Source organism: Phaenicophaeus curvirostris, unplaced genomic scaffold, assembly GCF_032191515.1.
Source record: "Phaenicophaeus curvirostris isolate KB17595 unplaced genomic scaffold, BPBGC_Pcur_1.0 scaffold_258, whole genome shotgun sequence".
NCBI classification, from domain to species: domain Eukaryota; kingdom Metazoa; phylum Chordata; class Aves; order Cuculiformes; family Cuculidae; genus Phaenicophaeus; species Phaenicophaeus curvirostris.
Genome location: NW_027206872.1, coordinates 12,586 through 135,592, shown reverse-complemented (window position 1 = coordinate 135,592; position 123,007 = coordinate 12,586). Strand labels below are relative to the sequence as shown.

Below are 123,007 nucleotides of genomic sequence, written 5' to 3'. Positions count from 1 at the left end.
CTAGGACCCCACCATGAGGTAGATCATCACCTTGTAGACCTGGAGACCCCACCATGAGAAGATCTAGGACCTCACCATGAGGTAGGTCACCACCAGGTAGACCTGGTGACCCCACCATGAGGTAGATCATCACTAGGTAGACCTGGAGACCCCACCATGAGAAGATCTAGGGACTCACCATGAGGTAGATCACCACCAGGTAGACCTGGAGACCTCACTATGAGAAGATCTAGGACCTCACCATGAGGTAGGTCACCCCTAGATAGACCTGGAGACCTCACCATGAGGTAGATCATCACCTTGTAGACCTGGAGACCCCACCATGAGGTAGATCATCACTAGGTAGACCTGGAGACCCCACCATGAGAAGATCTAGGACCTCACCATGAGGTAGATCACCACCAGGTAGACCTGGAGACCCCACCATGAGGTAGATAATCACCTTGTAGACCTGGAGACCTCACCATGAGAAGATCTAGGACCCCACATGAGGGGTCGTGGTGGGACACGAGGGGACCTCAAGCACCTCTGGTGTCACCCAGGCCACCTATGATGTCACTGAGGCCACTTCTGGTGTCACCCAGGAGACTTCCACCCCCTGGTGTCACCTGGATCCACCTCTGGTGCCACCCAGGCCACCTACAATGTCACCTGGGGCACCTCTGGTGTCACCCAGGCCACCTCTGGTGTCACCCAGGCCACCTCTGGTGTCACCCAGGCCACCTACGATGTCACCTGGGGCACCTACGGTGTCACCCAGGCCACCTACGATGTCACTGAGGCCACCTCTGGTGTCACCCAGGCCACCTACGGTGTCACCTGGGGCACCTACAGTGTCACCGAGGCCACCTCTGGTGTCACCCGGGCCACCTACAGTGTCACCTGGGGCACCTGTGGTGTCACCCAGGCCACCTACGATGTCACCGAGGCCACTTCTGGTGTCACCCAGGACACTTCCACCCCCTGGTGTCACCTGGATCCACCTCAGGGGCCACCCAGGCCACCTACAATGTCACCTGGGGCACCTCTGGTGTCACCCAGGCCACCTCTGGTGTCACCAAGGCCACCTCTGGTGTCACCCAGGCCACCTACGATGTCACTGAGGCCACCTCTGGTGTCACCCAGGCCACCTACGGTGTCACCTGGGGCACCTACAGTGTCACCGAGGCCACCTCTGGTGTCACCCGGGCCACCTACAGTGTCACCTGGGGCACCTGTGGTGTCACCCAGGCCACCTACGATGTCACCTGGGGCACCTGTGGTGTCACCCAGGCCACCTACGATGTCACCGAGGCCACCTCTGGTGTCACCCAGGACACTTCCACCCCCTGGTGTCACCTGGATCCACCTCAGGTGCCACCCAGGGCCACCTCCCATGTCACCTGGGCCACCTCGGGTGCCACCCAAGGCTGTGGGGACATCAGGGAGGGGACAGGAGACACGAGATTGGGGGGGGAGGGGGGGTTGGTGGCATCTCCCTCCCCTTCCAGGAGCTCCTGGGTGGCCCTGGAGGGGGGTGGCAGGTCCCGGCTTGGTTCTCCTGGGGCCCCGCAGGCTAATTAAGCTCAATTAGCCCTTAATTACCAACCACCCAGAGGAGGAACCGGGAGAACCGGTTGGACCCAACCCCAGCGGCAGCCTCACCCACCTCCAGCATCTCCAGGGGCTTCTGGTGGCCCTCGGGACCTCTTCCCATGGCCTCGTGTCCCACCACGAACCCCTCGTGTCCCACCACGACCTCTTCGTGTCCCACCAAGACCTCCTCGTGTCCCACCATGACCTCTTCATGTCCCACCACGACCTCTTCGTGTCCCACCATGACCCCTCAGGTCCCACCACGACCTCTTGGTGTCCCACCACGACCTCCTTGTGTCCCACCACGACCTCCTTGTGTCCCACCACGACCCCCTCGTGTCCCACCACGACCTCTTCGTGTCCCACCACGACCCCCTTGTATCCTACCACGACCTCCTTGTGTCCCACCACGACCCCCTCGTGTCCCACCACGACCTCTTCGTGTCCCACCAAGACCTCCTTGTGTCCCACCACGACCTCTTCGTGTCCCACCACGACCTCTTGGTGTCCCACCACGACCTCCTTGTGTCCCACCACGACCTCCTCGTGTCCCACCAAGACCTCCTCCTGTCCCACCACGACCTCCTCGTGTCCCACCACAACCTCCTCGTGTCCCACCATGTCCCCATCATGTCCCACCACGACCCCTGTAGAAGGAGGACCCCGAAGAGCTGGTGGACATCCAAGAGCTTTGTCCTCCAAGCTCTGCTTGGGTCCATCCGTGAGGAAGACCTCGAGGAGAGGAGGCAGGAGACCTGAGGAGCTTCTGAGGTGGAAGGAAGAAGGTCTGGAGGGTGGGGAAGAAGGTCTTGGCCGCTTGGGGGGCTCTTGGAAGGCCGTGGGGAGGCAGGAAGGAAGGTTTGGACCTCCTGCGGGATGGGGCGGGTGGCCTGGAGGTGGAGGACACTGGAGAAAGGAGGAGAACCTCTGGCTGGAGGAGGAGGAGGAGGTTGGAGAGGATCCAGGCCAGGGAGAGACCCCTTTGGAGACCATCTCCCACAAGGTCCTCGGAGGGAAGGACCCTGGGAGCCACCCGGGAGCCAGCGAGGAGCTCCAGAGGTCCTGTCCAGCCTTCTGAGACCTCGACGGGACGGGGCCTCCACCGGGTGGGGGTCTCCACGGGTTGACGTCGCCTCTAGGTGGGATCATCTCCATGGGATGGGATGGTGTCCACGGGATGGGGTCTCCATGGGATGGGATCTCCTCTGGATGGGATCATCTCCATGGGATGGGGTCTCCACGGGATGGGATGGTCACCACGGGACGGGATCTCCACGGGATGGGATGGTCTCCACGGGATGGGATCTCCTCTAGATGGGATCATCTCCATGGGATGGGGTCTCCATGGGATGGGATGGTCAACACGGGACAGGATCTCCATGGGATGGGATGGTCACCATGGGATGAGGTCTCCATGGGATGGGATGGTCTCCACGGGATGGGATCTCCTCTAGATGGGATCATCTCCATGGGATGGGGTCTCCATGGGATGAGGTCTCCACAGGATGGGACCTCCATGGGATGGGGTCTCCTCTAGATGGGATCACCTCCATGGGATGGGGTCATCTCCATGGGATGGGGTCTCCGTGGGATGAGGTCTCCATGGGATGGGGTCTCCATGGGATGGGATGGTCTCCATGGGATGGGGTCATCTCCATGGGATGGGATCTCCTCTAGATGGGATCATCTCCATGGGATGGGGTCTCCATGGGATGGGATGGTCACCATGGGATGAGGTCTCCATGGGATGGGATCTCCTCTAGATGGGATCATCTTCATGGGATGGGGTCTCCATGGGATGAGGTCTCCATGGGATGGGATCTCCACGGGATGGGATCTCCATGGGATGGGATCTCCATGGGATGGGATGGTCACCATGGGATGAGGTCTCCATGGGATGGGGTCTCCACGGGATGGGATCTCCTCTAGATGGGATCATCTCCACGGGATGGGGTCTCCATGGGATGGGGTCTCCACAGGATGGGATCACCTCTAGATGGGATCATCTCCATGGGATGGGGTCTCCGTGGGATGGGGTCTCCATGGGATGGGGTCTCCTCTAGATGGGATCTCCATGGGATGGGGTCTGTGTGGGATGGGGTCTCCGTGGGATGGGGTCTCCGTGGGATGAGGTCTCCATGGGATGGGATCTCCTCTAGATGGGATCTCCACGGGATGGGGCCTCCATGGGATGGGATGGTGGTAGACGAGCCCCCCCCAAGGCCCCCCCCGCTGGGTCGAGGCCATTTCCCTGGATCCCCTGGGACAATTGACCCTTCCGGAAGCCTCCAGCTCCGCCCCCCGGGCTGCTCCTGGCCACCAGCAGAGCGAGGCGACTCTCTCCAAGCCCTGACTCAGCTCTCGCTCTTCACCCTTAATTGCTCGTCAGGTTCTTAATTGGCTTGAGCTGCTCCCGGCCTCGCTTCCTCTCCTGGTCCTGCTGGAGAGGTGGTGGAGAAGCCGTGGAGATGCCTCCAACGTCACCCCTGGAGCTCCTGGACCCGCGTCTCCGGTCCCACCAGCGTCTCCGAGAGCTGGTGGCTTTAGAAGAGCCCCAAAAAGTCCAGTCCCACCACAGGCCGACCCGGAGCTGGAAGGAGGAGAAGACCCCACGGGGAAGAAGCTCCCGGAAGGAGACGTCGGTGTCGAGCTCAGCAAGAACCTGAGGCCACCCAAGGAGTCCCCTTGAGTCACCAGCCGTGACTCCTCCACGCCCGTCGGCGCCCACGCCCCTGGTTCTCGCTCAGCGGGGACGTCCAACCAGGTTGGAGGTGGCGTCGAGGTCCCCATGGGGCCACCAGGTCAAGGTGGTTCCTCCTGGGGCCGCGTCCACCTCTCTGGAGCGGTCGAGGTCCCTCCTCGGAGGTGGCATCCGGGCTGGGGGGGCACAAGGCGGGGGCCCTCGGGGGGTGGGGGGGGGGGGGTTCTAGGTGGCTTCTAGAGGGGTGGGGGGTGGAGAAGATGGATGGAGGAGATGGATGGATGGAGATGGAGATGGAGATGGATGGATGGAGATGGATGGAGAAGGAAATGGAGGGATGGATGGAGATGGATGGATGGAGATGGAGATGGATGGATGGATGGAGAAGGAGATGGAGATGGATGGATGGATGGAGATGGAGATGGAGATGGATGGATGGAGACAGAGATGGATGGATGGATGGATGGAGAAGGAGATGGATGGATGGATGGAGATGGAGATGGAGATGGAGATGGAGATGGAGATGGAGATGGATGGATGGATGGATGGAGAAGGAGATGGATGGATGGATGGAGATGGATGGAGAAGGAGATAGAGATGGAGATGGATGGATGGAGATGGAGATGGAGATGGAGATGGAGATGGATGGATGGATGGATGGAGAAGGAGGTGGATGGATGGATGGATGGATGGATGGACAAGGACATGGATGGATAGAGATGGAGATGGATGGATGGATAGAGATGGAGATGGAGATGGATGGATGGAGATGGAGATGGATGGATGGAGATGGAGATGGATGGATGGATAGAGATGGAGATGGATGGATGGAGAAGGAGATGGAGATGGATGGATGGATTGATGGATGGAGAAGGAGATGGATAGATGATTGGATGAAAAAAGGCGATGGATGGATGGAGAAGGAGATGGATGGATGGAGATGGAGACAGAGACAGAGAGGTATGGATGGATGGAGATGGATGAATGGAGGAGATGGATGGAGATGAAGATGGATGGATGGAGGTGGAGATGGATGGATGGAGATGGAGATGGAGATGGAGAGATGGAGGTGGAGATGGAGATGTATGGATGGATGGAGATGGATGAACGGAGGAGATAGATGGAGAAGGAGATGGAGATGGAGATGGATGGAGATGGAGATATGGAGATGGAGATGGAGATATGGAGATGGAGATGGAGATGGATGGATGGATGGAGATGGATGAATGGAGGAGATAGATGGAGAAGGAGATGGAGATGGAGATGGGTGGATGGAGAAGGAGATGGATGGATGAAAAAAGAGGATGGCTGGCTGGAGCCAGATGGACAGGAGAACAGCCAGGTGGACACGATGGACACGGAAAGGTCTTGCTGGACACACCGGTGGGAGGACAGCGAGATGGACAGAGGGACGGGCGGGGAGCCAGAGCGGGTGGACAGGCAGCCGGCCAACGGGACCTTGATGTTTCCCAACCTCTAGGAGCCACCTCACCGAGGAGCCACCTCCCACGGGCTTCAGGCAAGGTGTCCTCCTCCCCACCGGCTTCCGCCTGGACCCAGGGGTGGGGTGACCCTTCAGGTCCACCTGGTTGGCCTCTGGTGGAGTCGTCTTCGTCTCCACTGGGCCAACGGGGCGTGTCCCGCTTGGCTGAGGCGCCCGGCGGCCCTTCGGCTGAGGACATCAAAGCCGTCATCAGCGCCGGGGGCCGAGGAGACACCCACGGGTCACGCTGGCCGGGGCCACCGCCGTTGACTCACCCCACGGGAGACACGGCCTACTTCTCAGCCCGGCTATAAATTGCCTCCGAGCGGCGCCTCTCGGCTTTTCCGAGGCGCCGAGCCGGCTCCGAGCTTCTCCTCCTCCAGGTGAGTCCACCCCGCGGGGCCACGGAGGGTCCTCCAAGGGATGGAGGGGTGGGAAGCAGCAAAAGGAGGTTCTCCAGGGGGTTGGGAGGTGGGGCCCGTCGCCACGTGCTTGGTCGGTGTGGTGGGAATGTCCGTAGAGCAGCTGAGCTCGGATCTCAGGGGGGTTGGAGGTGGAGAGGGACCTTCTCGAAGGGGGTGGAGATGGAGAGTGACCTTCTCGGAGGGGGTTGGAGATGGAGAGGGACCTTCTGGAGGGGGTTGGAGATGGAGAGGGACCTTCTGGAGGGGGGTGGAGATGGAGAGGGACCTTCTCGAGGGGAGTGGAGATGGAGAGGGACCTTCTGGAGGAGGGTGGAGATGGAGAGGGACCTTCTGGAGGGGGTTGGAGATGGAGAAGGACCTTCTCGAGGGGGTTGGAGATGGAGAGGGACCTTCTCGAGGAGGGTGGAGATGGAGAGGGACCTTCTGGAGGGGGTTGGAGATGGAGAGGGACCTTCTCGAGGCGGGTGGAGATGGAGAGGGACCTTCTGGAGGGGGGTGGAGATGGAGAGGGACCTTCTGGAGGGGGGTGGAGATGGAGAGGGACCTTCTGGAGGGGGGTGGAGATGGAGAGGGACCTTCTCGAGGAGGGTGGAGATGGAGAGGGACCTTTTGGAGGGGGTGGAGATGGAGAGGGACCTTCTCGAAGGGGGTGGAGATGGAGAGGGACCTTCTCGAGGGGGTTCTCCTCCTCCAGGCATGGCTCGTGAGGGACGTGGGACCTTGGGCTTCGTCCCCATCTTCACCCTCGCCGTGGGGATCTTGGTGGCCACCTGGACGCCGGCTCGGGCTCAAGGTCAAGGCAACGCGAGCAGCGAGGGTGAGTCCCCGTGGTGGCCCTGGTCGGAAGATGGAGACCCTCCAGGTCTTTTCTAGTTTCCTGGGCGAGGAACGTGTCCATCGGGATGGGGTGGGGTGGGGTTGGATGAGGAGACACCATCTCTGGACCCGTGGGCAAGACCTGATGGCGTCCGACCCCCCCTGGTTGGGTTCGGAGCGGAGCTGAAGACAAGAGGACAACTCCCACCTCCTGTTGGGGTGGGGATCGTGGGGACGAGGTCCTCTGGAGGTCCTCTGGAGGCCAAGAAGGTCCCTGAGGTGAGAAGAAGGAAGGTTTAATCCTGGTGGGAACATCTCCCTTTCTCCTGGCTGGACAACTGGGTCTTGGTTTGGGGCGAGAAGACGATTCCCACCGTTTCTACCTCCTGAAAACAAAGACTTTGGATCCAACCAGCTCCTTGGAGCTTCCAAACCTCAACCTGCGTCCCCAGAGCTGAGTCCCGGGTCCTTCAGAGACCTCCAAGCTCGTGGTCGGACACCTTGGGCTTCTCCAAGGCCTCTTTTTTTCCCCATTTTCTCATTTTTATCATCACTTTTTGATGGAGGCTCCGTTGGATCTTCTGGAGAACCTCGGGATGGGTTCCACCAGCATCCAACATCTCGCTCCCGTCTCCTCCAGCCACGACCCCCCCATGGGAGCTCGGGGGAAGCCGCTGAGATGCCTTCAGGGAGCGTGGGGTCACCTAAAGGTGTCGGTTGGGCTCTCCAGGAGCTTGGGATGCCCAAGGAGTCTTCTTCTCCTCTGAGGTGGGTTCCACCCAGCGACGCCGGCACCGGATGGAGATGGATTCCAGGTGGCTCCAAGCCTTGGGCGTCTCCCATCGCCGCCCGGCCCGGGCTCCTAATCTCCACCAGCTCCAAAAACCAGTCCCACCGGTACATTCCGATGGCCCAACCCTTCAGCAGAAGCCGGTCACGTGGTGGCACGGACCTGGGGCCACCTCACCCAGCTCCTTCCCTTGGGAGGGGTCGGGTCAACCCCCGAAGCGTCTGAGGACGTCATGGAGGACTCACCGGGGCCACCTTGGAGAAGAAGGACCTGCTGGCTCCTGCCTGATGGCCCCTTGGAAGATCTTGGGGTCGTCTTCTTGAAGAAACGTCGCCGTTGGGGTTGATGCTCCTCTTCCAAGGTCACCTCCTCCCGCTGGGACGCAACTCAGAGGTAGAGGTCTTCTCCAGCGGCCTCGGTAGAGGGGTCACCTGAGCTCGGCTGGGGATGGAGGCCAGGAGGGACACCAGGAGGTCACCAGGAGCTTCGGACTTGGGTGGCGTGGGAAGCCGAGGAGAGAGCTGGGTGGTGGTGGCCTCAGGAAGGTGGTGGCTTCAAGAAGGTCATGGTGGCTTCAAGAAGGTCGTGGTGGCTTCAAGAAGGTCGTGGTGGCTTCAAGAAGGTTGTGGTGGCTTCAAGAAGGTTGTGGTGGCCTCAAGAAAGTCGTGGCCTCAAGAAGGTCGTGGTGGCTTCAAGAAGGTTGTGGTGGCTTCAAGAAGGTCGTGGCCTCAAGAAGGTTGTGGTGGCTTCAAGGTCGCGGCCTCAAGAAGGTCATGGTGGCTTCAAGAAGGTTGTGGTGGCCTCAAGAAGGTCGTGGTGGCCTCAAGAAGGTTGTGGCCTCAAGAAGGTCATGGTGGCTTCAAGAAGGTCGTGGCCTCAAGAAGGTCGTGGCCTCAAGAAGGTCGTGGTGGCTTCAAGAAGGTCGTGGCCTCAAGAAGGTCATGGTGGCCTCAAGAAGGTCGTGGCCTCAAGAAGGTCATGGTGGCCTCAAGAAGGTCGTGGCCTCAAGAAGGTCATGGTGGCTTCAAGAAGGTCGTGGCCTCAAGAAGGTCGTGGCCTCAAGGTGGTGTGGTGGCTTCAAGAAGGTCGTGGCCTCAAGAAGGTCATGGTGGCTTCAAGAAGGTCATGGTGGCTTCAAGAAGGTTGTGGTGGCTTCAAGAAGGTCGTGGCCTCAAGAAGGTCATGGTGGCTTCAAGAAGGTCATGGTGGCTTCAAGAAGGTTGTGGTGGCTTCAAGAAGGTCGTGGTGACCTCAAGAAGTTCATGGCCTCAAGAAGGTCGTGGCCTCAAGGTGGTGTGGTGGCTTCAAGAAGGTCGTGGCCTCGAGAAGATCATGGCCTCAAGAAGGTCGTGGTGGCTTCAAGAAGGTCGTGGCCTTGGAATGGTGGTGACCTCGGAATGGTGGTGACCTCAGGATGGTGACGGCCTCAAGGAGGTCACGGCCTCAGGATGGTGATGGCCTCAAGGAGGTCACGGCCTCAGGATGGTCATGACCTCAAGGAGGTCACGGCCTCAGGATGGTGACGGCCTCAAGGAGGCCATCCATGAGGATGACCCCTCAGCACGGTCCCTCCCTCTGTCCTTGAGGACCATCACCGGGGGCATCTCCAGCGGATCCCATCTCCTGCAGCCACCTAAAGCCCAGGGAGATGCCTCCAAGGGCCTGGGAGATGCCTCCAAGGGCCTGGGAGATGCCTCCAAAGGCCTGGGAGATGCCTCCAAAGGCCTGGGAGATGCCTCCAAAGGCCTGGGAGATGCCTCCAAGGGTCTGGGAGATGCCTCCAAAGGCCTGGGAGATGCCTCCAAAGGCCTGGGAGATGCCTCCAAAGGCCTGGGAGATGCCTCCAAGGGTCTGGGAGATGCCTCCAAAGGCCTGGGAGATGCCTCCAAAGGCCTGGGAGATGCCTCCAAAGGCCTGGGAGATGCCTCCAAGGGCCTGGGAGATGCCTCCAAAGGCCTGGGAGATGCCTCCAAAGGCCTGGGAGATGCCTCCAAAGGCCTGGGAGATGCCTCCAAGGGTCTGGGAGATGCCTCCAAGGGCCTGGGAGATGCCTCCAAAGGCCTGGGAGATGCCTCCAAGGGTCTGGGAGATGCCTCCAAAGGTCTGGGAGATGCCTCCAAGGGTCTGGGAGATGCCTCAAGGGCCTGGGAGATGCCTCCAAGGGCCTGGGAGATGCCTCCAAAGGCCAACCTCTTGACCTCTTCTCGTTCTCTCTTGCAGTTGACGAGTCCCGGATCATCGGTGGGAGACCCTGCTCCATCACCCAACGTCCCTTCCAGGTGGCCATCCTCAAGAGGGGCCAGATCCTCTGCGGTGGGAGCCTGGTGGCCCCCAGCTACGTCCTGACGGCCGCCCACTGCAGGCGACCCCCCTCGTAAGTCGGGTCCTTCCTCACGGGGCTTCCAAAGAGCCAACATCTCCTCCTCTTGGAGACCCCTTGATGGGTCTCCAAGACCTCCTTGGAGACACCTTGACCTCCTTGATGGTCCTTGACCTCCTCAATGGCCCTCAACCTCCTTGTTTGCCCTTAACCTCCTTGATGGCCCTCAACCTCCTTGATGGTCCTTGACCTTGATGGTCCTTGACCTCCTTGATGGTCCTCGACCTCCTCGATGGCCCTCAACCTCCTCGATGGTCCTCGACCTCCTCGATGGCCCTCAACCTCGTCGATGGCCCTCAACCTCCTTTATGGTCCTTGACCTTGATGGTCCTCAACCTCCTTGATGGTCCTCGACCTTCTTGATGGTCCTTGATCTCCTCAATGGCCCTCAACCTCCTTTATGGTCCCCAACCTCCTCGATGGTCCCCGACCTCCTCGATGGGCCTCGACCTCCTTTATGGTCCTTGACCTTGATGGTCCCCGACCTCCTTTATGGTCCTTGACCTTGATGGTCCCCGACCTCCTCGATGGTCCCCGACCTCCTTGATGGTCCTCGACCTCCTTGATGGTCCTTGACCTCCTCGATGGTCCTCAACCTCCTTTATGGTCCTTGACTTTGATGGCCCTCGACCTCCTTGATGGTCCCCGACCTCCTCGATGGTCCTCAACCTCCTCGATGGCCCTCGACCTCCTCGATGGCCCTCGACCTCCTTGATGGTCCCCGACCTCCTTGATGGCCCTCGACCTCCTTGATGGCCCTCAACCTCCTGGATGGTCCTTGATGGACCTCCTTGATGTTCTCCCCCAGCTGAGCATCTCCAGCTCCTCCCCAAAGTCTAGAGGAGAGGCAGGTGGACCTTTAGGAGACAGAACGCAGGGAGAACCAGGAGCTGGGCCTGAGGGCTGAGATGTCACGCGTGGGAATTCTTGGAGGCCCTCAGCGATGAGATGGAGCTGGGAGATGCCCTCAAGGCACCTGAGGCACCTCTGGAGAAGGATCTCATGGATCCTCAAGGCATGAAAGTCCTTTCTTGGCCTCCAGAGGCAGGTGGGACCAGGTTCTCCCTCAACTCTTCCCTTCTCCTTCCACCACGAGGTCCTCAGCAGCTCCTTGACGGCCGAGCCTGAAGGTCAAGGCTTTGTAGGTCTCTTCTAGAGGGTGTCCACGCCCTGATCTCCTCGACCTTCTTCTCTCGGCAGGGAGTACAAGGTCCTCCTGGGGGTGGACAGGTTGCACGACAGGTCCGGAGAGGTCCGTTCGGTCACCTCCGTCCGCGTCCACCCCCGCTACGACCCCAGGAGGAACGACAACGACTTCATGTTGCTCAGGTTGGACAAGCCCGTCAGGATGTCCAACAGGATCAAGACCATCCGCGTGGCCACCAGGTGTCCTCAGCCCGGGACGCGCTGCAGCGTCTCCGGCTGGGGCACCATCAGGTCTCCTGGAGGTACTCGGTGGGGACGAGGAGGGGTGGAGGAGGTCACCGAGGGTGGGAGAAGGTCCACCAAGGGGAGCAGGTGGCCTTCTCCGCGGGGAAAAGTGCTTCCTGGTGGCACCGGCGCTTGGCCCAGGGGGCAGATCCTCGGGTCGCCTTGGGGTTGAGCTCTCATGGAGGCGTCTCCGTGGTCCACCTCCCTCCTAAAAGTGAGATAAGGTCCTTGGGGAGCAGCTCCCGCTGGAGAACATCTTCCAGTTGGGTTTCCTCCATGTTGACCTCTCATGGAAGCATCTCCATGATCCACCTCCCTCTCGAAAGCAAGGAGATCCCCATGGAGAACACCTTCCAGTTGGGTTTCCTTGGTGTTCCTCACTCTTGGAGGCCTCTCCTTGGTCCACCTACCCCCAAAAGCGAGGAGATCTCCATGGAGAACATCTTCTAGTTGGGTTTCCTCCATGTTGACCTCTCATGGAAGCATCTCCATGATCCACCTACCCCCAAAAGTGAGGAGATCCCCATGGAGAACGACCTCCAGTTGGGTTTCCTTCATGTTGACCTCTCCTGGAGGCCTCTCCGTGCTCCACCTACCCCCAAAAGCGAGGAGATCCCCATGGAGAACGACCTCCAGTTGGGTTTCCTTCATGTTGACCTCTCCTGGAGGCCTCTCCATGATCCACCTCCCTCCTGAAAGCGAGGAGATCCCCATGGAGAACATCTCCCAGTTGGGTTTCCTTCATGTTGACCTCTCCTGGAGGCCTCTCCATGGTCCACCTCCCTCCTGAAAGCGAGGAGATCCCCATGGAGAACAACCTCCAGTTGGGTTTCCTTCATGTTGACCTCTCCTGGAGGCCTCTCCATGGTCCACCTTCCTCCTGAAAGTGAGGAGATCCCCATGGAGAACATCTCCCAGTTGGGTTTCCCCTCTCAGCTTGGGTTTCCTTGGCGTTCCTCGCTCCTGGAGGCCTCTCCATGGTCCACCTACCCCCAAAAGCGAGGAGATCCCCATGGAGAACATCTCCCAGTTGGGTTTCCTTCATGTTGACCTCTCCTGGAGGCCTCTCCATGCTCCACCTACCCCCAAAAGCGAGGAGATCCCCATGGAGAACATCTCCCAGTTGGGTTTCCTTCATGTTGACCTCTCCTGGAAGCATCTCCGTGATCCACCTCCCTCCTGAAAGCGAGGAGATCCCCATGGAGAACACCTCCCAGTTGGGTTTCCTTCATGTTGACCTCTCCTGGAGGCCTCTCCATGATCCACCTCCCCCCAAAAGCGAGGAGATCCCCATGGAGAACATCTCCCAGTTGGGTTTCCTTCATGTTGACCTCTCATTGAAGCATCTCCATGATCCACCTACCCCCAAAAGCGAGGAGATCCCCATGGAGAACACCTTCCAGTTGGGTTTCCCCTCTCAGCTTGGGTTTCCTTGGCGTTCCTCGCTCCTGGAGGCCTCTCCATGCTCCACCTACCCCCAAAAGCGAGGAGATCCCCATGGAGAACAACCTCCAGTTGGGTTTCCTTCATGTTGACCTTTCCTGGAGGCCTCTTCATGATCCACCTACCCCCAAAAGCGAGGAGATCCCTATGGAGAACATCTCCCAGTTGGGTTTCCTTCATGTTGACCTCTCCTGGAAGCATCTCCGTGATCCACCTCCCCCCAAAAGCGAGGAGATCCCCATGGAGAACACCTCCCAGTTGGGTTTCCTTCATGTTGACCTCTCCTGGAGGCCTCTCCGTGATCCACCTCCCCCCAAAAGCGAGGAGATCCCCATGGAGAACACCTCCCAGTTGGGTTTCCTTCATGTTGACCTCTCCTGGAGGCCTCTCCATGCTCCACCTACCCCCAAAAGTGAGGAGATCCCCATGGAGAACGACCTCCAGTTGGGTTTCCTTGGTGTTCCTCACTCCTGGAGGCCTCTCCATGGTCCACCTCCCTCCTGAGAGTGGGATGAGGTCTTCTGAGGTCCTCTCTCTCTCTCCATCTCCACCTTCTCCCCCAGCCACCCTGCCCGAGCGGCTGCAGTGCGCCGACATCCAGACCTTCGGCAGGCAGAGGTGCGACCAGGCCTACGGCGGCGCCGTCACCCGCAACATGTTCTGCGCCGGCGTCCCCCAAGGGGGCATCGACTCCTGCCAGGTGGGGCGGGGGGACCGAGGTGGCCGCCCTCCGAGCCACCTAGAAGGTGGCTCCGGGAGGGAAGGGAAGGGTCGCGGGGGCTTCAATCCGAGCCGTCCCTCCCTGGAAGGTCGATGGCACGTGGGTTGGGTTCCCACCACGAGCTCCTGCTTGAGCTGTGGAGCTGGAGGTGGGTTTGGGTTCCCACCACGAGCCGTGGAGCTAGATATGGGTTTGGGTTCCCACCACGAGCTCCTCCTTGAGCTGTGGAGCTGGAGATGGGTTTGGGTTCCCACCACGAGCTGTGGAGCTAGATATGGGTTTGGGTTCCCACCACGAGCTCCTCCTTGAGCTGTGGAGCTGGAGATGGGTTTGGGTTCCCACCACGAGCCATGGAACTAGAGATGGGTTTGGGTTCCCACCACAAGCTCCTGCTTGAGCTGTGGAGCTGGAGGTGGGTTTGGGTTCCCACCATGAGCTCCTCCTAGAACCATGGAGCTGGAAATGGGTTTGGTTTCCCACCACAAACCATGGAGCTGGAGATGGGTTTGGGTTCCCACCAGGAGCTCCTGCTTGAGCTGTGGAGCTGGAGGTGGCTTTGGGTTCCCACCACGAGCCATGGATGTAGAGATGGGTTTGGGTTCTCACCATGAGCCATGGAACTAGATATGGGTTTGGGTTCCCACCATGAGCTCCTCCTTGAGCTGTGGAGCTGGAGATGGGTTTGGGTTCCCACCACGAGCTCCTCCTTGAGCCGTGGAGCTGGAGGTGGGTTTGGGTTCCCACCATGAGCCATGGAGCTAGATATGGGTTTGGGTTCCCACCACGAGCCATGGAGATGGAGATGGGTTAGGGTTCCCACCAGGAGCTCCTCCTTGAGCTGTGGAGCTGGAGGTGGGTTTGGGTTCCCACCACGAGCCGTGGAGCTGGAGATGGCTTTGGGTTCCCACCACGAGCTCCTCCTCCATCCACGGATCTGGGCTCAGGTCACGGCGCTCGGACGCGTCCGTGGAAGCTCCCCGAGACCCACCACCTTCCCATCTCCTGCAGGGGGACTCGGGTGGCCCGCTGGTCTGCAACGGGGTCCTCCAGGGCGTGGTCTCCTGGGGCTTGGCCGTCTGCGGGCGCCAAGGGACGCCCGGCGTCTACGCCAACGTCTGCCGGGCGGCGCCGTGGATCCAGCAGTGGACGCGGGCGCAGATCTGAGGACCTCGGCTCCACCAAGCCCACCACCTCCAGCCCAGGGACCTCCTGGAGCTGGGACCTCAGCTCCATCTCCCCCACCATCTCCACCCTGGGGACCTCCTGGAGATGGGACCTCAGCTCCATCTCCCCCACCATCTCCACCCTGGGACCTCCTGGAGCTGGGACCTCAGCTCCATCTCCCCCACCATCTCCAACCCGGGGACCTCCTGGAGCTGGGACCTCAGCTCCATCTCCCCCACCATCTCCACCCTGGGACCTCCTGGAGCTGGGACCTCAGCTCCATCTCCATCCCAGGGACCTCCTGGAGCTGGGGCCTCAGCTCCATCTCCCCCACCATCTCCAACCCCGGGGACCTCCTGGAGATGGGACCTCAGCTCCATCTCCTCCACCATCTCCACCCCTGGGACCTCCTGGAGCTGGGACCTCAGCTCCATCTCCCCCACCATCTCCATCCCGGGGACCTCCTGGAGCTGGGACCTCAGCTCCATCTCCCCCACCACCTCCAACCCGGGGACCTCCTGGAGCTGGGACCTCAGCTCCATCTCCCCCACCATCTCCACCCTGGGGACCTCCTGGAGATGGGACCTCAGCTCCATCTCCCCCACCATCTCCACCCCGGGACCTCCTGGAGCTGGGACCTCCTGGAGATGATGGGACCTCCTGGAGATGATGGGACCTCCTGGAGGTGGGACCTCCTGGTGGGGTTGGAGGCCACACCTGGTGACACTTGGACTGGAAAATAAAGGAAAAGAGCAAAAGGAGCCTGGAAATGTGGGGAACTGGGAGCACTGGGAGCACTGGGGGCACTGGGAAGGGGAAGAAAGTGGGAACTGGGAGCACTGGGGGCACTGGGAAGCGGAGGGACATGGGAACTGGGAGAACTGGGAGCACTGGGAAGGGGAGGGACATGGGAACTGGGAGAACTGGGGGCACTGGGAAGGGGAGGGACATGGGAACTGGGAGAACTGGGGGCACTGGGAAGGGGAAGAATGTGGGAACTGGGAGAACTGGGGGCACTGGGAAGGGGAACAAGGTTGGAACTGGGAGAACTGGGAGCACTGGGAAGCGGAGGGACATGGGAACTGGGAGAACTGGGAGCACTGGGAAGCGGAGAGACATGGGAACTGGGAGCACTGGGAGCACTGGGAAGTGGGGGGACATGGGAACTGGGAGCACTGGGAGCACTGGGAAGCAGAGGGACATGGGAACTGGGAGAACTGGGAAGGGCCTAATTACCATAGATCATTAATGGTGTTAATGAATCCTTGTTAATTGCACCCATGGGGGGGGGGGGGCGAGGCTCACCCTCGTTAATCCCCCATTAATTAATCCCCTGGTTCATTAATTCCTCAATCAATTAATCCCCCCTTAATTCATTCCTCCATTAACGAATCCCTGATTAATTACCCCATTAATTAATTCCCCAATCAATTGCCCCGTTGGCTCCCCTCCTAATCACCCCAAGTTAATTAATTCCCCAATTAATTAATTCCCCAATTAGTTATTGCCCCAATTAATTAGCACCGGCAGCTCACCCTGAGCAGCATTAGAAACCCAGCTGGGAGGTTACTGGGATGGACTGGGAAGGCACTGGGAGGGACTGGAAGTTACTGGGACGTCCCTGGAGGCACTGGGAGATGGTACTGGGAGGCACTGGGAGATACTGGGAGGCACTGGGATGCTGGATTCGCCACTGGGAGGGACTGGAAGTTACTGGGATGTCCCTGGAGGCACTGGGAGATGGTACTGGGAGGCACTGGGAGATACTGGGAGGCACTGGGAGATACTGGGAGGGACTGGGATGCTGGAGTCGCCACTGGGAGGAACTGGAAGTTACTGGGAGATGATACTGGGAGGCACTGGGAGATGATACTGGGAGGGACTGGGAGATACTGGGAGGCACTGGGAGATGATACTGGGAGGCACTGGGAGATACTGGGAGGCACTGGGAGATACTGGGAGGCACTGGGAGATGATACTGGGAGGGACTGGGAGATACTGGGAGGCACTGGGATGCTGGAGTCGCCACTGGGAGGAACTGGAAGTTACTGGGAGATGATACTGGGAGGCACTGGGAGATGATACTGGGAGGCACTGGGAGATACTGGGAGGCACTGGGATGCTGGAGTCGCCACTGGGAGGAACTGGAAGTTACTGGGAGATGATACTGGGAGGCACTGGGAGATGATACTGGGAGGCACTGGGAGATACTGGGAGGCACTGGGAGGGACTGGAAGTTACTGGGATGTCCCTGGAGGCACTGGGAGATGTTACTGGGAGGCACTGGGAGATACTGGGAGGCACTGGGATGCTGGATTCGCCACTGGGAGGGACTGGAAGTTACTGGGATGTCCCTGGAGGCACTGGGAGATGATACTGGGAGGCACTGGGAGATGGTACTGGGAGGCACTGGGAGATGGTACTGGGAGGCACTGGGAGATGGTACTGGGAGGCACTGGGAGATGGTACTGGGAGGCACTGGGAGATGATACTGGGAGGCACTGGGAGATGATACTGGGAGGCACTGGGATGCTGGAGTCACCACTGGGAGATGGTACTGGGAGGCACTGGGAGATGGTACTGGGAGGCACTGGGAGATGGTACTGGGAGGCACTGGGAGATGATACTGGGAGGCACTGGGAGATGATACTGGGAGGCACTGGGATGCTGGAGTCACCACTGGGAGATGGTACTGGGAGGCACTGGGAGATGGTACTGGGAGGCACTGGGAGATGGTACTGGGAGGCACTGGGAGATGATACTGGGAGGCACTGGGAGATGATACTGGGAGGCACTGGGAGATGATACTGGGAGGCACTGGGAGATACTGGGAGGGACTGGGATGCTGGAGTCGCCACTGGGAGGGACTGGAAGTTACTGGGATGTCCCTGGAGGCACTGGGAGATGATACTGGGAGGGACTGGAAGTTACTGGGATGTCCCTGGAGGCACTGGGAGATGGTACTGGGAGGCACTGGGATGCTGGAGTCGCCACTGGGAGGAACTGGAAGTTACTGGGATGTCCCTGGAGGCACTGGGAGATGATACTGGGAGGCACTGGGAGATACTGGGAGGCACTGGGATGCTGGAGTCGCCACTGGGAGGGACTGGGAGGCACTGGGAGATGATACTGGGAGGCACTGGGAGATGATACTGGGAGGCACTGGGAGATACTGGGAGGCACTGGGAGATGATACTGGGAGGCACTGGGATGCTGGAGTCGCCACTGGGAGGAACTGGAAGTTACTGGGATGTCCCTGGAGGCACTGGGAGATGGTACTGGGAGGCACTGGGATGCTGAAGTCACCACTGGGAGGGACTGGAAGTTACTGGGATGTCCCTGGAGGCACTGGGAGATGATACTGGGAGGCACTGGGAGATGATACTGGGAGGCACTGGGAGACACTGGGAGGCTCCGAATGGGTTCGGTTGGCCCTGAGACACCCTGGGAGGAACTGGGAGATACTGGGAGATACTGGGAGATACTGGGAGGCACTGGGAGATACTGGGAGGCTCCGAATGGGTTCGGTTGGCCCTGAGACACCCTGGGAGGAACTGGGAGGCACTGGGAGGTACTGGGAGGCACTGGGAGGCCTCAGTTGGCCCTGGTTGCCCCTTCGAAGCCTTTAGAGGCCCCAGTTGGCCCCTCGAGGCCCTGGTTGCCCCTTCGAAGCCTTTAGAGGCCCCAGTTGGCCCCTCAAGGCCCTGGTTGCCCCTTCGAAGCCTTTAGAGGCCCCGGTTGGCCCCTCAAGGCCCTGGTTGCCCCTTCGAAGCCTTTAGAGGCCCCAGTTGGCCCCTCAAGGCCCTGGTTGCCCCTTCGAAGCCTTTAGAGGCCCGGCTCGGCCCCTCAAGGCCCTGGTTGCCCCTTCGAAGCCTTTAGAGGCCCAGCTCGGCCCCTCAAGGCCCTGGTTGCCCCTTCGAAGCCTTTAGAGGCCCTGGTTGGCCCCTCAAGGCCCTGGTTGGCTCCTCAAGGCCCTGGTTGCCCCTTCGAAGCCTTCAGAGTCCCCAGTTGGCCCCTCGAGGCCCTGGTTGCCCCTTCGAAGCCTTTAGAGGCCCCAGTTGGCCCCTCGAGGCCCTGGTTGCCCCTTCGAAGCCTTTAGAGGCCCCAGTTGGCCCCTCAAGGCCCTGGTTGCCCCTTCGAAGCCTTTAGAGGCCCGGCTCGGCCCCTCAAGGCCTTGGTTGGCCCCTCAAGGCCCTGGTTGCCCCTTCAAAGCCTTTAGAGGCCCTGGTTGGCCCTGGTTGCCCCTTCGAGGCCTTTAGAGGCCCCAGTTGGCCCCTCGAGGCCCTGGTTGCCCCTTCAAAGCCTTTAGAGGCCCTGGTTGCCCCTTTGAAGCCTTTAGAGGCCCCAGTTGACCCCTCAAGGCCCTGGTTGCCCCTTCGAAGCCTTTAGAGGCCCGGCTTGGCCCTTCGAGGCCCTGGTTGGCCCCTCAAGGCCCTGGTTGCCCCTTCGAAGCCTTTAGAGGCCCAGTTGACCCCTCAAGGCCCTGGTTGGCCCCTCAAGGCCCTGGTTGCCCCTTGGAGGCCTTTAGAGGCCCCGGTTGGCCCCTCAAGGCCCCGGTTGCCCCTTGGAGGCCCCTGAAGGCCCCGGTTGGCCCCTGAAGGCCCCGGTTGGCCCTCGGAGGCCCCGGCTGGCCCGGCTTGGCCCCGGCTGGCAGCCGCGGTGCCGCGGGGCCGGGTGTGGCGCGAGGTGCGACCGCCCCGACCGGCCCCGCGCCCTTCGCCGGCCCAGGTGGGGCCCCGGCCGCCATTTAAGGGGCCCGGCCCCGCGCCCGCCTCGGCCTCCTCTGCCTCCCCGCCATGGCGAGCCTCCTGCCGCTGCTGCTGCTGGCCACCGGTGGGCACTGGGAGGCACTGGGAGGGACTGGGAGGGAGCTGGGGGGGCACTGGGAGGGAGCTGGGGGGCACTGGGGGGGCTATGGGGCACTGGGAGGGAGCTGGGAGGCACTGGGAGGGAGAGATAGGGCACTGGGAGGGACTGGGAGGGAGAGATGGGGAGCTGGGGGGCACTGGGGGGGAGCTGGGGGGCACTGGGGGGGAGAGACAAGGCACTGGGTGGGACTGGGAGGGAGCTGGGAGGCACTGGGGGGGCTGGGAGGCACTGGGGGGGCTGGGGGGCACTGGGTGGGAGAGACAAGGCACTGGGAGGCACTGGGGGGGAGCTGGGAGGTACTGGGAGGGAGAGACAAGGTACTGGGGGGCACTGGAAGGGACTGGGAGGGAGCTGGGGGGCACTGGGAGGGAGCTGGGGGGCACTGGGAGGGACTGGGAGGGAGAGATGGGGAGCTGGGGGGCACTGGGGGGGAGTGGGGGGGCACTGGGAGGGAGCTGGGAGGGACTGGGAGGGAGAGATAGGGCACTGGGAGGGACTGGGAGGGAGAGATGGGGAGCTGGGGGGCACTGGGTGGGAGCTGGGGGGCACTGGGAGGGACTGGGAGGGAGAGATGGGGAGCTGGGGGGCACTGGGTGGGAGCTGGGGGGCACTGGGTGGGAGAGACAAGGCACTGGAAGGGACTGGGAGGGAGCTGGGGGGCACTGGGGGGGGCTGGGAGGGAGCTGGGGGGGGCTGGGGGGCACTGGGGGGGAGAGACAAGGCACTGGGGGGCACTGGGGGGGAGCTGGGAAGCACTGGGAGGGAGAGACAAGGCACTGGGGGGCACTGGAAGGGAGTGGGAGGGAGCTGGGGGGCACTGGGAAGGAGAGACAAGGCACTGGGAGGGACTGGGAGGGAGCTGGGGGGCACTGGGGGGGAGCTGGGAGGCACTGGGAGGGAGAGACAAGGCACTGGGGGCACTGGGAGGGACTGGGGGGGAGCTGGGGGGCACTGGGAGGGAGAGACAATGCACTGGGGGGCACTGAGAGGGAGCTGGGGGGCACTGGGAGGGAGACACAAGGCACTGGGAGGGACTGGGAGGGAGAGATGGGGAGCTGGGGGGCACTGGGGGGGAGACACAAGGCACTGGGAGGGAGAGACAAGGTACTGGGAGGCACTGGGGGGGAGCTGGGAGGCACTGGTGGGGAGAGACAAGGTACTGGGGGGCACTGGAAGGGACTGGGAGGGAGCTGGGGGGCACTGGGAGGGAGAGACAAGGCACTGGGAGGGACTGGGAGGGAGCTGGGGGGCACTGGGAGGGAGAGACAAGGCACTGGGAGGGACTGGGAGGGAGCTGGGGGGCACTGGGAGGGAGAGACAAGGCACTGGGAGGGACTGGGAGGGAGCTGGGGGGCACTGGGGGGGAGCTGGGAGGCACTGGGAGGGAGAGACAAGGTACTGGGGGGCACTGGGAGGGAGAGATGGGGGGCTGGGAGGCACTGGGGGGGACTGGGGGGCACTGGGTGGGAGAGACAAGGCACTGGGAGGCACTGGGGGGGAGCTGGGTTGCACTGGGAGGGAGAGACAAGGTACTAGGGGGCACTGGAAGGGACTGAGAGGGAGCTCGGGGGCACTGGGAGGGAGAGACAAGGCACTGGGGGCACTGGGAAGGAGCTGGGGGGCACTGGGAGGGAGAGACAAGGCACTGGGGGGCACTGGAAGGCACTGGGGGGGAGCTGGGAGGCACTGGGAGGGAGAGACAGGGCACTGGGGGGCACTGGAAGGGAGCTGGGGGATACTGGGGGGCACTGGGAGAGAGCTGGAGGGCACTGGGAGGGAGAGACAGGGCACTGGGGGGCACTGGGAGGGAGCTGAGAGGCACTGGGAGGGAGAGACAGGGCACTGGGAGGGAGCTGAGGGGCACTGGGAGGGAGAGACAAGGCACTGGGGGCACTGGGAGGGACTGGGGGGGAGCCGGGGGCACTGGGGGGGAGCTGGGGGGCACTGGGAGGGAGAGACAGGGCACTGGGGGGCACTGGGAGGGAGCTGGGGGATACTGGGGGGCACTGGGAGGGAGCTGGGGGATACTGGGGGGCACTGGGAGGGAGCTGGAGGGCACTGGGAGGGAGCTGGGGGGCACTGGGAGGGAGAGACAGGGCACTGGGGGGCACTGGGAGGGAGCTGGGAGGCACTGGGAGGGAGAGACAGGGCACTGGGGGGCACTGGGAGGGAGCTGGGGGGCACTGGGGGACATTAGAGGCCACTGGGAGGGTACTGGGGTGTACTGGGAGGGTGCTGGGAGATGCTAAGAGGGTACTGGTGAGCACTGGGATTGCACTGGGGGGCACTGGGAGGGGAACTGGGGGCACTGGGAGGGGAACTGGGGGCACTGGGAGGGCTCTTGGGGTCACTGGTGGGGAGGGGGAGAACGAGCTGAAGGTACTGGGAGGCTCATGGGAGGCCCTGAGAGGGTACTGGGGAGCACTGGGACGGAGCTGGTGGTGAACTGGGGGCACTGGGAGGCAGTGGGAGCAAACTGGTTTGAGTGGGAGGGAATGAGGAAGCACTGGGAGGCGTGGAACTGGAACCGTGAGGGAACTGGGGACACTGGGAGGCAGTGGGAGGGGCCTGGTGTGGGCAAGAGGGAAAGAGGAGGCACTGGGAGGCACTGGGAGGCACTGGGAGGGGACTGGGAAGCACTGGGAGGGGACTGGGGGCACTGGGAGGGCACTGGGAAGCTGCTAGGAAGGAATGGGGAAGTACTGGGAGGCATGGAAATGTACTGGAGGGAACTGGAAGGGGCTGGGGTTGTACTGGGAGGGAACTGGGGGGAGAACTGGAAGTACTGGAAGGCACTGGGAGGGAAGCGGAGGTTACTGGGAAGACCTGACAGGCGGTGGGAGGCAACTGGGAGAGGCTGGGAGGGAACTGGGAGGGCACTGGGGGCCACGGAGGGGGAAGGAGGCAGCGTTGGGAAAGAACTGGGAGGCACTGGGAGGGGACTGGGAGGCACTGGGAGGCACTGGGAGGGGACTGGGAGGCACTGGGAGGGGACTGGGAGGCACTGGGTGGGAGGCGCGGGGCACTGGGAGGGACTGGGAGGCACTGGGAGGGAACTGGGAGGCACTAGGAGGGGACTGGGAGGAACTGGGAGGGAACTGGGAGGCACTGGGGAGGCACTGGGGAGGAACTGGGAGGAACTGGGAGGCACTGGGAGGGGACTGGGAGGCACTGGGGAGGCACTGGGAGGCACTGGGAGGCACTGGGGAGGCACTGGGAGGCACTGGGGAAGCACTGGGAGGCACTGGGGAGGTACTGGGGGAACTGGGAGGCACTGGGGAAGCACTGGGAGGCACTGGGGAGGCACTGGGAGGAACTGGGAGGGCACTGGGGGAACTGGGAGGCACTGGGGAGGCACTGGGAGGAACTGGGGAGGCACTGGGAGGCACTGGGAGGAACTGGGGAAGCACTGGGAGGCACTGGGAGGCACTGGGAGGAACTGGGGAAGCACTGGGAGGCACTGGGAGGAACTGGGAGGGCACTGGGGGAACTGGGAGGAACTGGGGAGGCACTGGGAGGCACTGGGAGGCACTGGGAGGCACTGGGAGGCACTGGGAGGCACTGGGAGGATAAGGGAGAGCTGGGACGACATGAGGAGATGTTGAGGGACCACGAGGACCTTCTAGGAGACAACTGGGAGGGCACCGGGAGGAGCTGGGGGCGGGGGGGGAACTGGGAGGAACTGGGAGGAACTGGGAGCCGAGCTGTGGTCCCGCAGCGGCCGTGGGGGACGAGAACCGCATCGTGGGTGGCCAGAGCTGCCAGAAGAAGCGTCACCCCTACCAGGTGGTCCTGATGGGACCCCAGAAGAACATCCACTGCGGGGGGGTCCTCATCGCCCCCACGTGGGTCCTGACGGCCGCCCACTGCGACACCAAGAGGTGAGGTCGGGGGGGGACACGGGGACCTCCAGGGGACGTGGGGAGAAGCTGTGGAGATGTCCTCCAGGGGCTGGAGGTGGCCCTGGGCTTGGTAGGACCTTGTTGAGAACCTCAATGAAGCTGGAGGTGGCCCCGGGGATGGTAGAACCTGGTTGTTGAGAACCTCAATGAAGTTGGAGGTGGCCCCAGGCATGGTAGAACCTGGTTGTTGAGAACCTCAATGAAGTTGGAGGTGGCCCTGGGTATGGGTAGGACCTCGTTGAGAACCTCAGTGAAGTTGGAGGTGGCCCCAGGCATGGTAGAACCTGGTTGTTGAGAACCTCAAAGGAGCTGGAGGTGGCCCTGGGCATGGTAGAACCTCATTAAGAACCTCAATGAAGCTGGAGGTGGCCCCAGGGATGGTAGAACCTGGTTGTTGAGAACCTCAGTGAAGTTGGAGGTGGCCCCGGGCATGGTAGAACCTGGTTGTTGAGAACCTCAAAGGAGCTGGAGGTGGCCCTGGGCATTGTAGGACCTCGTTGAGAACCTCAACGAAGTTGGAGGTGGCCCTGGGTATGGGTAGGACCTCATTGAGAACATCAATGAAGTTGGAGGTGGCCCCGGGCATGGTAGAACCTGGTTGTTGAGAACCTCAATGAAGCTGGAGGTGGCCCCAGGCATGGTAGAACCTCGTTGAGAACCTCAATGAAGTTGGAGGTGGCCCTGGGTATGGGTAGGACCTCGTTGAGAACCTCAATGAAGCTGGAGGTGGCCCCGGGCATGGTAGGACCTTGTTGAGAACCTCAATGAAGCTGGAGGTGGCCCCAGGGATGGTAGAACCTGGTTGTTGAGAACCTCAATGAAGCTGGAGGTGGCCCCAGGCATGGTAGGACCTGGTTGCTGAGAACCTCAATGAAGCTGGAGGTGGCCCTGGGCATGGTAGGACCTGGTTGCTGAGAACCTCAATGAAGTTGGAGGTGGCCCCGGGCATGGTAGAACCTGGTTGTTGAGAACCTCAGTGAGGCTGGAGGTGGCCCCAGGGATGGTAGAACCTTGTTGAGAACCTCAATGAAGCTGGAGGTGGCCCCGGGGATGGTAGAACCTGGTTGTTGAGAACTTCAAAGGAGCTGGAGGTGGCCCTGGGCATGGTGGGACCTCGTTGAGAACCTCAATGAAGTTGGAGGTGGCCCCGGGCATGGTAGAACCTGGTTGTTGAGAACCTCAATGAAGCTGGAGGTGGCCCCAGGCATGGTAGAACCTCGTTGAGAACCTCAATGAAGTTGGAGGTGGCCCTGGGTATGGGTAGAACCTCATTGAGAACCTCAATGAAATTAGAGGTGGCCCCGGGGATGGTAGAACCTGGTTGTTGAGAACCTCAGTGAAGTTGGAGGTGGCCCCGGGCATGGTAGGACCTCATTAAGAACCTCAATGAAGCTGGAGGTGGCCCCAGAGATGGTAGAACCTGGTTGTTGAGAACTTCAAAGGAGCTGGAGGTGGCCCTGGGCATGGAAGGACCTCGTTGAGAACCTCAATGAAGCTGGAGGTGGCCCCGGGCATGGTAGGACCTCATTGAGAACCTCAGTGAGGCTGGAGGTGGCCCCGGGGATGGTAGAACCTGGTTGTTGAGAACCTCAAAGGAGCTGGAGGTGGCCCTGGGCATCGTAGGACCTGGTTGGGCTTCATCCACCAGGCTTGGCCACCACAACCATCCCATTGGGCTCCCCTGAGCATGACCGAGAGGTCCCCCAACCCACCATCTCCCACCTCCTGAGGTTCTCCAGGGTCAGGCGGGCACCTCTTCAAGACCCAGGTGACCAGGCCACCCACCCCCAGGTGGACCTTTTTCCTCCCTGGAGGAACCTCATGGTGGGTCTTCTTCTCCAGCTCCATCCCCGTCCGCATGGGCGACCACAGCCTGAAGACCAAGGAGGGGACGGAGCAGTGCATCAGCTCGGCCGAGGCCTTCATCCACCCCGACTACGATGCCACCAGCCACGACAGCGACATCATGCTCCTCAAGCTGAAGAAAGCGGCTCGGATGACCGAGCGCGTCCAGGCCGTGGCTCTTCCCAAGCGCTGTCCGCCCCCCGGCAGCGAGTGTGTCGTCTCGGGCTGGGGCAGCACCAGCAGCCCCGAAGGTAGAGAGGGGGACAACCTCGGCTGGAAGGGCCACCAGGGGGCTGGACGGGATGGGAGGGCGGCTCAGGGGCTTGAAGGCATCTCGGGGGGCTTCTTGAGGGCATCTCGGGGGCTTCTCTGGGTTCTTGGGGGCATCTCTGGGGCTTGAGGGCATCTTGGGGGCTTTTTGAGGGCATCTCGGGGGCTTCTCTGGGTTCTTGGAGGCTTCTTGGAGGCTTCTTGGGGGCATCTCAGGGGCTTGAGGGCTTCTCAGGGGCTTTTTGAGGGCATCTCGGGGGCTTCTCTGGCTTCTTGGAGGCTTCTTGGGGGCATCTCGGGGGCTTCTTGAGGGCATCTCGGGGGCTTCTTGAGGGCATCTCGGGGGCTTGGGGGCTTCTTGGGGGCATCTCTGGGTTCTTGAGGGCATCTCTGGGTTCTTGGGGCCCTCTTGGAGGCATCTCAGGGGCTTCTTGGGGGCATCTCTGGGTTCTTGAGGGCATCTCTGGGTTCTTGGGGCCCTCTTGGGGGCATCTCGGGGGCTCCTTGGGGGCATCTCGGGGGCTCCTTGGGGGCAACTCAGAGGCTTGAGGGCATCTCAGGGGCTTCTTGGGGGCATCTCTGGGTTCTTGGGGGCATCTCGGGGGCTTCTTGGGGGCATCTCGGGGGCTTCTTGAGGGCATCTCAGGGGCGTCTTGGGGGCATCTCAGGGGCTTCTTGGGGGCATCTCTGGGTTCTTAGGGGCATCTCTGGGTTCTTGGGGGCTCCTCGGGGGCATCTCAGGGGCTTCTTGGGGGCATCTCAGGGGCTTGAGGGCATCTCGGGGGCTTTTTGGGGGCATCTCAGGGCCTTTCTGGGGGCATCTCAGGGTTCTCGGGGGTATCTCGGGGGCTTCTTGGGGGCATCTCAGGGGCTTCTTGGGGGCATCTCAGGGGCTTCTTGGGGGCATCTCTGGGTTCTTAGGGGCATCTCTGGGTTCTTGGGGGCTCCTCGGGGGCATCTCAGGGGCTTCTTGGGGGCATCTCGGGGGCTTCTTGAGGGCATCTCAGGGTCTTCTTGGGGGCATCTCTGGGTTCTTAGGGGCTCCTCGGGGGCATCTCAGGGGCTTCTTGAGAGCATCTTGGGGGCTTGGGGGCTTCTTGGGAGCATCTCAGGGGCTTGAGGGCATCTCGGGGGCTTTTTGGGGGCATCTCAGGGCCTTTTTGGGGGCATCTCAGGGTTCTCGGGGGCTTCTCAGGGGCATCTCAGGGGCATCTCGGGGGCATCTCCGGGGCTTGGAGGCTTCTTGGAGGCATCTCTGGGGTTTGAGGGCATCTCAGGAGCTTCTTGAGGGCTTCTTGGGGGCATCTCAGGGGCTTCTTGGGGGCATCTCAGGGGCTTCTTGGGGGCATCTCAGGGGCTTGAGGGCTTCTCGGGAGCTTCTCGGGGGCTCCTTGGGGGCATCTCGGGGGCATCTCAGGGGCTTGGAGGCTTCTTGGGGGCATCTCAGGGGCTTGAGGGCATCTCAGGGGCTTCTTGGGGGCATCTCAGGGGCTTGAGGGCTTCTTGGGGGCTTCTCTGGGGCATCTTGGGGGCATCTCAGGGGCTTCTTGGGGGCATGTTGGGGGCTTGGGGGCATCTCAGGTTTCTCAGGGGCATCTCTGGGTTCTTGGGGGCTTCTTGGGGGCATCTCATGGTTCTTGGGGGCATCTCAGGGGCTTCTTGAGGGCATCTCGGGGGCTTGGGGGCATCTCGGGGGCATCTCTGGGTTCTTAGGGGCATCTCTGGGTTCTTGGGGGCTTCTCGGGGGCATCTCAGGGGCTTGAGGGCATCTCCGGGGCTTCTTGGGGGCATCTCCGGGTTTTTGGGGGCTTCTTGGGGGCATCTCAGGGGCTTGGGAGCTTCTTGGGGGTATCTTGGGGGCATCTCAGGGTTCTTGAGGGCATCTCAGGGTTCTTGAGGGCATCTCAGTGTTCTTGGGGGCATCTCAGGGTCTTGGGGGCATCTCAGTGTAGAACATCTCAGGGTTCTTGGGGGCATCTCAGGGTCCTTGGGGGCACCTCAAGGTCTTGAGGACATCTCAGTGTAGAACGTCTCCATCTTGGGGGCATCTCAGGGTCCTTGGGGGCATCTCAGGGTCTTGGGGGCATCTTGGTGTAGAATGTCTCCATCTTGGGGGCATCTCAGGGTCCTTGGAGGCACCTCAAGGTCTTGAGGACATCTCAGTGTAGAACATCTCAGGGTTCTTGGGGGCATCTCAGGGTCCTTGGGGGCACCTCAGGGTCTTGAGGACATCTCAGTGTAGAACGTCTCCATCTTGGGGGCATCTCAGGGTCCTTGGAGGCACCTCAGGGTCTTGAGGACACCTCAGTGTAGAACATCTCAGGGTTCTTGGGGGCATCTCAGGGTCCTTGGGGGCACCTCAAGGTCTTGAGGACATCTCAGTGTAGAACGTCTCAGGGTCCTTGGGGGCATCTCAGGGTCCTTGGGGGCACCTCAGGGTCTTGAGGACATCTCAGTGTAGAACATCTCAGGGTCCTTGGGGGCATCTCAGGGATCTTGGGGGCATCTCAGGGTCTTGAGGACATCTCAGTGTAGAACATCTCAGGGTCCTTGGGGGCATCTCAGGGTCTTGGGGGCATCTTGGTGTAGAATGTCTCCATCTTGGGGGCATCTCAGGGTCCTTGGGGGCACCTCAGGGTCTTGAGGACATCTCAGTGTAGAACATCTCAGGGTCCTTGGGGGCATCTCAGGGTCCTTGGGGGCACCTCAAGGTCTTGAGGACCTCTCAGTGTAGAACGTCTCCATCTTGGGGGCATCTCAGGGATCTTGGGGGCATCTCAGGGTCCTTGAGGGCATCTCAGTGTAGAACATCTCAGGGTCCTTGGGGGCATCTCAGGGTCTTGAGGACATCTCAGTGTAGGACATCTCAGTGTAGAACATCTCAGGGTTCTTGGGGGCATCTTGGGGTCCTTGGGGGCACCTCAGAGTCTTGGGGGCATCTCAGTGTAGAACGTCTCCATCTTGGGGGCATCTCAGGGATCTTGGGGGCATCTCAGGGTCTTGGGGGCATCTCAGTGTAGAACATCTCAGGGATCTTGGGGACATCTCAGGGATCTTGGGGGCATCTCAGGGTCTTGGGGGCATCTCAGTGTAGAACATCTCAGGGATCTTGGGGACATCTCAGGGATCTTGGGGGCATCTCAGGGTCTTGAGGGCATCTCAGTGTAGAACATCTCAGGGTCCTTGGGGGCATCTCAGGGTCTTGAGGACATCTCAGTGTAGGACATCTCAGTGTAGAACATCTCAGGGTTCTTGGGGGCATCTCAGGGTCCTTGGGGGCATCTCAGGGTCTTGGGGGCAACTCAGTGTAGAACGTCTCCATCTTGGGGGCATCTCAGGGATCTTGGGGGCATCTCAGGGTCTTGAGGACATCTCAGTGTAGAACATCTCAGGGTCCTTGGGGGCATCTCAGGGTCCTTGAGGGCAACTCAGTGTAGAACATTTACATCTTGAGGGCATCTCAGGGTCTTGGGGGCACCTCAGTGTAGAACATCTCCATCTTGGGGGCATCTCGGGGATCTTGGGGGCACCTCAGGGTCTTGGGGGCATCTCAGGGTCTTGAGGACATCTCAGTGTAGAACATCTCAGGGTCCTTGGGGGCATCTCAGGGTCTTGGGGGCATCTTGGTGTAGAATGTCTCCATCTTGGGGGCATCTCAGGGTCCTTGGGGGCACCTCAAGGTCTTGAGGACATCTCAGTGTAGAACATCTCAGGGTCCTTGGGGGCATCTCAGGGTCTTGAGGACATCTCCGTGTGGAACACCTCAGGGTCCTTGGGGGGGCACGTTGGGACTTCTTGCCCGTGTCCTGCTCTTCGCAGGCTACTTCCCAGACGTTCTCCAGTGCGGGGTGGTCTACACCATGGCCAACGAGGAGTGCAGCAAGCTCTACCCCAAGGGCATCACCAAGAACATGCTCTGCGCCGGCGTCTCCGGAGGGGGCACCGACTCCTGCCAGGTGGGACCAGGGCTGGGAGGTCCTGGGGGGTCTTGGGGACCAGGGGAGGAGGAGAAGATGGATGGGCTCGACTAACCCTCTTGGAGAACGGGAGGTCCCCTAGTGCAGCATCCGGGAGAGGCTGCGAGGACCTCTGGGTCTCCGTGGCTTGGGCCCATAGGTCATGGTGGTCTCCGTGCCTTGATGGTCTTCACGCCTTGATCTCAAGGGTCGTGGTGGTCTCCATGCCTTGATCTCAAGGGTCGTGGTGGTCTCCATGCCTTGATCTCAAGGGTCGTGGTGGTCTCCATGCCTTGATGGTCTCCATGTCTTGATCTCAAGGGTCACGGTGGTCTCCACGCCTTGATCTCAAGGGTCGTGGTGGTCTCCATGCCTTGGTCTCAAGGGTCGTGGTGGTCTCCATGCCTTGGTCCCAAGGGTCACAGTGGTCTCCACACCTTGATCTCAAGGGTCCTGGTGGTCTCCACGCCTTGATCTCAAGGGTCGTGGTGGTCTCCATGCCTTGGTCTCAAGGGTCGTGGTGGTCTCCATGCCTTGGTCTCAAGGGTCGTGGTGGTCTCCATGCCTTGGTCCCAAGGGTCACAGTGGTCTCCACACCTTGATCTCAAGGGTCCTGGTGGTCTCCATGCCTTGATCCCAAGGGTCGTGGTGGTCTCCATGCCTTGATCTCAAGGGTCGTGGTGGTCTCCATGCCTTGATCTCAAGGGTCATGGTGGTCTCCATGCTTTGATGGTCTCCATGCCTTGATCTCAAGGGTCGTGGTGGTCTCCATGCCTTGATCCCAAGGGTCGTGGTGGTCTCCATGCCTTGATCTCAAGGGTCGTGGTGGTCTCCATGCCTTGATCTCAAGGGTCACGGTGGTCTCCATGCCTTGATGGTCTCCATGCCTTGATCCCAAGGGTCCTGGTGGTCTCCATGCCTTGATGGTCTCCATGTCTTGATCTCAAGGGTCACGGTGGTCTCCACGCCTTGGTCCCAAGGGTCGCAGTGGTCTCCATGCCTTGACCTCAAGGGTCATGGTGGTCTCCACGCCTTGATCTCAAGGGTCGTGGTGGTCTCCACGCCTTGATCTCAAGGGTCACGGTGGTCTCCACGCCTTGATCTCAAGGGTCGTGGTGGTCTCCATGCCTTGATCTCAAGGGTCATGGTGGTCTCCATGCCTTGATCTCAAGGGTCGTGGTGGTCTCCATGCCTTGATCTCAAGGGTCGTGGTGGTCTCCATGCCTTGATGGTCTCCACGCCTTGATCCCATGGGTCGTGGTGGTCTCCACGCCTCAATCCCAAGGGTCGTGGTGGTCTCCACGCCTTGACCCCACGGGAGATGAGGATCTCCAGGGCGACCCCCGGGGTCTGAGGGCCTCCCTGCGGGGTGCCCCGCTCGGTTGCCCCGACCCTGGTGGCATCTCGAGGGCTTCCGTCTACTCCCGCAGGGCGACTCGGGGGGTCCTCTGGTGTGCCGGGACGAGCTGCAGGGCATCGTCTCGTGGGGGATGCAGGTCTGCGGCCAACGGGGCAAACCAGGCGTCTACACCCGCGTCTGCCAGTTCACCTCCTGGATCCAGGACACCATGAGGAGGAACAGCAACCTCTGAGCTTCCACCACCAACCCCCTCCAAGGCTGGAAAGGTCCTTCTCGTTCCTCTCCCTCAGTGTCCTCCCCAAAAGACCAGGGCGGGGAGGTGTCTTCTTCTGCCTCGTCCCACCCCGGCGCGCCAGGCGAGAGGTCCTGGAATAAAGCCCTCTGAAACGTGGTGGACTTCCATTCTCAGGTGGCTCCGTGGTGGCCACCGAGGCCGTGGAGGAAGGGGGAGGAGAGGTCTCCAGGAGCGTGGCGAGGACCTTGGCTCCGGAGGGTTGGTGGCCAGGGTGGCCGGCTGGTGGCCACAGCTTTCTGGTGGCCGTGGTGGCCACCAGCACCTGGTGGTGGTGACCACGGCTGGAGAGCACGTCTTGAGCTCTGAAGGTCCCAGCGAGAGGCCACCAGAGAACCAGCAGGACGTGGCTCCTCCTGGGAGCGAGTGGGCGCCTCTAATTAGCTCTAATTAAGAGCTGCCTAATAAGGTCTCGCCCCCAACTCCAACCTCTGGAGATGCGGCCCCACCACTTGGGTTGGGATCAACCCAAGCGCCACCTCCTCCCGGCTGGAAGATCTTGAGATGTTGGTGCCCTCTGGTGGGAATGAGAAGTTGAGAGTGGGTGACCTCTACACCAGCCCAGGTGGATGTGGGGTTGGGGGGACACGGGTGGTGGAGATGAGGACACCTCATGGACCTGTGGACACGTGGTGTGGGTGAGAAGACCCATCACGGGGCTGTCTGGCCACGTGTCTCGGCCACGTGGGCCACGTGGAGGTGGGAACGTGTCTTCTGGCTGGTCGGACGTCTCTTGTGGACACACAGACGCGTGTGGTGGACACAGCTCCCACGGGGACGCGCGTCCCGGCCGTGTGGACCTCTCTGAGGGGCCTGCGGGCACGTGTTGAGGGCAGGTGGACGCAGGTGGTGGACGCGTAGGTGTCCCTCGTGGAGCTGTGGGTGCGTGGTGGACGCGTGGACACGTGGCGTGTGGATATGTCATGTTGGGATGTGCACACGCGTGGACCCCACGGTCACGTGGATCCACCACGGAAGTGCTGGAGAACCACGTGGTGGTCTCCAAGGTCCTTGACCAACCAGATCCTACTGGTCTCCATGGTTCTGGGCCAACCAGATCATCCCGGGCCACCCAGATCACCTTGGTCTCCATGATCCTTGACCAACCAGGTCCTGTTGGTCTCCAAAGCTCTTTGCCAACCAGGTCCTGTTGGTCTCCAAAGCTCTTTGCCAACCAGGTCCTGTTGATCTCCATGGTCCTTGGCCACTTAGATCACCTTGATCTCCATGGTCCTTGGCCAAGCAGATCACCTCGGTCTCCAAGGCCCTTGGCCAAGCAGCTCCTGTTGGTCTCCAAGGTCCTTGACCAACCAGGTCCTGTTGGTCTCCACGGTTCTTGGTCTCCACGGTTCTTGGCCAACCAGCTCCTGTTGGTCTCCAAGGTCCTTGTCCAACCACATCACCTTGATCTCCACGGTCCTTGGCCACCTAGATCACCTTGATCTCCAAGGTCCTTGGCCAAGCAGATCACCTTGATCTCCAAGGTCCTTGGCCAAGCAGCTCCTGTTGATCCCCTTGGTCCTTGGCCAACCAGGTCCTGTTGGTCTCCATGGTTCTTGGTCTCCATGGTTCTTGGCCAACCAGGTCCTGTCGGTCTCCATGGTCCTTGGCCAAGCAGATCACCTTGATCTCCATGGTCCTTGGCCACCCAGATCACCTTGATCTCCAAGGCCCTTGGCCAAGCAGCTCCTGTTGGTCTCCAAGGTCCTTGACCAACCAGGTCCTGTTGGTCTCCATGGTTCTTGGTCTCCACGGTTCTTGGCCAACCAGGTCCTGTTGGTCTCCATAGTCCTTGTCCACCCAGATCCCCTTGATCTCCAACCCCGTTGGCCGCTGCCTTCGACCCAACCGGCCAATCATCTCCTCCCGCTTCCAAACGCCGCTTGACCTCCTGGCCTCGTCCTCTCTCCGAGGCCAACTGGCCAACCGGCGTCTCCACCGGCCACGTGTCCTCCTCCCCCCAAACCCAGGCCCCGACCTCCACCGGCGCCGAGGAGCCAATGGGGACGCCCCGAGGAGCCAATGGGGATGCCCCGAGGAGCCAACGGGGACGCCCCGAGGTGACGCAAGGTCCAGGCGGCGCCGAGAAGAAGAAGCGTCAAGGGATTAAGGGATGGAGACGCCTCCAAGCTCCACTCCAGGGTGGGACAAGCCGGGTTGGGCCGGCAACGCCGTGGGAGGAGACGCGCCGGAGCCGGTTGGGACGGTTCTTCCTTCAGCGCAGGGGTCCCCAAGGGTGGAGGAGGCCACCGGGACACACGCGCGTGGCCACCAGGAAGCCACCGGGAAGCCACCACGAAGCAGAAGAACTTGGCTTGGAAGGAAGGGGGTGGCCCCACCCCGGCCCCGCGCGGCGGGGACCTTCGGAGAGGTTGGTTGGGACGGCTTGGTGGGTGGTGGGTTTCCTTGAGGTCACGGTTCTGGTGTCCGTCCATCCCTCCTGGCTTCATCCCTCATCTCCTCGCTTCTCCAAGGTGGAGCCGGTCCTCATCTCCATCCTTCCTTCTCCAAGCTGGATCCACCTCTGCTCTCAACATCCTTCCTCCCTTCCTTCCTTCTTCAAGTTGGATCCATCCTTGATCTCCGTCCTCCCCCAGGTTTGATCCGTCCCTGATCTTCATCCATCTTCTCTTCTCCATCCTTGCTCCAGCCCTTGACCCCAGGTCTCCATCCACCCCCATCTCCATCCTCTCTCCAGCCCTTGACCCCAGGTCTCCATCCATCCCCGTCCTCCAACCTTCACCAGGCTTGATCCACCCTTGATCTCCATCCAACCTTCCTTCTCCATCCCTGATCTCCAGCCCTTTCTCCTTCTCCAGGTGGGTCCTGTCCCTCCTTCTCCTCATCCTTTTCTCCAGCCCCTCAACCAGCCCCACAACCTCCATGTGGCCCACCGACCCCCTCCCAGGTGCCACCAACCCTTCCTAGATCCATCAACCCCCTCCCAGGTGCCACCAACCCCTCCTAGATCCATCAACCCCCTCCCAGGTGCCCCCGACCCCTCCCAGGTGCCACCAACCCCCTTCTAGATCCACCAACCCCCTCCCAGGTGCCCCCAACCCCTCCTAGATCCACCAACCCCCTCCCAGGTGCCACCAACCCCCTCCCAGATCCCACCAATCCCCTCCCAGGTACCACCAACCCCTCCCAGGTGCCCCCAACCCCTCCCAGGTGCCCCCAACCCCTCCCAGGTGCCCCCAACCCCTCCCAGGTGCCCCCAACCCCCTCCCTGATCCCACCACCCCGCGTCCATGGGCCCCATTTCCCTTTCTCCACGGTGGCTCGAGGACCGTGGGGCACGGTGACCCTCACCCGTGGGTGGCTCCAAGCCTCTGGCCACGGGAACTTGTGACCCACGGTCCCGTGGAGCCTTGACCCGCTCCCACGGGGCCCACAGACCTCGGCCATGACCCGTGACCCACCAGGAACTGTGACCCGTGGCCATGGGTCTCTCCAAGACGTGGAGAACCTTGAGCCATAGAGACCCATAACCTTGAGGGACCTCAACCCATAACCTTGAGGGACCTCAACCCATAATCTTGAGGGACCTCAACCCATAACCTTGAGGGACCTCAACCACCAGGAGAAATGACCCATGGCCACGGGGAACCAGGACCCACAGGGACCCCTGACCCACCACCTTGGGGGTCCAGGACCCATGGAGATCATGACCCATGGAGACCCACCACCTTGAGGGACCTCAACCACCAGGAGAAACGACCCATGGCCATGGGGAACCAGGACCCACAGGGACCCCTGACCCACCACCTTGGGGGTCCAGGATCCATGGAGAACCAGGACCCACAGGGCCCCCTGACCCACCACCTTGGGGGTCCAGGACCCATGGAGACCCATGACCCATAGGGAACCGTGACCCACCACCTTGAGGGACCTCAACCACCAGGAGAAATGACCCATGGCCATGGGGAAGCAGGACACGCAGGGACCCCTGACCCACCACCTTGAGGGTCCAGGACCCATGGAGGACCATGACCCATAGGGAAACGTGACCCACCACCTTGGGGGTCCAGGACCCATGGAGACCCAGGACCCACAGGGACCCCTGACCCACCACCTTGGGGGTCCAGGACCCATGGAGATCATGACCCATGGAGACCCACCACCTTGAGGGACCTCAACCACCAGGAGAAACGACCCGTGGCCATGGGGAACCAGGACCCACAGGGACCCCTGACCCACCACCTTGGGGGTCCAGGACCCATGGAGACCCAGGACCCACAGGGACCCCTGACCCACCACCTTGGGGGTCCAGGACCCATGGAGATCATGACCCATGGAGACCCACCACCTTGAGGGACCTCAACCACCAGGAGAAACGACCCGTGGCCGTGGGGAAGCAGGACCCACGGAGAACCTCGACCTCCGGGGTGGGGGTGGAGCTCCTGCCCCACATCTCCAGGAGGCAGCCGAGGGCAGAGCGAGGTGCTGGGAGGTCAATGGCCTGGAGACAAGGAGGGGGAAGGCGGAGGAGGTGGTGGAACCCGTAATTAACCTCCTCGTTAACGATGACTGAGCCCGTCGCCGCCGGGGGGGGGTTGATGATGAGGTCATCGTTGCGCAAGAGGGAGGACGGGGGCCAAGGAACCCGTCCCACCACTCAACCGCGGTGGTGGAGACCCCCATGTGATGGAGATACCTCCACCACCCTGGCGTGGACCCCATCCTGATGGAGACACCATGATGGAGATGTCCACCCCCCCCCCCAAAGTGAAGGAGATGCCTCCCCACCCCCAAAAAAGGGGTGGAGACACCACGATGTCCTCTCCAAACCTTCTCAGCTTCTCTGGGGGGTTGGGGGGGACACACACATCAGGTCCAGGTGAAGACCCAACCCCCCCAACTTCTCCTTCTCCTCCTCCTCCTCCATGGGATGAACTTCTCTGCCCCACAGCGGCCACGGCGATGGAGACGCCGGCCAAGGCGGCCCCCGGGCTAGGGGCCAGCGGGAAGATGCTGGGAGCCCTCGTCTTGGTGGCATCGGCAGGTGAGAGCAGGGTGGTGGCCCTCAAGCTCGTGGTGGTGGCCCTCAGGCTCATGGTGGTGGCCCTCAGGCTCGTGGTGGTGGCCCTCAGGCTCATGGTGGTGGCCCTCAGGCTCATGGTGGCCATCACACACATGGTAGTGGCCTTCAGGCTAATGGTGGTGGCCCTCAGAAGCTTGGTGGTGGCCCTCAGCCTCATGGTAGCCCTCACACACATGGTGGTGGCCTTCAGGCTCATGGTGGTGGCCTTCAGGCTCGTGGTGGTGGCCCTCACACACATGCTGGTGGCCCTCAGGCTCCTGGTGGCCCTCACACATGTGCTGGTGGCCCTCACACACATGGTAGTGGCCCTCAGGCTCATGGTGGTGGCCCTCAGAAGCTTGGTGGTGGCCCTCAGGCTCATGGTGGCCCTCACACACATGGTGGTGGCCCTCAGGCTCATGGTGGCCCTCACACACATGGTGGTGGCCCTCAGACTCATGCTGGTGGCCCTCAGGCTCATGATGGTGGCCCTCAGACTCATGGTGGCCCTCAGGCTCATGGTGGTGGCCCTCAGCCTCATGGTAGCCCTCACACACATGGTGGTGGCCTTCAGGCTTGTGGTGGTGGCCCTCAGTCTCGTGGTGGTGGCCCTCACACACATGCTGGTGGTCCTCAGGCTCCTGGTGGCCCTCACACATGTGCTGGTGGCCTTCAGGCTCGTGGTGGTGGCCCTCACACACATGGTGGTGGCCCTCAGGCTCATGATGGTGGCCCTCAGGCTCGTGGTGGTGGCCCTCAGATGCATGGTGGTGGCCCTCACACAGATGGTGGTGGCCCTCAGGCTCATGGTGGTGGCCCTCAGGCTCCTGGTGATGGCCCTCAGGCTCCTGGTGGCCCTCACACACATGGTGGTGGCCTTAAGGCTCATGGTGGTGGCCCTCAGAAGCTTGGTGGTGGCCCTCAGCCCCGTGCTGGTGGCCCTCAGAAGCTTGGTGGTGGCCCTTAGGCTCATGGTGGCCCTCATACACATGGTGGTGGCCCTCAGGCTCATGGTGGTGGCCCTCAGGCTCCTGGTGGTGGCCCTCACACATGTGCTGGTGACCTTCAGGCTCATGGTGGTGGCCCTCAGACTCATGGTGGCCCTCAGACACGTGGTGGCGGCCTTCAGGCTCGTGGTGGTGGCCCTCAGAAGCTTGGTGGTGGCCCTCAGACTCATGGTGGCCCTCAGACACGTGGTGGTGGCCTTCAGGCTCGTGGTGGTGGCCCTCAGAAGCTTGGTGGTGGCCCTCAGACTCATGGTGGCCCTCACACACATGGTGGTGGCCCTCAGGCTCGTGGTGGTGGCCCTCAGGCTCATGGTGGCCCTCATACACATGCTGGTGGCCCTCAGGCTCATGATGGTGGCCCTCAGACTCATGGTGGCCCTCAGGCTCATGGTGGTGGCCCTCAGCCTCATGGTAGCCCTCACACACATGGTGGTGGCCTTCAGGCTTGTGGTGGTGGCCCTCAGTCTCGTGGTGGTGGCCCTCACACACATGCTGGTGGTCCTCAGGCTCCTGGTGGCCCTCACACATGTGCTGGTGGCCTTCAGGCTCGTGGTGGTGGCCCTCACACACATGGTGGTGGCCCTCAAGCTCATGATGGTGGCCCTCAGGCTCGTGGTGGTGGCCCTCAGATGCATGGTGGTGGCCCTCACACAGATGGTGGTGGCCCTCAGGCTCATGGTGGTGGCCCTCAGGCTCCTGGTGATGGCCCTCAGGCTCCTGGTGGCCCTCACACACATGGTGGTGGCCTTAAGGCTCATGGTGGTGGCCCTCAGAAGCTTGGTGGTGGCCCTCAGCCCCGTGCTGGTGGCCCTCAGAAGCTTGGTGGTGGCCCTTAGGCTCATGGTGGCCCTCATACACATGGTGGTGGCCCTCAGGCTCATGGTGGTGGCCCTCAGGCTCCTGGTGGTGGCCCTCACACATGTGCTGGTGACCTTCAGGCTCATGGTGGTGGCCCTCAGACTCATGGTGGCCCTCAGACACGTGGTGGCGGCCTTCAGGCTCGTGGTGGTGGCCCTCAGAAGCTTGGTGGTGGCCCTCAGGCTCATGGTGGCCCTCACACACATGGTGGTGGCCTTAAGGCTCGTGGTGGTGGCCCTCAGGCTCATGGTGGCCCTCATACACATGCTGGTGGCCCTCAGGCTCATGATGGTGGCCCTCAGACTCATGGTGGCCCTCAGGCTCATGGTGGTGGCCCTCAGCCTCATGGTAGCCCTCACACACATGGTGGTGGCCTTCAGGCTCGTGGTGGTGGCCCTCAGGCTCATGGTGGTGGCCCTCACACACATGCTGGTGGCCCTCAGGCTCCTGGTGGCCCTCCCACATGTGCTGGTGGCCCTCAGGCTCATGGTGGTGGCCCTCAGGCTCATGGTGGTGGCCCTCAGAAGCTTGGTGGTGGCCCTTAGGCTCATGGTGGCCCTCATACACATGGTGGTGGCCCTCAGGCTCATGGTGGTGGCCCTCAGGCTCCTGGTGGTGGCCCTCACACATGTGCTGGTGGCCCTCAGGCTCCTGGTGGTGGCCCTCAGAAGCTTGGTGGTGGCCCTCAGCCCCGTGCTGGTGGCCCTCAGCCCCCGTGTCCCCCCCCCCCCCCCCCCCAGCAGTGTCCTGGGTGGCCGGCGAGACGCGCATCGTGGGGGGGATGGACTGCGCGCCGCACTCCCAGCCCTGGCAGGCGGCCATCTTGGACATGTACAAGCTCTACTGCGGCGGCGTCCTGGTGGCCCCCCGGTGGGTGGTGACGGCCGCCCACTGCACCACGCCGGGGTAAGGAGGACGGCCCCCACCTCTTCTCGGGGACCTCATGGTCCACGTGGCTCCTGGGGGTTGGTTCCACCCATGGGTCGTGGCCGTTGGGTCCTCTAGATGGTCCCTGTGTCCTCTGGGTGGTGGCTCCACTCATCGTTCGTGGACCTTGGCTGCTCTAGATGGTCCCTGTGTCCTCTGGGTGGTGGCTCCACTCATCGTTCGTGGACCTTGGCTGCTCTAGATGGTCCCTGTGTCCTCTGGGTGGTGGCTCCACTCATCGCTCGTGGCCGTTGGCTGCTCTAGATGGTCCCTGTGTCCTCGGGGTGGTGGCTCCACTCATCGCTCGTGGCCGTTGGCTGCTCTAGATGGTCCCTGTGTCCTCTGGGTGGTGGCTCCACTCATCGCTCGTGGCCGTTGGCTGCTCTAGATGGTCCCTGTGTCCTCTGGGTGGTGGCTCCACTCATCGCTCGTGGCCGTTGGCTGCTCTAGATGGTCCCTGTGTCCTCGGGGTGGTGGCTCCACTCATCGCTCGTGGCCCTTGGCTGCTCTAGATGGTCCCTGTGTCCTCGGGGTGGTGGCTCCACTCATCGTTCGTGGCCGTTGGCTGCTCTAGATGGTCCCTGTGTCCTCTGGGTGGTGGCTCCACTCATCGTTCGTGGCCGTTGGGTCCTCTAGATGGTCCCTGTGTCCTCTGGGTGGTGGCTCCACTCATCGCTCGTGGCCCTTGGCTGCTCTAGATGGTCCCTGTGTCCTCTGGGTGGTGGCTCCACTCATCATTCATGGCCGTTGGGTCCTCTAGATGGTCCCTGTGTCCTCTGGGTGGTGGCTCCACTCATCGTTCGTGGCCCTTGGCTGCTCTACATGGTCCCTGTGTCCTCTGGGTGGTGGCTCCACTCATCGTTCGTGGCCCTTGGCTGCTCTAGATGGTCCCTGTGTCCTCTGGGTGGTGGCTCCACTCATCGCTCGTGGCCCTTGGCTGCTCTAGATGGTCCCTGTGTCCTCTGGGTGGTGGCTCCACTCATCGCTCGTGGCCGTTGGCTGCTCTAGATGGTCCCTGTGTCCTCTGGGTGGTGGCTCCACTCATCGTTCGTGGCCCTTGGCTGCTCTAGATGGTCCCTGTGTCCTCGGGGTGGTGGCTCCACTCATCGTTCGTGGCCCTTGGCTGCTCTAGATGGTCCCTGTGTCCTCTGGGTGGTGGCTCCACTCATCGTTCGTGGCCCTTGGCTGCTCTAGATGGTCCCTGTGTCCTCTGGGTGGTGGCTCCACTCATCGCTCGTGGCTCTTGGCTGCTCTGGATGGTCTCTGTGTCCTCTGGGTGGTGGCTCCACTCATCGTTCATGGCCGTTGGCTGCTCTAGATGGTCCCTGTGTCCTCTGGGTGGTGGCTCCACTCATCGTTCATGGCCGTTGGGTCCTCTAGATGGTCCCTGTGTCCTCTGGGTGGTGGCTCCACTCATCGTTCGTGGCCCTTGGCTGCTCTACATGGTCCCTGTGTCCTCTGGGTGGTGGCTCCACTCATCGCTCGTGGCCCTTGGCTGCTCTAGATGGTCCCTGTGTCCTCTGGGTGGTGGCTCCACTCATCGTTCGTGGCCCTGGGCTGCTCTAGATGGTCCCTGTGTCCTCTGGGTGGTGGCTCCACTCATCGCTCGTGGCCCTTGGCTGCTCTAGATGGTCCCTGTGTCCTCTGGGTGGTGGCTCCACTCATCGCTCGTGGCCCTTGGCTGCTCTAGATGGTCTCTGTGTCCTCTGGGTGGTGGCTCCACTCATCGCTCGTGGCCGTTGGCTGCTCTAGATGGTCCCTGTGTCCTCTGGGTGGTGGCTCCACTCATCGCTCGTGGCCCTTGGCTGCTCTAGATGGTCTCTGTGTCCTCTGGGTGGTGGCTCCACTCATCGTTCGTGGCCCTTGGCTGCTCTAGATGGTCCCTGTGTCCTCTGGGTGGTGGCTCCACTCATCGTTCGTGGCCCTTGGCTGCTCTAGATGGTCCCTGTGTCCTCTGGGTGGTGGCTCCACTCATCGCTCGTGGCCCTTGGCTGCTCTAGATGGTCCCTGTGTCCTCTGGGTGGTGGCTCCACTCATTGTTCATGGCCGTTGGCTGCTCTAGATGGTCCCTGTGTCCTCTGGGTGGTGGCTCCACTCATCGTTCGTGGTCGTTGGGTGCTCTAGATGGTCCCTGTGTCCTCTGGGTGGTGGCTCCTCTCATCATTCATGGCCGTTGGGTGGTCTCCATGGTCCACAAGGATCCTAGACCGTGTCCCACCACGTCCCACGGATTCTCCATCTCCTTGTTGACCTCCCACCCCACGCCCTGACCACCCTGTGGCCTCCAAGCCCTCCTTGCTGGCCACCATCTCCCCGGTCGTGGCCACCTCCCCGTGTGCCCTCTAGGGTCACCACCGTCCACCTGGGGAAGCACAACCTCTACACGCGGGAGCGGGGGGAGATGCAGAAGATGGTGCAGAAGTTCTTGGCCCACCCGGACTACAATCCCACCACCAAGGACAACGACATCATGATGATGAAGCTCTTCACCCCCGTCGCCCTCACCGACCGCATCCGACCCATCCCCGTCGCCTCCTGCCTCCCCGAGCCCGGCACCACCTGCACCACGTCGGGATGGGGGGCAACCACCTCCCCTGAAGGTACCCAGGGCCCTGGGGCTTCTTCTGGAGGTCTTAGGGTCTCTCCTCGAGGTCTGGGGTCCCATCCTGGAGGTCTGGGGTCCCATCCTGGAGGTCTCAGGCCACTCCTGGTGGTCTAGAGTCTCATCTTGGAGATCTGGGCCCACTCCTGGAGGTCTTGGTTCCATCATGGAGCTCTGAATCATCTCCTGGACATCTGGGTGGTCTAACAGAGGCCTCAGGTCCTCTCCTGGGACACCAGGTTCTCCTCCTGGAGGTCTTGGATGGCTTCTTGAGGTCTTGGATGGCTTCTCGAGGTCTTGGACGCCTTCTCGAGGTCTTTGACCTCTCCTGGAGGTCTGGGAACCGCCCTGAAGGCTTGAGTCCCATTTCTGGACCTCTGCGTCTCCTCTTGGAGGTCTCAGACATCTCCTGGAGGCCGAGGTCCTCTCCTGGCCCATCCGGATGGTCTCCTGACCCATCTAAGAGGTCTCCTGGCCACCCGAGCGGCCTCTTGGCCCCTCTGGGTGGTCTCCTGGCCCACCCGGTTGCCCTCCAGGAGGTCTCAATCCTCCTTCCACCCCGACGTCCCCAACTGGAGCGACCTCTCTTCTTCTTCTCCTCCTCCAGGCTGGAGCGCGGTGGGATTTTTGGGGCTTGGGAGGAGGTGACTTTGGACCTGGGGGGGTGCAGGAGAGGGTCCCAGCGCTGGTGGCTTTGGCTTCTCCACTTGTCCCCTCCTCCGTGTCCCCTCTCAGTCACTTACCCGGACGTCTTGCAGTGCGTCAACGTCACCATCTTCTCCATGGCCGAGTGCCGCCAGTTGTACCCGGGGTCCATCACCGAGAACATGGTCTGCGCCGGGAGCCTCCAAGGCGGCCGCGACTCCTGCCAGGTAGGACCCACAGGTCTTCTCCAGCCCAGGAGGTGGCTCCAAGGTGGACTTTGGGGGGGGTCAGGAGGCCGCCTCTGCCCGCGGCGTCACCGCGAGGGGCTTCCTGGGTTGGCCAACGTCGTCGAGATGGGGAGGGTTGAGCAACCTGGGGATGGGGCTCAACCCAAAGAAGGGTTGGGGAGCTCAAGAACCTCCAAAAGGAGCTGGAGAACCTGGTTTGGGGTCTTCAACCCAGCAAAGTTGGTCAACCTGGGGATGTTCATCCAACCTGGGGATGGGGCTCAACCCAAAGAAGGGTTGAGGAGCTCAAGAACCTCCAAAAGGAGCTGGAGAACCTGGTTTGGGGTCTTCAACCCAGCAAAGTTGGTCAACCTGAGGATGAGTCTCAACCCAAAGAAGGGTTGGGGAGCTCAAGAACCTCCAAAAGGAGCTGGAGAACCTGGTTTGGGGTCTTCAACCCAACCAGGTTGGTCAACCTGGGGATGTTCATCCAAGCTGGGGATGGGGCTCAACCCGAAGAAGGGTTGGGGAGCTCAAGAACCTCCAAAAGGAGCTGGAGAACCTGGTTTTGGGGTCTCCAGCCCAACAAGGTTGAGCAACCTGGGGATGTTCATCCAAGCTGGGGATGGGTCTCAACCCGAAGAAGGGTTGGGGAGCTCAAGAACCACCAAAAGGAGCTGAGGAACCTGGTTTTGGGGTCTTCAACCCAGCAAAGTTGGTCATCGCAAGGAGAATTGGCCAATGTAGAGATGGCTGGAAGAGCCAAAGGGACGTGGACAACCTGCTGGGGTGGTTGGCCAACCTGCTGAGGTGGTTGAGCAGATTGTAGAGGGGGTCGAGCATCTTCTGGGGTGGTTGACCACCTCACTGGGGTTGGTTGACCAACCTATGGAGGTGGTTAACCAACCCAAGGGGTGGTTGACCAACCTATGGAGGTGACCAACCCAACCCTAGGTGGTCAAGGAGGTTGATTAAACCACTTGGAGGTGTCCAACCCAACCCTAGGTGGTCAAGGAGGTTGATCAAACCACTTGGAGGTGTCCAACCCAAGGGTAGGTGGCCAACCTGATGATGGATGATCAACCCAGAGAGGTCATCTGACCCCAAGAGGCTCCCCCCCCGAAGCCAAGCGAGGTTGGAGAAGGGAAGGGTTGACCCAAGGTCTTTCCCCAGGGGGACTCGGGAGGCCCTCTGGTCTGCAACGGGACCCTCCAAGGTATCGTCTCGTGGGGCATGGAGAAGTGCGGGCAACCCAAGAGACCCGGGGTCTACACCAAGGTCTGTAGATACGCCCAGTGGATCCACAAGACCATGGAGGACAACTGAAGGCGACCTTCGAAGCGGTCCGAGAAGAGGTGGGAAGACCACGTCCACTTCATCACCGGTGGCCCGGGCAGGACACTGGGACGCCCAGAGGTTCAGGGGGTGGGACCAGGGTCTCCTGGTGGAGCCGGTGAGAAGGTGGGGTGGGACGGCAGGAGGAATTAAAGCTTCGAGATGGTTGGTGGGAAGGTTTGGTCCTTCAGGTTGTCCTCAGCACCCCCCGTGAAGTTGATTTTTAGGTCAGTGCCAAGCGTCGTGTCTTCTCCTGGGTCATCCTCAAGCCTGGTGGCCACGCGTGGAGCTCAGATCCTTCCCCCAAGATGGGACTTTGTGGGAGGAGGAGTCGATCTTCTCGGAAGAAAAGGTCGTTCCCACCACTCGTGGTCTCCAAAGGACCAAGGCGTGAGGTGGTGGTGGCCTGACAAGTCCTCCAAGTCAACCAGGGTCACCAAGAAAAGGGGGTCACCCAACTCAAGCGCCACTGGTCACCCAGCACGGACCTTTCCACGAGGTGAAGAACCCAACGAGCATCAAGAAAGCCAAGAAGGGCCACCCAGTCCTTGAGGGGCGTCCAACCAATGATGGTTGATCAACCCCAGGGGGGTCAACCGAGCTGGAGATGGTTGGTGGACCTCGAGGAGATGGTCAAGCAGGTGGAGGTCACTCAGCTAATGGTGGTTGATGGACCTAGTGAAGGTCAACCAAGCTGGAGACGGTTGGTGGACCTCGAGGAGGTGGTCAAGCAGGTGGAGGTCACTCAACTAATGGTGGTTGATGGACCTAGTGAAGGTCAACCAAGCTGGAGATGGTTGGTGGACCTCGAGGAGGTGGTCAAGCAGGTGGAGGTCACTCAACTAATGGTGGTTGATGGACCTAGTGAAGGTCAACCAAGCTGGAGATGGTTGGTGGACCTCGAGGAGATGGTCAAGCAGGTGGAGGTCACTCAACTAAGGGTTGACGAACCCAATGGGGGGGGTCAACTGAGCTATGAGGGTCCCATCATAGGTCCCAGAGCGACCCATAGGGACCCCCAGTGCTCTGAAGAGTCTGTCTCACCCCATAGATCCCATAGGGACCCACCTGGACCTATGGATCCCATAGGGACCCACCTGGACCCATGGATCCCATAGGGACCCACCTGGACCCATAGATCCCAGAGGGACCCTCCTGGACCCGTAGATCTGAGATGGACCCACCTGGACCCATAGATCCCATAGGGACCCACCTGGACCCACAGATCCCATAGGGACCCACCTGGACCCACAGATCCCATAGGGACCCACCTGGACCTATAGATCCCAGAGGGACCCACCTGGACCCATAGATGCCAGAGGGACCCTCCTGGACCCATAGATGCCAGAGGGACCCACCTGGACCTATAGATCCCAGAGGGACCCTCCTGGACCCGTAGGTCCCAGACGGACCCGCCTGGATCCGTAGGTCCCATAAGGACCCACCTGGACCCATAGATCCGAGATGGACCCACCTGGACCCATAGATCCGAGATGGACCCTCCTGGACCCATAGGTCCCATAGGGACCCACCTGGATCCATAGATCCCATAGGGACCCTCCTTGACCCATAGATCCCAGAGGGACCCACCTAGACCCATAGATCCCAGAGGGACCCTCCTGGACCCATAGATCCCAGAGGGACCCACCTGGATCCATAGATTCCATAGGGACCCTCCTGGACCCATAGGTCCCAGAGGGACCCTCCTGGATCTGTAGGTCCCATAAGGACCCACCTGGACCCATAGATCCCAGAGAGACCCACCTGGACCCATAGATTCCATAGGGACCCTCCTGGACCCATAGATCCCATAGGGACCCACCTGGACCCATAGATCCCAGAGGGACCCTCCTGGACCCACAGATCCTATAGGGACCCACCTGGACCCATAGGTCCCATAGGGACCCACCTGGACCCATAGATCCCAGAGGGACCCTCGTGGACCCATAGATCCCATAGGGACCCCCAGTGACCTATAGATCTACCCCTGCCCCATAGATCCATGGAGACCCTCCCCCTGCCCCATAGATCCCCTTGTGCCCCACATAGGGCCCCCTAGTGCCCCATAGGGGCCCATAGCACCCCACAGAGACCCAGAGTGACCCATAGATTCTATAGGACCCCAGAACCACCACCCTCCCCGCCCCATAGATCCCATAGGGGCCCACTGCATGCCACAGACCCCCGTAGAGCCCCATATACCACGTAGGGAACCCACAGCGCCCCATAGGGACCCGTAAGGACCCTATAGAAGCTTCTAGAGACCCGTAGAGACCCTATAGGGACCCACAAGGACCCTATAGAAGCTTCTAGAGACCCGTAGAGACCCTATAGGGACCCATAGAGACCCCATAGGGACCCATAGAGACCGCTGGGAACTCATAGAGATCCATGGAGACCCCCCAGGGACCTATAGGGATCCCCTAGGGACCCATGGAGACCCCATAGAGACCCATAGGGACCCGATAGAGACCTATAGGAACCCATAGAGACCCCATAGAGACCCATAGAGACCTATAGGGACCCCATAGAGACACATAAAGACCCCATGTAGACCCATAGAGACCCCATAGAGACCAATAGGAACCTATAGAGACCCCACAGGGACCATAGATAGAATAGGGACCCATAGAGACCCCATAGTGCCCCACAGGGACCCATAGAGACCGATGGGAACTCATAGAGATCCACGGAGACCCCCTCAGGGACCTATAGGGATCGCCTAGGGACCCATGGAGACCCCATAGAGACCCATAGGGACCCCATAGGGATCTATAGGGACCCATAGAGACCCATGGACACCCCATAGAGACCCCATAGAGACCTAGAGGGACCCATAGAGACCTAGAGGGACCCCATAGAGACACATAAAGACCTCATGTAGACCCATGTAGACCCCATAGGGACCCCATAGAGACTCCATAGGGACCCCATAGGGACCCCATAGGGACCCATAGAGGCCTATAAGAACCCATAGAGACCCATGGACACCCCATATGGAACCCATTGAGAGCCATAGAGACCTAGAGGGACCCCATAGAGACACATAAAGACCCCATGTAGACCCATAGAGACCCCATAGAGACCCATAAGAACCCCATAGAGACCTATAGGGACCCCGTAGAGACCTATAGGGACCCATAGAGGCCTATAAGAACCCATAGAGACCCATGGACACCCCATAGGGACCCCATTGAGAGCCATAGAGACCTAGAGGGACACATAGAGACCTAAAGGGACCCATAGAGACCTATAGGAACTCATAGAGACCCATGGACACCCCATGTAGACCCATAGGGACCCCATAGAGACCTATAGGGACACCATAGAGACCCCATAGAGCCCCATAGAGCCCATAGAGATCCCATAGAGACCCTATAGACACCCCATAGAGACCCACAGAGACCCCACAGAGACCCCATAGAGACCCCATAGAGACCCCATAGAGACCCATAGAGACCCCACAGAGACCCTACAGAGACCCCATAGAGACCCCATAGAGACCATAGAGCCCCCATAGAGACCCCATAGAGACCCATAAGGACCCCATAGGGACCTATAGAGACCCATAGAGACCCATAGGTGCCCCTGCCCCCCCCCAGTCTGTGGGGCGGGGGTGGGGTGGGAGCGTGGCACCTGCTCTCGTCCCTCGTTAATCATTAATTGCCGAGCAGCCTTGATAAGGACCCAGTGCCCCCTCCCCACCCCACCCCTGCCCCATGGCTGCCCCACAGCTCCTGCGGCTCCTCCTGCTCAGCCTCGCCGCCACCCCCGGTGAGGCACTGGGAGGCACTGGGAGGGACTGGGAGGGGAATTGAGGGGGACTGGGAGGCGCTGGGAGGGACTGGGAGGGGAATTGAGGGGTATTGGGAGGCGCTGGGAGAAGAATTGGGGGGACTGGGGTCGACTGGGAGGGGCTGGGGGCCACTGGGATGGACTGGGAGGGGAATTTGGAGGTACTGGGAGGGGCTGGGGGCCACTGGGATGGACTGGGAGGGGAATTGAGGGGTACTGGGAGGCGTTGGGAGGGACTGGGAGGGGAATTGAGGGGTATTGGGAGGTGCTGGGAGGGGAATTGGGGGTACTGGGAGGGACCAGAGGCCACTGGGATGGACTGGGAGGGGAATTAGGGGGTACTGGGAGGGACTGGGGGCCACTGGGATGGACTGGGAGGGGAATTGAGGGGTATTGCGAGGCGCTGGGAGGGGAATTGGGGGTACTGGGAGGGCCTGGGGGCCACTGGGATAGACTGGGAGGGGAATTGGGGCCACTGGGAGGGGAATTGGGGCCACTGGGATGGACTGGGAGGCACTGGGGGGGGTACTGGGAGGCACTGTGGGGGGTACTGGGAAGTGCTGGGAGGGGAATTGGGGGTACTGGGAGGGACTGGGGGCCACTGGGACGGACTGGGAGGGGAATTCGGGCCACTGGGAGGGACTGGGGGCCACTGGGACGGACTGGGAGGGGAATTAGGGGGCACTGGGAGGGACTGGGTGGGGAATTAGGGGGCACTGGGAGGGACTGGGATGCACTGGTAACCCCGAGGAGGGGTTCTGTTGGCCCCGTGGCCACTGGGAACCACTGGTGGCTACTGGGAGGTATTGGGATAACTGGGAGGGGGGGGGATACTGGGAGGGACTGGTGGCCACTGGGAGTCACTGGTGGCCGCAGGGTGGCCCCGCGTCCAGCGGGTCCTGGGGGGGGAGCCCTGTGCCCCCCACGCCCACCCGGGCCTGGCCCAGCTCTTCCAGTTCGACCAGTTCCAATGCGGGGGGGCCATACTGGGAGCCCAGTGGGTGCTGAGCGCCGCTCACTGCCGCACCAGGTGGGACTGGGATGCACTGGGAGGGAACTGGGAGGGGACTGGGAGGGGGTTGGAGGGGACTGGGAGGCACTGGGAGGGGTTTGAAGGCACTGGGATGGACTGGGAGGGGACTGGGAGGCACTGGGAGGGGTTTGAAGGCACTGGGATGGACTGGGAGGGGAACTGGGAGGCACTGGGAGGAGGTTGGAGACACTGGAAGGGGCTAGGAGGGAACTGGGATGGGCTGGGAGGAACTGGGAGGGAACTGGGGGGCACTGGGAGGGGGCGGGAGGCACTGGGAGCAATGAGAATGAGACTGGGATGAACTGGGAGGGAACTGGAGGGGCACCAGGAGGGGGTTGGAGGCACTGGGGTGGACTGGGAGGGGAGTAGTATGGACTGGGAGGGAACTGGGAGGGGGTGGGAGGCACTGGGAGGGGACTGGGAGGGGATGGGAGGCACTGGGATGGACTGGGAGGGGACTGGGAGGCACTGGGAGGGCACTGGGAGGGGGTTGGAGGCACTGGGATGGACTGGGAGGGGACTTGGAGCGGACTGGGAGGCACTGGGGTGGACTGGGAGGGGACTTGGAGGCACTGGGATGGACTGGGAGGGGACTTGGAGCGGACTGGGAGTGGGTTGGAGGCACTGGGAGGGCACTGGGAGGCACTGGGAGGGGGTTGGATGGACTGGGAGGGGACTGGGTGTGGGTTGGAGGCACTGGGAGGGCACTGGGAGGGGGTTGGAGGCACTGGGATGGACTGGGAGGCACTGGGATGGCCTGGGAGGGGACTTAGAGGGCACTGGGATGGACTGGGAGGGCACTGGGATGGACTGGGAGGGGACTTAGAGGGCACTGGGATGGACTGGGAGGGCACTGGGAGTGGGTGGGAGGCACTGGGATGGACTGGGAGGCACTGGGAGGCAGTGGGATGGCCTGGGAGGCGCCCCCATCCCCAGGTTCTCGCTGTCTCCTGTCCTCCAGCCACATCCAGGTGCGGGCCGGGGCGCACAGCCTGGCGTCCCCCTCGGGCCGGGAGCAGTTCGCGGTGGCCGTGGCCGTCAGCGTCCACCCCGGCTTCGAGGACGGGGACGACACCTACGGCCACGACCTGATGCTCCTCCGCGTGGAGCCCCCCTTCCGCTTCAACCGCTACGTCCAACCCGTGGTCCTCCCCGCAAGCCCCCCGGCCGCCGGGGACAACTGCACCGTCATGGGATGGGGAACCACCAGCAGCCCCCAGGGTAGGGGGGGACCGGAGGGTTGGGTTGGGTGGTGGCATCTCCATAGGGAAGGAACCCAGGAGATGGAGGATTGAGGGATGGACACCTTGAGGTGGGTTGGGTTGGGTGGTGGCATCTCCATAGGGAACGAATTGAGGAGATTGAGGATTAAGGGGTGGACACCTTGGGTTGGGTTGGATGGTGGCATCTCCATAGGGAAGGGACCCAGGAGATTGAGGATGAAGGGATGGACACCTTGGGTTGGGTTGAGTGGTGGCATCTCAGTAGGGAATGAATTGAGGATTAAGGGATGGACACGTTGAGCTGGGTTGGGTTGGGTGGTGGCATCTCCATAGGGAACAAACTGAGGAGGTCGAGGATTGAGGGATGGACACCTTGAGGTGGGTTGGGTTGGGTGGTGGCATCTCCATAGGGAACAAACTGAGGAGGTTGAGGATTAAGGGATGGACACGTTGGGTTGGGTTGGGTGGTGGCATCTCCATAGGGAAGGGACCCAGGAGATTGAGGATTAAGGGATGGACACCTTGGGTTGGGTTGGGTGGTGGCATCTCCATAGGGAACAAACTGAGGAGGTTGAGGATTAAGGGATGGACACCTTGAGCTCGTTGGGTTGGGTGGTGGCATCTCCATAGGGAACAAACTGAGGAGATTGAGGATTAAGGGATGGACACCTTGAGCTCATTGTGTTGGGTGGTGGCATCTCAATAGGGAACGAATCGAGGAGATCGAGGATTAAGGGATGGACACCTTGGGTTGGGTGGTGGCATCTCCATAGGGAAGGGACCCAGGAGATTGAGGATTAAGGGATGGACACCTTGAGGTGGGTTGGGTTGTGTGGTGGCATCTCCTTAGGGAAGGGACCCAGGAGATTGAGGATTAAGGGATGGACACCTTGAGCTGGGTTCGGTTGGGTGGTGGCATCTCAGTAGGGAAGGGACCCAGGAGATCGAGGACCAAGGGTGGTGGCATCTCCATAGGGAAGGGACCCAGGAGATGGAGGAGTAAGGGATGGACACGTTGGGTCGGGTTGGGTGGTGGCATCTCAGTAGGGAAGGGACCCAGGAGATCGAGGACCAAGGGTGGTGGCATCTCCATAGGGAAGGGACCCAGGAGATGGAGGGTTGGCTGGTGGCATCTCAGCAGGGTTGATGGTGGCCACGTTCTCTCCCCACCCCAGAATCCTACCCCGACGTCCCCCAGTGCCTGAACGTCACTGTGGTCGACCACCACGAGTGCCAGGCGGTCTACGGGACCAAGGTGACCGAGGACATGTTGTGTGCCGGCTCGGACGAGGCCGGCAAGGACTCCTGCCAGGTACCTCCAGGTCCTCCTGTCCCACCACCACCACCTCCTCCCCACGTCCCACCACCTCCTGATGGTCCCGTCACGGTCCCTCTTCTCCTCAGGGCGACTCGGGAGGTCCCCTCATCTGCTCCGGGGTCCTTCAAGGCATCGTCTCCTGGGGCGACCACCCCTGTGGTCAGGAGGGAAAGCCAGGGGTCTACAGCCAGGTCTACAAGTACCTCCCGTGGATCCAGGAAACCATCGGGAAGCTCTGAGGCTTCCTCAGCCCCTCCCAGACCCGCCGACCCCACCACGGATCCAGCAAAACCATCGCGGATGGACCCACCCCCTCCACCCGGGCTTGGCTGAGGCCACCAAGGACCAAGGAATCCCACCAAGGACCAAGGAATCCCACCAAGGACCAAGGAATCCCACCAAGGACTCATCTACCCCACCATGGACCCCCCCGTGGCCAGGTTGACCCCATCGTGGATGGAACGAGGCCACCAAGGATGGTCGGATCCCATCACGGAGGGTCACGTTCCATCACGGAGGGGTTGATGGCCTCCTAGATGGTTCGATCCCACCAGGGATGGATCGTAGACCTCATCGTGACTGGACTAAGGCCACCAGGGATGGTCTGAACTCAACATGGATGGTCCGAACCCAACAGAGACCCCACCAGGGATGGTCCGAACCCACCATGGATGGTCTGATTCCACCAGGGATGGACCATGGACCCCACCAGAGATGGTCCGAGGCCACCCCAGCCCCATCTCCAGCTCCAATAAACGTCCCCGGCATCTCCACGGCTTCTGCTGAGCCCGAAAGGGCTGAAAATTGGGTCGAACTGGGCCAAACTGGGCAGAAATGGTTGAAAATGGGGTCGAACTGGGCCAAACTGGGCAGAAATGGCTGAAAATCGGGTCCAACTGGGCCAAACTGGGCAGAAATGGCTGAAAATCGGGTCGAACTGGGCCAAACTGGGCAGAAATGGCTGAAAATGGGGTCGAACTGGGCCAAACTGGGCAGAAAGGGTTGAAAATCGGGTCGAACTGGGCCAAACTGGGCAGAAATGGTTGAAAATCGGGTCCAACTGGGCCAAACTGGGCAGAAATGGCTGAAAATGGGGTCGAACTGGGCCAAACTGGGCAGAAATGGCTGAAAATCGGGTCGAACTGGGCCAAACTGGGCAGAAATGGTTGAAAATCGGGTCGAACTGGGCCAAACTGGGCAGAAATGGCTGAAAATCGGGTCCAACTGGGCCAAACTGGGCAGAAATGGCTGAAAATCGGGTCGAACTGGGCCAAACTGGGCAGAAATGGCTGAAAATCGGGTCGAACTGGGCCAAACTGGGCAGAAATGGCTGAAAATCGGGTCCAACTGGGCCAAACTGGGCAGAAATGGCTGAAAATCGGGTCCAACTGGGCCAAACTGGGCAGAAATGGCTGAAAATCGGGTCCAACTGGGCCAAACTGGGCAGAAATGGCTGAAAATCGGGTCGAACTGGGCCAAACTGGGCAGAAATGGTTGAAAATTGGGTCCAACTGGGCCAAACTCGGCAGAAATGGCTGAAAATCGGGTCGAACTGGGCCAAACTGGGCAGAAATGGCTGAAAATTGGGTCGAACTGGGCCAAACTGGGCAGAAATGGCTGAAAATCGGGTCGAACTGGGCCAAACTGGGCAGAAATGGTTGAAAATCGGGTCGAACTGGGCCAAACTGGGCAGAAATGGCTGAAAATCGGGTCGAACTGGGCCAAACTGGGCAGAAATGGTTGAAAATTGGGTCGAACTGGGCCAAACTGGGCAGAAATGGCTGAAAATCGGGTCGAACTGGGCCAAACTGGGCAGAAATGGTTGAAAATCGGGTCGAACTGGGCCAAACTGGGCAGAAATGGTTGAAAATCGGGTCGAACTGGGCCAAACTGGGCAGAAATGGCTGCAAATCGGGTCGAACTGGGCCAAACTGGGCAGAAATGGCTGAAAATTGGGTCGAACTGGGCCAAACTGGGCAGAAATGGCTGAAAATCGGGTCGAACTGGGCCAAACTGGGCAGAAATGGCTGAAAATTGGGTCAAACTGGGTCAAACTGGGCCAAACTGGTGGAAGGGTGGCTGGCAAGTGGGGTGGATGCTTCGGGGAGGAGGGGAAGCGAGTGAGTCACGGGGCGCAGCCCGACCACGCCCGCGGGTAATTAGAGCCGATAACGAGGCTGGAGGGATAACGAGGCCGCAGGAACAAGCCGGGGCTGTGGAACTGGGATGGAACTGGGATGGAACTGGGAGGGAGCGAAGCGTCCCAGGAGCCACAAACAGCCCCGGGCGCCAGCAGAGCCGCCGCCAACTGGGAGCAAGGGTTGAGGCCGACTGGGAGGACTGGGGGGACTGGGGGGGGGGATGCAGAGATCTAACTGGGAGCAACTGGAGTGACTGGGGGGGACGTGGACACCTGGATGCAACTGGGAGCAACTGGGGGGACTGGGGGATGCCCTCCCCCAGCTCTCCATCTACCCCAACATCTCATCCAACATCCCATTCCTCTTCCATCCACCCCAACATCTCATCCAACATCCCATTCCTCTTCCATCCACCTCAACATCTCATCCAACATCTCATCCAACATCTCATCCAACATCTCATCCAACATCTCATCCCACATCCCATTCCTCTTCCATCCACCCCAACATCTCATCCAACATCTCATTCCTCTTCCATCCACCCCAACATCTCATCCAACATCCCGTTCCTCTTCCATCCACCTCAACCTCTCATCCAACATCCCGTTCCTCTTCCATCCACCCCAACATCTCATCCAACACCTCATTCCTCTTCCATCCACCTCAACCTCTCATCCAACACCTCATTCCTCTTCCATCCACCTCAACATCTCATCCAACATCTCATCCCACATCCCATTCCTCTTCCATCCACCTCAACATCTCATCCAACATCCCATTCCTCTTCCATCCACCCCTTAATCCCATCCCAACATCTCATCCTACATCCCATTCCTCTTCCATCCATCCCAACATCTCATCCCACATCTCATTCCTCTTCCATCCACCCCTTAATCCCATCCCAACATCTCATCCTACATCCCATTCCTCTTCCATCCACCCCAACATCTCATCCCACATCCCATTCCCCTTCCATCCACCTCAACATCTCATCCAACATCTCATTCCTCTTCCATCCACCTCAACATCTCATCCAACATCTCATCCAACATCTCATCCAACATCTCATCCAACATCTCATCCAACATCTCATTCCTCTTCCATCCACCCCAACGTCTCATCCAACATCCCATTCCCCTTCCATCCACCCCAACATCTCCTCCCTTCCTTCTCTCTCTCCCACCCATCCCTTCATCCCATCCCGACATCTCATCCCGCCATCTCATCCCATCATCCCACCCTTCTCCTCAGCCCTCCCCGCCCGCGCCCCGGGGCGTCCGCAGGGCGTCGACACGCTCCGACACGGAACGACACGGGACGACGCCCACCGCCACGTTCCGACGCCCACGGGGAGCCCGTCAACGCCCAGGGCCACGCGTCGACACGGAAAGACACGGGACGACACGGGACGACGCCCACAACCGCCCGTCGGCGCCTTCCAAGAAGGAGCCGAGCGCGCGGGACGAGAGGTGACGCCGAGGGAGCCGGCGCGGGGTGGGGGAGGACACGGGGATGGGAGGAGGAGGAGGAGGAGGAAGGGGAGGAAAGTGAGGTGGAAGGTGGGGTGGAAAAAAGAAGGGATGGAAGGGATGGAAAATGAGATGGAAGGAGAGATGGAAGTTGAGGTGGAAGGAGGGATGGAAAGGATGGAAGATGGGATGGAAGATGAAGGGGTGGAAGGAGGGATGGAAGGAGGGATGGAAGGAGGGATGGAAGAAGAAGGGATGGAAGGGGTGGAAAATGAGATGGAAGGAGGGATGGAAGTTGAGGTGGAAGGAGGGATGGAAGGAGGGATGGAAGGAGGGATGGAAAGGATGGAAGATGGGATGGAAGATGAAGGGGTGGAAGGAGGGATGGAAGGAGGGGTGGAAGGAGGGATGGAAGAAGGAGGGATGGAAGAAGAAGGGATGGAAGGGGTGGAAAATGAGATGGAAGGAGGGATGGAAGTTGAGATGGAAGGAGGGATGGAAAGGATGGAAGGAGGGATGGAAGGAGGGATGGAAGATGGGGTGGAAGGAGGGATGGAAGGAGGGATGGAAGGAGGGATGGAAGAAGGGATGGAAGATGGGAAGGATGGAGGGATAGAAGAAGGGATGGAAGAAGAAGGGATGGAAGAAGAAGGGATGGAAGGGGTGGAAAATGAGATGGAAGGAGAGATGGAAGTTGAGGTGGAAGGAGGGATGGAAAGGATGGAAGATGGGATGGAAGATGAAGGGATGGAAGGAGGGATGGAAGATGGGGTGGAAGGAGTGATGGAAGTTGAGGTGGAAGAAGGGATGGAAGGGATGGAAAATGAGATGGAAGTTGGGATGGAAGAAGGGATGGAAGATGGGAAGGATGGAGGGATAGAAGAAGGGATGGAAGGGGTGGAAGGAGGGGTGGAAGATGAGCTAGAAGGAAGAGATGGAAAAAGGGATGGAAGCAGGGATGGAAGATGGAAGGGATGGAAAGGATGGAAGTTGGGATGGAAGTTGGGGTGGAAGGAGGGGTGGAAGATGGGGTGGAAGTTGGGGTGGAAGAAGGGTTGGAAGGAGGGATGGAAGATGGGATGGAAAATGAGATGGAAGCTGGGATGGAAGGGGTGGAAATTGAGATGGAAGATGGGATGGAAGGAGGGGTGGAAGGGATGGAAAATGAGATGAAAGTTGGGGTGGAAGGAGGGATGGAAGAAGAAGGGATGGAAGAAGAAGGGATGGAAGGGGTGGAAAATGAGATGGAAGCTGGGATGGAAGTTGGGATGGAAGAAGGGATGGAAGGGATGGAAAATGAGATGGAAGGAGGGATGAAAGTTGAGGTGGAAGAAGGGATGGAAGGAGGGATGGAAGGAGGGATGGAAGGGGTGGAAAATGAGATGGAAGATGGGATGGAAAATGAGATGGAAGCTGGGATGGAAGTTGGGGTGGAAGGAGGGTGGAAGAAGAGTTGGAAAGGATGGAAGAAGGGATGGAAGGGATGGAAATTGGGATGGAAGAAGGGATGGAAGATGAAGGGGTGGAAGAAGGGATGGAAGATGGGATGGGAGTTGGGGTGGAAGTTGGGGTGGAAGAAGGGTTGGAAAGGATGGAAGTTGGGATGCAAGAAGGGATGGAAGATGAAGGGGTGGAAGGAGGGATGGAAAATGGGATGGAAGTTGGGGTGGAAGAAGGGTTGGAAAGGATGGAAGTTGGGATGCAAGAAGGGATGGAAGATGAAGGGATGGAAGGAGGGATGGAAGGAGGGATGGAAGGAGGGTTGGAAAGGATGGAAGAAGGGATGGAAGTTGGGATGGAAGAAGGGATGGAAAATGACGGGGTGGAAGAAGGGATGGAAGGAGGGGTGGAAGGGATGGAAGGAGGGGTGGAAGGGATGGATGATGGGATGGAAGTTGGGATGGAAGAAGGGATGGAAGGGGTGGAAAATGAGATGGAAGTTGGGATGGAAGGAGGGATGGAAGTTGGGATGGAAGAAGTGTTGGAAGGGATGGAAGAAGGGATGGAAGAAGGGATGGAAGATGAAGGGGTGGAAGGAGGGGTGGAAGGGATGGAAGATGGGATGGAAGGAGGGATGGAAGGGATGGAAGATGTAAGGGGTGGAAGGGATGGAAGAAGGGATGGAAGGGGTGGAAGAAAGGGTGGAAGGAGAGGTGGAAGGAGGAAGAGGAAGAAGAGGGGGAAAGGGATGGAGGAGTTGGAAGGAGGATGGAGAGGATGGAAGGAGGATGGAGAGGATGGAAAGAGGGATGGAGAGGATGGAAGGAGGGATGGAGAGGATGGAAGGAGGATGGAGAGGATGGAAGGAGGGATGGAGAGGATGGAAGAAGGGATGGGATGGGTGCTCCGGGGTCCCCACTGACCCCTCCCTGTGTCCCCTCTAGAGCCATGGAGCTTCTCCCCAGCCTGGTGGTGCTGCTGCTGCTGACGGGTAGGGGTGTCCCCACGTCCCCCCCATGTCCCCACGTCCCCCCCCCAGCCCCGTGACGGGGCCATTCCTGGTGACCCCGTATCTCCTTCCAGCAGGGGCCGGTGGCCAGGAGGCCACAGGTGGTGACCCGAGGCCTGCTGGCCGGCCGGGGGTCGCGGAGGAGCTGGGTCCGTCGGGCTTCTCCACCACCGCGCCGGATGAGAAGACCCCAGATCGGATCATCGGGGGTTACCCGTGTCTCCCCCGGTCCCAGCCCTGGCAGGTCTACATCTACGGCCCCTTGCGCTGCGGGGGGGTCCTCCTGCAGGAGAACTGGGTGGTGACGGCCGCCCACTGCAACCGCCGGTGAGGAGCAAGGGCGGAGACACGCGGGGTGGAGAAGATGGGGTGGAGAACGTGGGATGGGGACAGGAACGTGGGGTGGAGAACATGGGATGGGGACAGGAATATGGGACGGAGAACATGGGATGGGGACAGGGACTTGGGATGGAGAACGTGGGATGGAGAACATGGGACGGGAACAGGAACATGGGATGGAGAACATGGGATGGAGAACATGGGATGGGGACAGGGACTTGGGATGGAGAACGTGGGATGGAGAACATGGGATGGGGACAGGGACATGGGATGGAGAACATGGGATGGACATGGGGACATGGGATGGAGAACATGGGATGGACATGGGGACATGGGCTGGGGACAGGAACATGGGATGGAGAACGTGGGATGGAGAACATAGGATGGGAACAGGGGCTTGGGATGGAGAACATGGGATGGAGAACATGGGATGGACATGGGGACATGGGATGGGGACAGGAACATGGGATGGAGAACACGGGATGGGGACAGGGACTTGGGATGGAGAACACGGGATGGGGACAGGGACTTGGGATGGAGAACATGGGATGGACATGGGGACATGGGATGGGGAACATGGGATGGGGACAGGAACATGGGATGGAGAACATGGGATGGGAACAGGGGCTTGGGATGGAGAACATGGGATGGGGACAGGAACACGGGATGGAGAACATGGGATGGAGAACATGGGATGGGGACAGGGACTTGGGATGGAGAACATGGGATGGAGAACGTGGGATGGAGAACATGGGATGGGAACAGAAACGTGGGGTGGAGAACATGGGGTGGGGACAGGAACATGGGATGGAGAACATGGGATGGACATGGGGACATGGGATGGGGACAGGAACATGGGATGGAGAACATGGGATGGACAAGGGGACGTGGGATGGGGACAGGAACATGGGATGGAGAACACGGGATGGGGACAGGGACTTGGGATGGAGAACATGGGATAGAGAACAGGGACTTGGGATGGAGAACATGGGATGGACATGGGGACATGGGATGGGGAACATGGGATGGGAACAGGGGCTTGGGATGGAGAACATGGGATGGGGACAGGAACACGGGATGGAGAACATGGGATGGAGAACATGGGATGGGGACAGGAACATGGGATGGAGAACATGGGATGGAGAACATGGGATGGGAACAGAAACATGGGATGGAGAACATGGGATGGACATGGGGACATGGGATGGGGACAGGAACATGGGATGGAGAACGTGGGATGGGAACAGGGGCTTGGGATGGAGAACATGGGATGGGGACAGGAACATGGGATGGAGAACATGGGATGGGGACAGGAACATGGGATGGGGACAGGAACATGGGATGGAGAACATGGGATGGAGAACATGGGATGGGGAACATGGGATGGGGAACATGGGATGGAGAACATGGGATGGGGACAGGGACTTGGGATGGAGAACGTGGGATGGAGAACATGGGATGGGGACAGGAACGTGGGATGGAGAACATGGGATGGGGACAGGAACGTGGGATGGAGAACATGGGATGGGAACAGGGACTTGGGATGGAGAACGTGGGATGGAGAACATGGGATGGACATGGGATGGGGACAGGAACATGGGATGGAGAACATGGGATGGGGACAGGGGCTTGGGATGGAGAACATGGGATGGAGAACATGGACTTGGGATGGAGAACATGGGATGGGGACAGGAACATGGGATGGAGAATATGTCCCCCCACGTCCCCACGTCCTCCCACGTCCCCACGTCCCCCCACGTCCCCCCATGTCCCCATGTCCCCCGCGTCCCCACGTCCCCCCGTCCTCTCTCCCCGGGCAGCAACCTCCGCCTCCGCCTGGGCGAGAACGACCTGGCGCGCCGGGAGGGGACGGAGCAGGAGCGCCTGGTGGCCAAGGCCATTCCCCACCCCGACTTCAACCCCGTCACCTTGGACAACGACCTCCTGCTCCTCAAACTCAACCGGCCGGCGGCTCTGGGCCCCGCCGTCCGGCCCCTCGCCCTGCCCCGAGCCTGCGCCCCGGCCGGGGCCACCTGCCTCCTCTCCGGCTGGGGAACCGTCACCAGCCCGCAAGGTGAGAACCTGGAGGGGCTCGAGCCGGAGTCAAACCGGAGCCGGAGCCGAGGCGGCTCGGGAATCGAGGGGGGGATGAAACGGGAGCGAGGGCGAAAGGAGCTGGAGGGAACCTGGAGCGAGGCCAGATCGAGTCTGGATCGAGCTCCGAGCGAGGCCGAAGGAAAACTGGAGTGACTCCGGAGTGAGGCCAGAGGGAGCCTGGATCAAGCTCCGAGCAAGGCCAAAGGAAAACTGGAGTGACTCCGGAGTGAGGCCAGAGGGAGTCTGGATTGAGCTCCGAGTGAGGCCAAAGGAAATCTGGAGTGACTCCGGAGTGAGGCCAGATTGAGTCTGGATCAAGCTCCGAGCGAGGCCGAAGGAAAACTGGAGTGACTCCGGAGTGAGGCCAGATTGAGTCTGGATCGAGCTCCGAGCGAGGCCAAAGGAAAACTGGAGTGACTCCGGATCAACCCAGAGTGAATCCAAAATGAGTCTAGGATGAGTCCGGAGTGAGACCAGGTTGACCCCAGGTTGAGTCTGGATCGAGCTCCGATCGAGGCCAAAGGAAAACTGGAGTGACTCCGGAGTGAGGCCAGAGTGAGCTTGGATCAAGCTCCAATTGAGGCCAAAGGAAAACTGGAGTGACTCCGGAGTGAGGCCAGAGTGAGCCTGGATCGAGCTCCGATCGAGGCCAAAGGAAAACTGGAGTGACTCCGGATTAACCCAGAGTGAATCCAAAACGAGTCTAGGATGAGTCCAGAGTGAGACCAGGTTGACCCCAGGTTGAGTCTGGATCGAGCTCCGAGCGAGGCCAAAGGAAAACTGGAGTGACTCCGGAGTGAGGCCAGATGGAGTCTGGATCGAGCTCCGAGCGAGGCCAAAGGAAAACTGGAGTGACTCCGGATGAACCCAGAGTGAATCCAAAACGAGTCTAGGATGAGTCCAGAGTGAGACCAGGTTGACCCCAGGTTGAGTCTGGATCAAGCTCCGAGTGAGGCTAAAAGAAAACTGGAGTGACTCCGGAGTGAGGCCAGAGTGAGTCTGGATCGAGCTCCGAGTGAGGCCAAAGGAAAACTGGAGTGACTCCGGATTAACCCAGAGTGAATCCAAAACGAGTCTAGGATGAGTCCAGAGTGAGACCAGGTTGACCCCAGGTTGAGTCTGGATCGAGCTCCGAGCGAGGCCAAAGGAAAACTGGAGTGACTCCGGAGTGAGTCCCTTAACCAGTCCCTTAACCGGGCGCTAACCGGTCACTAACTAGCTGCTAACTACCCACAGTGTCTCTCCCGCGCCACCTGATCTGTGCCTACGTGCAGCTGCTGTCGGACGCCGCCTGCCGCCGCGCCTACCCGCAGCGCATCTCCAACAACATGGTCTGCGCCGGCGTCCGCGACGAGCGCGTCGACTCCTGCCAGGTACCAGAGCCAACAGATCCACCCCAAAACCCAACAGATCCACCCCAAAACCCACCCCCTAACCCCAAAACCCAAGAAATCCATCCCAAAACCCACCCCCTAACCACAAAACCCAACGAATCCACCCCAAAACCCACCCCCTAACCCCAAAACCCAACGAATCCATCCCAAACCCAACAAATCCACCCCAAAATCCAATAAATCCACCCCAAAACCCAACCTGGAGCACCAAAACCCAATGAATCCATCCCAAAGTCCAACCTGGAGCCCCAAAACCCAACAAATTCACCCCCAAACCCAACAAATCCACCCCAAAACCCAACGAATCCATCTCAAAGTCCAACCTGGAGCACCCAAACCCAACAAATTCACCCCCAAACCCAACGAATCCATCCCAAAATCCAACTTGAAGCACCAAAACCCAATGAATCCATCCCAAAGTCCAACCTGGAGCCCCCAAACCCAACAAATCCATCCTGAAGTCCAACCTGGAGCCCCCAAACCCAACGAATCCATCCCAAAGTCCAACCTGGAGCCCCCAAACCCAACGAATCCATCCCAAAGTCCAACCTGGAGCCCCCAAACCCAACGAATCCATCCCGAAGTCCAACCTGGAGCCCCAAAACCCAACAAATCCACCCCCAAACCCAACGAATCCATCCCAAAACCCAACCTGGAGCACCAAAACCCAACGAATCCATCCCAAAGTCCCACCTTGATGGGCCTCCATCCCCACGTGGCCTCCACCCTCCCGACTCGCCGGCTTCTCCAGCTCAGAACCCTCCCCTCGAGGTTCTTCCTAGCTCCGAGCCTTCCTCTGGGAGGCGTCTTCCCACCTTCTCCTCCATCTCGAGGTGTCCCAAGGTGTCCCTCTCTCCGTAGGGTGACTCGGGAGGTCCCCTCTCCTGCAACGGGACCCTCCAGGGCATCGTCTCCTGGGGGTTGCAGACCTGCGCTCTGCCCGGCCACCCCGGCGTCTACACCCGCGTCTGCAACTACGTGAGGTGGCTCCGAGACACCATGGCCAGCAACTAGAGGTCCAGAAAGACCGAGGCGGGGCCACCACGGACCACCAGGAGGGCCACCAGCAGGGCCACGGAGCTGGGCAACCACGGGTGAGGAGCAGGGACGCACGGACACGGAGCTGGACCACCATGGACCTCAAGATCTTGGCCACCATGGACCTCAAGATCTTGGGCACCACAGACCTCAAGGTCTTGGGCACTGTGGACCTCAGATCTTGGTCTCCAAGGACCTCAAGATCTTGGGCACCATGGACCTCAAGATCTTGGGCACCGTGGACCTCAAGATCTTGGCCACCATGGACCTCAGATCTTGGCCACCATGGACCTCAAGATCTTGGGCACCATGGACCTCAAGATCTTGGCCACCGTGGACCTCAAGATCTTGGCCACCGTGGACCTCAAGATCTTGGTCTCCATGGACCTCAAGATCTTGGTCTCCATGGACCTCAAGATCTTGGCCACCATGGACCTCAAGATCTTGGTCTCCATGGACCTCAAGGTCTTGGCCACCGTGGACCTCAAGGTCTTGGCCTCCATGGACCTCAGATCCTGGGCACCGTGGACCTCAAGATCTTGGTCTCCATGGACCTCAAGGTCTTGGCCACCATGGACCTCAAGATCTTGGCCACCGTGGACCTCAAGATCTTGGTCTCCATGGACCTCAAGATCTTGGCCACTGTGGACCTCAAGATCTTGGCCACCATGGACCTCAAGGTCTTGGTCTCCATGGACCTCAAGATCTTGGGCACTGTGGACCTCAAGATCTTGGGCCACCGTGGACCTAAGATCTTGGGCACCATGAACCTCAAGATCTTGGCCACCGTGGACCTCAAGATCTTGGCCACCATGGACCTCAAGATCTTGGGCACCACGGACCTCAAGGTCTTGGTCCACCGTGGACCTCAAGGTCTTGGTCTCCATGGACCTCAAGGTCTTGGGCCACCAAGGCCCAGGTGGGGCCACCCGAGGGGACACGGATTTGGGGGGAGAACCAATAAAATGAGAGCAAAGTCACGTCGGGCTCCAGCTCCGGCCCTGGAGGCCCCTCCCAGGGGGAACTGGGAGCACTGGGAGGGGACTGGGAGGGACTGGGAGGGGATTTAGGGGAACTGGGAGGGACTGGGAGGGGATTTAGGGGAACTGGGAGGGACTGGGAGGGGATTTAGGGGAACTGGGAGCAACTAGGAGGGGACTGGGAAGGGACTGGGAGCGAGTTTGGGGGAACTGGGAGCAACTGGGAGGGGACTGGGAGGGACTGGGAGGGGATTTAGGGGAACTGGGAGGGACTGGGAGGGGATTTAGGGGAACTGGGAGGGACTGGGAGGGGATTTAGGGGAACTGGGAGCAACTGGGAGGGGACTGGGAAGGGACTGGGAGCGAGTTTGGGGGAACTGGGAGCAACTGGGAGGGGACTGGGAGCACCGGGGGGAGAACTGGGAGAGACTGGTGGGGAACTGGGAGTATTGGGAGGGGAACTGGGAGGGACTGGGAGGGGACTGGGAGCACTGGGAGGGGACTGGGAGAGACTGGGAGCACCAGGGGGAGAACTGGGAGCAACTGGGAGGGGACTGGGAGCGAGTTTGGGGGAACTGGGAGCAACTGGGAGGGGACTGGGAGCACCAGGGGGAGCACTGGGAGAGACTGGTGGGGAACTGGGAGCACTGGGAGGGGAACTGGGAGAGACTGGGAGGGGACTGGGAGCACTGGGAGGGGACTGGGAGTGAGTTTGGGGAAACTGGGAGCAACTGGGAGGGGACTGGGAGCACTGGGAGAGACTGGGAGTGAGTTTGGGGGAACTGGGAGAGACTGGTGGGGAACTGGGAGCGCTGGGAGGGGAACTGGGAGGGACTGGGAGGGGAACTGGGAGAGACTGGGAGGGGACTGGGAGCACTGGGAGGGGAACTGGGAGAGACTGGTGGGGAACTGGGAGCACTGGGAGGGGCTGAGAGGGAACTGGGATGGAACTGGGAGCACTGGGAGGGGACTGGGAGTGAATTTGGGGGAACTGGGAGCAACTGGGAGGGGACTGGGAGCACTGGGAGAGACTGGGAGCACCGGGGGGAGCACTGGGAGAGACTGGTGGGGAACTGGGAGCGCTGGGAGGGGAACTGGGAGAGACTGGGAGGGGCTGCGGGGGAACTGGGATGGAACTGGGAGTATTGGGAGGGGACTGGGAGAGACTGGGAGTGAGTTTGGGGGAACTGGGAGGGGACTGGGAGCACTGGGAGAGACTGGGAGCACCAGGGGGAGAACTGGGAGAGACTGGTGGGGAACTGGGAGCACTGGGAGGGGAACTGGGAGAGACTGGGAGGGGACTGGGAGCACTGGGACAGACTGGGAGAGACTGGTGGGGAACTGGGAGTGCTGGGAGGGGAACTGGGATGCAATTGGGAGTCTTGGGAGAGGAACTGGGAGGGGACTGGGAGCACTGGGAGAGACTGGGAGCGAGTTTGGGGGAACTGGGAGAGACTGGTGGGGAACTGGGAGCGCTGGGAGGGGAACTGGGAGAGACTGGGAGGGGAACTGGGAGCACTGGGAGGGGACTGGGAGCACTGGGAGGGGACTGGAAGAGACTGGGAGCACCAGGGGGAGAACTGGGAGCACTGGGAGGGGACTGGGAGCACCAGGGGCAGAACTGGGAGCACTGGGAGGGGACTGGGAGCGAGTTTGGGGGAACTGGGAGCAACTGGGAGGGGACTGGGAGCACCAGGGGGAGCACTGGGAGAGACTGGTGGGGAACTGGGAGCACTGGGAGGGGAACTGGGAGAGACTGGGAGGGGACTGGGAGCACTGGGAGGGAACTGGGAGAGACTGGGAGGGGACTGGGAGGGGACTGGGAGGGGACTGGGAGGGGACTGGGAGCACTGGGAGGGGACTGGGAGAGACTGGGAGGGGACTGGGAGCACTGGGAGGGGACTGGGAGGGGACTGGGAGGGGACTGGGAGCACTGGGAGGGGACTGGGAGAGACTGGGAGCACCAGGGGGAGAACTGGGAGCACTGGGAGGGGACTGGGAGCGAGTTTGGGGGAACTGGGAGCAACTGGGAGGGGACTGGGAGCACTGGGAGAGACTGGGAGCACTGGGAGACATGGGGGGGGGGCGGAACTGGGAGCACTGGGAGAGACTGGGAGCACCGGGGGGAGCACTGGGAGAGACTGGTGGGGAACTGGGAGCGCTGGGAGGGGAACTGGGAGGGGACTGGGAGAGACTGGGAGGGAACTGGGAGGGAACTGGGAGAGACTGGGAGGGGACTGGGAGCACTGGGAGAGACTGGGAGCACCAGGGGGAGAACTGGGAGCACTGGGAGGGGACTGGGAGCGAGTTTGGGGGAACTGGGAGCAACTGGGAGGGGACTGGGAGCACTGGGAGGGGAACTGGGAGGGGACTGGGAGCACTGGGAGAGACTGGGAGCACTGGGAGACATGGGGGGGGGCGGAACTGGGTGCACTGGGAGAGACTGGGAGCACTGGGAAGGGACTGGGAGAGACTGGTGGGGAACTGGGAGCGCTGGGAGGCGACTGGGAGGGGACTGGGAGGGACTGGGAGGGGAACTGGGAGCGCTGGGAGGGGACTGGGAGAGACTGGAGGGGAGAACTGGAGGGCTTTCGGGTCCGCTCAGTCCTCCCGCCTCGTTCTCTATGGTCAAATCAGTCCTCCAAGTTCCCGGCTCTCCCGGCGCGCCGTCGCCGCTCTGCCCGTAGCGTCTCTATGGCTCCTCCCGTTTTAGTTTATTGGAGGGGGTGGGGCTAGAGGCGTCACTTCCTGCGGCGCTCTGCGCTCCCGCTGCGACTCGGTGGTTCCGGCCCGAGGGCGGCGGTGGTGAAAGTGACTTTGAAGGGAGAGGGGTGAGGGGGGGACTGGGCCCTGAGAGGGGGACTGGGAGGGACTGGGAGCACTGGGAGGGGATTTAGGGGGACTGGGAGCACTGGGAGGAACTGGGAGCAGACTGGGAGCTCTGCAGCAGTTAATTAGCTGGGTGTTAATTACACCCCCCCCCCCCAATCCCCTCAATATCCTCCTTGTATTCATTAGAGAAGGGATTAATTAATATATAGGGGGTTAATGAGCTCTACTGGGGTTGTTAATTAGCACTGGGGTGTTACGTATGTGCTTAATTAGCAGGGGGGGTAATTAATGTGTTAATTGCCCCATTAATTAACCCCCAATTTCCCTCCATTTCTGTCACCCTCTTCCCTTTTCTGAGTTCGTTATAGATGAAAATAATTACTGTAGGGCTTTAATTAGCCTTAGTTGAGATATTGATTAGTCTGGGGGGGGTTAAGTGCTGTGTTAATTACCATATTAATTATCAGAATTGTTAATTATGCACTTAATTGCTTCATTTACCCCCTATTACATTTCTCTCCCCCCTTGCATTCGTTAGAGAGGGGATTAATTAAGATGGTGGGGGGGGCTAATTAGCCTTATAGGGGGTGCTAGTTAATCTGGGGAGGGGGTTAATTAATGTGTTAATTGCTCTATTACATTTTAGAGCTGCTAATTACCTCGTTAATTACTTTATTAAGCCCATAGTATTTATTTTATTGTGTATTTTGCCTTTTGTGTTTAGTGCTGATGGAATTAATTATGATAGGGGGCTAATTAGTTAATTAGCATAGTAATTAGCATGTTAATTAGTTAATTTTGTTTTCTAGCACTACTGCTGCCTCCTATTCCCCTCTTTGCTCGTTACAGGGGGGCTTAATTAAGCCCTGGGGCGGGGTTTGGTTGCTGCTGGGGGGGGATTTAATTGCTGGGGGGGGTTAATTAGTGTTAATTGGGGTTAATTAGCGCTAATTAGGGGGCGATGGCGGAGGACATCAAGGAGAAGCTGGCGCGGTACCGCACGGCCCCGTTCGACAGCCGCTTCCCCAACCAGAACCAGACCAAGAACTGCTGGCAGAACTACCTGGGTACTGGGGGGCACTGGGAGGGACTGGGGGGCACTGGGAGGGGACTGGGAGGGACTGGGGGGCACTGGGAGGGACTGGGAGGGGACTGGGAGGGGACTGGGAGGGACTGGGGGGGAACTGGGGGGGCACTGGGAGGGGACTGGGAGGGGACTGGGAGGGACTGGGAGGCACTGGGAGGGACTGGGAGGGGACTGGGAGGGGACTGGGAGGGACTGGGGGGGAACTGGGGGGGCACTGGGAGGGGACTGGGAGGGGACTGGGAGGGGACTGGGAGGGACTGGGAGGCACTGGGAGGGACTGGGAGGGGACTGGGAGGGACTGGGAGGGACTGGGAGGGACTGGGAGGGGACTGGGAGGGACTGGGAGCACTGGGAGGGACTGGGGGGGACTGGGAGGGACTGGGAGGGACTGGGAGGGACTGGGAGGGACTGGGGGGGACTGGGAGGGGACTGGGGGGGGACTGGGAGGGACTGGGAGGGGACTGGGAGGGACTGGGAGGGGACTGGGGGGGACTGGGAGGGACTGGGAGGGACTGGGAGGGACTGGGAGGGACTGGGGGGGGACTGGGGGGGGACTGGGGGGGACTGGGAGGGACTGGGAGGGGACTGGGGGGGGACTGGGAGGGGACTGGGAGGGACTGGGGGGGGACTGGGAGGGACTGGGGGGGGACTGGGAGGGGACTGGGAGGCACTGGGAGGGGGAGAAGAGGGCTTGGGGGGGTCCGGGGGGGGGTCACCCTGGGTTGGGGCTGTTCCCCAGTCCCCCCCCAGTCCCCCCCAGTCCCTCCCAGTTCTCCCAGTTACCCCCCCCCCCAGATTTCCACCGGTGCCAGCGGGCGCTGGGGGCCAAGGGCCAGGACCCCGCCCCCTGCCAGTGGTACTTCCGCGTCTACAAGTCCATCTGCCCCATCGAGTGGGTGAGTCCCACCACCCCCAGCCCCTCCTGGAGCTCCTCGAGGTGTCCCGGAGGTCCTCACGGGGACCCCGAGGACCTTCTGGACCTCCATGGTGGCTCCATGGTTCTTTAGAACCTCCCAGGTGGCTCAAAAGGTTCTTCAGAACCACCTTCAGGTCTTCATGGTTCTTCAGAACCTTCATGGTTCTTTAGAACCACCTTGAGGTGGCTCCATGGTTCTTTAGAACCTCCATGGTGGCTCAAAGGTTCTTCAGAACCACCTTAAGGTGGCTCCGTGATTTTTTAGAACCTTTATGGTTCTTTGGAATCACCTTGAGGTGGCTCCATGGTTCTTTAGAAGCACCTTGAGGTGGTTCCATGCTTCTTTAGAACCTCCATGGTTCTTTGGAACCACCTTGAGATGGCTCTGTGGTTCTTCAGAACCTCTGAGGTGGCTCCATGGTTCTTCAGAACCTCCATGGTCTTTCAGAACCACCTTGAGGTGGCTCCGTGGTTCTTCAGAACTACCTTGAGGTGGTTCCGTGGTTCTTCAGAACCTCCCTGGTGATTCAAAGGTTCTTTAGAATCTCTGTGGTGACTCCGTGGTTCTTCGGAACCACCTTGAGGTGGCTCCATGGTTCTTTAGAACCACCTTGAGGTGACTCCGTGGTTCTTCAGAACCTCCGTGGTGGCTCCGTGGTTCTTTAGAACTTCTGTGGTGGCTCAAAGCTTCTTCAGAACCACCTTGAGGTGATTCCGTGGTTGTTTAGAATCTCCATGGTTCTTCAGAAGCACCTTGAGGTGGTTCCATGGTTCTTTAGAACCTCTGTGGTGGCTCAAAGGTTCTTCAGAACCACCTTGAGGTGGCTCCGTGGTTCTTCAGAACCACCTTGAGGTGGCTCCGTGGTTCTTCAGAACCACCTTGAGGTGGCTCCGTGGTTCTTCAGAACCTCCCTGGTGGCTCAAAGGTTCTTTAGAACCATCTGGAGGTGGCTCCGTGGTTCTTTAGAACCACCTTGAGGTGGCTCAAAGGTTCTTTAGAACCTCTGTGGTGGCTCAAAAGTTCTTTAGAACCACCTGGAGGTGGCTCCATGGTTCTTTAGAACCACCTTGAGGTGTCTGAAAGGTTCTTTAGAACCTCTGTGGTGGCTCAAAGGTTCTTTAGAACCACCTGGAGGTGGCTCCGTGGTTCTTTAGAACCTCTATGGTTCTTTGGAACCACCTTGAGGTGGCTCCATGGTTCTTCAGAACCTCCCTGGTGGCTCAAAGTTTCTTTAGAACCACCTTGAGGTGACTCCGTGGTTCTTTAGAACCTCCATGGTTCTTCGGAACCACCTTGAGGTGGCTCTGTGGTTCTTTAGAACCACCTTGAGGTGGCTCCGTGGTTCTTTAGAACCTTCATGGTTCTTTAGAACCACCTTGAGGTGGTTCCATGCTTCTTTAGAACCTCCATGGTTCTTCAGAACCACCTTGAGGTGGTTCCGTGGTTCTTTAGAACCTCTGAGGTGGCTCCATGATCTTTAGAACCTTCATGGTTCTTTGGAACCACCTTGAGGTGGCTCCATGGTTCTTCTGAACCTCCGTGGTGGCTCAAAGGTTCTTCAGAACCTCTGTGGTGGCTCAAAGGTTCTTCAGGACCACCTTGAGGTGGCTCAGAGGTTCTTTAGAACCTCCCTGGTGGCTCCACGGTCCTTTAGAACCTCTGAGGTGGCTCCGTGGTTCTTCAGGACCACCTTGAGGTGGCTCCGTGGTTCTTTAGAACCTCTGTGGTGGCTTAAAGGTTCTTTAGAACCCCCAAGGTGGCTCAAAGGTTCTTTAGAACCACCTGGAGGTGGCTCCGTGGTTCTTTAGAACCACCTTGAGGTCTTCATGGTTCTTTAGAACCTCCACGGTGGCTCAAAAGGTTCTTCAGAACCACCTTGAGGTCTTCATGGCTCTTCAGAACCTCTGAGGTGGCTCCATGGTCTTTAGAACCTTCGTGGTTCTTCAGAACCACCTTGAGATGGCTCCGTGGTTCTTTAGAACCTCTGCGATTCGTGGTGCCCTCATCGTTCTTGAGGTCCTTACGGAGCCACCAAGCCCTCGGGATGTCCCCAACCCCCACCCCGCCGTGTCCTCCTGGTGTCCCCAAGCCCTCCCTGATGTCCCCGTGCTTCTCCTCTAGGTGACCACGTGGGACGAGTACCGCGAGGAGGGGACCTTCCCGGGCAAGATCTGAGGAGCCCATGGGGACGTGGCCACCACCGGTGGGGGTGGGGGGGACACACGAGGCCACTGAGGCCACCAGGCAGGGGTGGGAGGGGACACGGGTGTCCCCAGGGTGGTGGCGTCGTCAATAAAGGGTTAACGTGAGGCCGGGCGAGGGCTCTGTGTTGGTTGGAGGTGGAGGTGGAGAAGACACTTGAGGTTCTCCAAGGTGGAAGGAGGATTTATTGGGGGGCGGAGGGGGCGGCGTCCCCGGTTTTGGGTTCTCCACGGGGTCCAGGAGCTCCACGAGGTCCCAGCTCCAGGTTCTCCATGGGCTCCAGGTTCTCCATGGGCTCTAGGAGCTCCACAAGGTCCCATCTTCAGGTTCTCCACGGGCTCCAGGTTCTCCACGGGGTCCAGGAGCTCCATGAGGTCCCATCTCCAGGTTCTCCATGGGGTCTAGGAGCTCCATGGGATCCCATCTCCAGGTTCTCCACGGGGTCCAGGAGCTCCATGAGGTCCCATCTCCAGGTTCTCCATGGGGTCTAGGAGCCCCATGGGATCCCATCTTCAGGTTCTCCATGGGCTCCAGGTTCTCTGTGGGGTCTAGGAGCTCTATGGGATCCTATCTCCAGGTTCTCCATGGGGTCCAGGAGCCCCATGAGGTCCCATCTCCAGGTTCTCTATGGGGTCCAGGAGCTCCATGGGATCCTATCTCCAGGTTCTCCATGGGCTCCAGGAGCCCCATGAGGTCCCTTCTCCAGGAGCTCCGTGGGATCCTATCTTCAGGTTCTCTATGGGGTCCCATCTGGGAGCCCCATGGGCTTCAGGAGCTCCATGGGCTCCAGGTTCTCCATGGGCTCCAGGAGCTCCATGAGGACCCATTTCCAGGTTCTCCATGGGGTCTAGGAGCCCCATGGGATCCCATCTCCAGGTTCTCCGTGGGCTCCAGGTTCTCCGTGGGCTCCAGGTTCTCTGTGGGGTCTAGGAGCTCCATGGGATCGTATCTCCAGGTTCTCCATGGGGTCTAGGAGCTCCATGAGATCCCATCTCCAGGTTCTCCGTGGGGTCTAGGAGCCCCATGGGATCCCATCTTCAGGTTCTCCATGGGCTCCAGGGGCCCCATGAGGTCCCGTCTCCAGGTTCTCCATGGGCTCCAGGTTCTCCGTGGGGTCCAGGAGCTCCATGAGGTCCCTTCTCCAGGAGCTCCATGGGATCCTATCTTCAGGTTCTCTATGGGGTCCCATCTGGGAGCCCCATGGGCTTCAGGAGCCCCATGGGTTCCCATCTCCAGGTTCTCCATGGGCTCTAGGAGCTCCATGGGATCCTATCTCCAGGTTCTCCGTGGGCTCCAGGTTCTCCGTGGGGTCTAGGAGCTCCATGAGATCCCATCTCCAAGTTCTCCATGGGCTCCAGGAGCTCCATGAGATCCTATCTCCAGGTTCTCCATGGGCTCCAGGAGCTCCATGGGATCCCATCTCCAGGTTCTCCATGGGCTCCAGGAGCTCCATGGGATCCCATCTCCAGGTTCTCCATGGGCTCCAGGTTCTCCATGGGGTCTAGGAGCTCCATGGGATCCCATCTCCAGGTTCTCCAGGAGCTCCGTAGGTTCCCATCTCAGGTTCTCCATGGGGTCTTGGTTCTCCACGGGCTCCAGGAGCCCCATGGGATCCCATCTTCATGTTCTCCATGGGCTCCAGGTTCTCCGTGGAGCCCCATCCAGGTTCTCCATGGGCTCCAGGTTCTCCGAGGCGTCGAGGTTCTCCATGGGATCCCATCGGGGTGACCCATGGGGGGGTTCTCCACCTCCAGGAGCTCCACGGGGACCTCTTGGAGCTACGGGTGCAAGGGGAGCCCCGGGAGGGGCCGCGGCAGGAGGTGTCCCCCCAGGAGCTGCCCCGGGACGGCCAGGACGGGGCTGAGGGCCGGGAGCGTCCCCAGCGGGGACCCTGGGGGACACAGAGGGGACATGTCCAGCCAGCCAGCCAGCCATCCTGGACCTTCACCCCAGCCCGTGGTCGTCCCACAGCTCCAGGGTTTCTCCATCCACCTTCATCCACCCATCTCCATGGGGTCTCCATCCATCCATCCAGCCATCTCCACAGCTTCCACCTCCATCCATCCACCTCCATCCATCTCCACAGCTTCCATCTCCATGGCTTCCACCTCCATCCTTCCATCCCCGTGGGGTCTCTATCCATCCATCCATCCATCCACCCCCATGGTTTCTCCATCCATCCATCTCCACAGCTTCCATCTCCATCCTTCCACCTCCATGGAGTCTCCATCCATCCATCCATCTCCACGGCTTCCATCTCCATGGCTTCCGCCTCCATCCTTCCATCTCCATGGAGTCTCTATCCATCCATCCATCTCTATGGTTTCCATCTCCATGGGGTCTCCATCCATCCATCCATCCATCCATCCATCCATCCATCCATCCATCCATCCATCCATCTCCATGGCTTCCATCTCCATGGGGTCTCTCCATCCATCCATCTCCATGGCTTCCACCTCCATGGAGTCTCCCTCCCTCCATCCATCCATCCATCTATCTCCATGGCTTCCATTTCCATGGCTTCCACCTCCGTCCTTCCATCTCCATGGGGTCTCCATCCCTCCATCCCTCCATCCCTCCATCCATCTCCACAGCTTCCATCTCCATGGCTTCCACCTCCATCCATCCATCTCTGTGGCTTCCACCTCCATGGGGTCTCTCCATCCATCCATCTCCATGGCTTCCACCTCCATGGGATCTCCATCCATCCATCCATCCATCTCCATGGCTTCCACCTCCATCCATCCATCTATCTCCACAGCTTCCATCTCCATGGAGTCTCCATCCATCCATCCATCCATCCATCCATCCATCCATCCATCCATCTCCACAGCTTCCATCTCCGTGGCTTCCACCTCCATCCATCCATCTCCATGGGGTCTCTATCCATCCATCCATCTCCGTGGCTTTCATCTCCATGGGGTCTCCATCCATCCATCCATCCATCCATCCATCCATCCATCCATCCATCCATCCATCCATCTCCACAGCTTCCATTTCCATGGCTTCCACCTCCATCCTTCCATCTCCATGGGGTCTCTATCTATCCATCCATCCATCCATCTCCATGGCTTCCACCTCCATCCTTCCATCTCCATGGGGTCTCTATCCATCCATCCATCCATCCATCCATCTCCATGGCTTCCACCTCCATCCATCCACCCCTATGGTTTCTCCATCCATCCATCCATCTCCATGGCTTCCACCTCCATGGGGTCTCCATCCATCCATCCGTCATCTCCATGGCTTCCACCTCCATCCCTCCATCTCCCTCCCTATCTCATCACCTTCCTCCTCCTCCCATCCCTTTGTCCTCTCCACCTTCTCTGCTCCCCCGGTTCCTCCTCCCCCAGCCCCTGCTCTGAGGTTTCTCCACCAGCTTTCCCTCTCTCCATGGTTCCTCCTCAACCCCTCTTGACTTCTGGTTCCTCCAACCCTGAGCTCTTCACCGTCTTCTCCATGGCCACCTCCACGCTTGGATGGAGAAGTCCCATCCCAACCTCCTTGGATGAAGAACCTGCTGAAGAACCTCCTGGATCTTCCAGCCACCCAACCCTCCCCCGTCCTCCTCCGCTGGTTCCATCTCCTCTTCCATCCGTGGTGTCCCCACCCCCTGGAGGTCCCTTCCCACCCCCCCGTCCTCACCTCCCAGCAGGTCCCGGCGGCGCCGCAGCCTTCGGGGGGGGACGCAGGAGTCACCGGGGCGGCAAGAAGAACCCGGGGGGCACCGGGGGGCTGTGGGGGAGACACGAGGGGGTGGAGGACATCAAGGATGAGGTCATGGATGGAGATAGAGAGGTCATAGATGGACATAGAGAGGTCATGGATGGACACAGAGGTGGAGAACATCAAGGATGAGGTCGTGGATGGACACACAGAGGTCATGGATGGACACAGAGAGGTCATGGATGGACTCAGAGGTGGAGAACATCAAGGATGAGGTCATGGATGGACACAGAGAGGTCATGGATGGACACATAGAGGTCATGGATGGACACAGAGGTGGAGAACATCAAGGATGAGGTCATGGATGGACATAGAGAGGTCACGGATGGAGATAGAGAGGTCATGGATGGAGAGGGAGGTGGAGAACATCAAGGATGAGGTCATGGATGGACACACAGAGGTCATGGATGGACACAGAGGTCATGGATGGAGACAAAGAGCTCATCATGGACAGGTAAGGAGGTCGCGGATGGAGAGGGAGGTGGAGAACATCAAGGATGAGGTCATGGATGGACACACAGAGGTCATGGATGGAGAGGGAGGTGGAGAACATCAAGGATGAGGTCATGGATGGACATAGAGAAGCCGTGGATGGACACAGAGGTGGAGAACATCAAGGATGAGGTCGTGGATGGACACACAGAGGTCATGGATGGACACAGAGGTGAAGAACATCAAGGATGAGGTCGTGGATGGACACAGAGAGGTCACAGATGGAGAAGGAGCTGGAGAACATCCCTTGTGGCCCCCACTCATGTGGTTCCACCCCCCCCCTTCCCCTCCCTGAAGGTCCCCGACTCACAGCAGAGGTTGGGGACCCTCCAAGGTCCCACGGGGGCCCCGGCCTGGCGGCAGGCGGCCTCGTAGGCCCCCAGGAGCTCCTGGAGGACCTCGTGGAGGACCTCGTGGTCCCGAGGAACCTGCCGGAGCTCCCTCAGGCAGACGTTGTAGAAGACCCTGGGGTCGACGGCCTCGAGGCAGCGTCCGAAGGGCCCTCGGGGGGCTCGGAGGAGGAGCCGGCAGAGCTCGGGGTGGCCGTAGGACCTTCTGGGAGGCCGGTGGGGGTGGCAGGAGAAGGAGGAGGGGACCCGGTAGAGGTGGTCGTCGTGGGGGCGACCATCGAAGTTGCCGCAGAGGCCGCGGGTGACGCGGTGGAAACGAGAGGACACAGTGACGGCCACCGCGGGGCCCGGACCCACCACCACCCGCAGCCCCGAGGAGGTGAGGAGGACCAAGGGGGAGGTGGTGGTGGAGGTGGTGGTGGAGGTGGTGGTGGCATCATCTCCATCTTCGAGGGTGACGCAGACGCTGCGGTCGCCGAGGCAGAAGGGCAGCGGCACCGGGGTCCCGTCCACCTGGGGGGGGGGGGGGGGGGTGGAGGTGAGGGGGAGGACCTGCTGGCCATCGTCCTCCTCCCTCCGGCCTTCTCCGACCTTCTCCAGCCTTCTCCAGCCTTCTCCAGCCTTCTCCAGCCTTCTCCAGCCTTCTCCAGCCCTCCAACCTTCTCCAACCTTCTCCAACCTTCTCCAACCTTCTCCAACCTTCTCCAACCTTCTCCAACCTTCTCCAACCTTCTCCAACCTTCCCCATCCCTCCAACCTTCTCCAGCCTTCTCCAACCTTCTCCATCCCTCCATCCTTCTCCATCCCTCCAACCTTCTCCATCCCTCCAACCTTCTCCATCCCTCCAACCTTCTCCATCCCTCCAACCTTCTCCAACCCTCCAGCCTTCTCCAGCCTTCTCCATCCCTCCAGCCTTCTCCAGCCTTCTCCAGCCTTCTCCAGCCTTCTCCAACCTTCTCCAACCTTCCCCATCCCTCCAGCCTTCTCCATCCCTCCAGCCTTCTCCAGCCTTCTCCAGCCTTCTCCATCCCTCCAGCCTTCTCCAACGTTCTCCAACCTTCTCCAACCTTCTCCAACCCTCCAGCCTTCTCCAACCCTCTCCAACCCTCTCCAACCTTCTCCAGCCTTCTCCATCTCTCCAGCCTTCTCCGACCTTCTCCAGCCTTCTCCGACCTTCTCCAGCCTTCTCCAACCTTCTCCAACCTTCTCCAACCTTCCCCATCCCTCCAACCTTCTCCATCCTTCTCCATCCCTCCATCCTTCTCCATCTGTCTCCATCTGTCTCCATCTGTCTCCATCTGTCTCCAGCCTTCTCCAGCCTTCTCTGACCTTCTCCAGCCTTCTCCGACCTTCTCCAGCCTTCTCCAACCTTCTCCAGCCTTCTCCAACCTTCTCCATCCCTCCAACCTTCTCCATCTGTCTCCATCCTTCTCCATCCATCCAACCTTCTCCAACCTTCTCCATCCCTCCAACCTTCTCCATCCCTCCGACCTTCTCCACCCGTCCCCATCCCTCCACACCCTCCAGCCGGCCATGCTTCCATCCTCTCATCTCCAACCTTCTTCATCCTCCTCCACGCCTCCATCCTTGACCTTCTCCACCCCCATGACCTTCTCAATCCATCTGTGCTCTTCTCAATCCCTTCCATCACTCCATGCTCTTCTCCACCCATCCATGTTCTTCTCCATCCCTGCTCTTCTCCATCCACCCCTCCATCCCTCTATCTCCTTCTCCATCCCTCCATCCATGTCCTTCTCCACCCAACGTTCTCCATCCACCCAAGCTCTTCTCCATCCACCCAACGTTCTCCATCCATCCCTGTTCTTCTCCATCCACCCAAGCTCTTCTCCATCCACCCAATGTTCTCCATCCATCCCAGCTCTTCTCCATCCACCTCTCCATCTCCATCCTACGTTCTCCATCCATCCCAGCTCTTCTCCATCCACCTCTCCATCTCCATCCTACGTTCTCCATCCATCCCAGCTCTTCTCCATCCACCTCTCCATCTCCATCCTACGTTCTCCATCCATCCCAGCTCTTCTCCATCCACCTCTCCATCTCCATCCTACGTTCTCCATCCATCCCAGCTCTTCTCCATCCACCTCTCCATCTCCATCCTACGTTCTCCATCCATCCCAGCTCTTCTCCATCCACCTCTCCATCTCCACCCAACGTTCTCCATCCATCCCAGCTCTTCTCCATCCACCTCTCCATCTCCACCCTACGTTCTCCATCCACCCTCCACCATCCCTGCTCTTCTCCATCCACCCCTTCTCCTCACCTCGGCTCCTCCAGCTCCGAGCAGGCCCCACCGTCTCTCTCCCACCGTCACCACCACCCTCCTCCTCCTCCGTCCGTCATCTTCAACGGTGACATCGAAGCCGGGGTGGCTCCTGCTGGAGCTCCGGGCCACCACGTAGGAGCAGTTGTCCCCGGCGGCCACCTCGGCGCCGTCGAAGCTCAGGTAGTGGTGGCTCCCCAAGGACCTGCAGGTCCCTGGGAGCTCGGTGGCCTCCGGTGGCACCGGGCACCCTTGGGGGACGCCGGGGTGGGAGGAGATGCAGCCTTCGCGGCACCCACCGTCGCAGCCGGGGACGCAGGTGGAGTAGAAGGTCCCCTCGGGGCACCTGGGGGCTGGGGGAGGAGAAGACAAGTCCCATCTCCGGTGCCTGGACCCCCCATCCCACCTTCCCGAGGTTCTCCAGGGGCTGGTGTCCCCCCATCCCACCTTCCCGAGGTTCTCCAGGGGCTGGTGTCCCCCCATCCCACCTTCCTGAGATGCTCCAGGGGCTGGTGTCCCCCCATCCCACCTTCCCAAGGTGCTCTAGGAGCTGGTGTCCCCCCATCCCACCTTCCTGACGTTCTCCAGGGGCTGGTGTCCCCCCATCCCACCTTCCCGAGATGCTCTAGGGGCTGGTGTCCCCCCATCCCACCTTCCCGAGGTTCTCCAGGGGCTGGTGTCCCCCCATCCCACCTTCTCCAGGGGCCGGTCCCCTCCCAGACCCGGGGTCCCTGGGTGTTTGCTGAAGGTTGAAGGGACGGAGAAGATGGGATGGGTGGAGAAATGAATGAAGGGATGGAAAAGGGATGGAGAAGGTTGGAGGGAGAAGGTTGGATGGAGGGAGAAGGTTGTATGGAGAGATGGAGAAGGTTGGATGGAAGGAGTCCAGGAGAAGGTCGGATTGGATGGAGAAGGTTGGATGGAGGGAGAAGGTTGGATTGGATGGAGAAGGTTGGATGGAGGGAGAAGGTTGAATGGAAGGAGAAGGTTGGATGGAGTCCAGGAGAAGGTTGGATGGATGGAGAAGGTTGGATTGGAGGGAGAAGGTTGGATTGGAGGGAGAAGGTTGGATTGAATGGAGAAGGTCGGATGGAGAGATGGAGGAGGTTGGATGGAAGGAGTCCAGGAGAAGGTTGGATGGATGGAGAAGGTTGGATTGGAGGGAGAAGGTTGGATTGGATGGAGAAGGTTGGATGGAGAGATGGAGAAGGTTGGATGGAAGGAGTCCAGGAGAAGGTTGGATTGGATGGAGAAGGTCGGATTGGATGGAGAAGGTCGGATTGGATGGAGAAGGTTGGATGGAGAGATGGAAAAGTTTGGATGGAAGGAGTCCAGGAGAAGGTTGGATGGAGAGAGATGGAGAAGGTTGGATGGAGGGAGTCCAGGAGAAGGTTGGATGGAGAGAGATGGAGAAGGTTGGATGGAAGGAGTCCAGGAGAAGGTTGGATGGAGAGATGGAGAAGGTTGGATGGAAGGAGTCCAGGAGAAGGTTGGATGGAGAGAGATGGAGAAGGTTGGATGGAAGGAGTCCAGGAGAAGGTTGGATGGAGAGATGGAAAAGTTTGGATGGAGGGAGTCCGGGAGAAGGTTGGATGGAGAGAGATGGAGAAGGTTGGATGGAAGGAGTCCAGGAGAAGGTTGGATGGAGAGAGATGGAGAAGGTTGGATGGAGGGAGTCCAGGAGAAGGTTGGATGGAGAGAGATGGAGAAGGTTGGATGGAGGGAGTCCAGGAGAAGGTTGGATGGAGAGAGATGGAGAAGGTTGGATGGAAGGAGTCCAGGAGAAGGTTGGATTGGATGGAGAAGGTCGGATTGGATGGAGAAGGTCGGATTGGATGGAGAAGGTTGGATGGAGAGATGGAAAAGTTTGGATGGAAGGAGTCCAGGAGAAGGTTGGATGGAGAGAGATGGAGAAGGTTGGATAGAGGGAGTCCAGGAGAAGGTTGGATGGAGAGAGATGGAAAGTTTGGATGGAGGGAGTCCAGGAGAAGGTTGGATGGAGAGATGGAAAAAGTTGGATGGAAGGAGTCCAGGAGAAGGTTGGATGGAGAGAGATGGAGAAGGTTGGATGGAGGGAGTCCAGGAGAAGGTTGGATTGGATGGAGAAGGTTGGATGGAAGGAGTCCAGGAGAAGCTCGGCTGGAGCGCCTTGGACTTACGGCACAGGTCCTCGGAGCGCCACCCCAGGACCTTGGCCCCGGCCTCCTGGCAGGCGGCGGCGTAGGCGGCGAGGACCCGGCAGGCCCCGTCTCTCCGGCACTGGTCGGCGAGACAATCGCGGTGGTAGGTCTCGGGGCCGATTGTCCCGTGGCAGAGCCGGAAAGGTCCTTCCCGGCTCAGCAGCAGCCGGCAGCCCGGGACCTCCTCGGCTCGGCCCTTCTCCACCGGGGGGCACCTCGGGACCTCTTGGCAGCTGGGCACCTCCGATGGCGGTGGTGGCACCTCCGATGGGGGTGGTGGCACCTTGGATGAAGGTTGTGAGGCCATGAATGATGATGGTGGCACCTTGGATGAAGGTGGTGGGGCCACGAACGATGGTTGTGAGGCCATGGATGGTGGTGGCACCTTGGATGAAGGTGGTGAAGCCACAAATGATGGTTGTGAAGCCACAAATGACGGTGGTGGCACCTTGGATGAAGGTTGTGAGGCCACGAATGATGGTGGTGGCACCTCAGAAGGTGGTTGTGAGGCCGTGGACGGTGGTGGCACCTTGGATGAAGGTTGCGAGGCCACAGAAGGAGGTTGTGAAGCCACGAATGATGGTGGAGACACCTTGGATGAAGGTTGTGAGGCCATGAGCGATAGTTGTGAGGCCACAAATGACGATGGTGGCACCTTGGATGAAGGTTGTGAGGTCACGAATGATGGTGGAGGCACCTCAGGAGATGGTTGTGAGGCCACAGATGAAGGTTGTGAGGCCACAAGTGATGGTGGAGGCACCTCAGGAGATGGTTGTGAGGCTGTGGACGGTGGTGGCACCTTGGATGAAGGTCGTGAGGCCACAGAAGAAGGTTGTGAAGCCTCAAGTGATGGTTCTAAGGCCATGAATGACAGTGGAGATAGCTCAGAAGATGGTCGTGAGGCCACGAATGACGGTGGAGGCACCTCAGAAGGTGGTTGTGAGGCCGTGGATGGTGGTGGCACCTTGGATGAAGGTCGTGAGGCCACAGATGAAGGTTGTGAGGCCACAGAAGAAGGTTGCGAGGCCACAGAAGAAGGTTGCGAGGCCACAGATGAAGGTTGTGAGGCCACAGAAGAAGGTTGCGAGGCCACAGATGAAGGTTGTGAGGCCACAGAAGAAGGTTGCGAGGCCACAGAAGAAGGTTGCGAGGCCACAGATGAAGGTTGTGAGGCCACGAATGTTGGTGGAGGCACCTCAGGAGATGGTTGTGAGGCCGTGGACGGTGGTGGCACCTTGGATGAAGGTGGTGAGGCCTCAAATGATGGTTCTAAGGCCATGAATGATGGTTGTGAGGCCATGAATGATGGTTCTAAGGCCACGAATGACGGTGGGGGCACCTTGGATGAAGGTCGCGAGGCCACGAACGACGGTGGAGGCACCTCAGAAGGTGGTTGTGAGGCCGTGGACGGTGGTGGCACCTTGGATGAAGGTCGCGAGGCCACAGATGAAGGTTGTGAGGCCTCAAGTGATGGTTCTAAGGCCGTGAATGATGGTGGTGGCACCTTGGATGAAGGTCGCGAGGCCACAGATGAAGGTTCTAAGACCATGAATGATGGTGGTGGCACCTTGGATGAAGGTTGCGAGGCCACAGATGAAGGTTCTAAGGCCACAAATGATGGTGGTGGCACCTCAGGAGGTGGTTGTGAGGCTGTGGATGGTGGTGGCACCTTGGATGAAGGTGGTGAGGCCACGGATGAAGGTCGTGAGGCCATGGATGAAGGTCGTGAGGCCACGGATGAAGGTTGTGAGGCTCCAGATGAAGGTCGTGAGGCCATGGATGAAGGTGGTGAGGCCATGGATGAAGGTGGTGAGGCCATGGAAGGAGGTGGCCCCTCGGAGGCGGTGGGGTGGTCGTTGCGGGGGTCTCCGTTGCCGTCGCCGCAGAGGCCGCAGAGGGAGCCGGCGTGGCCGGGGGCCACCTGGACGCCGACCCGTCCCTGGGTCCCGGCCAGGGTGACCGAGAGCCCGCGAGGTGTCCTCAGGGTGACCTCCCAGCCCCGAGCCCAGAGCCGCGGCCCCCGGCGCCCCAGGGACACCGGCAGCCGCACCGGGGAGCCCCGAACCTGCCGGGAGCGGAAATGAGGGAAAAAAGGGAAATTAGGGAAAAAGGGGAAATTAGGGGAAAAGGGGAAATTAGGGGAAAAGGGGAAATTAGGGGAAAAGGGGAAATTAGGGGAAAAGGGGAAATTAGGGGAAAAAGGGGAAATTAGGGGGAAAAGGGGAAATTAGGGGAAAAGGGGAAATTAGGGGAAAAAGGAGAAATTAGGGGAAAAAGGGGAAATTAGGGGAAAAGGGGAAATTAGGGGAAAAGGGGAAATTAGGGGGAAAAGGGGAAATTAGGGGAAAAGGGGAAATTAGGGGAAAAAGGGGAAATTAGGGGAAAAAGGGGAAATTAGGGGAAAAAGGGGAAATTAGGGGAAAAAGGGGAAATTAGGGGAAAAGGGGAAATTAGGGGGAAAAGGGGAAATTAGGGGAAAAGGGGAAATTAGGGAAAAGGGGAAATTAGGGGAAAAAGGGGAAATTAGGGGGAAAAGGGGAAATTGGGGGAAAAGGGGAAATTAGGGGAAAAAGGGGAAATTAGGGGAAAAGGGGAAATTAGGGGGAAAAGGGGAAATTAGGGGAAAAAGGGGAAATTAGGGGAAAAGGGGAAATTAGGGGGAAAAGGGGAAATTAGGGGAAAAGGGGAAATTAGGGAAAAAGGGGAAATTAGGGGAAAAAGGGGAAATTAGGGGGAAAAGGGGAAATTGGGGGAAAAGGGGAAATTAGGGGAAAAAGGGGAAATTAGGGGAAAAGGGGAAATTAGGGGGAAAAGGGGAAATTAGGGGAAAAGGGGAAATTAGGGGAAAAAGGGGAAATTAGGGGAAAAAGGGGAAATTAGGGGAAAAGGGGAAATTAGGGGGAAAAGGGGAAATTAGGGGAAAAGGGGAAATTAGGGGAAAAGGGGAAATTAGGGGGAAAAGGGGAAATTAGGGGAAAAAGGGGAAATTAGGGGAAAAGGGGAAATTAGGGGAAAAAGGGGAAATTAGGGGAAAAGGAGAAATTTTATCCAATGAGATGAGACCAAACCCTCTCTAGATCCACCACTCATGGTCTCCTCTCCCTTCTCCAACCAGATGAGACCAAACCCTCTCTAGATCCACCACTCGTGGTCTCCTCTCCCTTCTCCAACCAGATGAGACCAAACCCTCTCTAGATCCACCACTCGTGGTCTCCTCTCTCTCTCTCCAACCAGGTGAGACCAAACCCTCTCTAGATCCACCACTCGTGGTCTCCTCTCTCTCTTTCTCCAACCAGGTGAGACCAAACCCTCTCTAGATCCACCACTCGTGGTCTCCTCTCTCTTTATCCAATGAGATGAGATCAAACCCTCTCTAGACCCACCACTCATGGTCTCCTCTCCCTTCTCCAACCAGGTGAGACCAAACCCTCTCTAGATCCACCACTCATGGTCTCCTCTCTATTTCTCCAACCAGATGAGACCAAACCCTCTCTAGATCCACCACTCATGGTCTCCTCTCTATTTCTCCAACCAGATGAGACCAAACCCTCTCTAGATCCACCACTCATGGTCTCCTCTCTCTTTCTCCAACCAGGTGAGGCCAAACCCTTTCAACTCCCCTTCTGCTCCTCCCTTGGCCAACAAAGGAGTCTTGGAGTCCTACCAAGCGTGAGGAGAAGGTTCTCCTCGCCATCCAAGCCCTCCCCCTTGGGGTCACCCCACCCCTCCGCGTCCCACTCACCGTCACCTGCCCCTCCTCCAGCACCACGCGAGTGCCGGGCAGGAGAACCTCAACGGCGACGATGCCCTGGGGGCCACCGCGCAGCAGGACCTGGAAAGGCTCCTCGGCTTGAGCTCCAGGACAAAGGCCGGCCAGGAGGTGGACGCAGGAGGAGACGGGGAAGTCGCGGTGGAGCCGGTCGAAGGTGCGGAGGTGACCCATGCCCAGGGCGGAGCAGGAGAGGGGAGCGGGGACAGCGGTGGGGACAGCGGTGGGGACAGGGGTGGGGAGGAGGTTGGGGACACAAGGCTCCTGGAAGGGTCTGGAGGAGCAGGACGGGGCTGCGGGAGCAGGAGGAGAAGGGGTTAAGCCGGGTGTCCTTCTGGAAGGGTTCTCCGTCCATCCATGTCTTCCTCCATCTCTCCATCCTCACCCGTTTCTCCATCCCCTTCATCCTTCTCCATCCATCCCTCCTTCACCATCTCCTTCTCCATCCCTTCATCCTTCTCCATCTCCTTCTCCATCCATCCCTCCTTCTCCATCCATCCTTCCTTCTCCATCCATCCCTCCTTCTCCATCCATCCCTCCTTCTCCATCCCTTCATCCTTCTCCATCTCCTTCTCCATCCATTGTTCCTCCATCCATCCCTCCTTCTTCATCCATCCATCCATCCCTCATTCTCCATCTCCTTCTCCATCCCCTCATCCTTCTCCATCCATCGTTCCTCCATCTCTCCATCCTCACCCACTTCTCCATCCCTTCATCTTTCTCCATCCCTCCCTCCTTCTCCATCCCTCGTTCCTCCATCCATCCCTCCATCTCCATCTCCTTCTCCATCTCCATCTCCTCGTCCATCCCTCGTTCCTCCATCTCCTTCTCCATCTCCTTCTCCATCTCCTTCTCCATCTCCTTCTCCATCTCCTTCTCCATCTCCTTCTCCATCTCCTTCTCCATCCCTCCTTCTCCTTCTCCTTCTCCTTCTCCTTCTCCTTCTCCTTCTCCTTCTCCTTCTCCTTCTCCTTCTCCTTCTCCTTCTCCTTCTCCTTCTCCTTCTCCATCCATTGTTCCTCCATCCCTCCTTCTCCATCTCCATCTCCATCTCCATCTCCATCTCCATCTCCATCTCCATCTCCATCTCCATCCATCCATCCATCCATCCACCCACCTCTCCATCTCCATCTCCATCTCCATCTCCATCCACCCACCTCTCCATCTCCATCTCCATCTCCATCTCCATCTCCATCTCCATCTCCATCCACCCACCTCTCCATCTCCTTCTCCATCTCCATCTCCATCTCCATCTCCATCCACCCACCTCTCCATCTCCTTCTCCTTCTCCTTCTCCATCTCCATCTCCATCTCCATCTCCATCTCCATCTCCATCTCCTTCTCCTTCTCCATCTCCATCTCCATCTCCATCTCCATCTCCTTCTCCATCTCCATCCATCCATCCATCCATCCACCCACCCACCCACCTCTCCATCTCCTTCTCCATCTCCTCCTCCATCCCTCCTCCTCCTTAACCACCTTCTCCACCCCTCGTTCCTCCACCCTTCCATCTCCTCCCCCCGTCCCCCCGGCCCTCACGGCACGGCCGTCCCCCGCCGAGGTCCTCGGGGACGCAGAGGCCGCAGACGCGTCCCCTCAGGGCGGCCGGCAGCGTCACCGTCACGGCGCCGTCGCGGTTGAAGGCCACCAGGACGCCCGCGGCCGTGGTCACCCGGCGTTGGCCACCGCGGCGTTCCAGGCGCAGCCGCCCGCCGGCCAGGGCCAGGGGCAGGCGGACCCGCTGGCCGGACACCTGCGGGGAGGGGACAGGAGGTGGGACACCTGGGTTCCGTCTCCAGTTGGTGGAACCAGGTGTTGGGAATGGGGTTGGAAGGAGATGGACATCTGGTTCCACCTCCAGGTGATGGAACCAGGACTTGGAGATGGGGTTGGAAGGAGATGGAGATGTGGGTTCCATCTCCAGTTGATGGAACCAGGAGTTGGGAATGGGATGAGAAGGAGATGGAGATGTGGGTCTCATCTCCAGGTGATGGAACCAGGGGTTGGAAATGGGGTTAGAAGGAGATGGAGATGTGGGTCCCGTCTCCAGTTGATGGAACCAGGAGCTAGAAATGGGGTTGGAAGGAGATGGACATCTGGTTCCATCTCCAGTTGATGGAACCAGGGGTTGGGAATGGGGTTAGAAGGAGATGGACATCTGGTTCCATCTCCAGTTGATGGAACCAGGGGTTGGAAATGGGTTGGAAGGAGCTGGACACGTAGGTCCCATCTCCAGTTGATGGAACCAGGGGTTGGAAATGGGGTTAGAAGGAGATGGACATCTGGTTCCACCTCCAGGTGATGGAAGCAGGAGTTGGGAATGGGATGAGAAGGAGATGGAGATGTGGGTCCTGTCTCCAGTTGATGGAACCAGGAATTGGAAATGGGGTTGGAAGGAGATGGAGATGTGGGTCCCATCTCCAGTTGATGGAACCAGGGGTTGGAAATGGGGTTGGAAGGAGATGGACATCTGGTTCCATCTCCAGTTGATGGAACCAGGGGTTGGGAATGGGATGAGAAGGAGATGGAGATGTGGGTCTCATCTCCAGTTGATGGAACCAGGAGCTAGAAATGGGGTTGGAAGGAGATGGAGATGTGGGTCTCATCTCCAGTTGATGGAACCAGGAGCTAGAAATGGGGTTAGGAGGAGATGGACACCTGGTTCCATCTCCAGTTGATGGAACCAGGGGTTGGGAATGGGATGAGAAGGAGATGGAGATGTGGGTCCTGTCTCCAGTTGATGGAACCAGGAATTGGAAATGGGGTTGGAAGGAGATGGAGATGTGGGTCTCATCTCCAGTTGATGGAACCAGGAGCTAGAAATGGGGTTGGAAGGAGATGGAGATGTGGGTCTCATCTCCAGCTGATGGAACCAGGGGTTGGAAATGGGATGAGAAGGAGATGGAGATGTGGGTCTCATCTCCAGTTGATGGAACCAGGAGCTAGAAATGGGGTTGGAAGGAGATGGAGATGTGGGTCCCATCTCCAGCTGATGGAACCAGGAGCTGGAAATGGGGTTGGAAGGAGATGGACATCTGGTTCCATCTCCAGTTGGTGGAACCAGGGGTTGGAAATGGGGTTGGAAGGAGATGGAGATGTGGGTCCCATCTCCAGCTGATGAGACGTGGGGTTGGGACACCCGCCTCCCCTCCTGGAGAAGACACATCCAACCGCCGCCCCGTGGCTTGTCCTCACCCTCGCCGTCGTCTCCTCTCCTCGCATCAGGACAACCTCGTCGCCGTCCCCGTGGAGCCTCAGGTGCCCGAAGCTGGCGGCCGGGCCTCTTCCCACCTGGCCGCCCACCGTGACCTGGAGGGCGGGCGACCGGGTCCCACACGTGGCCACCAAGGTCTGGCTGCAAGCCCCGGTCAAGCTGTAGGTCTTCCCATCGAAGGCTCGGTAGCTCCAACGTCCCGAGACGTGGCAGATGAGGGGGGGCTGAGAGGTGAAGAGGCATCTAGGGGAGCTTCCCACCACCTGGCACCTCGTTCCGGGTGGACAATCCATCTCCTTGCAGGACGATGTGTTGGGAAGGCATCTAGGGGAGCTTCCCACCATCCTGCACGTGGTTCCAGGTGGACAATGGATCTCGGAGCAGGACATCTTGTTAGGAAGACATCTAGGGGAGCTTCCCACCATCTGACACGTGGTTCCAGGTGGACAATCCATCTCCTTGCAGGTCGATGTGTTGGGAAGGCATCTAGGGGAGCTTCCCACCACCTGGCACCTCGTTCCAGGTGGACAATCCATCTCCTTGCAGGTCGATGCGTTGGGAAGGCATCTAGGGGAGCTTCCCACCACCTGGCACCTCGTTCCAGCTGGACAATCCATCTCCTTGCAGGTCGATGTGCTGGGAAGGCATCTAGGGGAGCTTCCCACCATCTGACACGTGGTTCCAGGTGGACAATCCATCTCCTTGCAGGTCGATGTGCTGGGGAGGCATCTAGGGGAGCTTCCCACCACCCTGCACGTGGTTCCAGGTGGACAACGGATCTCGGAGCAGGACACCTTGTTAGGAAGACATCTAGGGGAGCTTCCCACCATCTGACACGTGGTTCCAGCTGGACAATGGATCTCCTTGCAGGTTGATGTGCTGGGGAGGCATCTAGGGGAGCTTCCCACCACCTGGCACCTCGTTCCAGGTGGACAATCCATCTCCTTGCAGGTCGATGTGCTGGAGAGGCATCTAGGGGAGCTTCCCACCACCTGGCACGTGGTTCCAGCTGGACAATCCATCTCCTTGCAGGTCGATGTGCTGGGAAGGCATCTAGGGGAGCTTCCCACCATCTGACACGTGGTTCCAGGTGGACAATCCATCTCCTTGCAGGTCGATGTGTTGGGGAGGCATCTAGGGGAGCTTCCCACCACCTGGCACCTCGTTCCAGCTGGACAATCCATCTCCTTGCAAGTCAATGTGTTGGGAAGGCATCTAGGGGAGCTTCCCACCATCCTGCACGTGGTTCCAGGTGGACAATGGATCTCAGTGCAGGACACCTTGTTAGGAAGACATCTAGGGGAGCTTCCCACCACCTGGCACCTCGTTCCAGCTGGACAATCCATCTCCTTGCAGGTCGATGTGCTGGGAAGGCATCTAGGGGAGCTTCCCACCATCCTGCACGTGGTTCCAGGTGGACAATCCATCTCCTTGCAGGATGGATTGTTGGGAAGGCATCTAGGGGAGCTTCCCACCATCTGGCACATCGTTCCGGGTGGACAATGGATCTCCTTGCAGGTCGATGTCCTGGGGAGGCATCTAGGGGAGCTTCCCACCATCTGACACGTGGTTCCGGGTGGACAATGGATCTCCTTGCAGGTCGATGTGTTGGGAAGGCATCTAGGGGAGCTTCCCACCATCCTGCATGCGGTTCCAGGTGGACAATGGATCTCCTTGCAGGTCGATGTGCTGGGAAGGCATCTAGGGGAGCTTCCCACCATCCTGCACGTGGTTCCAGGTGGACAATCCATCTCCTTGCAGGTCGATGTGCTGGGAAGGCATCTAGGGGAGCTTCCCACCACCTGGCACCTCGTTCCAGCTGGACAATCCATCTCCTTGCAGGTCGATGTGCTGGGAAGGCATCTAGGGGAGCTTCCCACCATCTGACACGTGGTTCCAGGTGGACAATCCATCTCCTTGCAGGTTGATGTGTTGGGAAGGCATCTAGGGGAGCTTCCCACCACCCTGCACGTGGTTCCAGGTGGACAATGGATCTCAGTGCAAGACACCTTGTTAGGAAGACATCTAGGGGAGCTTCCCACCATCTGACACGTGGTTCCAGGTGGACAACCCATCTCCTTGCAAGTCGATGTGCTGGGGAGGCATCTAGGGGAGCTTCCCACCACCCTGCACGTGGTTCCAGGTGGACAACGGATCTCGGCGCAGCTGGGGTGAGGTGGGACGCAACGAGGAGAACCTTCCACCAGGCGACACGCGGCGCCGGCTCGGCAAGAGAAGCCACCGCAGGACGGGGCGTCACGGGTCATCCGGACGCACTTGGGCCACCCTCGGACCAGCCGGCAGGCGGTGGCTCGGGGACAATGGAGGTCGAGGCAGGAGGGGACACGGAGGCAACGGGGCCACCCGGAGAGGACCTTGCAGGCCGTCCCCGCCGGGCAGCGGAGGTTCCTACAGGAAGGTCTGGAGACGCAGACGGGGCGAGCGTGGACCACGAGGCAGGTGGTGCCGGGCTTGCAGGAGACCTCCTGGCAGGAGGAGGGAGGTGGTGGCATCTCAGGAGGTTCGGGAGAAGGAGGAGGCCAGGAGAGGGGAGAGGAACGAAGGCAACGGGGCCACCCGGACGTGACGGAGCACGTGGTGCCTTCTGGGCAACGGACGTCGCCGCAGGAGGGTTGGTGGTGGACACATCGTGGTTGACCGTCCATCATCTTGCAGGAGGTACCTTTGGGACACTGGACGTCACTACAAGAAGGTTCGTGGTGGAGCATCTTGGTCTGGAGGCACTGGGGCCACCCATGGGTCATCTGGCACAAGGTTCCTTTGGGACAGTGGAGATCCTCACAAGAAGGTTTCTTCATGGAGGTCTTGGTCTGTAGGCACCGGGGCCACCCATCGACCATGTTGCATGTGGCCCCTTTGGGACACTGGACGTCACTGCAGGAGGCTTGGTGGTGGACACATCGTGGTTGACCGTCCATCATCTTGCAGGAGGTGCCTTTGGGACAGTGAAGATCCTGGCAGGAAGGTCTCCTCGGGGACATCTTGGCCTGGAGGCACTGGGGCCACCCAGCAACCATCTGGCAGGTGGATCCTTTGGGGCAGTGGAGATCCTGGCAGGAGGGTTGGTGGTGGACACATCGTGGTTGACCATCCGTCATCTTGCAGGAGGTGCCTTTGGGACACTGGACGTCGCTACAAGAAGGTTCCTGGTGGAGCATCTTGGTCTGGAGGCACTGGGGCCACCCATGGGTCATCTGGCAGGTGGAGCCTTTGGGACAGTGGAGATCCTGGCAGGAAGGTTTCTTCATGGAGGTCTTGGTCTGGACGCACTGGGGCCACCCATCGACCATCTGGCAGGAGGTTCCCTTCTGGCACTGGACGTCTTCACATGAAGGTTGGTGGTGGACACATCGTGGTTGACCGTCCATCATCTTGCAGGAGGTGCCTTTGGGACAGTGGACGTCACTACAAGAAGGTTCCTGGTGGAACGTCTTGGTCTGGAGGCACCGGGGCCACCCATGGGTCATCTGGCAGGTGGAGCCTTTGGGACACTGGACGTCGTTGCAGGAAGGTTGGTGGTGGACACATCGTGGTTGACCGTCCATCATCTTGCAGGAGGTGCCTTTGGGGCAGTGAAGATCCTCGCAGGAAGGTCTCCTCGGGGACATCTTGGTCTGGAGGCACTGAGGCCACCCAGCAACCATCTGGCAGGTGGCCCCTTTGGGACACTGGACGTCGTGACACGAAGGTTGGTGGTGGACACATCGTGGTTGACCGTCCATCATCTTGCAGGAGGTGCCTTTGGGACACTGGACGTCACTACAAGAAGGTTCCTGGTGGAGCATCTTGGTCTGGAGGCACTGGGGCCACCCATGGGTCATCTGGCACGTGGAGCCTTTGGGACAGTGGAGATCCTGGCAGGAAGGTCTCCTGATGGAGGTCTTGGTCTGGAGGCACTGGGGCCACCCATCGACCATCTGGCAGGAGGTTCCCTTCTGGCACTGGACGTCGTGACACGAAGGTTGGTGGTGGACACATCGTGGTTGACTGTCCATCATCTTGCAGGAGGTGCCTTTGGGACAGTGAAGATCCTGGCAGGAAGGTCTCCTCGGGGACATCTTGGTCTGGAGGCACTGGGGCCACCCAGCAACCATCTGACACGTGGATCCTTTGGGACAGTGAAGATCCTCACAGGAAGGTCTCCTCGGGGACATCTTGGTCTGGAGGCACTGGGGCCACCCAGCAACCATCTGGCAGGTGGATCCTTTGGGACACTGGACGTCGCTGCAGGAGGGTTGGTGGTGGACACATCGTGGTTGACCATCCGTCATCTTGCAGGAGGTGCCTTTGGGACACTGGACGTCACTACAAGAAGGTTCTTGGTGGAGCATCTTGGTCTGGAGGCACCGGGGCCACCCATGGGTCATCTGGCACATGGATCCTTTGGGACAGTGGAGATCCTGGCAGGAAGGTCTCCTGATGGAGGTCTTGGTCTGGACACAGTGGGGCCACCCATCGACCATGTTGCATGTGGCCCCTTTGGGACACTGGACGTCGCTGCAGGAGGGTTGGTGGTGGACACATCGTGGTTGACCATCCATCATCTTGCACAAGGTTCCTTTGGGACACTGGACGTCACTACAAGAAGGTTCTTGGTGGGACATCTTGGTCTGGACACACTGGGGCCACCCATGGGTCATCTGGCAGGTGGATCCTTTGGGACAGTGGAGATCCTGGCAAGAAGGTTTCTTCATGGAGGTCTTGGTCTGGACGCACCGGGGCCACCCATCGACCATCTGGCAGGAGGTTCCCTTCTGGCACTGGACGTCTTCGCATGAAGGTTGGTGGTGGACACATCGTGGTTGACCATCCATCATCTTGCAGGAGGTTCCTTTGGGGCAGTGGAGATCCTCACAGGAAGGTCTCCTCGGGGACATCTTGGTCTGGAGGCACTGGGGCCACCCAGCAACCATCTGACACGTGGATCCTTTGGGACAGTGGAGATCCTCACAAGAAGGTTTCTTCATGGAGGTCTTGGTCTGGACACACCGGGGCCACCCATCGACCATCTGGCAGGTGGTTCCCTTCTGGCACTGGACATCGTGACATGAAGGTTGGTGGTGGACACATCGTGGTTGACCATCCATCATCTTGCAGGAGGTGCCTTTGGGACACTGGACGTCACTACAAGAAGGTTCTTGGTGGAGCATCTTGGTCTGGAGGCACTGAGGCCACCCAGAAACCATCTGGCAGGTGGATCCTTTGGGACAGTGGAGATCCTGGCAGGAAGGTCTCCTCGGGGACATCTTGGCCTGGACACACTGGGGCCACCCATTGACCATGTTGCATGTGGCCCCTTTGGGACACTGGACGTCACTGCAGGAGGGTTGGTGGTGGACACATCGTGGTTGACCATCCATCATCTTGCAGGAGGTGCCTTTGGGACACTGGACGTCACTACAAGAAGGTTCTTGGTGGAGCATCTTGGTCTGGAGGCACTGGGGCCACCCATGGGTCATCTGGCAGGTGGAGCCTTTGGGACAGTGGATATCCTGGCAGGAAGGTTTCTTCATGGAGGTCTTGGTCTGGAGGCACCGGGGCCACCCAGAAACCATCTGGCAGGAGGTTCCCTTCTCACACTGGACGTCGTGACACGAAGGTTGGTGGTGGACACATCGTGGTTGACCATCCATCATCTTGCAGGAGGTGCCTTTGGGACACTGGACGTCACTACAAGAAGGTTCCTGGTGGAGCATCTTGGTCTGGAGGCACTGGGGCCACCCATGGGTCATCTGGCAGGTGGAGCCTTTGGGACAGTGGAGATCCTGGCAGGAAGGTTTCTTCATGGAGGTCTTGGTCTGGAGGCACCGGGGCCACCCAGAAACCATCTGGCAGGTGGTTCCCTTCTGGCACTGGACGTCGTGACATGAAGGTTGGTGGTGGACACATCGTGGTCGACCGTCCATCATCTTGCACGAGGTGCCTTTGGGACACTGGACGTCACTACAAGAAGGTTCCTGGTGGAGCATCTTGGTCTGGAGGCACTGGGGCCACCCATGGGTCATCTTGCACAAGGTTCCTTTGGGACAGTGGAGATCCTGGCAGGAAGGTCTCCTGATGGAGGTCTTGGTCTGGACACACTGGGGCCACCCATCGACCATCTGGCAGGAGGTTCCCTTCTGACACTGGACGTCGTGACACGAAGGTTGGTGGTGGACACATCGTGGTTGACCATCCACCATCTTGCAGGAGGTTCCTTTGGGACAGTGAAGATCCTCACAGGAAGGTCTCATTGGGGACATCTTGGTCTGGAGGCACTGGGGCCACCCAGAAACCATGTTGCATGTGGCCCCTTTGGGACACTGGACGTCACTGCAGGAGGGTTGGTGGTGGACACATCGTGGTTGACCGTCCATCATCTTGCAGGAGGTGCCTTTGGGACACTGGACGTCACTACAAGAAGGTTCCTGGTGGAACATCTTGGTCTGGAGGCACTGGGGCCACCCTGCAACCATCTGGCAGGTGGATCCTTTGGGACAGTGGAGATCCTGGCAAGAAGGTTTCTTCATGGAGGTCTTGGTCTGGACACAGTGAGGCCACCCAGCAACCATCTGGCAGGAGGTTCCCTTCTGGCACTGGATGTCGCGACACGAAGGTTGGTGGTGGACACATCGTGGTTGACCGTCCATCATCTTGCAGGAGGTGCCTTTGGGGCAGTGAAGATCCTCACAGGAAGGTCTCCTCGGGGACATCTTGGTCTGGACACACTGAGGCCACCCAGCAACCATGTTGCATGTGGCCCCTTTGGGACACTGGACGTCACTGCAGGAGGGTTGGTGGTGGACACATCGTGGTTGACCATCCATCATCTTGCAGGAGGTGCCTTTGGGACACTGGACGTCGCTACAAGAAGGTTCCTGGTGGAACATCTTGGTCTGGAGGCACTGGGGCCACCCAGCAACCATCTGGCAGGTGGATCCTTTGGGACAGTGGAGATCCTGGCAAGAAGGTTTCTTCATGGAGGTCTTGGTCTGGACACAGTGGGGCCACCCAGAAACCATCTGGCAGGAGGTTCCCTTCTGGCACTGGACGTCTTCACATGAAGGTTGGTGGTGGACACATCGTGGTTGACCGTCCATCATCTTGCAGGAGGTGCCTTTGGGACACTGGACGTCGCTACAAGAAGCTTCTTGATGGAACTTCTTGGGTGGTAGACACTGTGGTTGACCACCCACCCCCTCGCACGTGGTCCCTTGGGGACAGCGGACGTCCCGGCAGGACAGTTGGCGGTGGGATGGACCTCTCTGCACGCAACGGGGCCAACCCTTCAGCAGGAGACACGTGGACCCCTTGGGGCACCAGAAGCTCCTGCAGGTGGGAGGGTCGTGGAGGCACTTGGGCCACCCTTCCACCGTCTTGCAGACGGTGCCCTGGGGACACTCGAGGTCCCCGCAGGACGGGACGGGACCGACGCACTTGGGCCACCCTTCCACCATCTTGCACTCCGAGCCCTCCCGGCAGCGGACGGCGTCGCACGTCGGAGGGTCGTGGAGCTCTGGAGACCTGGAGGTCTTGGTGGGCCCGCAGCGAGGCCACCCGGCCACCACGTGACACGCGGTTCCCTTCTCACACTGGACATCGTGACACGAAGGTTGGTGGTGGACACATCGTGGTTGACCATCCACCATCTGGCATGAGGTCCCTTTGGGACAGTGGACGTCCCTACAAGAAGGTTCTTGATGGAACTTCAAGGGTTGTAGACACCGTGGTTGACCCTCCATCATCCTGCAGGAGGTTCCCTTCTCACACTGGACATCGTGACACGAAGGTTGGTGGTGGACACATCGTGGTTGACCATCCACCATCTGGCACGAGGTCCCTTTGGGACACTGGATGTCACTACAAGAAGGTTCTTGATGGATCATCTTGGTCTGGAGGCACCGGGGCCACCCAGCAACCATCTGGCAGGTGGTTCCCTTCTCGCACTCCATGTCCTGGCAGGAGGGTTGGTGGTGGACGCAGCGAGGCCACCCGTCCTTCACCTCACACGCGGTCCCCTGGGGACAACGGACGTCCCTGCAGGCTGGTGGCCCTGAGGACATCTCCACGGGGACACAGCGAGGCCACCCCTCCACCACCTCACACATGGAGCCTTCAGGGCAAGGGTGGTGGCCACACGAGGTGGGAAGGGGAAGATCTGGAGATGGTGGCGCCTCCCGCTGGAAGAGCAGCTTCTCCAGGCACTTGGGCCACCCCTCCACCATCTTGCACCGCGTCCCGCGGGGACAACGGATCTTCTGGCAGGAAGGTGGGACGGGGACACACCTGGGACCTCCTTCCACCATCTCACACCTGGTTCCTTCTCCACATGGAAGGTTCCTACACGAGGGTTTGGGGACACACTTGGGCCACCCCTCCACCATCTCACACCTGGTTCCTTCTCCACATTGAAGGTTCCTACACGAGGGCTTGGGGACACACTTGGGCCACCCCTCCACCATCTCACACCTGGTTCCTTCTCCACATTGAAGGTTCCTACACGAAGGTTTGGGGACACACTTGGGCCACCCCTCCACCATCTCACACCTGGTTCCTTCTCCACATTGAACGTTCCTACATGAAGGTTTGGGGACACACTTGGGCCACCCCTCCACCATCTCACACCTGGTTCCTTCTCCACATGGAAGGTTCCTACACGAGGGCTTGGGGACACACCTGGGCCACCCCTCCACCATCTCACACCTGGTTCCTTCTCCACATCGAACGTTCCTACACGAAGGTTTGGGGACACACCTGGGCCACCCCTCCACCATCTTGCACTGGGTTCCTTCTCCACATGGAAGGTTCCTACACGAAGGTTTGGGGACACACCTGGGCCACCCCTCCACCATCTCACACCTGGTTCCTTCTCCACATCGAACGTTCCTACACGAGGGTTTGGGGACACACCTGGGACCTCCTTCCACCATCTCACACCTGGTTCCTTCTCCACATGGAAGGTTCCTACACGAGGGTTTGGGGACACACTTGGGCCACCCCTCCACCATCTTGCACTGGGTTCCTTCTCCGCATCGAACGTTCCTACACGAGGCCAGTGGGACACACTTGGGTCCAGATGTTGAGGTCACGCACATGGTGCCAGGTCCACATCTCACGCCGAGGCAGAGCTTGGATCCACTCTGGGCTCCCCGATCGGCCCCTACGGAAGCGGGAAGGAGTTCCAGGGGGATAAGCTCAACCCCACGGGAGCCAGCGGAGAAGCCACCACCAGGGACACCAGATCTGGGGGTGGAGACTCTGGATTGGGGGCTGGAAGTGATGGATTTGGGGATGGAAGTGATGGATTTGGGGCTGGAAGTGATGGATCTGGGGCTGGAAGTGATGGATTGGGGGCTGGAAGTGACGGATTTGGGGCTGGAAGTGATGGATCTGAGGCTGGAAGTGATGGATCGGGGGCTGGAAGTGATGGATTTGGGGCTGGAAGTGATGGATTTGGGGCTGGAAGTGATGGATTTGGGGCTGGAAGTGATGGATCAAGGGCTGGAGACACCGGATTCGGGGCTGGAGACACTGGATCGAGGGCTGGTGATGCCGGATTTGGGGCTGGAAGTGATGGATTTGGGGCTGGAAGTGGTGGATTTGGGACAGGAGACACTGGATTTGGGGCTGGAAGTGATGGATCAAGGGCTGGAAGTGATGGATTTGGGGCTGGAAGTGATGGATCTGGGGCCGGAAGTGATGGACTTGAGGCTGGAAGTGATGGTTCGGGGGCTGGAGACACTGGATTGGGGGCTGGAGATGCTGGATTTGGGGCTGGAAGTGATGGATCAGGGGCTGGAAGTGGTGGATCTGGGGCTGGAAGTGATGGATTTGGGGCTGGAAGTGATGGATTTGGGGCTGGAAGTGACTGATCAGGGGCTGGAAGTGATGGATTTGGGGCTGGAAGAGATGCATTTGGGGCTGGAAGTGATGGATTTGGGGCTGGAAGTGGTGGATTTGGGACAGGAGACACTGGATTGGGGGCTGGAAGTGATGGATTTGGGGCTGGAAGTGGTGGATTTGGGGCTGGAAGTGACTGATCAGGGGCTGGAAGTGATGGATTTGGGGCTGGAAGAGATGCATTTGGGGCTGGAAGTGATGGATCGGGGGCTGGAAGTGGTGGATTTGGGACAGGAGACACTGGATTTGGGGCTGGAAGTGATGGATTTGGGGCTGGAAGTGACAGATTTGGGGCTGGAAGTGATGGATCTGGGGCTGGAAGTGATGGATTTGGGGCTGGAAGTGGTGGATTTGGGGCTGGAAGTGGTGGATTTGGGGCTGGAAGTGATGGATTCGGGGCTGGAAGTGATGGATTTGGGGCTGGAAGTGGTGGATTTGGAGCTGGAAGTGATGGATTTGGGACAGGAGACACTGGATTTGGGACAGGAGAACCTGGATTTGGGGCTGGAAGTGATGGTTTTGGGGCTGGAAGTGACGGATCTGGGGCCGGAAGTGACGGATCTGGGGACAGGAGGGCAGATCCCAGTGGGATTCGGGGTACCCGAGCGGGCCTCGGGGCCGAGCACTCACCGCACTGGAGCAGGAGCCACGGCCCGAGGAGCAGCAGCCAGGGAGCCCCCATCTGCCCCCCGGGTCGGAGAGGGGGTCAGAATCCCTGCCCCACAGATCCTCCCAGGGGCCTTCCCTGCCCCACAGATCCCCCACCTCCAGGTGTCTCCCTGCCCCATAGACCCTCCTGCCCCATAGACCCCCTGCCCCACAGACCCTCCTGCCCCATAGACCTTCCTGCCCCATAGCTCCTCTATCTCCAGGTGTCTCCCTGCCCCATAGACCTTCCTGCCCCATAGACCCTCCTGCCCCATAGACCCCCTGCCCCATAGCTCCCCCACCTCCAGGTGTCTCCCTGCCCCATAGACCCTCCTGCCTCATAGACCCTCCTGCCCCATAGACCCCCTGCCCCATAGACCCCCTGCCCCATAGCTCCTCTATCTCCAGGTGTCTCCCTGCCCCATAGACCCTCCTGCCCCATAGACCCCCTGCCCCATAGACCCCCTGCCCCATAGATCCCCCACCTCCAGGTGTCTCCCTGCCCCATAGACCCTCCACCTCCAGGTGTCTCCTTGCCCCAGAGACCCTCCTGCCCCATAGACCCTCCTGCCCCATAGCTCCTCTATCTCCAGGTGTCTCCCTGCCCCATAGACCCCCTGCCCCATAGACCCCCTGCCCCATAGCTCCTCTATCTCCAGGTGTCTCCCTGCCCCATAGACCCCCTGCCCCATAGACCCCCTGCCCCATAGCTCCTCCATCTCCAGGTGTCTCCATTCCCCATAGACCCTCCTGCCCCATAGACCCCCTGCCCCATAGACCCCCTGCCCCATAGCTCCCCCACCTCCAGGTGTCTCCCTGCCCCATAGACCCTCCTGCCCCATAGACCCCCTGCCCCATAGACCCCCTGCCCCATAGCTCCCCCACCTCCAGGTGTCTCCCTGCCCCATAGACCCTCCTGCCCCATAGACCCCCTGCCCCATAGACCCCCTGCCCCATAGCTCCCCCACCTCCAGGTGTCTCCCTGCCCCATAGACCCTCCTGCCCCATAGACCCCCTGCCCCATAGCTCCTCTATCTCCAGGTGTCTCCCTGCCCCATAGACCCTCCTGCCCCATAGACCCTCCTGCCCCATAGACCCCCTGCCCTATAGATCTCCCACCTCCAGGTGTCTCCCTGCCCCATAGACCCCCTGCCCCATAGATCCCCCACCTCCAGGTGTCTCCATGCCCATAGACCTTCATGCCCCATAGACCCTCCTGCCCCATAGACCCCCTGCCCCACAGACCCCCTGCCCCATAGCTCCCCTGCCCCATAGCTCCTCCACCTCCAGGTGTCTCCCTGCCCCATAGACCCCCTGCCCCATAGACCCCCTGCCCCATAGCTCCCCTGCCCCATAGCTCCTCTATCTCCAGGTGTCTCTCTGCCCCATAGACCCTCCTGCCCCATAGACCCCCTGCCCCATAGACCCCCCACCTCCAGGTGTCTCCCTGCCCCATAGACCCTCCTGCCCCATAGACCCTCCTGCCCCATAGACCCTCCTGCCCCACAGAACCCCCCACGTGCCCTATAGACCCTCCCATCCTCCCCACAGCTCCCCACCTCGGGTCTCGGTGCCAGGTCGGTGGCTCCTCGAGGGCTCCAGGTTCTTGTAGGCGCCGTGGGGCAGGACGGGGCCAATGGGGCCCCAGCTCCGCCCCCCAAGTTGCTGCCCCACTGCTCCGGGGGGCAGAGATAAAGATCTGGGGCCAGGCTGGCGCCACCTGCCCGTCCACCCAGCCCCAGCTTCTCCATCTCCATCCATCCCTCCATCCCTCCTTCCAGCTCCGTGGGTTCTTCATCCAGTTCCTCCATCCATCCAACGTGGTGGTTCTCCATCCATGCTCTTCTTCACCCCCCCTTCCATCCATTTCCTTCTCCTCTTCCTCTTCTCCACCCACCCGTGTCCTCCTCCAGCCATCCCATCCATTCCATCCTTCTCCATCCATCCATGGTCTTCTCCACCTGTCCTTCTCCATCCATGGTCTTCTCCACCTGTCCTTCTCCATCCATCCGTGTTCTTCTCCGTCCTTCTCCATTCACCCATGTTCTCCATCCATCCATCCATCCATCCATCCATCCATCCATCCATCCATCTTCTTCTCCATCCTTCTCCATTCACCCATGTTCTCCATCCATCCATCCATCCATCCATCCCTCCATCTTCTTCTCCATCCTTCTCCATTCATCCATGTTCTCCATCCATCCATCCATCCATCCATCCCTCCCTCCATCTTCTTCTCCATCCTTCTCCATTCATCCATGTTCTCCATCCATCCATCCATCCATCCATCCATCCATCTTCTTCTCCATCCTTCTCCATTCACCCATGTTCTCCATCCATCCATCCATCCATGTTCTTCTCCATCCTTCTCCATTCACCCATGTTCTCCATCCATCCATCCATCCATCCATCCATCCATCCATCCATCCGTGTTCTTCTCCATCCTTCTCTATTCACCCATGTTCTCCATCCATCCATCCATCCATCCATCCATCCATCCGTGTTCTTCTCCATCCTTCTCCATTCACCCATGTTCTCCATCCATCCATCCATCCATCCATCCATCCATCCATCCTTCTCCATCCACCCATCTTCTTCTCCATCCCATCCATTTTGATAGGAACAGTTGGACTCGATGATCCAGTGGGTCTCTTCCAACCTGGTTATTCTACGATTCTACGATCCCTCCATCTTCTTCTCCATCCCACCCCTCCATCTTCTTCTCCATCCCACCCCTCCATCTTCTTCTCCATCCCATCCCTCCATCTTCTTCTCCATCCCATCCCTCCATCTTCCTCTCCATCCCATCCCTCCATCTTCTTCTCCATCCCATCCCTCCATCTTCTCCTCCATCCCATCCCTCCATCTTCTTCTCCATCCCATCCCTCCATCTTCTCCATCCCATCCTTCCATCTTCTCCATCCCATCCCTCCATCTTCTTCTCCATCCCATCCCTCCATCTTCTCCTCCATCCCATCCCTCCATCTTCTCCATCCCATCCCTCCATCTTCTTCTCCATCCCATCCCTCCATCTTCTTCTCCATCCCATCCCTCCATCTTCCTCTCCATCCCATCCCTCCATCTTCTTCTCCATCCCATCCCTCCATCTTCTCCTCCATCCCATCCCTCCATCTTCTTCTCCATCCCATCCCTCCATCTTCTCCATCCCATCCTTCCATCTTCTCCATCCCATCCCTCCATCTTCTTCTCCATCCCATCCCTCCATCTTCTCCTCCATCCCATCCCTCCATCTTCTCCATCCCATCCCTCCATCTTCTTCTCCATCCCATCCCTCCATCTTCTTCTCCATCCCATCCCTCCATCTTCCTCTCCATCCCATCCCTCCATCTTCTTCTCCATCCCATCCCTCCATCTTCTCCTCCATCCCATCCCTCCATCTTCTTCTCCATCCCATCCCTCCATCTTCTCCATCCCATCCTTCCATCTTCTCCATCCCATCCCTCCATCTTCTTCTCCATCCCATCCCTCCATCTTCTTCTCCATCCCATCCCTCCATCTTCTCCATCCCATCCCTCCATCTTCTTCTCCATCCTTCCCCATCCCTCCATGCTCTTCTCATCCATCCCATGTTCTCCACCCTCCATCTTCTCCTCCACCCCCCCTCTGCCCTCGCTGCCCAGGTCCATCTGCTCTCCTGCTCCGGATAATTGAGTCCTGGACGTGGCCGGAGCTTTTGTTCTTGAGAACAATGGGATTGGGGGGGGGGGGGGGTCACCCATGGACTTGGAGGGGGTGGGGAGGGACTCACGGAGCACCCAGAGGTCCAGGACCTCCCCCAAAAAGGTGGTTTGAGGGGAAAAAAGGGGGTTTGGGGGGGAAAGGTGGGGGGGAAACGGGGTTTTGCGGAGAAAAAAATGGAGATTTGGGAAAAAAGGGAGATTTTGGGGAAAAAAATGGGGTTTGGAGGGGGAAGAGGAGGGTTTTTTGGGGGGGAAAAGAGGGATTTGGGGAGGAAAAGGGGCCTTGGAGGAGAAAATAGGGGAGTTTGGGGGATAAAAGGGGGTTTTGGGGGGGGAAAAGTGGGTTTTGGGGGGGAAAAAGGGGGTTTGGGGGGACTAAAAGGCGAGTTTTGGAGGATAAAAGGGGGGTTGAGGAGAAAAAAGGGCTCTTCTGAAGGCCCCCAGACCCTTCTGGTGCCCCCCCAGGGCCCTTCTAAAGGCCTCCAGAACCTTCTAGAGCCCCTCAGGGCCCTTCTAAAGGTCCTCAGACAATTCTAGAGCACCTCAAGGCCCTTCTAAAGGCCCCCAGACCCTTCTAGAGCCCCTCAGGACCCTTCTAAAGGCCCCCAGACCCTTCTAGAGCCCCTCAGGGCCCTTCTAAAGGCCCCCAGACCCTTCTAGAGCCCCTCAGGGCCCTTCTAAAGGCCCCCAGACCATTCTAGAGCCCCCCATGACTCTTTGAAAGGCTCCCAGACGCTTCTAGAATATCCCAGGTCCCTTCTAAAGGCCCCCAGACCCTTCCAGAGCCCCCCATGACTCTCCTAAAGGCCCCCAGACCACCCTAGAGGCCCCCAGAGCCCTTCTAAAGCCCCCCAGACCCTTCTAGATGCCATCAAGTCCTTTCTAAAAGGCCCCTAAACCACTCTAGAAGCCACTAAGGCCCTTCTAAAGCCCCCCAGACCCTTCTAGATGCCCCCAGGACCCTTCTAAAGGCCCCCAGATCCTTCTAGAGCCCCTCAAGGCCTTTCTAAAGGCCCCCAAACCACTCTAGAGCCAACTAAGGTCCTTCTAAATCCCCCCAGACCCTTCTAGATGCACCCAGGACCCTTCTAAAGGCCCCCAGACCCTTCTAGAGCCACTCATGACCCTTCTAAAGGCCCCCAGACCTTTCTAGTGCCTCCCAGGGCCCTTCTAAGGGCCCCCAGACCCTTCTACAGCCCCACAGGGCCCTTCTAAAGCCCCCCAGATCCTTCCAGAGGCCCTCAAGGCCTTTCTAGAGGACCCCAAACCCCTCTAGGGTCCACTAAGGCCCTTCTAAAGACCCCCAGACCCTTCTAGATGCCCCCAGGGCCCTTCTAAAGGCCCCAAGACCCTTCTAGAGAGTCCCAGACCCTTCTAAAGGACCCCAGACCCTTCTAGAGCCCCTCATGACTCTTCTAAATGTTCCAGACCCTCCTAGAGTGCCCCAGGGCCCTTCTAAAGGACCCCAGACCCTTCTAGAGCCCCCCAGAGCCCTTCTAAAGGCCCCCAGAGCCTTCCAGAGCCCCCCAGGGCCCTTCTAAAGGCCTCCAGACCATTCTAGAACCTCTCAAGGCCTTTCTAAAGGCCCCCAAACCACTCTAGAGCCCACTAAGGCCCTTCTAAAGCCCCCCCGACCCTTCTAGAGCCCACTAAGGCTGTTCTAAAGTCCCCCAGAACCTTCTAGATCCACTCATGGCCCTTCAAAAGGACACCAGACCCATCTAGAGACCCCCAGGGCCCTTCTAAAGGACCTCAAACGCTTCTAGATCCACTCAACAGCCTTCTAAAGCCCCCCAGACCCTTCTACAGCTCCTCAGGGCCCATCTAAAGGCCCCCAGACCGTTCTACAGCCCCTCAGGGCCCTTCAAATAGCTCCCAGACCCATCTGGAGACCCCCAGGGCTCTTCTAAAGGACCCCAGACCATTCCAGGGCATCTCAGGGCCCTTCTAAAAGCCCCCAGACCCTTCTAGTGCCCCTCAACACCCTTCTAAAGGCCTCCAGACCCTTCTAGAGACCTTCAGGGCCATTTGAAAAGCACCCAGACCCTTCTAGAGCCTCCCAGAGCCCTTCTCAGGGACCCCAGACCACTCTAGAGCCCCCCAGTGCACTTCGAAAGGACATCAGACCATTCTAGAGCCCCTCAACACCCTTCTCAAGGCCCCCAGACCCATCTAGAGACCCCCAGAGCCCTTCTAATGCCTCCCAGATCCTTCTAGAGCCCTTCATGACTATTCCAAAGGCCCCCAGACCCTTCTAGAACCCATCAGGGCCCTTCTTGAGGCCTCCAGATGCTTCCAGAGCCCCCCCGGGCATTCTAAAGGCCCTCAGACCCATCTATAGCTCTTCAAGGCCCTTCTAAAGGCCCCCAGACCTTTCTACAGCTTCCCAGGGCTCTTCAGATGGCCCCCAGACCCATCTGGAGCCCCCCAGGGCTCTTCTAAAGGACCCCAGACCATTCCAGAGCCTCTCAGGGCCCTTCTAGAAGTCCCCAGACCATTCTAGACCCCCCCAGGGCCCTTCTGAAGGCCCCCAGACCACTCTAGAGCCCCTCAGGGCCCTTCTAAAGGCTCCCAGACCCTTCTAGAGCACCCCAGGGCCCTTCTAAGGGGCCTGAGACCCTTCTAGAACCCCCAAGGGTTCTTCTAAAGCCCCCTAGACCCCCCTAGAGCCCCCCAGGACCCTTCTAAAGCCTCCCAGATCTTTCTAGAGCCCCTCAAGGCCATTCTAAAGGCCCTGAAATCACTCTACAGCCCACTCAGGCCCTTCTGAAGCCCCCCACGCCATTCTAGATGACCCCCAGACCCTTCTACAGCTTATGAGAGCCCTTCTAAAAGACCCCAGACCCTTCTAGAGCCCTCCAGCACCACTCTAAAGGCCCCCAGACCCTTCTAGTGCCCCTCAACACCCTTCTAAAGGCCCCCAGACCATTCAAGAGCCCCCCGAGGGCCCTTCTAAAGGCCTCCAGACCCTTCTAGAGCCCCCCAGAGCCCTTCTAAAGGCCCCCAGACCCTTCTACATGCCCCCCAGGGCCATTTTAAAGCCTCCCAGATCCTTCTAGAGCCCCTCAGGGCCCCTCTAAAGGCCCCCAGACTGTTCTAGAGCCCCTCAGGACCCTTCTAAAGGACCCCAAACCACTCTAGAGCCCACTAAGGCCCTTCTAAAGCCTCCCAGACCCTTCTAGATGTCCCCAGGGCTATTCTAAAGGTCCCCAGAACCTTCTAGATCCACTCATGACCCTTCTAAAGGCCCCCAGACCCATCTTGAACCCCCCAGGGCCCTTCTAAAGGCCTCCAGACCGTTCTAGAGCCCCTCAAGGCCTTTTTAAAGGCCCCCAAACCACTTTAGAGCCCACTAAGGCTGTTCTAAAGTCCCCCAGAACCTTCTAGATCCACTCATGACCCTTCAAAAGGACCCCAGACCCATCTAGAGACCCCCAGGGCCCTTCTAAAGGACCTCAGACCCTTCTAGAGCCACTCAACAGCCTTCTAAAGCCCTCCAGACCCTTCTACAGCTCCTCAGGGCCCTTCTAAAAGTCCCCAGACCTTTCTACAGCTTCCCAGGACTCTTCAAATCACCCCAGACCCATCTGGAGCCCCCCAGGGCTCTTCTAAAGGACCCCAGACCATTCCAGAGCCTCTCAGGGCCCTTCTAGAAGTCCCCAGACCATTCTAGAGCCCCTCAGGGCCCTTCTAAAGGCTTCCAGACCCTTCTAGAGCCCCTCAACACCCTTCCAAAGGCCCCCAGACTCTTCTAGAGCACCCCAGGGCCCTTCCATGGGGCCTGAGACCCTTCTAGAACCCCCTAGGGTACTTCTAAAGGCCACCAGACCCCTCTAGAGCCCCCCAGGACCGTTCTAAAGCCTCCCAGATCTTTCTAGATACCCCTGGAGCCGTTCCGAAGGACCCCAGACCCTTCTAGAGCACCCCAGGGCACTTCTAGGGGCCCCCAGACCCTTCTAGCACACCCTAGGTTGTTTCTAAAGGCCCCCAGACCCTTCTAGAACCCCTCAGGGCCCTTCTAAAGGCCCCTAGGTCTTTCTAGACCCCCTCATGACTCTTCTAAAAGCCCTCAGACCCTTCTAGAGTGCCCCAGGGCCCTTCTAAAGCCTCCCAGATCATTCTAGAGCCCCTCAAGGCCATTCTAAAGGCCCCGAAATCACTCTACAGCCCACTCAGGCCCTTCTGAAGCCCCCCAGACCATTCTACGTGACCCCCAGACCCTTCTACAGCTTATGAGAGCCCTTCTAAAGCCCCCCAGACCTTTCTACAGCCCCCCAGGCCCCTTCAAATGGCCCCCAGACCCATCTGGAGCCCCCCCGGGCACTTCTAAAGGAACCCAGACCATCCCACATCCTCTCAGAGCCCTTCTAAAAGACCCCAGACCCTTCTAGAGCCCCCCAGCACCATTCTAAAGGCCCCCAGACCCTTCTAGAGCCCCTTATGGCTCATCTAAAGGCCCACAGACTGTTCTAGATGCCCCCAGAACCCCTCTGAAGGTCCCCAGACGCTTCTAGAGCCCCCCAGGGCCCTTCTAAATGCCCCCAGGGCCCTTCTAAAGCCTCCCAGATCCTCCTAGAGCCCTTCAAGTCTTTTCTAAAGGCCCCCAAACCATTCTTGAGCCCACTAAGGCCCTACTGAAAGCCCCCAGATCCTTCTAGATGCCCCCAGTGCCCTTCTAAATGACCCCAGGTTCTTCTAGAGGCCCCACAGGGCCTTTTGAAAGGGCTCCAGACCCATCCAGAGCTTTCAGGGCCCTTCTAAAGGCCCCCAGACCCTTCTAGATCCCGTCAGGGCCATTCTAAAGTCTCCCAGATCCTTCTAAATGCCCTCAGGGCCCTATATATGACCCCTAGAAGCACCCTAGGGGCTCAAGAAAGGTCTGAGAGCCATTAGAAGGGCCCTGGGGGGCTCTAGAAGGGTCTGAGGGCGTTTAGAACTGTCCAGAGGGTCTCTAGAAGGGTCTGGGGGCCTTTAGAACTGTCCAGAGGGCCTCTGGAAGGGTCTGGGGGCCTTTAGAAGGTCTCTGGGAGGCTCTAGAATAGTCTGGGGGCTTTCAGAAGGGACATGAGGGGCTCTAGAATGGTCTAGATGCATTTAGAAGGGACATGAGGGGCTCTAGAAGGGTCTGGGTGCCTAAAGAAGGGGCTTTGAGAGATCTAGAAGGGTCTGGGGGCTTTTAGAAGGGCTCAGGGAGGATCTAGAAGGGTCTGGAGGCCTTTAGAATGATCCTGGGGGTCTCTAGAAAGGTCTGGGTGTCTTTTGAAGGGCCCTGGGGGTCTCTAGAAGGGTCTGGGGGCCTTTTGAGTGGCTCGGGGGGGGCTCTAAAACGGTCTGGGGGCCTTCAAAGGGGTTCAGAGGGTCACTAGAAGGGCCTGGGGGCCTTTAGAAGGGCTCTAAAGGGCTCTAGAGGGGTCTGGGGGCTTTTAGAAGGGCCCTGGGAGGCTCTAGAAGGGTCTGGAGTCCTTTAAAAAGGCCCTGGGGGCTCTAGGAGGGTCTGGGGGAATTTAGAATGGCCCTGGGGGGGCTCTAGAAGGGTCTGGGGGCTTTTAGAAAGGACATGAGGGGCTCTAGAACGGTCTGAGGGCCCTTAGAAGAAACATGAGGGGCTCTAGAAGGGTCTGGGGGATTTCAAAAGGGACCAGAGGCGCTCTAAAAGGGTCTGAGGGCATTTAGAAGGGACCTTATGGGCTCTAGAATGGTTTGGGGACTTTTAGAAGGGCCCTGGGGGGCTCTAGAAGGCTCTGGGGGCTTTTAGAAGGGACGTGAAAAGCTCTAGAAAGGTCTGAGAGACTTTAGAAGTGCTCTGGGGGTCTCTAGAGGGGTCTGGGGGCCTTTAGAATGGCACTAGGAGGCTCTAGAATTGTCTGGGGGCTTTTAGAAGGGCTCTGAGGGCCTCTAGTAGGGTCTGGGGGCCTTTAGAAGGGCCCTGGGAGGCTCTAGAAGGGTCTGGGGGCCTTTAGAACTGTCCAGAGGGTCTCTAGAAGGGTCTGAGGGCCTTTAAAACTGTCCAGAGAGTCTCTAGAAGGGTCTGGGGGCCTTTAGAACTGTCCAGAGGTTCTCTAGAAGGGTCTGGGGGCCTTTAGAAGGGCTCTGGGAGGCTCTAGAAGGGTCTGGGAGCCTTTAAAACTGTACAGAGTGTCTCTAGAAGGGTCTGGGGGCCTTTAGAACTGTCCAGAGGTTCTCTAGAAGGGTCTGGGGGCCTTTAGAACTGTCCAGAGTGTCTCTAGAAGGGTCTGGGGGCCTTTAGAACTGTCCAGAGGTTCTCTAGAAGGGTCTGGGGGCCTTTAGAAGCGTCCCGAGGGGCTCTGGAATGGTCTAGAAGCAATTAGAAGGGACATGAGGGGCTCTAGAAGGGTCTGGGGGCCTAAAGAAGGGGCCTTGGGGGCTCTAGAATGGTCTGGGGGCCTTTAGAAGGGCTCAGGGAGGATCTAGGAGGGTCTGGAGGCCTTTAGAATGATCCTGGGGGTCTCTCGAAGGGTCTGGGGGCCTTTTGAAGGGCCCTGGGGGTCTCTAGAAGGGTCTGGGGGCCTTTTGAGTGGCTTGGGGGGGCTCTAAAATGGTCTGGGGGCCTTAAAAGGGGTCCAGAGGGCACTAGAAGGGCCTGGGGGCCTTTAGAAGGGCTCTAAAGGGCTCTAGAGGGGTCTGGGGGCCTTTAGAAGGGCCCGTGGGGGCTCTAGAAGGGTCTGGGGGCCTTTAGAAGGGACGTGAAAAGCTCTAGAAGGGTCCAGGGGCCTTTAGAAGGTCTCTGGGGGGCTCTAGAAGGGTCTGGGGGCTTTTAGAAGGGATGTGAGAAGCTCTAGAAAGGTCCAAGAGCCTTTAGAAGGGCTCTGGGGGGCTCTAGAGGGGTCTGGGGGCCTTTAGAACTGTCCAGATGGGCTCTAGAAGGGTCTTGGTGCTTTTAGAAGGGCCCTGGGGGGCTCTAGAAGGGTCTGGGGGCTTTTAGAAGGGACGTGAAAAGCTCTAGAAAGGTCCGAGAGCCTTTAGAAGTGCTCTGGGGGTCTCTAGAGGGGTCTGGGGGCCTTTAGAATGGCACTAGGGGGCTCTAGAATTGTCTGGGGGCTTTTAGAAGGGCCCTGGGGGGCTCTAGAAGGGTGTGGGGGCTTTTAGGAAGGACATGAGGGGCTCTAGAACGGTCTGAGGGCCCTTAGAAGAAACATGAGGGGCTCTAGAAGGGTCTGGGGGCCTTTAGAAGGGCTCGAGTGGGCTCTAGAGGGGTCTGGGGGCCTTTAGAATGGTCCCGATGGGCTCTAGAAGGGTCTTGGCGCTTTTAGAAGGTCTCTGGGGGGCTCTAGAAGGGTCTGGGGGCTTTTAGAAGGGACGTGAGAGGCTCTAGAAAGGTCCGAGGGCCTTTGGAAGTGCTCTGGGAGGCTCTAGAGGGGTCTGGGGGCCTTGAGAATGGCTCTAGGGGGCTCTAGAAGGGTCTGGAGGCTTTTAGAAGGGCTCAGAGGGCCTCTAGTAGGGTGCGGGGGCATTAAGAAGTGTTCAGAGGCACCCAAGAAGGGTCTTGGCACTTTTAGAAGGGCCCTGGGAGGCTCTAGAAGGGTCTGGGGGCCTTGAGAAGGGCCCTAGGAGGCTCTAGAAGGGTCTGAGTGCCTTTAGGACTGTCCAGAGGGCCTCTAGAAGGGTCTGGGGGCCTTTAGAACTGTCCAGAGGGGCTCTAGAATAGTCTGGGGGCTTTCAGAAGGGACATGAGGGGCTCTAGAATGGTCTGGGGGCCTTTTGAGTGGCTCGGGGGGCTCTAAAACGGTCTGGGGGCCTTAAAAGGGGTCCAGAGGGCCACTAGAAGGGCCTGGGGGTCTTTACAAGGGCTCTAAAGGGCTCTAGAGGTGTCTGGGGGCCTTTAGAAGGGGCCGTGGGGGCTCTAGAAGGGTCGGGGGGCCTTTTGAAGGGTTCTAAAGGGCTCTAGAGAAGTCTGGGGGCCTTTAGAAGGCCCTGGGGGGCTCTAGAGGGGTCTGGGGGCTTTTGGAAGGGACGTGAGAAGCTCTAGAAGGGTCCAGGGGCCTTTAGAAGGGCTCGGGGGGGCTCTAGAACGGTCTGGGGGCCTTTAGAAGGGCTCTGAGGGCCTCTAGAAGGGTCCGGGGGCTTTTAGAAGGGCCCTGGGAGGCTCTAGAAGGGTCTGAGGGCCTTTAGGACAGTCCAGAGGGTCTCTAGAAGGGTCTGGGGGCCTTTAGAACAGTCCAGAGAGTCTCTAGAAGGGTCTGGGGGCCTTTAGAAGGGCTCAGGGAGGATCTAGAAGGGTCTGGAGGCCTTTAGAATGAACCTGGGGGTCTCTAGAAGGGTCTGGTGGCCTTTTGAAGGGCCCTGGGGGTCTCTAGAAGGGTCTGTGGGCCTCTAGAAGGGACATGAGAAGCTCTAGAAGGGTCCAGGGGCCTTTAGAAGGTCTCTGGGGGGCTCTAGAGGGGTCTGGGGGCCTTTAGAACTGTCCAGATGGGCTCTAGAAGGGTCTTGGTGCTTTTAGAAGGTCTCTGGGGGGCTCTAGAAGGGTCTGGGGGCTTTTAGAAGGGCTCTGAGGGCCTCTAGTAGGGTCCGGGGGCATTAAGAAGTGTTCAGAGGCACCCAAGAAGGGTCTTGGCGCTTTTAGAAGGGCCCTGGGAGGCTCTAGAAGGGTCTGGGGGCCTTGAGAAGGGCCCTAGGAGGCTCTAGAAGGGTCTGAGTGCCTTTAGGACTGTCCAGAGGGCCTCTAGAAGGGTCTGGGGGCCTTTAGAAGGGCCCTGGGAGGCTCTAGAAGGGTCTGGGGGCCTTTAGAACTGTCCAGAGGGTCTCTAGAAGGGTCTGGGGGCCTTTAGAAGCGTCCCGAGGGGCTCTGGAATGGTCTAGAAGCATTTAGAAGGGACATGAAGGGCTCTAGAAGGGTCTGGGGGCCTAAAGAAGGGGCCTTGGGGGCTCTAGAATGGTCTGGGGGCCTTTAGAAGGGCTCAGGGAGGATCTAGAAGGGTCTGGAGGCCTTTAGAATGATCCTGGGGGTCTCTAGAAAGGTCTGGTGGCCTCTTGAAGGGCCCTGGGGGTCTCTAGAAGGGTCTGGGGGCCTTTTGAGTGGCTGGGGGGGGCTCTAAAACGGTCTGGGGGCCTTAAAAGGGGTCCAGAGGGCCACTAGAAGGGCCTGAGGGCCTTTAGAAGGGCTCTAAAGGGCTCTAGAGGGGTCTGGGGTCTCTCGAAGGGTCTGGGGGCCTTTAGAAGGGCTCTAAAGGGCTCTAGAGGGGTCTGGGGGCTTTTAGAAGGGCCCTGGGAGGCTCTAGAAGGGTCTGGAGGCCTTTAGAAGGACCCTGAGGTCATCTAGAAGGTTCTGAGGGTCCTGGTGTCACTGGGACCCAACTGGTGTCACTGGGACCCAACTGGGAGACCCCGAGACCCAACTGGGAGACCCTGAGACCCAACTGGTGTCACTGGGACCCAACTGGAAGACCCCGAGACCCAACTGGTGTCACTGGGACCCAACTGGGAGACCCCGAGACCCAACTGGTGTCACTGGGACCCAACTGGGAGACCCTGAGACCCAACTGGTGTCACTGGGACCCAACTGGTGTCACTGGGACCCAACTGGAAGACCCCCAGACCCAACTGGTGTCACTGGGACCCAACTGGGAGACCCCCAGACCCAACTGGTGTCACTGGGACCCAACTGGAAGACCCTGAGACCCAACTGGTGTCACTGGGACCCAACTGGAAGACCCTGAGACCCAACTGGTGTCACTGGAACCCAACTGGAAGACCCCCAGACCCAACTGGTGTCACTGGGACCCAACTGGGAGACCCCCAGACCCAACTGGTGTCACTGGGACCCAACTGGAAGACCCTGAGACCCAACTGGTGTCACTGGGACCCAACTGGGATTCCCGCAGACCCAACTGGTGTCACTGGGACTCAACTGGGAGACCCCCAGACCCAACTGGTGTCACTGGGACCCAACTGGGAGACCCCCAGACCCAACTGGTGTCACTGGGACCCAACTGGGAGACCCCCAGACCCAACTTGTGTCACTGGGACCCAACTGGGAGACCCCGAGACCCAACTGGTGTCACTGGGACCCAACTGGGAGACCCCCAGACCCAACTGGTGTCACTAGGACCCAACTGGAAGACCCCGAGACCCAACTGGTGTCCCCAGTTCCAAACTGGGAGCCTTTACTGGGGGGAGGGGCCCCTCAGAGCAGGGGCAGCAGCAGGAGGGGGAGGAGCCACCCCGCCCCCCCCAGGGCTTGGCCACGCCCCTTGACGCCATCTTGGTGCCCCGCCCGCCCGGCCGCCATCTTGTCTCTGGCCGCCATCTTGTCTCCGGGGTCAGCGGCCGCCACGTTGGGGTCAGCGGCGGCCATGTTGGGGTCAGCGGCGGCCATATTGGGGTCAGCGGCAGCCATATTGGGGTCAGCAGCCACCATATTGGGGTCAACGGCGGCCATATTGGGGTCAGCGGTGGCCATATTGGGGTCAGCGGCCGCCATATTGGGCTTGGCCAAGTGGCCATTGACCCTGTGGGCGCCCCCGGCAGCCATGTTGGCTTGGGTGGCGGCCATCTTGGTTGGCGAGACGCCCCCCCCGAAGCTCCCGTTGACCCCCTGGCGGGTCCCGTTGACCTTAGTGGGGCCGGCGGCCATCTTGGTGCCGTTGTTGGCCCTCTTGGTGGGGCTGTCGGCCATCTTGGTGCCACCGTCGGCCATCTTGGTGCTGTTTTCAGCCATCTTGGGGCCATCGGCCACCTCGGTGCTGTTGTCGGCCATCTTGGTCGGGGCTGGGGGGTGGGTGGGGCCGTGGCCGTGGGGCAGGAGCTCCAGGCGGGGCCGGTCGGGGGCGAAGAAGGTTTTGGTGTGGTTGCCGGGGCCTCCGTTGCAGAGGTCGCCGGCGCAGCAGGAGCCGCTCAGCCCCACGGCCTCGTCCCCGCGTTGCCCCTCGCAGCCCGGGGACTTCGCGCAGCCGCGCACCTCGCGCCACTGGCTCTCGCCGCCTGCCGCACAGACACACCAGTACGGACCAGTATGAACCAGTGCAAACCAGTCACCTGCTAATCCCCTCCCAGTGCCTCCCAGACCCTCCTAATCCCCTCCCAGCCCCTCCTAATCACCTCCCAGTGACCCCAATCCCTTCCCAGTGCCCCCCAGTCCCTCCAAATCCCCTCCCAGTCCCTCCTAATCACCTCCCAGTGCCTCCCACTCCCCCCAATCCCCTCCCAGCGCCTTCCAGTACTCTCCCAGTACCTCCCAGTCCCTCCCAATCCCCTCCCAGTGCCTCCCAGGCCCTCCTAATCCCCTTCCAGAGCCTCCTAGTCCCTTCCCAGTGCCTCCCAGTCCCTCATAATCACCTCCCAGTGCCTCCCAATCCCCTCCCAGTGCCTCCCAATCCCCTCCCAGTGACCCCAATCCCTTCCCAGTGCCTCCCAGTCCCTCCAAATCCCCTCCCAGTCCCTCCTAATCACCTCCCAGTGCCTTCCAGTCCACTCCCAGTGCCTCCCAGTCCCTCCTAATCCCCTTCCAGAGCCTCCTAGTCCCTTCCCAGTGCCTCCCAGTCCCTCATAATCACCTCCCAGTGCCTCCCAATCCCTCCCAATCCCCTCCCAATCCCCTCCTAATCCCCTCCCAGTGACCCCAATCCCTTCCCAGTGCCTCCCAGTCCCTCCCAATCCCCTCCCAGCCCCTCCTAATCCCCTCCCAGTGACCCCAATCCCTTCCCAGTGCCTCCCAGTCCCTCCAAATCCCCTCCCAGTCCCTCCAAATCCCCTCCCAGTCCCTCCTAATCACCTCCCAGTGCCTCCCACTACCCCCAATCCCCTCCCAGCGCCTTCCAGTACTCTCCCAGTACCTCCCAGTCCCTCCCAATCCCCTCCCACTGCCTCCCAGGCCCTCCTAATCCCCTTCCAGTGCCTCCCAGTCCCTCATAATCACCTTCCAGTGCCTCCCAGTCTCTCCCAATCCCCTCCCAGTGCCTCCTAATCCCCTCCCAGTGACCCCAATCCCTCCCCAGTGCCTCCCAGTCCCTCCAAATCCCCTCCCAGTCCCTCCTAATCACCTCCCAGTGCCTTCCAGTCCACTCCCAGTGCCTCCCAGTCCCTCCTAATCCCCTTCCAGAGCCTCCTAGTCCCTTCCCAGTGCCTCCCAGTCCCTCCTAATCCCCTTCCAGAGCCTCCCAGTCCCTCCCAATGCCTCCCAGTCCCTCCCAATCCCCTCCCAGTGCCTCCCAGTCCCTCCCAGTCCCTCCTAATCCCCTTCCAGAGCCTCCCAGTCCCTCCCAGTGCCTCCCAGTCCCTCCCAATCCCCTCCCAGTGCCTCCCAGTCCCTCCTATCCCCCTCCCAGTGACCTCAATCCCCTCCCAGTCCTCTCCCAGTGCCTTGCAGTTCCTCCCAGTCCCCTCCCAGTGCCTCCCAGTCCCCTCTAAGCGACTCCAAATGCCTCCCAGAACCTCCTGATCCCCTCCCAGTGCCCCCAATCCCCTCTCAGTCTCCTCCCAGTGCCTCTCAGTCCCTCCTATTCCCCTCCCAGTGCCCCCCAGTGCCTTCCAGTCCCCTCCCAGTGCCTCCCACTCCCTCCCAATCCCTTCCCAGTGCCTCCCAGTCCCTCCTATTCCCCTCCCAGTGCTTCCCAGTTCCCTCCCAGTGCCTCCCAGTGCCTCCCAGTGCCTCCCAGTCCCCTCCCAGTGCCCCCCTCCGGCTCACCCACGCTCATGGTGACGTTGCCATAGAAACAGGCGGTGAGGTCCCCGTAGCACTGGACGATGCTGGGGGGGTCGCAGGGGCCGTCGTCGGGGCAACCGTAACAGCGCAGCCCGTTGGGGGCCTGCTCGCTGCTGTTGCCTAGCAACGGGGGGGGGGGGGGGGGGTTAGCACAGTCCCCAGTAAAGCCCAGTGCCCTCCCAGTGCCCCCTAAACCCCTCCCAGTGCCCCCCAAACCCCTCCCAGTCCTTCCCAGTGCCCTCCAGTCTCCTCCCAGTGACCCCCAAACCCCTCCCGGTGCCCCCAAGTCCCTCCCAGTTCCCCACAGTTCCTTCCCAGCCCCTCCCAGTGACCCCCAATCCCCTCCCAGTACCCCCCAGTCCCCCCCTACTCCCTCCAAGTCCCCTCCCAGTGCCCCCCAGTCCCTCCCAGTGCCCCCCAGTCCCCTCCCAGTCCCCTCCCAGTGCCCCCCAGTCCCTCCCAGTGCCCCCCAGTCCCCTCCCAGTCCCCCCCAGCCCCCTCCCAGCGCCTCCCAGTGCCCCCCAATCCTCTCCCAGTGCCCCCAGTCCCCTCCCAGTCCCCCCCCCCCCCTCAGTACCGGGGTGCCCCCCGCTGTCCCCCAGTTCTCCGTTACAGGCCTCCCCCCGGCACTGGCGCCTCCGGGCGAAGAGGACGAGGCCCCCGAGCTGGAGGGCGCGAGACGTCGACCCCTCGAGGCCTCGAGCGCAGCCGGCCCAGAGCAGGGACAGGCGGCCATGGCCTGGGGGGGGAGGGGGGGGGTGGTTAGAGACCGAGGGGAGGGGTTAGAGGGGAGGGGGAGGGGTCAAGCCCCATAGAGACCCATAGAGACCCATAGAGACCCATATGGACCCCCCAGCCCCATAGGGAACCCCCTGACCCATAGGGAACCCCCTGACCCATAGGGACCCTCCAGCCCCATAGGGACCCCCCAGCCCCATAGGGACCCATAGAGCCCCATAGGGACCCATAGAGACCCATAGGGTCCCCCCAGCCCCACAGGGACCCATAGAGACCCATAGGGTCCCCCCAGCCCCACAGGGACCCCCCGTAGCCCCATAGGGACCCCCCAGCCCCACATCCCCCTACCCCACAGGGATCCCCCTGCCCCATAGAGACACCCCTGCCCCATAGGGACCCCCCCCTGCCCCATAGGGACCCCCCCGCAGCCCCATAGGGACCCCCTCCAGCCCCACAGGGACCCCCCGTAGCCCCATAGGGACCCCCCAGCCCCATAGGGACCCCCTCCAGCCCCATAGGAACCCCCCACAGCCCTATAGGGAACCCCTCCAGCCCCACAGGGACACCCCCCAGCCCCATAGGGACCCCCCCCCAGCCCCATACGGACCCCCTCCAGCCCCATACGGACCCCCCATAGCCCTATAGGGACCCCCCCAGCCCCACAGGGACCCCCCAGCCCCACATCCCCCTACCCCACAGGGATCCCCCTGCCCCATAGAGACACCCCTGCCCCATAGGGACCCCCCCCAGCCCCATAGGGACCCCCCCGCAGCCCCATAGGGACCCCCTCCAGCCCCACAGGGACCCCCCGTAGCCCCATAGGGACCCCCCAGCCCCACATCCCCCTGCCCCACAGGGATCCCCCTACCCCATAGAGACACCCCTGCCCCATAGGGACCCCCCAGCCCTATAGGGACCCCCCCAGCCCCATAGGGACCCCCCCCAGCCCCATAGGGACCCCCTCCAGCCCCATACGGACCCCCCATAGCCCTATAGGGACCCCCCCAGCCCCACAGGGACCCCCCAGCCCCACATCCCCCTACCCCACAAGGATCCCCCTGCCCCATAGAGACACCCCTGCCCCATAGGGACCCCCTCCAGCCCCATAGGAACCCCCCACAGCCCTATAGGGACCCCCTCCAGCCCCACAGGGACACCCCCCAGCCCCATAGGGACCCCCCCAGCCCCACAGGGACCCCCCAGCCCCACATCCCCCTACCCCACAGGGATCCCCCTGCCCCATAGAGACACCCCTGCCCCATAGGGACCCCCTCCAGCCCCATAGGAACCCCCCACAGCCCTATAGGGACCCCGTCCAGCCCCACAGGGACCCCCCGTAGCCCCATAGGGACCCCCCAGCCCCACATCCCCCTACCCCACAGGGATCCCCCTGCCCCATAGAGACACCCCTGCCCCATAGGGACCCCCCCGCAGCCCCATAGGGACCCCCTCCAGCCCCATACGGACCCCCCATAGCCCTATAGGGACCCCCCCAGCCCCACAGGGACCCCCCCCAGCCCCACATCCCCCTGCCCCACAGGGATCCCCCTACCCCATAGAGACACCCGTGCCCCATAGGGACCCCCTCCAGCCCCATAGGAACCCCCCACAGCCCTATAGGGAACCCCTCCAGCCCCACAGGGACACCCCCCAGCCCCATAGGGACCCCCCCCAGCCCCATAGGGACCCCCTCCAGCCCCATAGGGACCCCCCCCAGCCCCATAGGGCCCCCCCCAGCCCCACAGCCCCCCCCTCACTCCAGACGGCGTCGGCTCTCGCCTCCCCGCAGACGTCGCCCTCGCAGGCCTCGCTCGCCCCACGGCACCCGCCGGGCCCTGCCCCACAGCGCAGGCACCGCAGCCCCACGGCGCCTGCCCCACAGCCCCCGTCAGCCACCCCGACACCCCCCCCCCCTCTGCCCCCCAAGTCCCACCCCTGTGCCCCACAAGTGCCCCCCCTGCCCCACAAGTGCCCCCCCTGACCCCCAAGTCCCCCCTGCCCCCCAAGTTCCCTCGGCCCCACAAGTCCCCCTGTGCCCCACAAGCCCCCCTGTGCCCCCCAAGCCCTCCCCTGCCCCCCAAGTTCCCTCTGCCCCCCAAGTTCTCTCTGCCCCCCAAGTCCCCCTGTGCCCCACAAGCCCCTCTGTGCCCCCCAAGTCCCCTCCCTGCCCCCCAAGTTCCCCCCCTGCCCCCCAAGTGCCCCCCCTGCCCCACAAGTGCCCCCCCGACCCCCAAGTCCCCCCTGCCCCCCAAGTTCCCTCTGCCCCACAAGTCCCCCTGTGCCCCACAAGCCCCTCTGTGCCCCTCAAGCCCTCCCCTGCCCCACAAGTTCCCTCTGCCCCCCAAGTTCTCTCTGCCCCCCAAGTCCCCCTGTGCCCCACAAGCCCCTCTGTGCCCCCCAAGTCCCCTCCCTGCCCCCCAAGTTCCCCCCCTGCCCCCCAAGTGCCCCCCCTGCCCCACAAGTGCCCCCCCGACCCCCAAGTCCCCCCTGCCCCCCAAGTTCCCTCTGCCCCACAAGTCCCCCTGTGCCCCACAAGCCCCTCTGTGCCCCTCAAGCCCTCCCCTGCCCCACAAGTTCCCTCTGCCCCCCAAGTTCTCTCTGCCCCCCAAGTCCCCCTGTGCCCCACAAGCCCCTCTGTGCCCCCCAAGTCCCCTCCCTGCCCCCCAAGTTCCCCCCCTGCCCCCCAAGTGCCCCCCCTGCCCCACAAGTGCCCCCCCTGACCCCCAAGTCCCCCCTGCCCCCCAAGTTCCCCCTGCCCCCCAAGTCCCCCCTGCCCCACAAGTGCCCCCCCTGCCCCACAAGCTCCCCTGTGCCCCCCAAGCCCTCCCCTGCCCCCCAAGTTCCCTCTGCCCCCCAAGTTCTCTCTGCCCCCCAAGTCCCCCTGTGCCCCACAAGCCCCTCTGTGCCCCCCAAGTCCCCTCCCTGCCCCCCAAGCTCCCCCCCGCCCCCCAAGTCCCCCCTGCCCCCCAAGTCCCCTCCCTGCCCCCCAAGCTCCCCCCCGCCCCCCAAGTCCCCCCTGCCCCCCAAGTCCCCTCCCTGCCCCCCAAGTTCCCCCCCTGCCCCCCAAGTTCTCTCTGCCCCCCAAGTCCCCCCTGCCCCCCAAGTCCCCCCTGCCCCACAAGTGCCCCCCCTGCCCCACAAGCTCCCCCCCCGCCCCCCAAGTCCCTCTCTGCGCCCCAAACACCCCCCTGCCCCCCAAGTTCCTCCCTGCCCCACAAGTCCCACCCTTGCACCCCAAGATCCCCCATTGCCCCCCAAGTCCCTCCCTTGCCCCCCAAGTGCCCCCCTGACCCCCAAGTTCCCCCCTGCCCCACAAGCTCCCCCCCCGCCGGCCCCCCAAGTCCCTCTCTGCGCCCCAAACACCCCCCTGCCCCCCAAGTTCCCTCTGCCCCCCAAGTCCCCCTGTGCCCCCCAAGTTCCCTCTGCCCCCCAAGTCCCCCCCCTGCCCCCCAAGTGCCCCCCCCGCCCCCCACCGGGCAGCAGCAGCAGCAGCAGGAGGGGCAGCGGCCGGGGGTCGCCCCACAGCTCCCTGCCCCACATCTCGGCCTTGTCCGCGCCGTGGGGCGCAGCCGCCTGCGTTTAAGGGTGCGGGGGGGGGGGGGGTGGGGCAGGGTGGGGGCGCCCCGGGGCTCCCCGCCCCATAGATCAGCCCCACGGCCTCCCTGCCCCATAGATCAGCCCCATAGATCAGCCCCACGGCCTCCCTGCCCCATAGATCAGCCCCACGGCCTCCCTGCCCCATAGATCAGCCCCATAGATCAGCCCCACGGCCTCCCTGCCCCATAGATCAGCCCCATAGATCAGCCCCACGGCCTCTCTGCCCCATAGATCAACCCCACGGCCTCCCTGCCCCATAGATCAGCCCCATAGATCAGCCCCAGGGCCTCCCTGCCCCATAGATCAGCCCCATAGATCAGCCCCACGGCCTCCCTGCCCCATAGATCAGCCCCATAGATCAGCCCCACGGCCTCCCCGCCCCATAGATCAGCCCCATAGATCAGCCCCACGGCCTCCCTGCCCCATAGATCAGCCCCATAGATCAGCCCCAGGGCCTCCCTGCCCCATAGATCAGCCCCACAGCGCGACCCACGGCCTCCCTGCCCCATAGATCAGCCCCACGGCCTCCCCGCCCCATAGATCAGCCCCACAGCGCGACCCACGGCCTCCCCGTCCCATAGATCAGCCCCATAGCACGACCCACGGCCTCCCCGCCCCATAGATCAGCCCCACAGTGCGACCCAGGGCCTCCCTGCCCCATAGATCAGCCCCACGGCCTCCCTGCCCCATAGATCAGCCCCATAGATCAGCCCCACGGCCTCCCTGCCCCATAGATCAGCCCCAGGGCCTCCCTGCCCCATAGATCAGCCCCATAGATCAGCCCCACGGCCTCCCTGCCCCATAGATCAGCCCCATAGATCAGCCCCAGGGCCTCCCTGCCCCATAGATCAACCCCACAGCGCGACCCACGGCCTCCCCGCCCCATAGATCAGCCCCATAGATCAGCCCCATGGCCTCCCTGCCCCATAGATCAGCCCCACGGCCTCCCTGCCCCATAGATCAGCCCCATAGATCAGCCCCACGGCCTCCCTGCCCCATAGATCAGCCCCATAGATCAGCCCCACGGCCTCCCCGCCCCATAGATCAGCCCCATAGATCAGCCCCACGGCCTCCCTGCCCCATAGATCAGCCCCATAGATCAGCCCCACGGCCTCCCTGCCCCATAGATCAGCCCCATAGATCAGCCCCAGGGCCTCCCTGCCCCATAGATCAGCCCCATAGATCAGCCCCAGGGCCTCCCTGCCCCATAGATCAGCCCCATAGTGCGACCCACGGCCTCCCCGCCCCATAGATCAGCCCCACAGCGTGACCCACAGCCTCCCTGCCCCATAGATCAGCCCCATAGATCAGACCCAGGGCCTCCCTGCCCCATAGATCAGCCCCACGGCCTCCCTGCCCCATAGATCAGCCCCATAGATCAGTCCCACGGCCTCCCTGCCCCATAGATCAGCCCCACGGCCTCCCTGCCCCATAGATCAGCCCCATAGATCAGCCCCACGGCCTCCCTGCCCCATAGATCAGCCCCAGGGCCTCTCTGCCCCATAGATCAGCCCCACGGCCTCTCTGCCCCATAGATCACCCCCCAGCCCAGCCCCCCAGCCCAACCCCCCCCCTCCCTGCCCCACATCCCGGTTCCCACGCCCGGCCCTGCCCCACAAGTGACTCAGCCCCACGGCGCGGGGTGGGGGGGGGGGGAGGGGAGGCCCCACCCTGCCCCACCCAGAGCCCCGGGGGGGGAGTTGGGGGGTGGAGTGGGGGGGTAGGTGAGGCCCGTGACCCCCAACTTGTGGGGCAGGAATTGTTGGGGGGGGGGGGGGGCTGGACATCTCCCCATAGAGACCCCATAGACCCCATAGGGACCCCACAGAGACCCCACAGAGACCCCATAGAGACCCCACAGAGACCCCATAGGGACCCCATAGAGACCCCATAGAGACCCCACAGAGACCCCACAGAGACCCCATAGAGACCCATAGAGACCCCATAGAGACCCCATAGAGACCCCACAGAGACCCCACAGAGACCCCACAGAGACCCCATAGAGACCCCATAGAGACCCCACAGAGACCCCATAGAGACCCCATAGAGACCCCACAGAGACCCCACAGAGACCCCACAGAGACCCCATAGAGACCCCATAGAGACCCCACAGAGACCCCACAGAGACCCACAGAGACCCCACAGAGACCATAGAGACCCCATAGAGACCCCACAGAGACCCCACAGAGACCCCATAGAGACCCCATAGAGACCCCACAGAGACCCCATAGAGACCCCACAGAGACCCCTCAGAGACCCCACAGAGACCCACAGAGACCCCATAGAGACCCCACAGAGACCCCACAGAGACCCATAGAGACCCCACAGAGACCCCACAGAGACCCCACAGAGACCCCATAGAGACCCCACAGAGACCCCACTGAGACCCCACAGAGACCCCATAGAGACCCCAAAGAGACCCCATAGAGACCCCACAGAGACCCGTAGAGACCCCATAGAGACCCCATAGAGACCCATAGAGACCCCACAGAGACCCCACAGAGACCCCCTAGAGACCCCACAGAGACCCCACAGAGACCCCATAGAGACCCCACAGAGACCCCACAGAGACCCCATAGAGACCCCACAGAGACCCCATAGAGACCCCATAGAGACCCATAGAGACCCCACAGAGACCCATAGAGACCCCACAGACCCCACAGAGACCCCATAGAGACCCCACAGAGACCCCACAGAGACCCCACAGAGACCCCACAGAGACCCACAGAGACCCCATAGAGACCCCACAGAGACCCCACAGAGACCCCACAGAGACCCCATAGAGACCCCATAGAGACCCCACAGAGACCCCATAGAGACCCCACAGAGACCCCACAGAGACCCACAGAGACCCCACAGAGACCCCACAGAGACCCCACAGAGACCCCATAGAGACCCCACAGAGACCCCATAGAGACCCCACAGAGACCCCACAGAGACCATAGAGACCCCATAGAGACCCCACAGAGACCCCACAGAGACCCCACAGAGACCCCATAGAGACCCCATAGAGACCCCGCAGAGACCCCATAGAGACCCCACAGAGACCCCACAGAGACCCATAGAGACCCCATAGAGACCCATAGAGACCCCACAGAGACCCCCTAGAGACCCCACAGAGACCCCACAGAGACCCATAGAGACCCCATAGAGACCCCATAGAGACCCCACAGAGACCCCACAGAGACCCACAGAGACCCCACAGAGACCATAGAGACCCCATAGAGACCCCACAGAGACCCCACAGAGACCCCATAGAGACCCCATAGAGACCCCACAGAGACCCCACAGAGACCCCACAGAGACCCACAGAGACCCCATAGAGACCCCACAGAGACCCCACAGAGACCCATAGAGACCCCACAGAGACCCCACAGAGACCCCACAGAGACCCCATAGAGACCCCACAGAGACCCCACTGAGACCCCACAGAGACCCCATAGAGACCCCACAGAGACCCGTAGAGACCCCATAGAGACCCCATAGAGACCCATAGAGACCCCACAGAGACCCCACAGAGACCCCCTAGAGACCCCACAGAGACCCCACAGAGACCCCATAGAGACCCCACAGAGACCCCACAGAGACCCCATAGAGACCCCATAGAGACCCCACAGAGACCCCATAGAGACCCCATAGAGACCCATAGAGACCCCACAGAGACCCATAGAGACCCCACAGAGACCCCATAGAGACCCCACAGAGACCCCACAGAGACCCCACAGAGACCCCACAGAGACCCCATAGAGACCCCACAGAGACCCCACAGAGACCCCACAGAGACCCCATAGAGACCCCATAGAGACCCCACAGAGACCCCACAGAGACCCACAGAGACCCCACAGAGACCCCACAGAGACCCCACAGAGACCCCATAGAGACCCCACAGAGACCCCACAGAGACCATAGAGACCCCATAGAGACCCCACAGAGACCCCACAGAGACCCCACAGAGACCCCATAGAGACCCCATAGAGACCCCGCAGAGACCCCATAGAGACCCCACAGAGACCCCACAGAGACCCATAGAGACCCCATAGAGACCCATAGAGACCCCACAGAGACCCCCTAGAGACCCCACAGAGACCCCACAGAGACCCATAGAGACCCCATAGAGACCCCATAGAGACCCCACAGACCCCATAGAGACCCCATAGAGACCCCACAGAGACCCCATAGAGACCCCACAGAGACCCCACAGAGACCCCACAGAGACCCCATAGAGACCCCACAGAGACCCCATAGAGACCCACAGAGACCCCATAGAGACCCCATAGAGACCCCACAGAGACCCCATAGAGACCCCATAGAGACCCCACAGAGACCCCATAGAGACCCCATAGGGACCCCATAGAGACCCCATAGAGACCCCATAGAGACCCATAGAGACCCCATAGAGACCCACAGAGACCCCATAGAGACCCCATAGGGACCCCAGTGCCCCCCACTCCCTCCCAGTCCCTCCCAGTCCCCTCCCAGTGCCCCCCAGTCCCTCCCAGTGCCCCCCAATCCCCTCCCAGTGCCCCCCAGTCCCCCCCCCACTATAAACCGCTCCACGAGGCCAAGAACATGCTAAGAACATGTTAAGAACACGCTAAGAACACGCTGAGGCCAATAAATAGCGGGGGAGGGGCTCAGGGCTGGAGCAGGAGGGGGAGGGGGGCGAGGAGGAGGAGGAGGAGGGGGAGGGGCAGGTGGGGGAGGGGCTTGGGGGCCCCCCCCGAGAGGCCCTGGGGGGGGGCGGGGGGGGCAGGGGGGCGGCAAGGGGGGGGAGGGGCGGCCGCCAGCGAGGGGGACGAGGAGGCTCCTCCGGGGGCTTCGGGGACATCCCGGGGGGCACTGGGGACAGCGGGGGGGTCCGTCCCCTCCATGGGGACAGCGGACTCCGTGGCCACCACGAGGTTGTCCCCTCCCGGGGATGTGGGGACGGGTCCCACCATGGTGGTGGCATCTCTGGAGGCTTCATCGAGGTCCTCAGAGCAGTCCGGGACACCGGGACCCTCGGTCCCTGCCACGAGGACGTCCCCAGAGGGGGCCGTGGTGGCTTTGTCACCTCCTGGGGACGTGGGGATGGGTCCCACCATGGTGGTGGCATCTCTGGAGGCTTCCTCGAGGTCCTCAGAGCAGTCGGTGACACAGGGATCCTCGGTCCCTGTCACGAGGACGTCCCCAGAGGGAGCTGCGGTGGCTCTGTCACCTCCTGGGGACGTGGGGACAGGTCCCACCACGGTGGTTTCCTCTCTATCGACCACGTTGACGTCACCTGAAGTGACCCCAGATGGGTTGGTGACACCTGGTTGCTCCGTCCCCTCCATGAGGACGTTGGACTCAGTGGCCACCACGAGGTTGTCCCCTCCCGGGGACGTCAGGACGGGTCCAGCCATCGTGGTGG

At 60.3% G+C, this 123,007-nt stretch overlaps 6 protein-coding genes across 7 annotated transcripts; 5 read left to right on the top strand and 1 right to left on the bottom strand.

Annotated features, from left to right (window-relative positions):
* The first annotated feature begins 9,272 nt into the window (after nt 1-9,272).
* LOC138734819 (kallikrein-14-like) lies at nt 9,273-14,951 on the top strand. The gene is made up of 5 exons (XM_069882636.1): nt 9,273-9,891; nt 10,011-10,164; nt 11,371-11,618; nt 13,608-13,744; nt 14,774-14,951. The coding sequence occupies exons 1-5, from the start codon at nt 9,273-9,275 to the stop codon at nt 14,927-14,929; spliced, it is 1,314 nt and encodes a 437-aa protein (XP_069738737.1). The 3' UTR covers nt 14,930-14,951.
* An 8,437-nt stretch (nt 14,952-23,388) lies between these two features.
* LOC138734818 (trypsin-3-like) lies at nt 23,389-31,363 on the top strand. The gene is made up of 5 exons (XM_069882635.1): nt 23,389-23,398; nt 23,517-23,679; nt 25,543-25,796; nt 29,635-29,771; nt 31,202-31,363. Exons 1-5 carry the CDS (start codon nt 23,389-23,391, stop codon nt 31,361-31,363), a joined length of 726 nt encoding a protein of 241 aa, XP_069738736.1.
* Nucleotides 31,364-36,346: 4,983 nt separating this feature from the next.
* On the top strand, nt 36,347-62,319 carry LOC138734817 (kallikrein-11-like). The gene is made up of 5 exons (XM_069882634.1): nt 36,347-36,428; nt 39,055-39,217; nt 41,585-41,838; nt 42,576-42,712; nt 62,167-62,319. The coding sequence occupies exons 1-5, from the start codon at nt 36,347-36,349 to the stop codon at nt 62,317-62,319; spliced, it is 789 nt and encodes a 262-aa protein (XP_069738735.1).
* Nucleotides 44,677-51,655, top strand: LOC138734815 (trypsin-like). Its single transcript, XM_069882632.1, has 6 exons — nt 44,677-44,967; nt 47,782-47,821; nt 48,719-48,872; nt 49,837-50,096; nt 51,274-51,410; nt 51,503-51,655. The coding sequence occupies exons 1-6, from the start codon at nt 44,677-44,679 to the stop codon at nt 51,653-51,655; spliced, it is 1,035 nt and encodes a 344-aa protein (XP_069738733.1).
* Nucleotides 62,320-66,048: 3,729 nt separating the features above from the next.
* COX6B1 (cytochrome c oxidase subunit 6B1) lies at nt 66,049-70,468 on the top strand. Of its 2 annotated transcripts, none has more exons than XM_069882641.1 (4): nt 66,049-66,154; nt 67,101-67,222; nt 68,038-68,138; nt 70,281-70,468. In XM_069882641.1, exons 2-4 carry the CDS (start codon nt 67,117-67,119, stop codon nt 70,332-70,334), a joined length of 261 nt encoding a protein of 86 aa, XP_069738742.1. In that variant the 5' UTR covers nt 66,049-66,154; nt 67,101-67,116; the 3' UTR covers nt 70,335-70,468. The 2 variants fall into 2 exon arrangements, with proteins under 2 accessions (XP_069738742.1, XP_069738743.1); XM_069882642.1 differs by having other exon boundaries at nt 66,051-66,154; nt 67,111-67,222.
* Nucleotides 70,469-110,714: 40,246 nt separating this feature from the next.
* Nucleotides 110,715-114,640, bottom strand: LOC138734816 (ly6/PLAUR domain-containing protein 3-like). Its single transcript, XM_069882633.1, has 5 exons — nt 114,622-114,640; nt 113,858-114,019; nt 113,263-113,400; nt 111,316-111,560; nt 110,715-111,276 (listed from the first exon to the last, which is right to left on the bottom strand). The coding sequence occupies exons 1-5, from the start codon at nt 114,638-114,640 to the stop codon at nt 110,764-110,766; spliced, it is 1,077 nt and encodes a 358-aa protein (XP_069738734.1). The 3' UTR covers nt 110,715-110,763.
* Between the last annotated feature and the right edge of the window lie 8,367 nt (nt 114,641-123,007).

Coding starts and splice junctions, on each gene's coding strand:
- LOC138734815 (XM_069882632.1), top strand. CDS start 44,677: ATGGTCAAGCAGGTGGAGGTCACTCAGCTAATGGTGGTTGATGGACCT. Junction 47,822..48,718: donor CAGCCTCGCCGCCACCCCCG/GTGAGGCACTGG, acceptor TGGTGGCCGCAG/GGTGGCCCCGCGTCCAGCGG. Junction 48,873..49,836: donor GCCGCTCACTGCCGCACCAG/GTGGGACTGGGA, acceptor CCTGTCCTCCAG/CCACATCCAGGTGCGGGCCG.
- LOC138734819 (XM_069882636.1), top strand. CDS start 9,273: ATGGTCATGACCTCAAGGAGGTCACGGCCTCAGGATGGTGACGGCCTC. Junction 11,619..13,607: donor CACCATCAGGTCTCCTGGAG/GTACTCGGTGGG, acceptor CTTCTCCCCCAG/CCACCCTGCCCGAGCGGCTG. Junction 13,745..14,773: donor GGGGCATCGACTCCTGCCAG/GTGGGGCGGGGG, acceptor CATCTCCTGCAG/GGGGACTCGGGTGGCCCGCT.
- COX6B1 (XM_069882641.1), top strand. CDS start 67,117: ATGGCGGAGGACATCAAGGAGAAGCTGGCGCGGTACCGCACGGCCCCG. Junction 67,223..68,037: donor CTGCTGGCAGAACTACCTGG/GTACTGGGGGGC, acceptor CCCCCCCCCCAG/ATTTCCACCGGTGCCAGCGG. Junction 68,139..70,280: donor CCATCTGCCCCATCGAGTGG/GTGAGTCCCACC, acceptor CTTCTCCTCTAG/GTGACCACGTGGGACGAGTA.
- LOC138734817 (XM_069882634.1), top strand. CDS start 36,347: ATGGAGACGCCGGCCAAGGCGGCCCCCGGGCTAGGGGCCAGCGGGAAG. Junction 36,429..39,054: donor CGTCTTGGTGGCATCGGCAG/GTGAGAGCAGGG, acceptor CCCCCCCAGCAG/TGTCCTGGGTGGCCGGCGAG. Junction 39,218..41,584: donor GCCCACTGCACCACGCCGGG/GTAAGGAGGACG, acceptor TGTGCCCTCTAG/GGTCACCACCGTCCACCTGG.
- LOC138734816 (XM_069882633.1), bottom strand. Junction 113,401..113,857: donor GGACAGCGGGGGGCACCCCG/GTACTGAGGGGG, acceptor CCCCGTTGCTAG/GCAACAGCAGCGAGCAGGCC. Junction 111,277..111,315: donor TGGCCGACAACAGCACCGAG/GTGGCCGATGGC, acceptor AACAGCACCAAG/ATGGCCGACGGTGGCACCAA.
- LOC138734818 (XM_069882635.1), top strand. Junction 23,680..25,542: donor GCCCACTGCGACACCAAGAG/GTGAGGTCGGGG, acceptor CTTCTTCTCCAG/CTCCATCCCCGTCCGCATGG. Junction 25,797..29,634: donor CAGCACCAGCAGCCCCGAAG/GTAGAGAGGGGG, acceptor TGCTCTTCGCAG/GCTACTTCCCAGACGTTCTC.